The 144,179-nt window shown below is 37.4% G+C and overlaps 2 protein-coding genes and 1 pseudogene across 9 annotated transcripts in view; 1 reads left to right on the top strand and 2 right to left on the bottom strand.

Moving 5' to 3' along the window:
• The window catches only part of ZNF510 (zinc finger protein 510), a 24,518-nt gene extending 21,589 nt beyond the window's left edge, over window positions 1–2,929 (bottom strand). For 2 of the 8 annotated variants that reach the window (XM_059924438.1, XM_059924432.1), the window contains exons 1-3: window positions 2,758–2,914; window positions 1,096–1,367; window positions 222–280 (exon numbers count right to left, since the gene is read on the bottom strand). In XM_059924438.1, coding sequence (XP_059780421.1) covers window positions 222–280; window positions 1,096–1,165 — 129 coding nt within the window. In that variant the 5' untranslated portion in view covers window positions 1,166–1,367; window positions 2,758–2,914. Of the gene's footprint in view, window positions 1–221; window positions 281–1,095; window positions 1,368–2,194; window positions 2,269–2,757 lie in introns of all 8 variants that reach the window. The other 6 variants (XM_059924433.1, XM_059924434.1, XM_059924435.1 and 3 more) reach the window with 6 other exon arrangements.
• A 57,384-nt stretch (window positions 2,930–60,313) lies between these two features.
• ZNF782 (zinc finger protein 782) lies at window positions 60,314–121,683 on the bottom strand. Its single transcript, XM_059924431.1, has 7 exons — window positions 121,612–121,683; window positions 120,209–120,387; window positions 119,899–120,064; window positions 119,305–119,355; window positions 106,209–106,335; window positions 68,689–68,784; window positions 60,314–64,650 (listed from the first exon to the last, which is right to left on the bottom strand). The coding sequence occupies exons 3-7, from the start codon at window positions 120,043–120,045 to the stop codon at window positions 62,771–62,773; spliced, it is 2,301 nt and encodes a 766-aa protein (XP_059780414.1). The 5' UTR covers window positions 120,046–120,064; window positions 120,209–120,387; window positions 121,612–121,683; the 3' UTR covers window positions 60,314–62,770.
• On the top strand, window positions 71,147–71,703 carry LOC132367576 (NTF2-related export protein 2-like; annotated as a pseudogene).
• Window positions 121,684–144,179: the final 22,496 nt, after the last annotated feature.

The following is a 144,179-nucleotide window of genomic DNA, read 5'->3' as shown; positions in this document are numbered from 1 at the left end:
CATGGCTATCAGAAAGGTCAGAAGAAATACGAAGCTGCACTTTGGAAAATCTGTAATATCAGAGGACCTTTATCTATCCACATGACAACTCTGCTGTGCTATTCATCTGCTTTTCTATTATCTTCCTTGAATAATTCTGATCCGTTTCTATATCTACTTTGCCATGTTAATTAACCATCTATACAATCCATTATAAAAAAAGGTGTTAATGAACAACTCACCTGAGATATGTTCATTTTCTGCTGCTCCTGGGAGAATGCAGAGAACTGTGAAGAATAAGCTGGGGGTAAAGAAAAGAGGGATGGAGTCAGGAAAGGTCTGGTGAGCTTCTGTATTCACTTGCCTAATCTCATCACACCAGTTGGGAAAAAAGTCTCTCTATGGAAAAATGTTCTGTTGATCCTTGAGGAGCAGGAAGCACCACATAGAGACAGCACTCCCTGAATATGTACATTTCTGATAGGATCATGTGGATATAACCCTACTGTTTTTCACTGGGTGACTGTAAATTATTTTCCTATTGATTTAAAAAAACGTATGTCCTCTCTGACTAATTCACAAAAAACTAAAACAGAGGATTAATATTAATATCTTTTTACACCTTGAGTTAGAAAATCAACAGAAAACTCTGAACAAAAAGATAATGACAAAATATTTTTAAATCTTTTTGTTCTAATTTGTTGCAATTTCTCAAAAAGACTTTTGATAAGACATGTGACTTACCTGTGACAGAATGAACAGTGCTGTGCTTTGAACAGCACTGAGCTTTGCTCCTAGCTCTGTCCTGGGTGACCAGGGGAAATACATCTCAAGCTCAGTATTTTGTTTTAAGGTTTTAAGAGTCAGAAGTAGAAATCTTTTCCTATATTATCATTTTGTGATTCTATATGTTCAGGATAAAGGAAGCCACAGTCTACCTCTAGATGCCATGTGTGATGAACATGGCGTGAGAGTGGCTCAGAATCTGGAAAGAATGAGAGAAGAATGAAGAAAGTGGGGGGTTATTTAAGGACTGAAGACAGAATTTCCTTGACTCTGGCTGTGGCTTTACCTGTGCAGTCTATCAGTCACCCATCCCTATCCACCCCTGCTCACCACCTTCTGCAAGCTGATCCACAGTTTCCATGGTCACACAGTCTGTGACGGTTTCTGGATGTGGTGACATCACCAAGTCTGGCTCTCTCTGCGCAAGGTGATTAAGACCTAGTTCTTAATCACCTTGGAGCGAATCACAACCTGCTCCTTTCTGGGTTTTTCGGCATCTGTTCTGAAGCTCTGATGAGGGTGGTCCCTCTGAGATGGGACTCCTGTCCCCGCCTTTCTGCCACAAAAGAACTGCTTTGTTCCAGAGATGCTGAGACTTACGCCTAGGAAAGAAATGCATTTTAGTTGAAACTTTCATATAGAGCAGTGTTTCTTAACTTCAGCACTAATGGTATTGTGGGCTGGATAACTCTTTGTCATGGGGGTGAGGGGTGCTGTCCTGTGCATTGTAGGATGTCAAGCAGCATTTCTGGCTTCTACCCACCAGGTGCCAGTAGCACTTCTCCCAGTTGTGACAACCAAAAGTGTCTCTGGACATTTCCAAAGGTCCTCTGGGGAGCAAAATCACCCTGGATGGGAACCACTGGTGCAGGGCCTTAAACTTGATTCTCCTGGAATTCATTAGAACTGTTTTATCCATTATGGTAGCCACTAGCCACATCCCACTATCGAGCACTTGAAATGTGGCTCCTGCCACATGTTGAAGTAACATTTTTGATATATTGAGACAGACACAATGTGTTCTTACAATTAATTTCACTTGTTTCTTTTTAGTTTCTAGCGTGGCTATTAGAACATTTAAAATTACATACATGGCACACCTTCTCTTTCTATTGGACAGCACCGCACTAGAACATCAGACTGTGCTTTCTGAAGACAGAGACAGCCTGGACAGTGCAGAAGTTTCCAGGAGCCTTAGTCTTAACCCAGAGGCTCTGGAAACATTCCACAAATCCCAGAGTAAACACACCTGTCACAGAGTGAGATTCAGTTCACACTGACTTTACAATCACAGTCCTGGGGATTTGGGGACAAGTCACTCTGCTAGTGCTGTGATAGCTGCAACACTGGGTTTTGGGTAGGCAGGATATTAGGAACAGCTTGAATTTGGGAGGAAAGTATACCTTTTTTTACATCCTAGCTTCCTCACCTTTGTGACCTTGGGTCTGTTATTCCACTTCTCTGAGACCATTTTCTTCTTCTTTTTTAATGATAGAGTTATACCTATAAATAGGGTGGCTGTGAGGATTAAATACTAAATGAAAAAAAGTGTCTCCTAACTATGATGCGAGCCAACATTATATGTTGGCTTATTAACTACTACTTATTAGTGCTTATTGCCTAGCACCTGGCTGAATGCTTTACCGGTGAAGATTTACCTCTCTGAACAACGCCACGAAACAGTTATTAATAATCTTATTTTTAGGTGAGAAACCTGACTTACGCCCAAGTAACAGAGAAGGAATTTACTCGATCTGTTTGGCTCCTAAGCTCGGGAGCTCAACGCAGACCCACCGCCCGTGCGCGCTTCGTGGCAGGTTCACGGTCAATATTATAAACGTGCATTGCCCTTCCACTGCTGGCAAGGGACTTTCCCGGGTCCGGCTGCGGTCAACTCCCACACCCGTGCCGCACCGAGCATTTCTGACCAGCACTCAGGCCCACCTACGGCCCCGGAGCCCGCCCCCATTCACCTTTCCCAGGTTTACCCACCGGCCGGGCTCGGAGACAGGCGGTGGGAGTCCCACGTTGGGGCACGAGGGGTTTCCAGGACTTGCTGTTCCTGGACCCTGGGCACAAGCCTACCCTTCCAAGCTGGATGTCCAGACCTAAAACGTCCTCACCTCACGCGCAAAGCCTCCGCGCCCGCCAGTCGGGAAAGGGCGGAAGTAGAAAAGTTGGGTTGTCTCACCAGCACGGAGAAAAGCCCAGGACATCCGTTCCCAGAATGCTGCGCGATAACCGGCAACGTTCAAGACTACGTTTCCCATAAGCACTGCAATCACTCGCAAATTTTGGGGGTGGGTGTGGGTGTGTGTGTAGAGGGGGTGGGAGTTAGGAAGCAATAAGATATTGTTAACAGTCTGTACTGATGAATGGCGCTCAAATTCTACCTAAGCCCCAGAGGTTATGGGTTAAACTCTGATAGTACAGCAAATCCAGTGTGTGGTCCTCGATCAGTGATCCTCTTTGGAGAAAACAGGCCGTTTGGGAACAACTGTGGAAATTTGTATATGGACAGGATATTGGAAACATTAAGGGAAGTTATCATTACCTTTGTTAATTGTTATAATATTGGGATTATGTAAGTTTACTTTTTTTTTTAGAAATGCATGTTAAAGTACTTAGCATTGTATTATATATTTGTAATAAAAAATAACTAGAAAAGGCAAATATAGTAAAATGTTGAGAATGTCTACCTCTGGATACAAGCAGTGGAACACTATTCTGAGGGGTTTTGGGCAAGAGGCAGCATAGAAACAGGACATCACTGTCTAGGAGGTTGGAGATTTTCGTATAAGGCAGGTCCTATTTTCTAGGTTAAAGTAAGCTAGTCAAAGCTGAGTTGGAGGATTGTGATTGGTGCATGTTAAGTTTCCTCAACTGTGATATGTGTCCCATAAGTGCAGGCCAACTTAGGTTTAGATTTGTAATGTGGGCCCCCATTTTGTGGGTCCTGATAGACAATTAACTTTATCATATATAAACAGATTTTGTAAATAAAACTGAAAATGTAACAAATGCTGGAAAACGGAGCCTATGATTAACATAAAAGAATAGGATCTGTAATCCTCAGAGTTTATTTCTGAGGAAAAAAGAAAAAGCAATACCTGAAAGTACACATAACTCAAATAAGGAAATGATTATCATGCAAATTATGCATCTCCTAGGGATGAACTTGCTTAAAATTTGTGTGCACACTTCTGAAATTAGAACCAAATTAGAAACCTCTGCTTATACTTGTATATAAATACACACACGCACACTTTTCTTGGTTGATATTTTGTAACACTGATTATTTTATATGGCAATGATAAAATGTGGTTAAGTTTTGATTAGCAAGAAAAAAGGATTAATGTTATCAGTAAGTGCAATTTTGTGAATCAAGTTATAAAACTTTAATCTGTTGACACTTCAGAAGCTTTAATAAGTAGTATTTCCCTGGATGAAAATAATAAAATTAAAGTTCCAATCAGAATGCTAAAGAAGTTTTTTTGGTGTGTTTTTCTCTGTGACATTTGTATTTTTTGTTTGTTAAACCTAAAGGAAAAATTGTGACTTTCATCACAATAAAAATATTTAGTAATGATTAGAAAAGAATTGAAAATGCATAACAATGTGTCCATATTAACATGTATGCTACTGCTAAAATATTCAACAACTGATCCTTGTGCAATAAAAGTTCAGGTCCAGGAAGAAAAGAAAGTGAGAACATATTGTGTATCAGAGCTGGTTTCAATAGTGGAAAAAGGACATTCAGTAACCTCGTTAGAACAATGAGGTAGGTGCCAGAACAAAGTAAGTCCATATCCATGGCATTCATATTACAATAAATAACTTTCATAGGGATTCAAACTATAAGCACTTAAAAGACAATTTTAAAGTTGTTGGTTTTTTAAAAATTAGTTATTTATTTATTTTTTATTTGGCTGTGCCAGGTATTATTTGTGGCACGTGGGATCTTTGTTGCGGCATGTGGGATCTACTTCCCTAACCAGGAATCAAACCCGGACCCCCTGCATTGGGAGCGTGGAGTCTTAACCACTGGACCACCAGGCAAGTCCCAATTTTGAAGTTTTAAAATTTAAATTCTAAATTTCTTAAATTCTTAAGGAATACAAACATTTAAAAAATATAAGGCCTTTCAGCTCCTTTCCTTGGAAACCCTTGCCCTTCACTCCTATCCCATGCCTAGGACACTGCGCCAGGCTTGGGAACACAGCCTTCGTGTCCTGAGAGGGGCCACAGACACGCTCCGTGCTCCACCTCTTCCAAGTCCGGTGCTACCAGTGTAGATGCGGCACCACTACAGTTACTAATAAATATTTGCAGAAGAATATTTTGAGGCTGTAAAACATTCTGTGTCTCCTTATAGTATCATCCACCAATTTAGCATTCATCCATGGATCTTGCCTGCATCAGTGATTACTCTGGTGTTCTAACCTTTGAGAAACTATAAAGCAGCCTCTGACATTAGGGAACTGGCCTGACACTTAGAGCCTGGCTGTCCATTAAAGGTGTCTTGGTGCTCAGAGCTAAACAGAGCTGTTTGCCTGTTGGACATAAACAATCTCACTGAACACCAAGTGGATAAGGTCGTTTTGTGACTATGATGATGTAAGACAAGCAAGACCAGTTTATAATTTTGCATAAGTAGGGACAAAAACAAGGCTGTTCTGCTACTCTCAAAATTAGAAATATCCCTCTCAGCTGATATGAGTGACTGCTGCCTTTTTTTTTTTAACAACACCCAATCCAGACTAAATTCAGCTGCCTTTGAACCTCTGCAAAATGAACTAACCAAAGCTCAAATCCAGTAATTCCTTCCTAATACCCTTTTACTAAAACAGTTTATGGTTCCCATATGGTGTGCACTCTGCCTCATTGCAACGACTATTAAAGTCCAAATTGTTCAACTACAAGTGTGTTGCTGGTGATATTTGGCTGAAGTACATTAACGTCTTCTACTGTTATTAATTGGACTTCTGTAAGGAGGATTTGTCCCTTCTCCCAATTTATTTATTCAACCATTTGTTTTTATCTGTATAGACAGGTGAAGATTTATGTCATTCGTTGGGCTATAATCCGTTACTGTGTTTTTTGCTAAATATGTTCTAGCTCTTGCCATTGGGAGATCCTTCAGCTTGCTCTGTGTCCTTTTTCCTCTTTTTTTAATAGGCTTTATTTTTTAAATTATTTTTCTGAAAAATTTATTTATTTTATTTATTTATTTTTGGTTGCGTTGGGTCTTCGTTGCTGCGTGTGGGCTTTCTCTAGTTGCGGCGAGTGGGGGCTACTCTTCGTTGTGGTGCGCGGGCTTCTCATTGCAGTGGCTTCTCTTGTTGCGGAGCACGGGCTCTAGGCGTGCAGGCTTCAGTAGTTGTGGCACATGGGCTTAGTTGCTCCGCGGCATATGGGATCTTCCCGGACCAGGACTTGAACCCGTGTCCCCTGCATTGGCAGGTGGATTCTTAACCACTGTGCCAGCAGGGAAGCCCTAGGCTTTATTTTTTAGAGCAGTTTTAGGTTCACAGCAAAAATGAGAGGAAAATACAGAGAGTTCCTATATACTTTCTGCCCCTTCAGACATACAGCCTTCTGCACTATGAACATCCTGCACCAGAGCCATGCATTTGTTACACTCAATGAACCTGCATTGATGTATCATTATTACCCAAATCCATAGTTTGTATTAGAGTATGCTCTTGGTGTTATACATTCTGTGGGTTTTAACAATGTAGCCACCATTACAGTATCATACAGAATAGTTTCACTGCCTTAAAAATCCTTTGTGCTTCGCCTGTTCATCCATCCCTCCCCTCTAACCTCTGGTAACCATTGATTTTTTACTGTTCCCATAGTTTTGACTTTCTCATAATGTCATTATAGTTTGCATCATACAGTATGTAGCTTTTTCAGATTGGCATTTTTGATTTAGTAATATGCATTTACTAATTCATGTCTTTTAATGGCTTGATAGCTCACTTCTTTTTGATACTGAATAATATTCTATTGTCTGGCTGTACCCCAGTTTATTTACCCATTCACCTACTGAAGGTCATCTTGGTTATTTCCAAGCTTTGGAAATTATAAATAAAGCTGCTATAAACATCCATGTGCAAGTTTTTGTGTGGACATATGTTTTCAACTCCTTTGAGTGTTTACCAAGGAGCATGATTGAAGGATCATATGTATAAGTATGTATAGTTGTGTATGAAATTGCCAACCTAACTTCCAAGTGGCTGAACCATTTTGCATTCTTACCGGCAGTGAATGAGAATTCTCTTCAGCATTTGGTGTTGTCAGTGTCTTTGATTTTGGCCATTTTAATGGGTGTATGGTTGTATCTCATTGTTTTTGTTTGCAATTCCCTAGTGACATATGATGTTGAGCATCTTTTCATATGCTTCTCTTTGGTGAGGTGTCTATTCAGATTTGCCCATTGTTTAATTGGGTTGTTTGTGTTCTTATTGTTTAGTTTTAACAGTCCTTTATCAGATATGTCTCTTGCAAATATTTTTTCCTAGGCTGTGTCTTGTCTCCTCATCCTCTTGTCAATGCCTTTTGTAGAACAGAAACTTTTAATTTTAATGAAGTGCAGCTTATCAATTATTTCTTGCATGGATCATGCCTTTGGTTTTATATCTAAAAGTCATTACCAAACCCAGGATCATCTAGATTTTTTCCTATGTTATCTTCTAGGAGTTTTATAATTTTGCACTTTACATTTAGGCTTATGATTCATTTAAATTTAATATTGGTAAAGGATGTAATGTCCAGATAAATTTTTTTTGCATGTGGACATCCCATTATTTCAGCATCATTTATTGAAAAATCTGTCATTTCTCCATTGTGTTACTTTTGCTCCTTTGTCAAAGATTAGTTGACTGTATTTGTGTTGGTCATTGTTGGGCTCTGTATCCTGGTGCATTGTCTGTTCTTTCACCAATACCACATTGTCTTGATTACTATAGCTTTATAGTAAGCCTTGAAGTTGTGTAACATCAGCCCTCTGACCTGATTCTTCTCTTCCAATATTGTGTTGGCTAGTCTGGGTCTTTTGCCTCTCTGTAAACTTTAAAATCAGTTTGTTTATATCCACAAAATAACTTGTTGGGATTTTTTATTGGGATTGCATTGAATCTATAGATCAAATTGGGAAGAACTGACATCTTGGCAATATCTAGTCTTCCTATCCATAAACATGGAATACCTTTCCATCTATTTAGTTATTCTTTCATTTCTTTCAGTTTTGTAGTTTTCCTTATATAGACCTTGTACATATTTTGTTAGATTTGTTGCCAAAAGTTCAATTAACAATCAAGTTAAGAAGAAAAAAGGGAATTTTATTTGAGCCAAACAGAATTATAACCTGGGAGACAGAATCTTGGAAAGCTCTGAGTACTTCCTGCCTGTTAGAAGTTGAAGGCACAGTCATATACATTTTTGAGACAAAGGATCATACATGACAATGACATACTGATATTTTATATACAATTCACCAAAGATACATAGTCCAGGTAAGTACATACAAAGCAAGAAGCAAGTCACCATGACCCCTTACAGAGTTGGGAACAAAGGCTATTTTTTTCTTTTTTCTTTTTTTCTGGCCACACCATGTGGCTTGTGGGATCTCAGTTCCCTGACCAGGGATTGAACCCAGGCCATGGCAGTGAAAGCCCGGAATTCTAACCACTAGGCCACCAGGGAATTCCCCAAAGGCTATTTTTTAAAAAGTTCCATTGTTAGTGTCAGAAGAAAGAAAACAAAGTTGATCTTTATGATTGAGCAAGCTCTCCCATCTTTGAGGAGGTTTGGTTAATGTGTAATGCAGATGCACACTACACATTAGGGAGGGAGGGAGGAGGTCCAAACAGACACAGAGAATTTTATGTTTAATGTTTTCTTGTCTGGCCTTAAAATACAAACTTTATTTCACCATTTCCCCCCTTCTGATCATTAATCATTCAATAGAAAACATTAGGTGATTAAATATTTGGTCCTCCAATGCCAGGGTGGTTGCTTACCTGCCCTGAATCCATTATGTCCCCTAATGCCAGGTTTTAATAGTCTGATTCTTTCTTTCCTTTTAGGGGGTTAGGCTAGTAGAATGCTTAGCAAGGACTGATAGTCAATTCTAGGTTGTCCAATAGGATTTATGCCAATTTTACCCTGTATGTGCATTGTGCATGTCCATTATTTTATCTAGAACTATAGATATGATCAATAGTTTCAAGTCATTTAGACACCATTATTTTAGTTGGAGTTTTGAATATACATTGAGAAGCACAAGAGATTACTCTATTAATTATGCAGAACACAGTCAACAGAGCCAACAGCCATAACAAAGTCATAAGCAGAGTATTTAAGCCATAAATCCCCAGAGATGAACCATCTACCCAAGATTTCACCTAGACTAGGAAGGGGATCCTTTAATACAGGAATTTTATTTTATATGTGAGTCATTAGATGAGTTATATTAGAAGATTCATTCAGTATGAAAGCACAACAGTCTGTCTGGATTATAGCACAAGTTTCTCTTTGCAAAGCAGTTTAAAAAACCAAGAGCCATTCAGTTTTGCAAATCACTTTCCTATCATGGAAACTTCGGAATTGAGTAAATTAATCTAAGGTAGTAAAATAACATGGAGGTATACGCTGATGGGGAAACATTTTATAGATTATAGGAATATCTGAAAAATGTCAGTGACAGGAGTTATGAGGGACCTATATTGGCCGTGTATTGACTGAGGAATTTGATGGCAGATCCAACAAGCAGTCAAATTGCCTCCAGTAGCTATATTTTGTGACAACTTTACTAAAGAATTTTTCTTCCATCTTAAACACTGAGGCAAAAGTATAGCTTGAAGTAAAACAATAAGTTTCAATTTTGGCAGAGAGATATTTGGTAATCAGTACAATTGAACTAGTAGGATAGGTCTTAAAGTTCTGGTTCAGACTCTTGGGTTAGCTGTCTGCTATTGCTGTCATCTTCTGGTCCTAGCTTGGTGATGCTTGTTTTAGTTAGTTGAAGGCAGGTGTTACAAACAGAGGCCAAAGTCCATTCAGGTCGAGGGGACTTTTTAAAATGAGAGATGTGAATCCAAGAATTTATGTCTTTCAGTTTGGCTGCACATGGATTAGTTAATAATACCTGATACAGTTTTTTCCATCATGGCTGCAAAGAATCTTTTATTTGTTGTTCTTTCCAATAAACAAAATCTTTAGTTTGCAATTTAAAATCCTTAAAGTTTTCATCTCTTGGGAACTTGCTGTAAATGGAGTTAGTTACCAACTTTTTATTTTCAGTGCCTCAATAAGACCCTGACAATAATATAATATATTCCTCTTGAACATCATGGGTGAAAGTTTCCAAAAATATTGTTTTCCCCATAAAACCATTTTTTCAGGTAAGAAAATGTGTTAAAGAATACACATGCTGGAGTAATGGCCACAGTGCTCCAAGAGACACTATCAGTTTCGTTTTGTTTTTTAAATCAGGTTTAACCATGTTTATGTGAAAGGTTAAAAATTCCCCCTTTTTGCTGCTATATTTGTTTCTCTTCTTTGGTGGCAATTTCTTGAGCCTGAAGAAGGAAATCTTTTACTGGGTTAGCAGAGTTAATGGAGAGCAGTGGACGTTCTTGAGGCTGGACAGGATAAGTATTTTTAAAGCTACCTGTTTGGCTGCAGCATCAGCAAGCTGATTTCCTGTAGCTTCCATAATATCAGATTTGGAATGCCCTGCTGTTTTAATATTTGCTAACTGCTTAGGCAGTTGTATAACAATTCATAACTCTGTAACCTGTTTTCCATTTTAAAAATAGGTTGTCTGGAAGAGGTTAGAAACTTCATTATTTTCATAGCATTCCAAAGTTGTGTGCCACTCCAAAGGCATAGTGACTGTTAGTATAAATATTTGTTACCTGGTCTTTAGCTAGCTGACAAGCTCAGGTTAAGGCAATTAATTTGGCTTTTTGTCATGACTTTTTTTATGTCTACTGTGGGAGTTATTGCATATCCAGCTCAGTAAATCCCTACTCATCCTTTAAGGAAGTCCCACCTGTAAATTAAATTAGATCAGCATTATCAATAGAAGATTCTTATAAATCATTCCTGGGAGCAAGAACCTAATCAGGGGGAGGAGAAGATGGCAGAAGAGTAAGAGGCGGAGATCACCTTCCTCCCCACAGATATATCAGAAATACATCTACACGTGGAACTGCTCCTATAGAACACCTACTGAACACTGGCAGAAGACGTCAGACCTCCCAAAAGGCAAGAAACTCCCCCACGTACCTGGGTAGGGCAAACGAAACAAGAAAAAAACAGAGACAAAAGAAGAGGGATGAGACCTGCACCAGTGGGAGGGAGCCATGAAGCAGGAAAGGTTTCCACACACTAGGAAGCCCCTTCGTGGGCGGAGACTGCGGGTGGCAGAGGGGGGAGCTTCGGAACCACAGAGGAGAGCGCAGCAACAGGGGTGTGGAGGGCAAAGCGGAGAGATTCCCTCACCGAGGATCAGTGCCGACCTGCACTCACCAGCCCAAGAGGCTTGTCTGCTCACCAGATGGGGCGGGGGTGGCTGGGGCCTGAGGCTCGGGCTTCGGCCGGATCGCAGGAAAAGGACTGGGGTTCTTGGCGTGAACACAGCCTGAAGGGGACTAGTGCACCACGGCTAGCCGGGAGGGAGTCTGGGAAAAAGTCTGGACCTGCCGAAGAGGCAAGAGACTTTTTCTTCCCTCTTTGTTTCCTGGTGCGCGAGGAGAGGGGATTAAGAGCTCCGCTTAAAGGAGCTCCAGAGACGGGCGCAAGTTGTGGCTATCAGCGCAGACCCCAGAGACGGGCATGAGATGCTAAGGCTGCTGCTGCAGCCACCAAGAAGCGTGTGTGCAAGCACAGGTCACTATCCACACCTCCCCTCCCGGGAGCCTGTGCAGCCCGCCACTGCCAGGGTCCCATGATCCAGGGACAACTTCCCCGGGAGAACGCACAGTGCACCTCAGGTTGCTGCAATGTCATGCCGGCCTCTGCCGCCGCAGGCTCGCCCCACATCTGTACCCCTCCCTCCCCCCGGCCTGAGCGAACTAGAGCCCCCGAAGCAGCTGCTCCTTTAACCCCGTCCTCTCTGAGCGAAGAACAGACGCCCTCAGGCGACCTACACGCAGAGGTGGGGCCAAATCCAAAGCTGAACCCTGGGAGCTGTGTGAACAAAGAAGAGAAAGGGAAATTTCTCCCAGCAGCCTCAGAAGCAGGGGATTAAAACTCCACAATCAACTTGATGTACCCTGCATCTGTGGAATACCTGAATAGACAATAAATCATCCCAAATTGAGGAGGTGGACTTTGGGAGCAAGAGATATTATTTTTTCCCCTTTTCCTCTTTTTGTGAGTGTGTATGTGTATGCGCTTCTGTGTGAGATTTTGTCTGTATAGCTTTGCTTTCACCATTTGTCCTAGGATTCCATCTGTCCAATCTTGTTTTCGGTTTTTTTTACTTCTTAAAATTTTTTTCATAATAATTATTCTTTATTTTTTATTTTAATAACTTTATTTTATTTTATCTTTATTTGATTTTAATTTATGTTATCCTTTTTCTTTCTTTCTTTCTATTTTTTCTCCCTTTTATTCTGAGCCATGTAGATGAAAGCCTCTTGGTGCTCCAGGCAGGAGTCAGTGCTGTGCCTCTGAGGTGGGAGAAACAACTTCAGGACACTGGTCCACAAGAAACCTCCCAGCTCCATGTAATATCAAATGGTGAAAACCTCCCAGAGATCTCCATCTCAACACCAAGACCCAGCTTCACTCAACGACCAGCAAGCTACAGTGTTGGACACCCTATGCCAAACAAATAGCAAGACAGGAACACAGCCCCATCCATTAGCAGAGAGGCTGCCTAAAATCATAATAAGGCCACAGACACCCCAAAACACACCACCAGATGTGGACCTGCCCCCCAGAAAGACAAGATCCAGCCTCATCCACCAGAACACAGGCACTAGTCCCCTCCACCAAGAAGCCTACACAACCCACTGAACCAACCTAAGCCACTGGGAACAGACACCAAAACCAACAGGAACTACAAACCTGCAGCCTGTGAAAAGGAGACCCCAAACACAGTAAGATAAGCAAAATGAGAAGACAGAAAAACACACAGCAGATGAAGGAGCAAGGTAAAAACCCACAAGACCTAACAAATGAAGAGGAAATAGGCAGTCTAACTGAAAAAGATTTCAGAATAATGATAGTAAAGATGATCCAAAATCTTGGAAATATAATAGACAAAATGCAAGAAACATTTAACAAGGACCTAGAAGAACTAAAGAGGAACAAAGCAATGATGAACAACACAATAAATGAAATTAAAAATACTCTAGAAGGGGTCAATAGCAGAATAACTGAGGCAGAAGAACGGATTAGTGACCTGGAAGATAAATTAGTGGAAATAACTACTGCAGAGCAGAATAAAGAAAAAAGAATGAAAAGAACTGAGGACACTCTCAGAGACCTCTGGGACAACATTAAACGCACCAACATTCGACTTATAGGGGTCCCAGAAGAAGAAGAGAAAAAGAAAGGGATTGAGAAAATATTTGAAGAGATTATAGTTGAAAACTTCCCTAATATGGGAAAGGAAATAGTTAATCAATTCCTGGAAGCACAGAGAGTACCATACAGGATAAAACCAAGGAGAAACACGCCAAGACACATATTAATCAAACTATCAAAAATTAACTACAAAAAAAAACCATATTAAAAGCAGCAAGGGAAAAACAACAAATAACACAAGGGAATCCCCATAAGGTTAACAGCTTATCTTTCAGCAGAAACTCTGCAAGCTAGAAGGGAGTGGCAGGACATATTTAAAGTGATGAAGGAGAACAAATCACAACCAAGATTACTCTACCCAGCAAGGATCTCATTCAGATTTGATGGAGAAATTAAAACCTTTACAGACAAGCAAAAGCTGAGAGAGTTCAGCACCACCAAACCAGCTTTACAACAAATGCTACAGGAACTTCTCTAGGCAAGAAACACAAGAGGAGGAAAACACCTACAATAACAAACCCAAAAAACTTAAGAAAATGGGAATAGGAACATACATATTGATAAATACCTTAAACATAAATGGATTAAATGCTCCCACCAAAAGACACAGACTGGCTGAATGGATACCAAAGCAAGACCTGTATATATGCTGTCTACAAGAGACCCACTTCAGACCTAGGGACACATACAGACTGAAAGTGAGGGTATGGAAAAAGATATTCCAAGCAAATGGAAATCAAAAGAAAGCTGGAGTAGCAATTCTCATATCAGACAAAATAGACTTTAAAATAAAGACTATTACAAGAGACAAAGAAGGACACTACATAATGATCAAGGGATCGATCCAAGAAGAAGATATAAAAATTGTAAATATTTATGCACCCAACATAGGAGCACCTCAATACATAAGGCAAATAGTAACAGCCAAAAAAGGGGAAATTGACAGTAACACAATCATAGTAGGGGATTTTAACATCCCACTTTCACCAATGGACAGATCATCCAAAATGATACTAAATAAGGAAACACAAGCTTTAAATGATACATTAAACAAGATGGACTTAATTGATATTTGTAGGACATTCCATCCAAAAACAACAGAATACACATTTTTCTCAAGTGCTCATGGAACATTCTCCAGGGTAAATAATATCTTGGGTCACAAATCAAGCCTTGGTAAACTTAAGAAAATTGAAATCGTATCAAGTATCTTTTCTGACCACAGTGCTATGAGACTAGATATCAATTACAGGAAAACATCTGTAAAAAATACAAACACTTCGAGGCTAAACAATACACTACTTAATAATGAAATGATCACTGAAGAAATCAAAGAGGAAATCAAAAAATACCTGGAAACAAATGACAATGGAGACACGACGACCCAAAACCTATGGGATGCAGCAAAAGCAGATCTAAGGGGGAAGTTTATAGCAATACAATCCTACCTTAAGAAACAGGAAACATCTCAAACAACCTAACCTTGCACCTAAAGCAATTAGAGAAAGAAGAACCAAAAAACCCCAAAGTTAGCAGAAGGAAAGAAATCATAAAAATCAGATCAGAAATAAATGAAAAAGAAATGAAGGAAATGATAGCAAAGATCAATAAAAGTAAAAGCTGGTTCTTTGAGAAGATAAACAAAATTGATAAACCATTAGCCAGACTCATCAAGAGAAAAAGGGAGAAGACTCAAATCAATAGAATTAGAAATGAAAAAGGAGAAGGAACAACTGACACTGCAGAAATACAAAGAATCATGAGAGATTGATTACTACAAGCAACTCTATGCTAATAAAATGGACAACCTGGAAAAAATGGACAAATTCTTAGAAATGCACAACCTGCCGAGACTGAACCAGGAAGAAATAGAAAATATGAACAGACCAATCACAAGCACTGAAATTGAAACTGTGATTAAAAATCTTCCAACAAACAAAAGCCCAGGACCAGACGGCTTCACAGGCGAATTCTATCAAACATTTAGAGAAGAGCTAACACCTATCCTTCTCAAACTCTTCCAAAATATTGCAGAGGGAGGAAGACTCCCCAACTCATTCTACGAGGCCACCATCACCCTGATACCAAAACCAGACAAAGATGTCACAAAGAAAGAAAACTACAGGCCAATATCACTGATGAACATAGATGCAAAAATCCTCAACAAAACACTAGCAAGCAGAATCCAATAGCACATTAAAAGGATCATACACCATGATCAAGTGGGGTTTATCCCAGGAATGCAAGGATTCTTCAATATACGCAAATCAATCAACGTGATACACCATATTAACAAATTGAAGGAGAAAAACCATATGATCATCTCATTAGGTGCAGAGAAAGCTTTTGACAAAATTCAACACCCATTTATCATAAAAACCCTGCAGAAAGTTTGCATAGAGGGAACTTTCCTCAACATAATAAAGGCCGTATATGACAAACCCACAGCCAACATCGTCCTCAATGGTGAAAAACTGAAACCATTTCCACTAAGATCAGGAAAAAGACAAGGTTGCCCACTCTCACCACTATTATTCAACATAGTTTTGGAAGTTTTAGCCACAGCAATCAGAGAAGAAAAAGAAATAAAAGGAATCCAAATCGGAAAAGAAGAAGTAAAGCTGTCACTGTTTGCAGATGACATGATACTATACATAGAGAATCCTAAAGGTGCTACCAGAAAACTACTAGAGCTAATCAATGAATTTGATAAAGTAGCAGGATACAAAGTTACTGCACAGAAATCTCTTACATTCTTATACACTAATGATGAAAAATCTGAAAGTGAAATTAAGAAAACACTCCCATTTACCATTGCAACAAAAAGAATAAAATATCTAGGAATAAACCTACTTAAGGAGGCAAAAGACCTGTATGCAGAAAATTATGACACTGATGAAAGAAATTAAAGATGATACAAATAGATGTTGAGATATACCATGTTCTTGGATTGGAAGAATCAACATTGTTAAAATGACTCTACTAAAAAAGCAATCTACAGATTCAATGCAATCCCTATCCAACTACCACTGGCATTTTCCACAGAACTAGAACAAAAAATTTCACAATTTGTATGGAAACACAAAAGACCCCGAATAGCCAAAGCAATCTTGAGAAGCTCCTAATTTTAGTCAGTCTTGACCATGCATAAAACTCTTGACCGTGCATAAAACTCTTTCTCTTTTAAAAATTAATTTCTAGAAATATATGCCATTTCCATAGTACAATCTTTCAATAAAACACAAAATATGTTAATAGTGTCAAACATATTTAGTCTCTCTGTAATAAGAAGTCAAAAGTAGGTAAACATAGACTTCTTTAGTGATTAATGTTTCAGTACTTTATCTTATTAAAATTATCCAGACATTCAATGAATGTCCATCATATAACTTAATTTAGCAGAACTCTAACGTTTCACGTTACTAAAAATCTGGAGAAACTGTTTTTAGTTTCTCCATAAATGAAACATAAATTATGTTTTATGTCTGCCATAAAGGAGAGTTGTTTTTAAAGTGTTCACCCAAAACATTTTATCCATTTCTCTCTATTTCATTGTTTATGAAAATATCAACATACCAAGTTAATTTTCTTATTGACGAATTTTATAACAAAAATAACATGAGTGTATTGGCTTTCAGGAAACCTAAGTATGATAAAAATGTTATACCTAGAGTTTAGACTCTGAAGACATGTATATATTAATTAAGTGAATTTAACCTTGTTTTTATTCATTAAAGATTAATCCTAGATCATGTGATACTTTAAAAATTTGGGTTAATTTAAGTTACATTTAGAGATATTTTATTTGTAAGCACTTACTTTTAAGTCAATTAAATAAAGCTCTTTTAAAATTAATTTTGATAGTATCATCCAGAGGTAGAGACATATATTTATAACATACACATAGACATACATATCTCCAGATAGACACAGATCTCATAGTTTTCCTTCTTGAGTTTAAAAAGGCTTCCACCTCCCTCTTATTTTTCCTTTCAAGTTTTAGATTCTTATAATTGAGTCAATGCTGTAGTCACAGGTGACATGGGGTGTGTTTACATTTCAAGAACAAAATACAAGTTATAACTTCAGATTTTCTCCAGAAATATTTTTGTTCTCTCAGGGTCAGAATTTTGAAAAGATGTTTTATCAAGCTGGCTTTCTCTACAGTTTGGAATGTCAGAGGATCTCCATCCTGGCCATTTAAGAGTTAAGGTCAGTACTTGCAAACATTGCCTTCTTTCCAATTGTACATGAAACCAGCTGGGGTTCCAGTGAGTAGCTGTCCATCAGGGAGCTATTTGGTCTTTGAGGTATGGTTTCCCATTATTAATTTGGTAGCCTAATTCAGATATGATCTGAGCAACTTTCTGAGGGTAGTATGATGGATTGAATGTGTGCTGCTTCTAAGTCTAGCTCCTCAAGGAATTAATCTTGGGTTGATTTGACTTTCTTATATGTCTTAATTTCTCCCTCTGACATTGTAAAACTGCCTTGGGTGCTTGGAGCACTAGGTGGTCGGCCTTGTTGTCCCCTGGTGAGCAGAATTTACTTAATGGTTGTAGTGGGATCCCCTGTGGGAGCACTGCATATCATGAGAATTGATCCTCAGATACTTACACTAGGTTCTAAGTTGCCTGAGAATTCCTGTGGCCAGAAGGAGCAAATGTCCCTTTTCTTTGGAGCTGAGCAGGCTCAGTCTCTCATTTCACTAGCAAACAGTTTGTCCAGACTGTACATCAACTTGTTTTCCAATTTAAGCCAAAATTTTAGAAAAGCCCAACCAACTCCAAAGTTCCCCCTATGTCCCTGCCTAGGAAATGTACCAATACCCCCTTAGGGTTCCAAGTCCTAAGAAAAACAGCTTGACTAAAATTCAGGATGCCATTTATAGCAATTACGTCTGGATATCAGGAGAACTCACATAGCACCTGAGTAATACTGAGAAGTGGGTGGGGCTCAAAGGGCCCATGCTGGTACCAACTGCCAGTTTAGGGTAGACTCCAGGTGTCCTCTGGTGGGTGTCTCTGATATACTGCCAGTTATACCAAGGAAATGTCAACAAAAGTTCAATTAAAGTTCAATTAAAAATCAAGTTAAGAAAAAAAAGGGAATTTTATTTGAGCCAAACTGAGGATTATAACCTAGGAGATAGAAGCTTGGAAAGCTCTGAGAACTGTTCTACCTGCTAGAAGTTGAAGGTACAGTCATATACATTTTTGGGGCAAAGGATTGTACATCAAAATGACATTCCAATATACTATATAAAGTCACCATGACCCCTTCAGAGCTGGGAAAGAATGCTATTCTTTTTTACTGTTTTACATTTATTTTTAGATCAGTTTTATTTTATTTATTTATTTTTAAATTTTTATAGGAGTATAGTTGATTTATAACGTTGTGTTAGTTTCAGGTGTACAGTAAAGTGAATCACGTACACACTCTTTTTTAGTTTCTTTTCCCATATAGGTTATTACAGAGTATTGAGTAGAGTTCCCTGTGCTATACAATAGGTCCTTATTTGTTATCTATTTTATATACAGTAGTGTATATATGTCAATCATAGTCTCCCAATTTATCCCTCCCCTCCATCCCCCCAATAATCATAAGTTTCTTTTCCACATCTGTGACTCTGTTTTGTAAATAAGTTCATTTGTACTATTTTTTAAGATTCCATATGTAAGAGATATCATATGATATTTGTCTTTCTCTGTCTGACTTACTTCACTCAGTATGACAATCTCTAGGTGCAACCATGTTGCTGTTAATGACATTAATTCGTTCTTTTTTATGGCTGAGTAGTATTTGTTTTTCTCTTTCTGACTTACTTAACTCTGTATGACAGTCTCTAGGTCCATCCACCTCACTACAAATAACTGTTTCATTCAATTTTATGGCTGAGTAATATTCCATTGTGTATATGTGCCACATCTTCTTTATCCATTCATCTGTTGATGGACACTTAGGTTGCTTCCATGTCCTGGCTATTATACATAGAGCTGCAATGAACATTTTGGTACATGACTCTTTTTGAATCATGGTTTTCTCAGGATATATGCCCAGTAGTGGGATTGCTGGGTCGTATGGCAGTTCTATTTTTAGTTTTTTAAGGAACCTCCATACTGTTCTCCATAGTGGCTGTATCAATTTACATTCCCACCAACAGTGCAAGAGGGTTCATTTTTCTCCACACCCTCTCCAGCATTTGTTTGTAGATTTTTTGATAATGGCCACTCTGACCAGTGTGAGATGATATCTCATTGTAGTTTTGGTTTGCATTTCTCTAATGATTAATGATGTTGAGCATTCTTTCATGTGTTTGTCGTCAATCTGTATATCTTCTTTGGAGAAATGTCTATTTAGGTCTTCTGCCCATTTTTGGATTTGGTTGATTGTTTTTTTGATATTGAGCTGCATGAGCTGCTTGTAAATTTTGGAGATTAATCGTTTGTCAATTGCTTCATTTGCAAATATTTTCTCCCATTCTGAGGGTTGTCATTTGATCTTGTTTATGGTTTCCTTTGCTGTGCAAAAGCTTTTAAGTTTCATTAGGTCCCATTTGTTTTTATTTCCATTTCTCTAGGAGCTGGGTCAAAAAGGATCTTGCTGTGATTTATGTCATAGAGTGTTCTGCCTATGTTTTCCTCTAAGAGTTTGATAGTGTCTGGCCTTACATTTAGGTCTTTAATCCATTTTGAGTTTATTTTTGTGTATGGTGTTAGGGAGTGTTCTAATTTCATACTCTTACATGTACCTGTCCAGTTTTCCCAGCACCACTTATTGAAGAGACTGTCTTTTCTCCACTGTATATGCTTGCCTCCTTTATCAAAGATAAGGTGACCATATGTGCATGGGTTTATCCCTGGGCTTTCTATCCTGTTCCATTGATCTATGTTTCTGTTTTTGTGTCAGTACCATACTGTCTTGATTACTGTACCTTAGTAGTGTAGTCTGAAATCAGGTAGCCTGATTCCTCCAGCTCCATTTTTCGTTCTCAAGATTGCTTTGGCTATTCGGGGTCTTTTGTGTTGCCATACAAATTGTGAAACTTTTTGTTCTAGTTCTGTGAAAAATGCCAGTGGTAGTTTGACAGGGAGTGCATTGAATCTGTAAATTGCTTTGGGAAGTAGAGTCATTTTCACAATGTTGATTCTTCCAATCCAAGAACATGGTATATCTCTCCAAATATTGGTATCATCTTTAATTTCTTTCATCAGTGTCTTATAATTTTCTGCACACAGGTCTTTTGTCTCCTTAGGTAGGTTTATTCCTAGATATTTTATTCTTTTTGTTGCAATGGTAAATGGGAGTGTTTTCTTAATTTCACTTCAGATTTTTCATCATTAGTGTATAGGATTGTAAGAGATTTCTGTGCATTATCTTTGTATCCTGCTACTTTACCAGGTTCATTGATTAGCTCTAGTAGTGTTCTGGTAGCTTCTTTAGGATTCTCTAAGTTTAGTATCATGTCATCTGCAAACAGTGACAGCTTTACTTCTTCTTTTCTGATTTGGATTCCTTTTATTTCTTTTTCTTCTCTGATTGCTGTGGCTAAAACTTCCAAAACTATGTTGAATTATAGTGGTGAGAGTGGGCAACCTTGTCTTGTTCCTGATCTTAGTGGAAGTGGTTTCAGTTTTTCACCATTGAGGACGATGTTGGCTGTGGGTTTGACATATATGGCCTTTATTATATTGAGGAAAGTTCCCTCTATGCCTACTTTCTGCAGGGTTTTTATCATAAATGGGTGTTGAATTTTGTCAAAGGCTTTCTCTGCATCTATTGAGATGATCATATGGTTTTTCTCCTTCAATTTGTTAATATGGTGTATCACGTTGATTGATTTGCATATATTGAAGAATCCTTGCATTCCTGGGATAAACCCCACTTGATCATGGTGTATGATCCTTTTAATGTGCTATTGGATTCTGCTTGCTAGTGTTTTGTTGAGGATTTTTGCATCTATGTTCATCAGTGATATTGGCCTGTAGTTTTCTTTCTTTGTGACATCTTTGTCTGGTTTTGGTATCAGGGTGATGGTGGCCTCGTAGAATGAGTTGGGGAGTCTTCCTCCCTCTGCAATATTTTAGAAGAGTTTGAGAAGGATAGGTGTTAGCTCTTCTCTAAATGTTTGATAGAATTCGCCTGTGAAGCCATCTGGTCCTGGGCTTTTGTATGTTGGAAGATTTTTAATCACAGTTTCAATTTCAGTGCTTGTGATTGGTCTGTTCATATTTTCTATTTCTTCCTGGTTCAGTCTTGGCAGGTTGTGCATTTCTAATAATCTGTCTATTTCTTCCAGGTTGTCCGTTTTATTGGCATAGAGTTGCTTGTAGTAATCTCTCATGATCCTTTCTATTTCTGCAGTGTCAGTTGTTACTTCTAGTTTTTCATTTCTAATTCTATTGATTTGAGTCTTCTCCCTTTTTTTCTTGATGAGTCTGGCTAATGGTTGATCAATTTTGTTTATCTTCTCAAAGAACCAGCTTTTAGTTTTATTGATGTTTGCTATCATTTCCTTCATTTCTTTTTCATTTATTTCTGATCTGATCTTTATGATTTCTTTCCTTCTGCTAACTTTGGGGTTTTTTTGTTCTTCTTTTTCTAATTGCTTTAGGTGCAAGGTTAGGTTGTTTATTCGAGATGTTTCCTGTTTCTTGAGGTAGGCTTGTATTGCTATAAACTTCCCTTTTAGAACTGCTTTTGCTGCATCCCATAGGTTTTGGGTCGTCGTGTCTCCATTGTCATTTGTTTCTAGGTATTTTTTGATTTCCTCTTTGATTTCTTCAGTGATCACTTCGTTATTAAGTAGTGTATTGTTTAGCCTCGAAGTGTTTGTATTTTTTACAGATGTTTTCCTGTAATTGATATCTAGTCTCATAGCGTTGTGGTCAGAAAAGTTACTTGATACGATTTCAATTTACTTAAATTTACCAAGGCTTGTTCTGTGAACCAAGATATGATCTAACCTGGAGGTTCCATGAGCACTTGCGAAAAATGTGTATTCTGTTGTTTTGGGTGGAATGTCCTATAAATATCAATTAAGTCCATCTTGTTTAATGTATCATTTAGGGCTCGCGTTTCCTTATTTATTTGCATTTTGGATGATCTGTCCATTTGTGAAAGTGGGGTGTTAAAGGCCCCTACTATGATTGTGTTACTGTCAATTTCCCCTTTTATGGCTGTTACTATTTGCCTTATGTATTGAGGTGCTCCTATGTTAGGTACGTAAATATTTACAATTGTTATATCTTCTTCTTGGATCAGTCCCTTGATCATTATATAGTGTCCTTCTTTGTCTCTTGTAATAGTCTTTATTTTAAAGTCTATTTTGTCTGATATGAGAATTGCTACTCCAGTTTTCTTTTGATTTCCATTTGCATGGAATATCTTTTTCCATCCCCTCACTTTCAGTCTGTATGTGTCCCTAGGTCTGAAGTGGGTCTCTTGTAGACAGCATATATACAGGTCTTGTTTTTGTATCCATTCAGCCAGTCTGTGTCTTTTGGTGGGAGCATTTAATCCATTTACGTTTAAGGTAATTATCTATATGTATGTTCCTATTCCCATTTTCTTAAGTGTTTTGGGTTTGTTATTGTAGGTGTTTCCCTCCTCTTGTGTTTCTTGCCTAGAGAAGTTCCTTTAGCATTTGTTGTAAAGCTGGTTTTGTGGTGCTGAACTCTCTCAGCTTTTGCTTGTCTGTAAAGGTTTTAATTTCTCCATCAATTTTGAATGAGATCCTTGCTGGGTAGAGTAATCTTGTTTGTAGGTTTTTCTCCTTCATCATTTTAAATATGTCCTGCCACTCCCTTCTGGCTTGCAGAGTTTCTGCTGAAAGATAAGCTGTTAACCTTATGGGGATTCCCTTGTGTGTTATTTGTTATTTTTCCCTTGCTGCTTTTAATATGGGTTTTTTTGTATTTAATTTTTGATAGTTTGATTAATATGTGTCTTGGCGTGTTTCTCCTTGGATTTATCCTGTATGAGACTCTCTGTGCTTCCAGGACTTGATTAACTATTTCCTTTCCCATATTAGGGAAGTTTTCAACTATAATCTCTTCAAATATTTTCTCAGTCCCTTTCTTTTTCTCTTCTTCTTCTGGGACCCCTATAATTCGAATGTTGGCGCGTTTCATGTTGTCCCAGAGGTCTCTGAGAGTGTCCTCAGTTCTTTTCATTCTTTTTTCTTTATTCTGCTCTGCAGTAGTTTTTTCCACTAATTTATCTTCCAGGTCACTAATCCGTTCTTCTGCCTCAGTTATTCTGCTATTGATCCCTTCTAGAGTGTTTTTTTTAAAATTTTTATTTATTATTTATTTTTGGCTGTGTTGGGTCTTTGTTTCTGTGCGAGGGCTTTCTCTAGTCGCGGCAAGCGGGGACCACTCTTCATCGCGATGCGCAGGCTTCTCACTATCGCGGCCTCTCTTGTTGCGGAGCACAGGCTCCAGACGCGCAGGCTCAGTAGTTGTGGCTCACGGGCCTAGTTGTTCCGCGGCATGTGGGATCTTCCCAGACCAGGGCTCGAACCCGTGTCCCCTGCATTGGCAAGCGGATTCTCAACCCCTGCTCCACCAGGGAAGCCCTCTAGAGTGTTTTAATTTCATTTATTGTGTTGTTCATCATTGCTTTGTTCCTCTTTAGTTCTTCTGCGTCCTTGTTAAATGTTTCTTGCATGTAGTCTATTCTATTTCCACGATTTTGGATCATCTTTACTATCATTATTCTGGATTCTTTTTCAGGTAGACTGCCTATTTCTTCTTCATTTGTTAGGTCTGGTGTGTTTTTACCTTGCTCTTTCATCTGCTGTGTGTTTTTCTGTCTTCTCATTTTGCTTATCTTACTGTGTTTGGGGTCTCCTTTTTGCAGGCTGCAGGTTCGCAGTTTTTGTTGTTTTTGGTATCTGTCCCCAGTGGCTAAGGTTGGATCAGTGGGTTGTGTAGGCTTCTTGGTGGAGGGGACTAGTGCCTGTTTTCTGGTGGATGAGGCTGGATCTTGTCTTTCTGGTGAGCAGGTCCACGTCTGGTGGTGTGTTTTGGGGTGTCTGTGGCCTTATTATGATTTTAGGCAGCCTCTCTGCTAATGGATGGGGCTGTGTTCCTGTCTTGCAAGTTGTTTGGCATAGGGTGTCCAACACTGTAGCTTGCTGGTTGTTGAGTGAAGCTGGGTCTTGTTGAGATGGAGGTCTCTGGGAGATGTTCACCGTTTGGTATTACGTGGAGCTGGGAGCTCTCTTGTGTACCAGTGTCCTGAAGTTGGCTCTCCCACCTCAGAGGCACAGCCCTGATGCCTGGCTGGAGCACTAAGAGCCTTTCATCCACACGGCTCAGAATAAAAGGGAGAAAAAATAGAAAGAAAGAAAGAGGATAAAATAAAATAAAGTAAGATAAAATAAAATAAAGTTATTAAAATAACAACTAAAAAATAATTATGAAGAAAAAAGATTTTTAAGTAAAAAAAAAAAAAAAGCAACAACAACAAAGAAACGGACAGACAGAACCCTAGGATAAATGGTGAAAGCAAAGCTATACAGACAAAATCTCTCACAGAAGCATACACATACACACTCACAAAAAGAGGAAAAGGGGAAAAAATAATATCTCTTGCTCCCAAAGTCCACCTCCTCAATTTGGGATAATTCATTGTCTATTCAGGTATTCCACAGATGCAGGGTACATCAAGTTGTTTGTGTAGCTTTAACCCGCTGCTTCTGAGGCTGCTGGGAGAAATTTCCCTTTCTTTTCTTTGTTGGCACAGCTCCTGGGGTTCAGCTTTGGATTTGGCCCCGCCTCTGCATGTAGGTCGCCTGAGGGCATCTGTTCTTCACTCACACAGGCCTGGGTTAAAGGAGCAGCTGCTTCGGGGGCTCTGTCTCGCTCAGGCCTGGGGGAGGGAGGGGTACAGAAGGGGTGCAAGCCTGTGGCGGCAGAGGCCGGCATGACGTTGCAGCAACCTGAGGCGCACTGTGCATTCTCCCGGGGAAGTTGTCCCTGGATCATGGGACCCTGGCAGTGGCGGGCTGCACAGGTTCCCGGGAGGGGTGGTGTGGATAGTGACCTGTGCTTGCACACAGGCTTCTTGGTGGTGGCAGCAGCAGCCTTAGCGTCTCATGCCCGTCTCTGGGGTCTGCGCTGATAGCTGTGGCTCACGCCCGTCTTTGGTTCTCCTTTAGGCGGCGCTCTGAATCCCCTCTCCTCACGCACCAGGAAACAAAGAGGGAAGAAAAAGTCTCTTGCCTGTTTGGCAGCTCCAGACCTTTTCCCGGACTCCCTCCTGGCTAGCTCTGGTGCACTAACCCCTTCAGGCTGTGTTCATGCCGCCAACACCAGTCCTCTCCCTGGGATCTTACCAAAGCCCGAGCCTCAGCCCCCAGCCCCCGCCCGCCCCGGCGGGTGCGCAGACAAGCCTCTTGGGCTGCTGAGTGCTGGTCGGCACCGATCCTCCGTGCGGGAATCTCTCCACTTTGCCCTCTGCACCCGTGTTGCTGCGCTCTCCTCCGTGGCTCCGAAGGTTTCCCCCTCCGCCAGCCGCAGTCTCCGCCCTCGAAAGGGCTTCCTAGTGTGTGGAAATCTTTCCTCCTTCACAGCTCCCTCCCACTGGTGCAGGTTCCCTCCCTATTCTTTTGTCTCTGTTATTTCTTTTTTCTTTTGCCCTATCCAGGTACGTGGGGAGTTTCTTGCCTTTTGGGAGGTCTGACGTCTTCTGCCAGCATTCAGTGGGTGTTCTATAGGAGCAGTTCCACGTGTAGATGTATTTCTGATGTATCTGTGGGGAAGAAGGTGATCTCCACGTCTTACTCTTCCACCATCTTCTCCTCTCTCCCCTGTATTTAATTTCAAATTCCACTTGTTCATTGGTAGTGTATGGAAAAACAATTGGTATTTATATATTAACCTTGTATACTGCAACCTTGCTATAATTGTTTGTTAGGCCCAGGAGACTTTTTTGTCAGTTCTTTCAGATTTTCTACATAGACAATCATGTCATCTGTGAACAAAGATAGTTTTATTTCTTACTTCCAAATCTGTATCTTTTATTTCCTTTTCTTGTCTTATTGTATTAGTACAACTTCCAGTCGTACAGATGTTGAAAAGATGTGGTGAGACGGGACATCCTTGCCTTGTTCCTGATCTTAAGTAGGATCTTGCTATTAGGTATGATATTATCTATAAGTTTTTTTTGGATGGTCTTTATCAAGTTGAGGAAATTCCCCTGTATTTCTAGTTTGCTGAGAGTTTTTATCATAACAGGTATTGGATTTTGTCCAATGCTTTTTCTGCATCTGTTGATATGATCATGTGATTTTTTTCTTCCTCAGCCTGCTGCTGTGATAGATTGTGTTACATTGCATTGATTTTTCAAATGTGGAATCAGCCTTGCATAATTGGGATAAACCTCACTTGGTTGTGGTGTATAATTCTTTTGATCCGGTATATGATTCAATTTGCTGATATTTTGTTGAGAATTTTGGCATTTGTGTCAATGAGAGAGATTGGTCTGTAATTTTCTTCTAATGTCTTTGGTTTTGGTATTAGGGTCATAGAACAAATTAGCAAGTATTCCCTCTGCTTCTGTCTTCTGGAAGAGATTGTAGAGGATTGGTATAATCTCTTCCTTAAATGTTTGATGGAATTCATCAATGTACTCATCTGGGCCTGGTGGTTTATGTTTTGGAAGGTTAGTAGTTATTATTTTTAAGAAATTTATTATTTATTTATTTTTATTTTTGGCTGCGTTGGGTCTTCGTTGCTATGCGCAGGCTTTCTCTTTGTTGCAGTGCACGGGCTTCTCGTTGCCATGGCTTCTGTTGTTGTGGAGCACGGGCTCTAGGTGCATGGGCTTCAGTAGTTGGGGCTTGTGGGCTCTCGAGCACAGGATCAGTAGTTGTGGCACGTTGGCTTAGTTGCTCTGCGGCAAGTGGGATCTTCCCGGACCAGGGGGAACCCATGTCCCCTGCATTGACAGGCGGATTCTTAACCACTGCACCACCAGGGAAGTCCCGTTTAGTAATTATTGATTTAATTTCTTTAATAGACTTAGGCCTATTCATATTGTCTATTTCTTCTTGTGTGAGTTTTGGGCAGATTGTGTCTTTCAAGGAACTGGTCCATTTCATCTAGGTTATCACATTTGTGGGCATAGAATTGTTCATAGTATTCCTTTATTATCCTTTTAATGTACTAGGGATCTGAAGTGATGTATCAACTTTTATTTCTGGTATTAGTAATTTGTGTCTTTTTTTTCCTTAAACTGGCTAGTGGTTAATCAATTTTATTTATCTTTTTAAGGAATCAGCTTTTGGTTTCATTGTTTTTCTCTTTTGACTTCCTATTTTTAACCTCATAGATTTCTATTTCTTTTCTTCTGCTTACTTTGTTGTTTTTTTTTAATTAAAAAAATTTTATTTTGGCCGCACGGCTTGCAGGATCTTCCCCGACTAGGGATCAAACCCTGGTCCCCACAGTGAAAGAACCGAATCCTAACCACTGGACTGCCAGGGAATTTGTTCTTCTGCTTACTTTGGATTTAATTTTTTCTTCTTTTTCTTGTTTCCTAAGGTGGAATCTTAGATGATTAGACTTTTTTTCTTTTCTAATGTATGCATACAAGGCTATAAATTTTCCTCTGAGCACCATTTCCACTGCATTCCATGCAGTGGAAGTTGTATTTTCAATTAGTTCAAAATATTTTGAGATTTCTCTTGAGATTTCTTCTTTAACTCAGGCGTTATTTAGAAATGTATTGCTTAATCTTCAAGTATTTTGGAATTTTCCAGCTATCTTTCTGTATTGATTTCTACTTTAATTTCATTGTGCTCTTAGAGCATACATTGTTTGATTTCTGTTCTTTTATATTTGTTAAGGTTTTTTTTATGACATAGAATATGGTCTATTTTTTCAATGTTCCATGTGAGCTTCAACGAATGTGTATTCTACTGTTGCTAGATGAAAGAGTCTATAGATGTCAATTACATCCAGCCAATTCATGGTGCTGTTGAGTTTAACTATGTCTTTACTGATTTTCTGCCTGCTAGATATGTTCATTTCTGATAGAGGGCTGTTGAAACCCGCAACTATAATAGTGGATTTATCTATTTCTCCTGGCAGTTCTATCGGTTGTTGCCTCATGAATTTTAATGCTCCTTTGTTAGGCACATGCACATTAAGAATTGTTATGACTTCTTGGAGAATACACCTTTATTGTTATGTAAATCCCCGTTTCATTCCTTATAATTTTGCTTGCTCTGAAGTCTGCTCTGTCTGAATTAATACAGCTACTTCAGTATACTCTTGATTAATGTTAGCATGGTATATCTTTCTCCATCTCTTTACTTTTAATCTATATGTATCTTTATATTTTATTTATTTATTTATGGCTTCTTTGGATCTTTGTTGCTGCGTGAGGGCTTTCTCTAGTTGCGGCGAGTGAGGGTTACTCTTCATTGTGGTGCATAGCCTTCTCATTGTGGTGGCTTCTCTTGTTGAAGAGCACAGGCTCTAGGCATGTGGGCTTCAGTAGTTGTGGCTCACTGGCTCTAGAGCGCAGGCTTGGTAGTTGTGGGGCATGGGCTTAGTTGCTCCGTGGCATGTGGGTTCTTCTAGGACCAGGGCTCAAAACCATGCCCCCTGCATTGGCAGGCAGATTCTTAACGACTGTGCCACCAGGGAAGTCCATATGTATCTTTATATTTAAATTGTTGTGAACAACATATAGTTGGATCTTATTTTTTGATGTATTCTGACAATCTCTGTCTTTAAAATGGTATATAGGCCATTGACTTTTAAATTGATTATCAATATAGTTGGATTAATATCTACTATATTTGTTACTGTTTTCTATTTATTGCCCTGTTCTTTGTTCCTATTTTTGTCTTCCATTCTTTTTCTGCCTTTTGTGGTTTTAATTGAGCCTTTTATAATTCTCTCCTTGTTAACATATCAATTATACTTCCTTTATAACTTTTCTAAATGGTTGCCCTAGAGTTTGCAACTAATTGACATTTACAGCTAATTTTACTACTACATTTTACAACTAACTCACGTCCACTTTCAAGTAGTGTTGTGTAACATCATGGGTAGTTCAAGTACATTATAATAACAAAATGTTCCCAATTTCTCCCTCCTGGCCCTTGTAACATTGCTGTCATTCTTTTCACTTATATATAAGTTATAATCATTGAGTATATTGCTGCATTATTATTTTGAACAAACTGCTATCTGTTAGATCAAATAAGAATAAGAAAAAGAAAGGTTTTTATTTTAACATTACCTATTCCTTTTCTAATGTCCTTCCTTTCTTTATGTAGAAATGAGTTTCTAACATATATAATTTTCCTTGTCTTTGAAGAAATTTAACATTTCTTGCAAGACAGGTTTTCTGGCAACAAATTTCCTCAATTTTTGTTTGTTTGGAAAAATCTTTATTTCTCCTTCACTTTTGAAGGATAATTTTGCAGGATACAGAATTCTAGGTTTCTGGTTTTTTTCTCTCAACACTTTAAATATTTCATTTCACTCTTTTCTTGCTTGCATGGTTTCTGAGAAAGCAGATGTAATTCTTATCTTTGCTCCTTTATGGGTAAGGTATTTTTCTCTCTGACTTCTCTCAAGAATTTTTATTTATCTTTTATTTTCAGCAGTTTTAGTATGGTATGCCCAAGTGTAGGTTTTTGGAATTTATCTTGCTTTGTATTCTCTGAGATTTCTGGATCTGTTTTTCAGTGTCTGACATTAATTTGAGGAAAGTTTCACTCATTATTACTTCAAATACTTCTTTTGCCTCTTTTTCTCTTTCTCCTCCTTCTGGTATTCCAATTGTTGATATATTATACCTTTTGTAATAGTCCTACACTTCTTGATATTCTATTTCATTTTTTCAGTCTTTTTTTTTTTTATCTCGGCTGTTTAGTTCTGGAGGTTTCTATTGATATATCCTCAAGCTCAGAGATTATATCCTGAGCCATGTGTAGTCTATGAATGAGTCCATCAAAGGCATTCTTCATTTCTATTACAGTGTTTTTGATCTCTTGCATTTCTTTTTTAATTCTTTCTTAGAATTTCCACCTCTCTGCTTACATTATTCATATGAGCTTTTATGTTGCACACTTTTCCCATAAGAGCCCTTAGTATATTAATTATAGTTAAATTGCTGGTCTAATAGAAAATAAAATTATGGTTACCAAAGGCAAAAGATTGGAGGGAGGGATAAATTAGGAGTTTGGAGTGAACATATACAGACTACTATATATAAAATAGGTAATCAACAGGACCTACTGTATAGCACAGGGAATTCTACTCAAAATTCTGTAATAAACTATATGGGAAAAGATTCTGAAAAAGAATGCATATGTATAATTAAATCACTTTGCTGTACACCTGAAACTAAGACAATATTGTAAATCAACTATACTCCAATATAAAATAAGAATTTTAAAAATTGCTGGTCTGATAATTCTAATAGTCCTCCTGTATCTGACTCTACTTCTGATGCTTTCTTTTTCTCTTCAAGCTGTGTGTTTTTGTTTTTTGTTTTTTTCCATTTAGTATGCCTTGTAAATTTTTGTTGAAAGCTAGACATGATGAACTGTGTATAAAGAACTCTGGTACATAGGCCTTTAGTTGTGTCGTAGTGAAGTGTAGGGGAAGGGGAAGTGTTCTAAAGTCCCATGATTAGGTCACCGTCTTTCTGTGAGCCTGTACCCCTGAGCTGAGTGTTTCACAAGTGCTTATTAGTCCCTTTCTCCACCTTAGGTGGGTCAGAATGACTAGAGGAGGCTGGAGTTGGGTATTTCTCTCCCCTCAAGGCAGTTAGATTCTAATAGAACTTCAACAGGTGAGGCTCTGGCAAGATAGTTTCCCTTGAGGGCAGACCTTGTTAAGAAGGACAGAGTGCTCTGGCTTATTTCAAAATGGCTACTTTCTCCCTTTCACTTCCTGAAAGATGAGAGGATTTTTCTCCAATCTTCACTGTGAGGTAAAACTTACAAAAGTTTGGGCACAGTCCCCTAAAACTGAACCCCCTGACCCTGGAAGTTTTTAAACTTGCAGACTTGTCTATACTTAGCCTCTAGCAATTTATCATTTACAGTTCAGATTTTTCTACCCCAGTGTTGGTTCCCACAGAAGTTTCTGCTCATGGGTCTCTGTTCTAGTAAGTTGTGATTCTCTGTATCCATCTGTCTGTCTCGTCAATTTAGGGGGCAGTGGCTTGTTCTGTGACTTCAATTCTTTGATGTATTCAAGGAGGGTTGTTGTCTTTCAGCTTCTTCATCTTCTTACTTGTTGTTAAGATGGAGTAATAGCTTCCAAGCTCCTTACATTCCAGACTTAGACATATCTCCGTATTTTTTTCTTTCTTTTTTTCTTCCTTTCTTCCTTCCTTCCTTCCTCCCTCCCACCTGCTTTCTTTCTTCCTTTCTTATTCAATTGCTCTCTGGCACTACAAGATGTTCCAGGCTAATCTTATATTTTCCCTATATTTCGAACTCTAATCTAGCACCACATGGTCCATTATACCACTTCCCTTCTTGCCAATTTGTAACTTGTTTCTCTGACAGAGAGAAACCTCTTATAACCTACAATATATTACTTATTTGTTAAACTTTCTTATACATATAGCTTCAGAATTACTAATCTGTACTCCTGTTAAAAACAAATTTGCCAACTAAAGTACATTGATGGAATATGGTTCATTTTGTCTTTCACCTTATCTAGACAAAACATTGTTTTCTAGAGTTATATAGATCAGCTCCTTCCTTCCACATCATGTCCATTGTGGTTATGTCATTTGTCATAGTCTACATTCCGTCCTAAGTTCCCTTGACTCCAGGTTCATTTTTAAAATTTGCACATAGTAAAAAGTCACTCTTAACTTGTGTACAGTTTTTTAAAATTAATTTATTATTTATTTATTTATTTATTGCTGTGTTGGGTCTTCGTTTTCTATGCAAGGGCTTCCTCTAGTTGCTGTGAGCGGGGGCTACTCTTCATCGTGCGGGCCTCTCACTGTCGTGGTCTCTCTTGTGGCAGAGCACAAGCTCCAGACGCGCAGGCTCAGGAGCTGTGGCTCACGGGCCTAGTTGCTCTGTGGCATGTGGGATCCTACCAGACCAGGGCTCAAACCCGTGTCCCCTGCATTGGCAGGCAGACTCTCAACCACTGCGCCACCAGGGAAGCCCTTGTGTACAGTTTTATGAGTTTTCAGAGATGCATAGAGTCATGTATCCCCTACCACAGTACCATGCAGAAAAGTGCCATCACACTAAAAATTCCCTTGTGTGACACTTCTCTTGTCAATGACTCTCCATACTGCCAATCCCTGGCAACCACTAATCTATTCTTTATTTCTCTAGTTTGTCCTTTTACAGAATGTCATGTAAATGAAATCATAGAATATATAGACTGTGGTGTCTGGCTTCAATCATTCAGTAAAATTCATTTAAAATTCTCCCATGTTGATAAATCAACTATACTCCAATAAAAATTAAAAAATAAAAAATAAAATAAAATTCTCCCATATTGGGAATTCCCTGGTAGTCCAGTGGTTAGGACTCTGTGCTTTCATTGCTGAGGGCCCAGGTTCAATCGCTGGTTGGGGAACTAAGGTCCTGCAGGCTGCGCAGCCAAAAAAAAAAAAATCTCCCATGTTGTATCTATCTGTAACTCATTTTTATTGATGAATAGTATTTCATGGTGTAGATATAACAAAGTTCGTTTGGCTGAAGGACATTTGGTGGTTTCCAACTTTTGACAATTATGAATAAAAACACTGTACTGTAACAGTCACATACAGGTTTTTGTGTGATAATAAGTTTTCAATTCACTTATTAAAATATTTTCTTTTAGTTGCCTTATATGTCTATTCTTTTGCAGATATACTGTTTGGACTACTCTAACTTGAAGTCTTGTAGTGTGAATCTCTCAATTTTGTTCCTCTTTTGCAGAATTGTTTTGCTATTCTAGTTACTTTGCTTTTTCGTGTAAATTTTAGAATCAGCATGTTACAAAATTGATGAGATTTGGGAGAATTGGCATCTTAACATTTTAATCCATGGAAATGGTATATCTCATTTAGATCTTTGATTTCTTTCATCTGTGTTTCATAGTTTTCAACATACAGATCCTGCACATATTTAGATAGTTTTGCACATAAATATTTTCTTCCTTTCTTTCTTTCTTAATGTTATTGCAGGTAGATTTAAAAAACATCAAATTCCTGTTGTTCATTGCTGGTATATAGGAATAGATTGACTTTTGTATATTAGCCTATTATTCTGCAAACTTGCTTATGAGTTAGAGCTTTCTTTCCTTCTTTCTTTTATTTTATTATTTATTTACTTATTTTTGGATATGTTGGGTCTCTGTTGCTCGCAGGCTTTCTCTAGTTGCAGCGAGCAGGGGCTACTCTTTGTTGTGGTGCACGGGCTTCTCAATGCGGTGGCGTCTCCTGTTGTGGAGCATGGGCTCTAGGCACACAGGCTTCAGTAGTTGTGGCTCGTGGGCTCTAGAGCACAGGCTCAGTAGTTGTGGTGCATGGGCTTAGTTGCTCTGTGGCATGTGGGGTCTTCCCAGACCAGGGATCGAACCCGTGTCCCCTGCATTGGCAGGTGGATTCTTAACCACTGTGCCACCAGGGAAGTCCCTCCTTCTTTCTTTCTTGGTAGATTATTTGGCATTTTCTACTGACATTTTCTACATACACAATCATTCCATCTGCAGATAAAGACTTTGTCTCTTCCTTTCCAAATGATATTACTTTTATTTCTTTCTCTTGTCTTCATGGCTAGGACTTGGAAGATAATGTTGAATAAGCGTACTGAGAGATCATTGCCTAATCTCTGATTTTAGAAAATTTTTAATCTCTCACCATTGAATGTGATGTAAGCTATAGGTTTCTGTAAATACCCCCACATTAGAAGTTCCCTTCTATTTTTAGTTTGCTAACAGTTTTTAATCATGAACAATGTTGAATTTTATTAAATACCTGTCCTGCATCTATTGATATAATCATATAGCCATTTTTATTTAGTCTATTCATATTATGAATTACATTCATTGATTTAAAATATATTTTGTTGTTGTGGTGAGGTATACAAAACATATAACATAATTCTAATTACTCAGCCATAAAAAAGAATGAAATAACGCCATTTGCAGCAACATGGATGGACCTACAGATTATCATACTAAGTGGAGTAAATCAGACAAAGACAAATATCATATGATATCACTTATATGTGGAATCTAAAATATGATACAAATGAACTTATTTCCAAAACAGAAACAGACTCACAGACATAGTAAACAAACTTATGGTTACCAAAGGGGAAGGGGTCAGGGGAAGGATAAATTAGAAGTTTGGGATTAGCAGATACAAACTACAATATATAAAATAAACAACAAGGTCCTACTGTATAGCACAGGGAACTATATTCAATATCTTGTAGTAAACTATAATGGAAAAGAATATATATATATATATATATATATATATATATATATATATTCTTTTCCATTATATATATATATATATATATATTATATATATATATATATATCTGTATCTGAATCACTTTGCTGTACACCAGAAGCTAACGCATTGTAAATCAACTGTACTTCAATTTAAAAAACTTGCAATTCTAACCATTTTTAAGTGTACAGTTTAGTACCAATAAATATATTTACACTGTTGTGCAACCATCAGCACTATCCATCTCCAGAACCTTTCGTCACCCCAAACTGAAACTCTGTACCCATTAAACAATAACTTCCCATTCCTCTCTTTGCCTAAGTTTTTGTAACCACTATTCTACTTTCTGTCAGTGTAAATTTGACCATTCTAGGACCTCATATGAGTTGAATCATACAATATTTGTCTTCTTATGTCTGGCTTATTTCACTTAGCACAATGTCCTCAAGATTCATCCATATTGTAGCATGTATCAGAATGCCCTCCCTTTTTAAGACAGAATAATATTCCATTATATGTATATGCCACATTTTGTTTATCCATTCATCCATCGATGTATGTTTGGGTTGTTTCCAACTTTTGGCTCTTGTTAATAATGCTACTATGAACATGGGTGAACAAAAATCTGTTTGAGTCCCTTTCAATTATTTCAGGTATATATCTTGAAGTGGCATTGCTGAATCATAGAATAATTCTATGTTTAATTTTTTGAGGAACTGCCATACTGCTTTCCACAGTGGCTGCACCATTTTACATTCCTACCAGCAATGTACAAGAGTTTCAGTTTCTCCACATCCTTGCCAGTCCTTGTTATTTTCTTTCTTCCTCCCTCCTTCCCTCCCTTCCTTCCTCTCTCTCTTTCTTTCTTTCCTTCTTTCTTTTCTTTTCTCTTTCTTTCTTTCTTTCTTTCATCTTCTTTCTTTCTCATATCCATCCTGATGAGTGAAAAATGGTATCCCATTGTGGTTTTGATTTGTATTTCCTTAATGATTAGTGATGTTTAAAATATAGTGTATTAAGAGAAAATTTGAAGTATAGTAAGACCAACATATCACAAAACAATTGTCCTTGAAAAGATAGTTTATTACTCAAAGTTCCCAAGAGGAAGGGGCAGGTCATGCCATGGCAGGGGTCACATGGGGAAGCACCAGCGTCAGTCAGAAGGCAGAGGGAAAGGAGTGAAAGTGGGCAAGAGCATTTATTGTGGTTTCCACAGGAAGGAATGAGAAGACAAGGTAAGCAGGTTTAGGATTGGCTAGTTTGAATAATTTCAGAAAGCTTTGGGGCATAGGGGCTGCCCTTAGTTGTCTGATACCTGGTCCTGGGGTGATTAGTATAGGTAGATAGTGGCTCAGAGTGTGAGAGCCTGTTTAAGGAAGTGGTTGGAGATTGGTTTGTGTTTGCAAAGTGTGCTCCTGAGCAAGTTGTTTACTATCTCAAGGAAACGGCTAACCCTGGAGGGTTAGTCCCTCCAGGGCCAGCAAAGTCCTGGATGCCAAAACATAAAAATACAGAAAATAAAAGACGTGGTTATTATAGATGTTGAGCATCTTTTCATGTGCTTATTAACTATTTGTAAATCTTTGGATTAATGTCTATTCATGCCCTTTGTCCATTTTTAAATTAGATTGTTTTCTATTTTGTTGTTGAGTTATAGGAGTTCTCTGTATATTCTGGATATCAATTCCTTATGTTATATATAATTTGCAAATATTTCTTTCAATTTGTGTATTGTCTTTTTACACTCTTGGTAGGGTTTGACGCACAAACATGTTTAGGTTTTATTGAAATTCAGTTTATCTACTTTTCCTTCTTTTGTCTGTGCTTTTTGTGTCATATTCAGGAAATCATTGCCAAATCCAATGTCATGAAGTTTTTTTTTTTTTATGAGAAGTTTTGAACATCCTCCTCTGAGAACTTAAGATTTTTATTTACATAAGATTTTTTTTTTTTTTTGGCTTTGCCATGCAGCTTGCTGGATCTTACTTCCCCTACCAGGGATTGAACCCAGGGCCCCTTCAGTGGAAGTGTGGAGTCCTAACCACTGGACCACCAGGGAATTCCCATGGAGGTTTTTCCCTATATTTTCTTCTAAGAGTTTTATAGTTTTAGCTTTATGTTTAGCTTTATGTTTATATATTCAATTCATTTTAATATTATTTACAATATTAAATTAATATTAATTAATTATTAATATTAATTTAATTAATTAAATATTATATACAATATTTAATATGTAAGGTAAGGGTCCAACTTCATTCTTTTGTATGTGGATATCCAATTTTCCCAGCAACATTGTTGAACATTAATTTTTTTAGTGTTGAACTAGATTGCATTCCTGGGATGAACTCTATGTCATCGTGAAGTATTCAGTTTGCTAATATATTGAGGATTTTGCTCATGAGAGATATTGGTCTATAGTTTCCTTTAAATGTCTTTTACCAATTTTGTTACAGGGTAATGTTGGACTCACAGAATGAATGAGAAGTATTTTCCCTCTTCTGTCTTCTGAAATAGATTGTGTAGGACTGCTTTATTTCTTCATTAAATGTCTATCAGAATTCACCAATCTAGTCTATAACTATTTGGGTTACCCATTTCTCCTTCAGTGATTTTTGGCAGTTTCTGTCTTGCAAGGAATTCATTCATTTTATCTAAGTTGCTGAATTTTGGGGCATGGAGTTCATGGCATTCTCGTATTATCCTTTTAATTTCTGTGAGGTTAGTCATGATCCCCCTCTTTTATTTTTGATATTGTTAATTTGTGCCATTTCTCTTTAGGTTGTTTCCATGTCTTGGCTATTGTGAATAGTGCTGCTATAAACATAGGGGTGCATGTATCTTTTTGAATTATAGTTTTGTCTGGATATAGTGTGCATCCAGTTTTCACTATTATAATGTGCACCAAATATATTTGTTATATGAATTTGCTCACAGAATTAGTTCTGTGCTGCAAATTCCAAAATTAGAGAATTGCTTGATTAACATGAGTACATTTAAAAATATGACAGATGTTGCCAAATGGCCTTTGAGAAAACCTGTACCAATGTATGGTCCTACTAACTTTATAGGACTTTCCAGTTTCCTCTCCCCCATTCCAACAGTCATGTTGAGGAAGGAAGATGAGCTAAAAGACTAAAAGAATTAGTCTTTCTGGAAAATATAATTTGACAGTTTTATGCTCCCAAATTGTTTTAGGAAACATCTATTTATAATTGGAAAAGCAAGACTAAATCAGCAAGGAAAATTTTTAAGAAAATTATTTTTACCATTCTAACACAATATTTTCATGTACTTGGCTTTTCTTTAATTCTTCATTCATAAAGCTAGTTGTCAAACTGTATAATTGCTTCTATATAACTTTAAGTTAAAAAATTTTCACATTACTCTTTGGCCTACTTTGTGTAATATTTTCTGCATGTAAAATAAATTTGGATATTTAGTTTTCCATCTTGCCATATTTAAAGCCTTACACTGAATTGAAGTACAAAATTCACCCAATTTGCAGGAGTAGTTAACAAGTAAAAAAACCTGTGAAAAGTATTTCCGTTCATGACATTGTGATTTTATTTTCATAAGAGAAAAACATGCCAGTATTAGGAGGAAATATGAGTGATGACATATTTTGTTTTTAAAGAATGGCAAGCAGTAAGTCAGTGAGCAGTTTTCTGCTTTACGTCCTTTTCTTTTTCCTTTTTCCTACTGTGAGGCTGGTCAGATATTCCTGACCAAATCTGAATATAACAACTAAGTTTTAAAAAGAAGTATATATGTGAATTTTGAGCCTAAATTTCCAATAAGATGCCCTTTTTCCATAATTGGATGTTGCTTCTCATACTTGTTTATGTAGATATTTTCCACCTTAAATATTTGAAAAACTTCAGATGTAGCTGTGGAATCTATGGTAGTGGAATAAAAGGGTAAAAACACAAAAGCTCTTGTTATCAACCAGCATAACCATCCAGTAGAACATTCTAGAAGGAGGTTTTGGCTTTTATAGATCGGGATGTCAAACAAAGTAGGAATAAAGTAGGAACACTTAAAAAAATGCTTCTCATTTTCTGAGAGTGGCCTGAGGTGACCTCTAAAAATGGTTCGCTATTCATTTGACTCAGAAAACCCCACAAAATCATGCAAGTCAAGAGGTTCAAATCTTCATGTTCACTTTAAGAACACTCATGAAACTGCCCAGGCCATTAAGGGTATACGTATCCAAAAGGCCACCAAGTATCTGAAGTATGTCACTTTATTTTACTTATTTATTTATTTTTAACATCATTATTGGAGTATAATTGCTTTGCAATGGTGTGTTAGTTTCTGCTTTATAACAAAGTGAATCAGCTATACATATACATATATCCCCACATCTCATCCCTCTTGCGTCTCCTCCCACCCTTCCTATCCCACCCCTCTAGGTGGTCACAAAGCACCGAGCTGATCTCCCTGTGCTAATGACTGCTTCCCACTAGCTATCTATTTTACGTTTGGTAGTGTATATATGTCCATGGCACTCTCTCACTTAGTCCCAGCTTATCCTTCCCCCTCCCCGTGTCCTCAAGTCCATTCTCTACAACTGCATCTTTATTCCTGTCCTGCCTCTAGGTTCATCAGAACCTTTTTTTTTTTTTTTTTGGTTTTTTTTTTTTAGATTCCATATATATGTGTTAGCATACGGTATTTGTTTTTTCTCTTTCTGACTTACTTCACTCTGTATGACAGACTCTAGGTCCATCCACCTCACTACAAATAACTCAATTTCGTTTCTTTTTATGGCTGAGTAATATTCCATCATATATATGTGCCACATCTTCTTTATCCATTCATCTGTCAATGGACACTTAGGTTGCTTCCATGTCCTGGCTATTGGAAATAGAGCTGCAATGAACACTGTGGTACATGACTCCTTTTGAATTATGGTTTTCTCAGGGTATATGCCCAGCAGTGGTATTGCTGTGTTGTATGGTAGTTCTATTTTTAGTTTTTTAAGGAACTCCATACTGTTCTCCATAGTGGCTGTATCAATTTACATTCCCACCAACAGTGCAAGAGAGGTCCCTTTTCTCCACACCCTCTCCAGCATTTATTGTATGTACACTTTTTGATGACAGCCATCCTGACCAGTGTGAGGTGATACCTCATTGTAGTTTTGACTTGCGTTTCTCTAATGATTAGTGATGTTGAACATTCTTTCATGTGTTTGTTGGCAATCTGTATATCATCTTTGAAATGTCTATTTAGGTCTTCTGCCCATTTTTGGATTGGGTTGTTAGCTTTTTTGATATTGAGCTGCATGAGCTGCTTGTATATTTTGGAGATTAATCCTTTGTTTGTTGTTTCATTTGCAAACATTTTCTTCCATTCGGAGGCTTGTCTTTTCATCTTGTTTATGGTTTCCTTTGTTGTGCAAAAGATTTTAAGTTTCATTAGGTCCCATTTATTTATTTTTGTTTTTATTTCCATTTCTCTAGGAGGTGGGTCAAAACGGATCTTGCTGTGATTTATGTCCTAGAGTGTTCTGCCTATGATTTCCTCTAAGAGTTTGACAATGTCTGGCCTTACATTTAGGTCTTTAATCCATTTTGAGTTTATTTTTGTGTATGGTGTTAGGGAGTGTTCTAATTTCATTCTTTTACATGTAGTTGTCCAGTTTTCCCAGCACCACTTATTGAAGAGACTGTTTGTTCTCCATTGTATATTCTAGCCTCCTTTATCAAAATAAGTTGACCATATGTGTGTGGGTTTACCTCTAGGATTTCAATCCTTTTCCATTGATCTATATTTCCATTTTTGTGCCAGTACCATACTGTCTTGATTACTGTAGATTTCTAGTATAGTCTGAAGTCAGGGAGCCTGATTCCTCCAACTCCGTTTTTCTTTCTCAAGATTGCTTTGGCTATGTGGGGTCTTCTGTGTTTCCATACAAATTGTGAAATTTTTTATTCTGGTTCTGTGAAAAATGCCAGTGGTAGTATGATAGGGATTGCATTGTATCTGTAGATTGCTTTGGGTAGTAGAGTCATTTTCACAATGTTTATTCTTCCAATCCAAGAACATGGTATATCTCTCCAAATATTGGTATCATCTTTAATTTCTTTCAACAGTGTCTTATAGTTTTCTGCATATAGGTCTTTTGTCTCCTTAGGTAGGTTTATTCCTAGGTGTTTCATTCTTTTTGTTGCAATGGTAAAGGGGAGTGTTTCCTTAATTTCTCTTTCAGATTTTTCATCATTAGTGTATAGGAATGCAAGAGATTTCTGTGCATTAATTTTGTATCCTTCTACTTTACCAAATTCATTGATTAGATCTAGTAGTGTTCTGGTAGCATCTTTAGGATTCTCTATGTATAGTATCATGTCATCTGCAAACAGTGACAGCTTTACTTCTTCTTTTCTGATTTGGATTCCTTTTATTTCTTTTTCTTCTCTGATTGCTGCAGCTAAAACTTCCAAAACTATGTTGAATAATAGTGGTGAGAGTGGACAACCTTGTCTTGTTCCTGATCTTAGAGGAGATTTTTCACCATTGAGAACTATGTTGGCTGTGGGTTTGTCATATATGGCCTTTATTATGTTGAGGTAAGTTCCCTCTATGCCACTTTCTGGAGGGCTTTTATCACAAATGGTGTTGAATTTTGTTGAAAGCTTTTTTTGCATCTATTGAGATGATCATATGGTTTTTATCCTTCAATTTGTTAATATGGTTTATCACAGTGATTGACTTGCATATATTGAAGAATCCTTGCATTGTTGGGATAAACCCCACTTTATCATGGTGTATGATCCTTTTAATGTGGTGTTGGATTCTGCTTGCTAGTATTTTGTTGAGGATTTTTGCATCTATATTCATCAGTGATATTGGCCTGTAGTTTTCTTTCTTTGTGACATCTTTGTCTGGTTTTGGTATCAGGGTGATGGTGGCCTTGTAGAATGAGTTTGGGAGTTTTCCTCCTCTGCTATATTTTGGAAGAGTTTGAGAAGGATAGGTGTTAAGTCTTCTCTAAATGTTTGATAGAATTCACCTGTGAAGCCATCTGGTCCTGGGCTTTTGTTTGTTGGAAGATTTTTAATCACAGTCTCAATTTTAGTGCTTGTGATTGGTCTGTTTATATTTTCTATTTCTTCCTAGTTCAGCCTCGGAAGGTTTTGCTTTTCTAAGAACTTGTCCTTTTCTTCCAGGTTGTCCATTTTATTGGCATATAGTTGCTTGTAATAATCTCTCATGATCCTTTGTATTTCTGCAGTGTCAGGTGTTACTTCTCCTTTTTTATTTCTAATTCTACTGATTTTAGGCTTCTTCCTTTTTTTCTTGATGAGTCTGGCTAATGGTTTATCAATTTTGTTTGTCTTCTCAAAGAACCAGCTATTAGTTTTATTGATGTTTGCTATTGTTTCCTTCATTTCTTTTTCATTTATTTCTGATCTGATCTTTATGATTTCTTCCCTTGTGCTAACTTTGGGGGTTTTTTTGTTCTTCTTTCTCTAAATGCTTTAGGTGTAAAGTTAGGTTGTTTATTTGAGATGTCTCTTGTTTCTTGAGGTAGGATTGTATTGCTATAAACTTCCCTCTTAGAACTGTTTTGCTGCATCCCATAGGTTTTCGGTCATAGTGTTTTCATTGTCATTTATTTATAGGTATTTTTTGATTTCCTCAGTGATATCTTGGTTATTTAGTAGTGTATTTTTTAACCTCTATGTGTTTGTATTTTTTACAGATTTTTTTTCCTGGAATTGATATCTAGTCTTTGTGGTCGGAAATGATACTTGATAAGATTTCAATTTTCTTATTTACCAAGGCTTGATTTGTGACCCAAGATATGATCTACCCTGTAGAGTGTTCCATGAGTACTTGAGAAGAAAGTGTATTCTGGTGTTTTTGGATGGAATGTCCTATAAATATAACTTAAGAACATCTTATTTAATGTGTCATTTAAAGCTTGTGTTTCCATATTTATTTTCATTTTGGATGATCTGTCCATTGGTGAAAGTGGGGTGTTAAAGTCCCCTACTATTATTGTGCTACTGTCAATTTCCCCTTTTATGGCTGTTAGCATTTGCCTTATATATTTAGGTGCTCCTATGTTGGGTGCATAAATATTTACAGTTGTTACATCTTCTTCTTGGATTGATCCCTTGATCATTATGTAGTGTCCTTGTTTGTCTCTTGTAATCGTCTTTATTTTAAAGTCTATTTTGTCTGATATGAGAATTGCTACTCCAGCTTTCTTTTGATTTCCATTTGCATGAAATATCTTTTTCCAACCCCTCACTTTCAATCTGTATGTGTCCCTAGGTCTGAAGTGGGTCTCTTGTAGACAGCATATATATGGGTCTTGTTTTTGTATCCATGCAGCCAGTCTATGTCTTTTGGTTGGAGCATTTAATGTAGTTATTGATATGTGTGTTCCTATTCCTATTTTCTTAATTGTTTTGGGTTTGTTATGGTAGGTCTTTTCCTTCTCTTGTGTTTCCTGCCTAGAGAAGTTCCTTTAACATTGATGTAAAGCTGGTTTGGTGGTGCTGAATTCTCTTAGCTTTTGCTTGTCTGTAAAGTTTTTAATTTCTCTGTCGAATCTGAATGAGATCCTTCCTGGATAGAGTAATATTGGTTGTAGGTTTTTTGCTTTCAGCACTTTAAGTATGTCCTGCCACTCTCTTCTGGCTTGCAGTTTCTGCTGAAAGATCAGCTGTTAACCTTATGGGGATTCCCTTGTATGTTATTTGTTGCTTTTCCCTTGCTGCTTTTAATATTTTTCTTTGTATTTAATTTTTGATAGTTTGATTAATATGTGTCTTGGTGTGTTTCTCCTTGGATTTATCCTGTATGGTACTCTCTGTGCTTCCAGGACTTGATTAACTATTTCCTTTCCCATATTAGGGAAGTTTTCAACTATAATCTCTTCAAATATTTTCTCAGTCTCTTTTTTTTTCTCTTCTTCTTCTGGAACCCCTATGATTTGAATGTTGGTGTGTTTAATGTTGTCCCAGAGGTCTCTGAGACTGTCCTCAATTCTTTTCATTCTTTTTTCTTTATTCTGCTCTGCAGTAGTTATATCCACTATTTTATCTTTCAGGTCACTTATCCTTTCTTCTGCCTCAGTTATTCTGCTATGGATTTCTTCTAGAGAATTTTTAATTTAATTTATTGTGTTGTCCATTGTTGTTTGTTTGCAGTTTAGTTCTTCTAGTTCCTTGTTACATTTCTTGTATTTTCTCCATTCTATTTCCAAGATTTTGGATCTTCTTTCTTATCATTACTCTGAATTATTTTTCAGGTAGACTGCCTATTTCCTCATCCCTTGTTTATTCTGGTGGGTTTTTACCTTGCTCCTTCATCTGTTGTGTGTTTTTCTGTCTTCTCATTTTGCTTAACTTACTGTGTTTGGGGTCTCCTTTTCACAGGCTGCAGGTTTGTACTTCCCGTTGTTTTTGGTGTCTGCACCCAGTGGCTAAGGTTGGTTCAGTGGGTTGTGTAGGCTTCTTAGTGGAGGGGACTGGTGCCTGTGTTCTGGTGGATGAGGCTGGACCTTGTCTTTCTGGTGGGCAGGACCACGTCTGGTGGTGTTTAGGGGTGTGACCTTATTATGATTTTAGGCAGCCTCTCTGCTAATGGGTGGGGTTGTGTTCCTGTCTTGCTAGTTGTTTGGCATAGGGTGTCCAGCACTGCAGCTTGCTGCTCATTGAGTGGAGCTGGGTTTTAATGTTGAGATGGAGATTTATGGGAGAGCTTTCAGCTTTTGATATTATGTGCAGCTGGAAGGTCTCTGGTGGACCAATGTCCTGAACTTGGCTCTCCCACCTCTGATGCTCAGGCCTGACACCTGGCCAGAGCACCAAGAAGACCCTGTCAGCCACACTGCTCAGAAGAAACGTGAGAAAAAAAAACAGAAGGAAAAAATAATAAAATAAAATAATTAAAATAAAAAGTTATTAAAAATAAAAAATTAAAAAGTAATGAAAAAAAGAAAGAAAGAAGAGAGCAACCAAACCAAAAAACAGGTCCACCAGTGATAACAAGCACTAAAAACTATGCAAAATGAAAGAAAAAACAGACAGACACAACCCTAGGACAAATGGTAAAAGCAAAACTATGCAGACAAAATTACACAAAGAAGCATACACATACACACTCACAAAAAAAGAGGAAAAAAATAAATATATCTATATATTAGAAAAAAGGAAGAGCGCAACCAAATCAATAAATAAATCTACCAATGATAATAAACTCTAAATACTAAACTAAGATAAACATAAAACCAGAAACAAATTAGATGCAGAAAGCAAAGCCCAACTCTACAGTTGCTCCCAAAGTCCACCACCTTAATTTTGGGATGATTCGCTGTCTAATCAGGTATTTGAGAGATGCAGGGTACTTCAGGTTGATTGTGGAGATTTAATCTGCTGCTCCTGAGGCTGCTGGGAGAAATTTCCCTTTCTCTTCTTTGTTCACTCAGCTCCTGGGGTTCAGCTTTGGATTAGGCCTCACCTCTGCATGTAGGTTGCCTGAGGGCATCTGTTCTTCACTCAGACAGGACGGGGTTAAAGTAGCAGCTGATTAGGGGGCTCTGGCTCACTTAGTCTGGGGGAAGGGAGGTGTATGGCATGCAGGGCGAGCCTGTGGCAGCAAAGGCTGGCGTGACATTGCACCAGGCTGAGGCACGCCATGTGTTCTCCTGGGGAAGTTGTCCCTGGATCATGGGACCCTGGCCATGGTGGGCTGCACAGGTTCCCAGGAGGGGAGGTGTGGATGGTGTGCTGTGCTTGCACACAGGCTTCTTGGTGGCTGCAGCAGCAGCATTAGCATTTCTTGCCCATCTGTGGTATCCACGCTGATAGCCGTGGCTTGCGCCCATCTCTGGAGCTCATTTAGGTGATGCTCTGAAACCCCTCTCCTTGCGCACTCTGAAACAATGGTCTCTTGCCTCTTAGGCAGGTCCAGCCATTTTCCTGGACTCCCTCTTAGCTAGGTATGTTGCACTAGCCACCTTCAGGCTGTGTTCACACAGCCAGCCCCAGTTCTCTCCCTGGGATCTGACCTCTGAAGCCGGAGCCTCAGCTCCCAGCCCCCACGCCCCCAGTGGCTGAGCAGACAAGCCTCTCAGGCTGGTGAGTGCTGGTCGGCACCAATCCTCTGTGCGGGAATCTCTCTGCTTTGCCCTCTGCACCCATATTGCTGTGCTGTCCTCTGTGGCTCCAAAGCTTCCCCCCCGCCACCCCCCGTCTCTGCCAGTGAAGGGGCTTCCTAGTCTGTGTAAAGTTTTCCTCCTTCACAGCTCCCTCCCAGAGGTGCAGGTCCTATCTGTATTCTTTTGTCTCTGTTTTTTTCTTTTTTCTTTTGCCCTACCCAGGTACGTGGGGAGTTTTTTGCCTTTTGGGAAGTTTGAGGTCTTCTGTCAGCATTCAGTAGGTGTTCTGTAGGAGTTTTTCCACATGTAGATGTATTTCTAATGTATTTGTGGGGAGGAAAGTGATCTCCACGTCTTACTCCACCATCTTGCAGGTCTCCTCTGATGTCACTCTAAGGAAGCAATGTGTGCCAGTCCGTTGTTACAGTGGTTGAGTTGGTAGGTGTGCCCAGGCCAAACAGTGGGGCTGGATGCAGGGTCAGTGGCCCAAAAAAGGAGTGCTGAATTTTTATTGCACATGCTCAAAAATGCAGAGAGTAATGCTGAACTTAAGGGCTTAGATGTAGAGTCTCTGGTCATTGAGCACATCCAGGTGAACAAAGCCCCCAAGATGTGGTGCAGGTTTTACAGAGCTCATGGTCAGATCAACCCATACATGAGCTCTCCCTGCCACATTGAGGTGATTCTTACTGAAAAAGAACAGATTGTTCCTAAACCATAAGAGGAGGTTGAACAGAAGAAAAAGATATCCCAGAAGAAACTGAAGAAACAAAAACTTAATGGCTTGGGAATAAATGCTCAAGAAATAAATGCAAATAAAAGTAAAAAAAAATTATCATATAAGATTATTGTCTGATAAAATGATAAAAAGAATGCACACATATAACAAAAATATTTGAAAATATGGAAAGATCTTAATTCAAACACTTAGAGGTAATTACTGATAAGATCTAGGTGTATTTCTCCCTAGATCATGGTCTATGTATAGGGTACACACCAACATTTAGAAATGATAATAAACTTATATTTCATTATAATTTTAATAGCTATATAGTTTTCTATTGATATACATGCAACCCAAATTCTGATGGTATGGAATCTGGTATATTTAACTGTTTGCCTGCTTTGCAATTTTTTAGCTGTTTAAAACTGCAAATCCTTTTTGTTTACTGCTTGGCATTTATTTTAATTATACAACTAATTTATACACACAAAATCTATAAATTTCTCTTTGTATTAACATTTAAATCAGTTTTAAGTGATGGATCTTTAGGTATAGGTGACATGAGGAGTGTGTCCCACCTTTTCCCAACCATGAGAACTATCTGCTCAGGGTCAACATTAAAGAGGTTTGGAAAGCTTGGAGTTAGAAAAAACCCTTTATTCTGAGGACAGGACTTGATGTATGTATATGGAGATTGGCCCAGCATAGGGAGTCAGGGGCTCAGAAGAGGTGTTCTTCTGTCCCTAAGTCCTAGAACACTCATGAACAGCTAAGAGGAAGTGTGTGTGTTTAGAACAGGGACCTCATGCCCATTCCTGGGTGGAGAATAATGTGCAGAGTCAAAAATGGTCCCAATTCAAGGATGGGGTGATGTAGAGGAGGCAGTAGGAAGTCCCTTCTATGACTGTTGGCACTGCCCCATGGATGTATGACCTTACATCAGTCTTTCTACTTTTTTTTTATTATTATAATTAGCACAATCCAGGGACTGAGTGGACAGGTAACTTCATCTCATCAAAATGCCTAGGAGTGAAAAATAGGGCTCCTAATCATGGAAACGGAAATCAACCTTTTCTGGGCAAATGCAGAGGAACTCTCAGTACAGATTCCAGAGATGTGAGTATGAATAGATGTGGTGAGATGGAGCCAGAGGCTGGATCCCCCTTCTTGTTCAGACCCCTTGGGGAAGAGTGAAGGGAGAGAAGGGTCTTCCAAGCCTTTGGAAAGTTCCAAGGTTTGTTCTTGGGATGCCTGAATGAGGAGTTGAGTGAAATTTTCACATGTCTATTTTCCATTCCACTCTCAGTCCGTGACATGACCATGAATTGGGTTAGAGAGAGGGCAGTGACTTTTCCCAGGGGCCATCAGGGCTGTGGGGTGAAAAAGCAGTTGTTGGCTCTTCATCTGCCCCCACCACCACTACCAGGGTTACGTTCAAGCACAAGGGTCCTCAGAAGGTGCTCTCAGCCTGCACCTGGGGCTTGGGCACTCCATCTTACCCTTGCTCTCAGCCCAGTCTTCCTTCTGAGGGTGTGCAGAATACCTGTGCACTGAGGAAAGAGAGGCCTCTAACCCCACTACAGCAGATCATTTCAGGGACTCCTGTGAAGAAACAGAATTCTGAAACTGGTTCCTGTAACTTCCATTCCTTCCAGCAAACCTCTAAGCAGATACCTCAGGAAAGCACCTAACGGGTTCTTGCTATTGAACAAAAATAGGTAGCCAACATTATTTTTTATTGACACTCATTCGTTAGTGATGAATTGATTCTCTCCCAAGGCACTGTCTCAGATGTTGAGGGAGAAACAGAATACACAGGCTTTGGCTTCTTTGAAGTCCCTCTAGGCCGAAAATGGTGATTAGTTTTGTAGTTTCAAATAAGGTGAGGAAAACACAAGCTAAAAAGATTGATTTATTTGAATATATACAAATTTACGTATTATATATCCAAAGCATAAATTCTAACTAATTTTTAAAAAAATGATGACCTTGGAAAAAGTTTCAAAACATTTGTCTGAAAAGAGTTTAATATATTTGATATATGAAGACCTCACACAAATTTGATTTTCTGGTTTTACTGGTAGTCTGTTGAATTTGACCTGATGACAATCCCCTCAGTTAGAAAAATTCCTTTCTTGACATCTGTGATACTAACTTTCCTAGTTTTCCATAGATATTTTTGGGAGTTCTGCCAACAAATGTCTCCTGCATGCCTACTCTGTATCAAATACTGTTCTAGGTCCTGAGGAGATAGCAGTGAGCATAGCTAAGTCTGTTTTTGTGGACAGCACAGTTCAGCAGGAAATAGTTCTTATTGGACTTTCTTGTATATCCTTCTCTGCATCTCCCTTTATTCTTAGATTTGTGACTTTCTGACCTTGACTATTTTTCACCTACTCTCTTTGGGCAAGCGCAGCCACTCTAAATGTGTTATCCAGTGTCTGTATGAAGCTCACTGCAAAACTTGTCTCCAGCCTCAACCATTCTGGAACTAAAGACACAGTTTCAATGTTTTGTTCAGTTGATGTCCAAAGAAAGTGAAGGCCAATTAATTGGTGTCAAATGGGATAAAAGAAATGGAGTTCTGCAGCTTACAACAGCTGAGAACTTTGGGGAATCACTACTTGGGATGTGGCGGTGAGATATTGGGTGATCTGAGGAGCTGTGTAATTGTGTGCAAGGGACCGACAATGATCATAGTCTCTGCTGAATATTGTCAGTGACCTGTGGGTATAGTGCTGGGACAAATGGGTATTGGAGAGTGCCACAAGGTTCAGTGATATGTGAACAATATGGTCCATTATAGAGGGATATAATGTTGTTTGATGACTCAGACAAATAAAATCTGTGATGGTCAGAGATTCAAGTGAGTGGTCAGAAATTAGTATTTGAAGATCAGGGATATGGGGGTTATGGGAGGCATTATTCAGGGGCTCCCTATGTCAGTGACTGAAATAGTAGGGGAATCTGAGAATTGATCATTGTAGCCTGTGATCAAGAGTAACTAATTGGCTTTAAAATTCAGTGATAGTACAGTGAGGGGAAGGTCAGTTACTGTCAAGAGACAGTTAGGAGCCATTAAGATAAATGACTAAGTGCCTGAAGAACAATGATTGAAAAATAGAATACGTTGCTTCCAGTCAGTTGGAAATATGGCCAAATAAATTATCACATTAAATGTTACTTGATTACGTTTGGATTGTAAAGACATAGGCATCCATTTGCCCAGGTAAACCTGACCAAACTTAATGGTTGAGCATAAATCTAGTGCTGCTCACATGTCCACAGGTTGGATGGAGATCATGGCGCATCATGTTTATAAATGTCCAAAAGAAGTAGAATGCCACAAAACAGTGGGTCCATAGCACATCATCATAAAATGAATTAATAGAATAAAATGAACATAGTTAAAGAAGTTTCCATTTGTTATTTATATAGCTTTGTTTTTCAACATTTTCTTGACAAAAAATATCAAAAGATTAGTAAATAATTATACACTCTTACTTGTCTGTATCACCAAAATAAATGAACAACAACAACAACAAAAGACTTTGGCAAAATAAAGAAGGCATCATTAATGTTTGTTTGTGAAAATTTACCAATGCAAAGATGTGCTTGATTGATGTGGTGATACTTAGCTATCTCTTCCACCTGACAAGGGCAGGGGAGAGAAAGTGCATAAATAAACTGAAAGGATAAGTCTTTCATTTCCATTTACACTGAACACACAATGGGTTATTTATTAGGTTTATATATGGGGCAAATTAACTTAATACATCTTTGTAGGGTGAAGGTTCTGAATAAGAAGAGCACAGAAAGTGTCAGTATGGTATGGATTAATACCACTGTGGTCAGAAAAGATACTTGATATGATTTCTATCTTCCTTAATTTGTTGAGACTTGTTTTGTTGCCTTAACATGTGATCTATCCTGGAGAATGTTCCATGTGCACTTTAGAAGAATGTATTCTGCCGTTGTTGGATGGAATGTTCTGTTAGGCCCATTTGGTCTATAGTGTTGTTCAATGAACCCTAGTTCACAAGTGTTGTTGGATGATCTATCCATTGTTGCCAGTGGCGGTATTAAGGCCCCTAATATTATTGTAGTGCTGTTTATCTCTCCTTTTAGTTCTGTTAGTACAAGCTTTACATATTTAGTTGCTCCAATGTAGGGTACATAAATATTAAACAATTGTTATATCTTCTTGAATTGATTCCTTTATCATTATATAATGACCTTCTTTGTCTCTTGTGACCAGTTTCAGCTTAAAGTTTATTTTGTCTGACATAAATATAACTACCCCTGCTCTCTTTTGATTACCATTTGCTTGGAATATCTTTTTTTCTATTTCTCCATTTTCAGCCTGTGTTTTTAAAGTTCAAGTGAGTCTAATGTAGGCAGCATATTATGGGATTTTTTGTTTTTCTTATCCATTCAACCATTCTGTATTTTCATGGAAGACTTTAACCCATTTATGTTTAAAGTAGTTATTAATAGGTAAGGACTTACTATTGCCATTTTGTTAATTGTTTTCTGACTGTTTTGTTGTACTTTTGTTCGTTTCTCCCTCTCTTCCTGTCTACCTTTGTGATTTGGTGACTTTTTATGGTTGTATGCTTTGATTCCTTTAATCTTAATCTTCTGTGTATTTACTATAGATTCTTCCTTTGTGGTTACCATGAATCTTACATAAATTATCTTATAGTTATAAGATGTCCTATTTTAAAATCCTATCTTAAGTTGATAATTTTGGTAACATACAGAAACCGTACTTTTAATTCTCCCTTCTCCCTCACATTTTATTATTTTTTAATTTATTTTTTGGTCACACCTTGCAGCATATGGTATCTTAGTTCCCCGACCAGGGATTGAACCTGTGCCCCCTGCACTGGAAGTGCAGAGTCTAAACCACTGCACTGCCAGGGAAGTCCCTTCCCTCACATTTTAGGTTATTGATGTTTCATGATTTACATCTTTTAAAATACTGTGTATCCAATAAGAAATTATTATAGTCATGGTTATATTTATTATGTTTTTTTTCACTCTAAATCTGGAGTTGAAAGTGATTTATGCACCACCACTATTAAAGTACTAGAGAATCTGACTTTGACTATATATTTACCTTTACTGATGAGTTTTACACATTCATATGCTTTTACATTGTTAATTAGCATTCTTTCATTTTAGCTTGAAGAACTCCCTGTAGCATTTTTTGTAAGGCAGATCTGATGGTGGTTTAGCTTTTGTTAAAGCTAAAGTCTTTATCTCATTTCTCAAGGACAGCTTTGCTGGGTATAGCATTCTTGGTTGACAGCCTTTCTTTTTCCCCAGCATTTTGAATATATCATCCCACTCTCTCCTGGCCTGAGTGGTTTTTTCTTTGAAACCCATTGATAGTTTTAGGGGGGTTCCCTTGTATGTTGCTTTAAAATTTTTTTGTCTTTGACTTTTGACACTAATTATAGTGTTCTTGGTGTAGCTCTTTTGGGTCTTGAATATGGATGACCAGTTCTCTCCCCAAGTTTGGAAAGTTTTCAGCCATTATTTCTTTAAATAGACTTTTTTTTCCTCTCTGTCTTCTCTTTCTTGGATTCCTATTATGCATATATTATTTCTTTTGATGGTGTCCTACAAGTTCTGTAGGTTTTCTTCATTCTTTTTAATTCCTTTTCCTCTTTCTTCTATGATTGGATAATTTCAAATTATCTGCATTTGAGTTCACTGATTATTTTTTCTGCTTGGTCAAGTCTGCTGTTGAAACTCTCTGTTGAGTTCTTCAGTCACTGTATTCTGAAGCCCTGGGATTTTAGTGTGTGTGTGTGTGTGTGTGTGTGTGTGTGTGTGTGTTGGTTTCTATTTCTTTGTTGAACTTTTCATTTTGTTCATGTATTGTTTTCCTAATTCTATTTAGTTATTTATCCGTGTGTTCTTATAGTTTGATGAACTTCTTTAAGAGGTTTATTCTGAATTCTTTGTCAGAACGTTCATAGATCTTTAGGGTCTGTTCTTGGAGCTTTAGTAGTTTCCTATGGTGATGTCATGTTTACATGATTCTTTGTGATCCTTGTATCTTGTTTTGGTTTCTATGCAATTGAGGAAGTGGTTTCCTTTTCCAGATTTTACAGGTTTGCTTTGGCAGGGAAAGAACTTCAGTTATCTCAGCTTTGGATTCTGGCCAGGTCATCTGGTAACACCTGTGGGAAAGTGGGGCTTGTTCTCTAGTTAGGTAAAGTTCCTGCCCATACTCTGAAGTTGGGGGGAGGTGCTGGCTGGACACCCTGGTTACGTGGGGCTGTTAGCTGTGCTCTATGGTCAGGCAGTGCCACTAGCTGGGCTCCATGTTCACCTCTGGTTGGGTAGGGTCAGTCTGTATTCACTTGTAGAACATTGCTGCTCATTGGACTCTGTGACTGGACAGGGCTGCAGGCACTTTGCAATGCCCCTTAGTCATGTGGGGCTTCAGACTGTGCTCCCCTTCAGGATAGTGCCACTGGCTGAATTCTGTATTCAAGCAGCTGCAGGATGGGACTTCGGGCTGTACTCTGTAATCAGGTAGGGCTGCAGGCTGTGCCCTTAAATTGATCAGGGCCACAGGCTGGTTCTGTGATTGGATGCTGCAGGCTGTGTGCCACTGTTGAAAAAATTTGCTGGCTGGGCTCCTTCACCTGGTGGGGCATTCAACTGTACCCTACAGTTGAGTGGGGTGGAGGCTGTGCTCCACAGTTGGGCAGGGTTGCTCTCTGGGCTTCCTGGTCAGGACAGGGCCACAGGCTATGCTCAGGCTATGCTCTGTGATTGGGTGGGGTAACTGGCTGGATGAGGTCGCAGGCTGTGCTCTGCAGCCAGGCAGTTTTGTATGTTGGGCTTCAAGGCTGCCTGGGGTCACTGTTTGGGTTCTGTGTTTATGTGGGGCTGGAGGCTATGCTCTTGAGTTGAGAGGGGCTGCTGTCTTGCCTTCCTACCCCAGTGAGGCTATAGGATGGACTCCATAGTTGCCCATGTTTTCTGTCTAGGCTTCCCAGCTGGCTGGGACTAGAGGTTATGCTCAGCAATTGGAGGGGCTGCTGTCTTACTTCTCTGAGTGGCCCCACGAATGGGCTTTATAGCCAGTGTAGATGGTTGGCTGGGGACCTAAACCTGACATAACTGACAACTGAGCTCCCTGGGCAGATGAAGCCAGTGGCTTGGCTCTGCAAATGGGCAGAGGCACTGGCTGAGATCTCTGCTCAGGCACAGCCAGCAGCAGGAACGTGGTTTGCCAAGATATTTGTGCTGGTTGCTGTAAACTCTGCCGCCTTCTCCATCTCTGTCTAATCCCTAGTGGTCCAGCTCCACCAATTTCTGTGAGATAAGACCCAAGTGGGCCTCCTGAGAAGTATCTGCAGTGCTAAGGAACCTGAATGCCCACCTTGGGCTATTTCCCACTAGAGAAACTATAGGCCCAGAGATCTCTCTTGATGCAGTGCTGTGTCAGCCTTGGGGAGGGGTGATGTGATCAAAGTGAAACTGCTCCTCTTACCCTTCTAATGTGATCCTTCTTTTTCTCTTTGGTCCAAGGAGAATGCTTCAGGGGTTCTGGGTTCTGGAATTTTCACAAGGTATCTCGTCTCTGGATAGTTGCTAGTCAGTCTTCCTGTAAGGAGGACTGAGGTCAGGGACCACCTACTCTGCCATCTTGCTGATGTCACTCAAAATTATGTTGTGGTTTTTTTTTTGGCTGTACCGTGCGGCCTGAGGGATCTCAGTTCCCCACCAAGGATTGAACCCAGGCCACGGCAGTGAAAACCTGGAATCCCAACCACTAGGCCACCAGGGAACTCCCAAAAGTACATCTTTAATGTAACTAGCCCCTTACTGAAACTTATCTATTCCTTCAATTATGAATGTGGGCAACAAACAGCGGTAGTGCCAGAGTATCCATGACTGTCACCAATAGAAATCCGAATATTCTCATGTATCACATACCAGTTGTTGTAAGGATTTAGAAATAGTACTTGGCTCATCTCTGTTTTGAAATTATGACAGTTTATATACTGACACTAGATTTGGATATTTGATGCATTAATAAAGTATCACATTTATTTATATACCACAAATTATTTTTTAAAATGTTTGATTACTTTCTTTTAGTACATTTGGTTTTCATTGTAATCCTATTATACGTTATGCATTAAAAAAAGTCATCAAGAAGGATCATGGTCTTCGCCAAACTGCCAGAGTTATCAACTGCACCAAACACATTCAGAAGCTAAGACACAAAGACTTGAATGCTATTGCAATAAGCATGTTAAATTTGAATGACATTACTTAATAATATTGCTCTTCACATTTCCCTTCTTTTTTAGTTTAAAATACAACATGCTTATTTAATGCAGTGGGTTAATTTTGATGGCCACATGCCAGTAAGAAACTTGAAGGAACCAACCAATGCTAATTAGCTGTGGTGGTTTTTGAAAAAATAAAAGGTACTAACTTTTCATGATGAATTTGTCTGCCCAGTGATCAACAGGCATTCAGGGGGCCTTTGGTTTACTAGCACTAAACAGTCCTTCCACAGAAATAAAGGCCACCTGAAAGCCGTGTCCGATTAGGGAAATAAAAGATGCCAGGTCTTCCATAATTAAGTTTCACAAATAGTCTTAATGAGACTCACCAGATGGAGTGAAATTAATGTTAATTGACAGCAAGACTGCCAGATAATTGGGTAGGGAGATTTAACTCTCAGAAAACTAACCCCCAAATTAAAAATCTTTCCCATGGGCTTAAAGAATAATCCTGTAGATAAAATAAAACATAAATCATACATCAAACACCTGACCAAACCATTTAACTTCCTAGAAACAATATACTTGGCTTTCCAGTGATTGAGGATAGAGGCTTTAGCTCTGAGAACTTCCAAGCCACAAACTGGAGAACATTCAGAAATAAGCAATAGAACTTAATATGGCTAAAAATGCTGTTATAGATATAAAACAAAACACTGTCCCTTAAGTAAATAATTAACCATTGTAAATTTAAATAATATGAAACGGAGGTGGAGTTAGAGGGAAGATGGTGGGATTAGGAAGGACCAGGAATCTGTCTCCCTACCCAGACAATAATTATGCTGGCAGAATCTGTCTGATGTAACTGTTTGGGAACTCTGGAGTTATTGAAGATTTGCAATTCCCGGAGAAGGGCTGGTCCTATAAATTGAACTTAATTTTAATCAATTTCAGCTTTTAGCACCATAGCAGTTACTCATCTCACACACCTTTAACCCCGTTGCAGACAACCATAGACGTGTTCTGGAGCAGTTTTCATGCAGCTTGTGGATCCAGGGTGAGCAATAAGGACTCTGACTCCCAAATACTGGGGATCTGTTTTTACTGCTGACTGCTGCTTCTGAACACACAGGTGCAGACACAGAGGCAGGCAGCCGTTCTTGCAAACCTTTCCTTATCTGGCTGAAGCAACTTCTAGAGGATGTATAGGTCCAGCACCTTTTTTCTCCCTTAATTTTTCTTTTTTTTTTTTTCATTTTTGGGAGCCAGACATTTAAGGAGTAGGACATTCAAAAGCACTCACATATGTAAGGGAATTTAGAAAGTCATCATAAATATCCAGGGAGATAAGCAGACTCCAAAAACAGAATTAAGAGAAACAAGCATTTATACAGTAAAAGGGAGACTTTAGTACCTCACTATAAATAATGCATAGTACAACCAGACAGAAGATAAATAAGGAAATAGAGAACTTGACCCACGTAATAAACCTCCTAGATCTGACATATACAGAACACTGTATCCAACTCACAACGGGACATTTTCCAGAGAGACCATGAGTTAGGCCACAGATTAAGTTAAAGAGATAGATATCATACAAAATCTCTTCAATGACCACAACAGGATGAATTTATACCAAAATCATGGGATGCAATGAAAACAGTGCTAAGGGGGGGAATTTACAGCTAAATAATATGAAAAGATTGGAAACATTCACCAAAGAGACTAAGTCAGACTTATTTTAAAAAATTGTATTCATTCTTTTTTTCCAAGAAAAAAATATAATAATATGAAAACAAATTACTAGTGTGTTGGTTAGAAATATCATTCATGCGCTCCTTCCTTTGGTAAACTTTTAATAAGTAGGTGTGATGTGCCAAGAAGTCCACACTTAGGGACTTCCCTGGTGGCGCAGTGGATAAGACTCCATGCTTCCCAATGCAGGGGGCCTGGGTTTGATCCCTGGTCAGGGAACTAGATCCCACATGCATGCCACAACTAAGAGTTTGCATGCCACAACTAAGGAGCTGGCAAGCCACAACTAAAGAGCCTGCGAGTCATAACTAAGGAGCTCACCTGCTGCAACTAAGGAGCCCACCTGCCGCAACTAAAACCCAGTGCAACCAAATAAATTAAAAAAATAGTTTTACCTGGAAAAGTCTGGTATCATATAGAGTATTACTGTCTTTAAAAAAAAAGAAGTCCACACTCAGGTATGGTTCAGAGCTAAAGTATTGCTATGTGTCAGCAGCTGCCTTGCACTCTGTCAGGCACAGAGGCTACTCTTGCTCTTGAAGACCGCACAGAAAAGGCAGATGGATGGAAAACGTTGCTTGACAGCCTCAAGTGGTGTACCAAGAAGACCAGCAAAAACACCTGCAATGATCCCCAGGATCCTGAAAGCCCCTGGCACCACAGTGGCAAGACAGTAACCCCCATCAGCATCACATTGTTACTACAATGGATTGTTGCTCTCTGTGAAATCAGGCAGAATCAGAAATCTCAGGGGCTTCTGATCCTCAACAGCCATTACAGATACTGCTCTGGGAAGTTGCTCAAAGCTTGCAGCCTGCCTGTGTTTCCAGTGTGGGACTAGCAGGGCTTTACAGGAGGCCCTGAGGTCTACCAGGTTCACCTGTTTGGAGATATCAACCTCTGTGCTATCTGTGCCAGGAGGGTCACCTTCCTGTCCAGGACCTGCCAGCTGCAAAGGGGCTTCCATGGGACAGACACTTGGCTTGTGGGCTCAGGATAAGACATTGCTCATCCTCTTATGGAGATCAGACATTGGATTTTGCTTTTTCGAAGGATAAGTCACCAAAACATGTGAAGCAAACTGAAAAATAAAGACCTGAAACCCTCAGTTCCATTTTAAATATGTAGATATAAAGCATTAATGCAGGGAATAAAGTTTCACAATTAAAATCGATGGCAACTTAATGGTTTCTGTTGCATACTTACGTACAATGCATTGCATACTTTCACTATAATCTTCTATACTTATTTTCCTATATCTTGTGACTATTGTCTGCTTCTGCACTGTTCCAATAATTTTGATATGAAAATAAATTATACTACCAAATAGAAGACTGCTTTTGTCTCATCACTCCATTTGATTTCATCTCACCTACTGCTGAAGCATTTACAGGTATAGTCATGCCCACACCACTGATGACCGGAAGTTTCCCTTAGGAATATGGAGGGGCCTCTGAGAATTGAGCTCAATCTTATCTCAAGGTCCTTGTCAAAATTCTCCACTGACCCAGAAGATGGGTTCTCAAACTCTGGCCCAAGTCATGCCCCCACAAACTCTGTACACTGGCAGGAGACCGTCTACTACTTGACATGGAGTCTTTTTAATGTCCTGACGTACCTGTGGTGAAGAATGCAGAATTTCATGCCTTTTGCCCATGATTAGGGCCAAATCATCTGCTGATCTCTAAGTCCTCTTTTCTCATAGAGGTCACCAAATGAAGTGATTCCATTACACGAGAATTCAGGATGCAGTTCCTGTGTTAAAAGGCATTAATGAAATCACCTCAAGTATAGCAGGGAAACAGAATTCAGGGCAGCAGTGGCCATGAAAGGATGTATATGTGTGTGTGCATGTGCGCATGCGCGAATGCATGTGTGTTGTTAGTACTGTCTTATAGTGTGACTTCTCTCTAGAATATTTATACATCTGGTATATAATTCCTACCCTGGATGGAAGAATCTGTAACAGAGAGCTTCAGTTTAGTTCAGACTTCCATCAGAGAGAAGCTCTGGGGGGAGGGGGGAGAGATAGAGTCACAGGGGGTGTTTTTCCTGCCTTTGTGGAAAAGCAATTTCCAGGGGACTGGACACTCAGAAAATGCTGGGGGCTGAGGCACGTAAGCAGTACACAGGCCTGAGGCTTCCAAAATCTCAGGAAGGGTGTCATCAGATAAAAAGTAATGCCTTGAGAGTGTAAGGAACTCCCACCTACCCATCACATCAAGGCTGAATCTCCTTTCAGCCTAATTTATTATTTTGCTTTATTATCAGCTATAATCTTGCTTTAAGCTTTTTTAAGGAACACAGACTTTTATTTTGATTTTTAATAATAGTAGTAAAATAGATAATGGTTGGTTATTACTTATTGCTCATTTACTCTGTGCCAGGCGTTGTTTTAAGTGTCTGACTTATTGATAGATTAACTCAGAAAACGCCTTCAAAAAGGATTGTAGGTAATTACCATCATTATGCACTCCTCACAAATGAGGAAACTGAGAGACATAAAGGAGAACTGACTTGCCCAAGGTCGTACAGCCATACGGGAGGGACAAGGGAATAAATACACAAGTATTGATAGTAAAGCCAATGAGCCATGTGGCAAATTCAGAATCTGGGTCTCATAATATGCTGGGGATCCAAAATTCACTTTTATAGTTTTTAAAATCAACTATATTGATGTGTAATTTATATAAGTATATGAATTTTTGATACCTTTTGATGAGTTTTGAAAATTTATACACCTTTGTAAACACCACCACAATCTATATAGAACTTTCCATCACACTAAAACATTCCCTTGTTCCCCTACCCAATTAATTTTCACCCCCACCCTCTAGAATAGATGTCTTTCCTAGAATTTTGTATAAATAGAATCATACAGCTCTACTTTCTTGTGCCTGGCTTCTTTTGCCCAGCCTAATTTTATTATTAATGTTGTTATATGCATTAGTAGTTCCTTCCTTTTCATTGCTGAGTGATATTCCATTGTTAGGCAACATCACTGTTTATACATTTATCTGCTGAAGGACATTTTGGTTCTTTCTAATTTGGGGCGATTATGAATAAAGATTCTATGAACATTTTTATACAGTTCTTTTTTAAAAATTTATTTTTTGATTTTGTTTTTGTATAATTATTTAAGTTTTCCTGGGGGTAAATACCTAGAATTGAAATTGTTGGTTTTAGGTAAGGTGTCATTACCTTTACAAGGAACTATCAAATGGATTTTTAATGCTATCACATTATAGTTTTAATTTGAACTTCCCTGATGACTAAAGCTTTGTTCATCTTTTCTAGTACTTACTCGCTATCTATATATCTTCTATTGTGAAATGCTTGTTTTAATCTTATCCTTTTCTTTTCCCATTTAAACTGAGTTGTTTGTATTATTATTGCATTATGAACATTCTCTACATATTGTGGATTCAAGTCCTTTGACAGACATATTTATTAGACACATTTTCTCCCAATGTGTGATTTTTTTTGTTTTCATAATAAAATCTTGAAAAGCAGACACTTTAAATTTTAATAAACTCCAATTTATCTTTTTTGCTTTTATGTCTCACACAATTCTTTGCATTACATATTAAAAATCTGTGTGCTTCAAATTAGTTTCCATGTTTCCCAACAGAAATTTTGTACTATTAGCTATGTTGTTTAGGTTTATAATTTATTTTGAATAAATCTTTAATTATGGTATAAACATCAAGGTGCATTTAAAATATACGAACATCCAATTATTTTATCACCATTTTTGAAAAAAGTCACCTTTTTCACATCAAATTACCCTGGAACATATGTCAAAAATCAACTAACAACTTCCAGTTACATTTCAGATTAGAGAGCAGGAAAAAGCACTGCTCCTATTCTTAAACAAGAAGACAGCTGGGAAGAGTTTAAATTAACAACTTTTCTTGAATACATCAGATATCTGAGACTGCAGGGCAAAAAACAAGCCCAAAGTCTGGAGAGCTAGGTGGCTGCAGAGAGAAACAAGAACCCAAGCAGTTGCTTAACTGAGACAGAGAATGCCAAACACCATAAAAAATGATTGTAAAGAAGCTAAACAACATGCAAGATCAGATAGGTTATTTCAGCAGAGAGATATAAACTATAGTAAAATTTAAATGCTGGAAATAAAAAACACATACACTATATGAAGAATACCTTCAAAGGGCTTATCAGTATACTTGATACCACTGAGGAAGGACTCAGTGACACTGAAGAGAGAGACAGAATATATTCACACTTTTATATATATTTGTAGAATATATACACATACTTATATATATATTTGTATGTGTGTATGCTTCAATACAGTATTTGTATTAGTGACCCAGAGATGATACAAAAGTACACAGAAAACATGGTTTGGCTTTGTTGAAAAAAGACAGCTTAGTAACAATGGCCTTTCCTATATGCGCATGTCAGGAGGTAGCAGGAGAAAAGGAATGAGGTATAGGATTCTGAATTTTCAGATACTTCCTGTAAAAGGTTTACTTGTTATTAATATACGTGTGGCAAATCATAGCTGATATCAGAATAGTTACTAAGTAAGGGGTACATAATTCTATTACAGTGCAGTTGACTTCCAATATACATACAAAACAAACATCTAAGTGGCATGCACACTCACATAGACACACAATAGAGAACTCAGAAAATATTCACATACATTCAAGACTGTGCAGTTTATGCAATTTATTTTTAAAAATCTTATTCTAGTGAATGCCTATGAACCAATAGTTATATTTCATTAACTGTCTTAATATTACATATGAAATAGTTTTTATATAACATAAAGGCTATTATTTACCTTTCTCAAATTGATAAATTTTTCCCTTATAACAAACTGAGAGATACTAAACTTTGATGACTCACTGAAAACATTCACACATTCACAGCTCGATTATCAGATATTTAATGAGATATCATTTTTTGGGTAAAGGATTACCTATATATATTGTAATGTTAGATATCTTCCCCTGATATTTACCTGACTGAGGAGGAAGAATTGTGGGTAAAAACTATGGTCATTCAGGATGTTGTCAGGGGTTTTTCCTGTGTGATATTTCTGATACACTACACTGAGTTCACATGTCCACAGAAATCACATTCATAGGCTTTGTTAACTGCGGGTTGGTGAGTAAATATCATCATTAAGTATATCCAAACTGTAGAAGCCCAGCAGAGAACAAGGTTATTTCATCACAGCAAAATGTCTGTGTACATGCAGAAGAAAATTTCATTCAACAGTCACTCTTTGGCCCTGTTTCTTTCTACTTTGTACTCTTTCATCTTCTGTGCACGAGCCCCTTTGGTTTTGCTGGGGGTGATCTCCACTCCATTCTGACAAGGGACAGGAGAAAACATTAAGAATTTGAGAGGTGTATTTAGTAAGACTTGTCATTGACCTCTAAATTTCACTATCCAGAGGTTAAAAATATGATCCCATTTGGATGACAGAGTAGTTGAGAAATTTAGATGAGGTGTGGCATGAGAAAAAAGGAAATGGTTATTGGTGAACAATTAATAGTCATTATATGTCATATAGTTATTACCTTGTGTTAGTCAAATTGAGGTTTGACTTATAGTAGAAGGATTCCCCACATCCATTACCCTGATTTCTTGTCTGTTCTGATATACTGTGAGGTCTCTATGTATTTTCTGCTTTACTGAGAAAGCTGGCTTTTGGCTAAAGGTTATCTCACATTTATTACATTCTCAATTTTCTGTTTGATTTCTCTGATGATGAATGAATTTTGATTGCTGGGACAAAGTTTTGACATTTTCATTACATTCCCAGGGTTCTTCTGCAGTGTGAGTTTTCCAAGGATTGAATGCACAGAGTATTTCTTATATTCATTATGTTTACAGAGTTTCTTTGCTGGATTGAATTCTCTGATCTACAATGAGGACTGCACTCAAGATGAGACTGCCCGTGTAAAATATATTCCAAGAATTTCTCTCTTGTGTAAGTTCTCTGATGTTTAATGAAAGCTGGTATCTTGCAGAGAAACTTCCAAGTGTTCATTATATTCATAGGGGTTCTCTCCTACATGTTTTATTTTGTATTGTGAGACTTGATTTCCAGCTCAGAGCTTTTCCATATTCATTACATTTATATGTTTAGTTCCCTGTGTGGGCTTTCTGATGTTCTCTAAGGCTTGATTTCTGGCTGAAAGTTTTCCCACATTTATCACATTTATAGGGTTTCTCCCCCGTGTGAGTTCTCTGATGTACTCTGAGGTTTGATTTCTGGCTGAAAGCTTCTCCACAGTGATTACAATTATAGGGTTTCTCTCCTGTGTGAGTTCTCTGATGTTTTCTTAGGACTGACTTCTCACTGAAAGCTTTGGCACATTCACTACATTCATAGGGTTTCTCCCCTGTGTGAGTTCTCTGATGTCCTCTGAGATTTGATTTCTGCCTGAAAGTTTTTCCACACTCATCACATTTATAGGGTTTCTCCCCCGTGTGAGTTCTGTGATGTACTCTGAGGTTTGATTTCTGGCTAAAGGCTTCCCCACAATGATTACATGTATAGGGTTTCTCCCCTGTGTGAATTCTATGATGTCCTCTGAGTTGTGATTTCTGACCGAATGCTTTCCCACATTGATTACATTTATAGGGCTTCTCCCCTGTATGAGTTCTATGATGTTTTCTTAGACCTGACTTCAGTTTGAAAGCTTTCCCACATTCATCACATTTATACGGTCTTTCTCCTGTGTGAGTTCTCCGATGATTCCTTAGGCCTGACATATGGCTGAAAGATTTTCCACATTCATTACATTCAAAGGGTTTCTCACCCGTGTGAGTTCTCTGATGTACTATGAGGATTGATTTATAGTTGAAAGATTTCCCACATTCATTACATTCAAAAGGTTTCTCTCCTGTGTGAATTCTCTGATGTATTCTTAGGCCTGACTTTGCACTGAAAGCTTTCTCACATCCATCACATTTATAGGGTTTCTCCCCTGTGTGAGTTCTCTGATGTTTTCTTAGGCGTGACTTCTCACTGAAAGCTTTCCCACATTCATGACATTCATAGGGTTTCTCCTCTGTGTGACTTTTCTGAGGCTGAATCAGGCATGAAGTCACAGTGCAGGATTTTCCACATTCATTACACTCATACGGTTTCACTGTTATTTGCGTTCTCTTATGTACATTGAAAGTTGACTGGTAAGCCAATGATTCTGTACATGTGCCATAGTCAGAGGACTGGTCTATTGTGTGAATTCTCTGATGCATTGGGAGGGTTGAATTATGGCTGAAATTCTTTCCATATTCAAAGGGTTTCACCCCTATATGAATTTTTTGCTGTTCTCTAATGTGTAATTTTTGGCTAAAAGATTTCCCTTCTGTGTCAGTTCTTTGAGTGATCCTACTGAAATTATTTCTGTTTTTATCAATAGTATATTCATATTTATTAAACTCGTAGTGACTCTTCTCCTCTGGATGATTGCTCTGAGAGATTATCAAGGTTGATTTATCATATTGGTTTTCCCCAAATTTATTGAATTTATAAGATTTCACTTTCGGGTGGGTATTCTTAGATGTAACAAGGGCAGTCTTTTCAAGAATATCTTTTCCACATTCATTATATTCAAAAGTTTGCTGTAAAGTCTGAATTGTCTGATGCTGAATAACTTTGTCTTTATGTCCAAAGGCTTTCACACTTTTACTATAAACAAAAGATTTCTCTCCAGTATTAGTTCTGCGATCCTTAATACTGAGGAGCCAGTTCTCACATACATTAAGCTCATAAGCCTTCTTTCTTGAATATTGACAGTGTGGGGTCAATGAGCTAAGAAGCAAGTAAGTAGACCCTGTAGTGTCAAATTTACAAGGCATTGTTTCTGCAGGGAAAATGTTTATGTCCAGAGTACATAGTTTTCTTGAAATTTCTTGCTCTGTAGTCAATGATTTGTTGACAAATAAAACTTGCCTCAAATGTTTGCCCTGGTTTTCTAGGCTCTCCTGTAAGAGTTCATCAGGTTGGGATTCTTCTAAAAGTGAGAAAATTAAAAATATTTAATGATATTTAACACACTTATTATGGAGTAAAATTTATATACATATCCCCCATTATGTATTTGACTCCTTGGTGTCTGGCTCAGTTTCCCAAAAATAAAGTAATTTCAAGTGTATATTCTCTTATTTTGTTGTTAAAAAAACTTTTTCTAGTGGAAAGATAGGAATCTAGAAATGAAATTACATCTATATTTGGTATCTTAAAGTATAATTTTCAAAACCAGGTAGAGAAGAGGATATAAAGGAATGGAACAATTAAAAAAGAAGAATATATTTGAGAGAGTTGAATCCTGGGAACAGATAAAACAAAGACTGAAATGAATTCAACAAGGATTTTGCACTAAGTAGATAACAAAAAGTATCAATGGAGAATTGCTTTCAGTGGCTTTATTGAGATAGAGTTTGCATTAGGGAAGAACACCAGAGACTACATTCACAAACACAGATTACATTGATAACCATTAGTCTATATGATTCCAACTGGAGCTTCATTTTTCCATTCTACACATCAACACTAAAATAAACTTATGGGGAATTCCCTGGCAGTCCAGTGGTTAGGACTCAGCAATTTCACTGCCATGGGCCCAGGTTCAATCCCTGGTCAGGGAACTAAGATCCCACAAGCCACGAAGTGTGGCAAAAAAAAAAAAAATTATCATGGCACCAACTTTCTCATGTTGAAAGAAATAATCAGAAACAGAAACATAAATGTATTGGTGGAAGTGAAAAAACTGATGAGAGTTAAAGTAATTTTTCCACCTATATTGGAGTCACCTCTCTTTCCTGGTTCTGGTGCCTTGGTATTATATCAGGGTTGTTCAATAGTGAGTTCCTCTTAATCATCAAATCTTAACTTTCCTCTTTTCAATTTGTTTACTCATTTCCCCCAAACCAGTCGTGCCCTGTCCAATCCTTAATTCTATTTTCCATTTATTTTTCCATATATCTAGTTTTTATTCACTGTAAGAATCTTAAGGATCATGTTTCAAACTGGCCCTAGAAACCCTACAAGTATCCTTTATATTTATTTACCATAAATTTCCTGTGCATATTTGACTGCTATTGTCCTCCTGCTACCCACGCTCCATGCAAAAATGTCTGTGACTCACAATTTTTCAAGTAAATAACCATCACCGAAATCAGGAGGCATCATAAAATTGATGGCAAATCCATAGTTAAATGAGCAGCATCTTCTCTCTTGGTTGTACCTAAAATAATGGCTCACCATTTAATCAATAGCACCTTATATAATATAAAATATGTTTATGCAGCTTTGCTCACTTTTCCAAAATAAAACCCTCACTGTGATATTCTTTGCATCCCTCTGTAATATAAATTTAGTGGTCCATAAAAAGCTCCATGCATAGGAATTACCTAGAGAGTTCTTTTACTAATTTAAGGGTTCAGATCCAGCAATACCTACATTGGATGATTCAAAAGTCCCAGAAATTTGACTTGGGCATTTACATTTGTGGATTGTGTTTTCTGAGTGAATCAGTATGAAATGCCTCTCTCCACCTGACTTCGGAATCAGCCTACAATGTTATTAAAAAATATTTATCATGTGACAAATACCCAGAAAGGAAGAGTGAAACAGAGACCATTCTTTTTGGGAGATTATAATCCAGGTGAGGAAAGGCGCTCATTCAGTAACTATATGCTATCTGGCACAGAATCTCATTTTCTTTTGACACATCCATCAAATGGGCTAAGAGTTTACAAAAGTAAGAGAAAAAGTATAGGCTAAAGTATTCCAAAATTATATTATAGAAGTAGGAATCTAAGCCCAAACTTAAAATGAGTAATAGTGCTTTCTTCTCTTTTTCTAGCTGAGATTAGCTATTTTATTTGCTTTTATTCCAAGAACCACGTTTTGGCTTTGTAATTATAATGTTTTATAACTAAAATGTTTTTTCTTTATTACATTTCTTGCTTTGCTTAGTTTTCTTTTAAAACTTTATTGCTTTTAAAAATAAGTATATGAGGGTAAAATAGTTTCCTCTAAGCACCGTTTCATCTATAGTGCAAAGAGTCTAATAAACATGTTTTTCATTAAAAAATAATTTCTGGATATTGTACAGTTTTAACTTACTCTTTTATAAAATAGGTTTTTAAAGATATATATTCATTATTAATTTTAAGATAGAAGGATTTAAAATTTTCTCATATTGTTTGCAATTTATAGTGTTATTTAACAATAATATCTTTACTTTGTAGAATTCGCCTAAAATACTTCTACATTTTGTCAATGTTCCAAGATCATTTAAAAGGAGGTTTATTCTTTGTTTTCAGAATAGTTATGTAGTGTGTTTGCATAGCTTTGTTTTCAGAACATAATAGATTCATTTTATAAAATATGCTATTTATAATGTCTAGACCAGAGGTTGGTAAACTTCTTCTGTAAGAGGCCAGAGAGTAAATGTCTTAGGCTTTGCTGGTTATTCACTCTCTATTGCAACAACTCAACTCTGCCTTGTAGCTTGAATATGTAAACAAATGGATATTGCTGTGTTCCAATAAATGTTTCTTTACCAAAACAAGCAGTAGGCAGGATTTGACCTGTGGGCCATAGTTTGCCAAGCACTATTCTAGAGTCCACAGGCTACGGAATGAAATCAGAGAGGCATATTAAGGTTGACTATATCTAATGTGTTCCTATTTCTTCTTATAACTCTTGCAGTTTTTTGTTTTATGAATCCTGATGATAATTTATTTGGTGTACTAATATTTTAAACTTTTATGTATCCTTTAAAAATTATCTTCTTTAGCATTATCAAAATGTCCTTTTTCTCACCTGTTTTTGACCTGAATTGAACTTTGAGATAAATAGAGTTGTTTTTATGTTTATAGTCTTAACAATTCATGACTGTAATTTCAAACTTTCTAAATTATTTTCTAGGTATATCTCTGATATAATATGATAGCATTTTCTCTTAATAGGTGTATTAAGATTCATTTACATTGGTAGTTGATATGCCAGATATGTTTGTTTTACTCTATGTGTGTTTGCATAGCTTTTGTGCAGAAAATGTTTAACACAGCAGGCCTGAGACTGCTACCCTTAGAAAGGCCTGTTTACAAGATTAGCCCTTAGCTGGCGTCTGGGAACTTAGATTTTGAGATGGTTCCCAAGATTCCCAGAACTGCTAAGAGGGACTCAATGAGCCTAAACTGTTTGTACAAACAATATATTTATGCTGAACACCTAGTTTCCATCTGAAAGCCTACAATTTTGATACATGCTAGACAGAGGGTGCTTACGTGAGCAGCCCCAGTGAAAACTCTGGGCACCTCATCTCAAATGAACTTTCCAGGTACATATTTCACATGTGTTGTCACACCTGGTTTTCTCTCGACTTTGCCCCATGCACCTTTTCTCTTTGTTGATTTTAATTTGTATGATTTCACTGTATAAATCTTAGTCATGAGTATGCCTGTATGCTGAGTCCTCCAAGGTGAGTTAATGAACCTGATGATGATCCTGGGGACCCTTGATACAGCTTTATAGGAAACTTTTCTAGTAACAGATCTGTTTTCTTTGCTCTGTCAAATGTAAACAATAAGGAAAGTTGCAGTTTGCTCTAGTTTTTATGCTTTCTAACTATACTATGTAATCATCTATTTTGATTGTATATAGTAATTTATTATTATATAATGATAAAATTTATTGTTTATTTCTCTCTTCTGATCTGTTTACTCCCAATTTTAGTTGTTTTCTTAACTTTTCTTTGTTTTTATCTTTTTACTGTTAAATATACAACCATTACTTAATTTTTCAGCTTCAAAGGGTACACTTAGCTCCCATTTTTTAAAGATGAGAATATCAACATGCTTACATTCCATTCCTTTTAGTTGTCCCCCTTCTACTTTTTATTAGATCTATTATTTCTAATGTTTCAAATGTGAAGGCCTCTAATAGGAGAGTGCTGAAAACATTTCAAACTGCTCACTTCTAGCTGATCACTTTGGATCTAATTTTCTTGGATGCCTTCTGCCAGTATTCAATAACTCACCTGGGGAACTTCTGTTTACAAATTCTTTCTCTAATAACCACGGATCTTCTCCTTGTTCCAACATGAAGATCAGTTCTGGTTTTGTAAAGCAGTACCCTGTAAAAGGGAAATACTTTAGCACTTGAGTTAGCTGCATAGGTTTCACTGTTTCTGAATGTGAAGAAAGGTATAGCTTCAGAAGTGGTACAGTGAGGGTGCTTGCTAGAATTTTTTTGGGGGGGCAGAAATGACAGCAAAAAACATTTTCTTACACTCATAACGGATCACTCTTCTTAAACCCTTAAGTCACAAGCCTAAATAACATTAAGTTCTAAAATAGTCAATGTCTGTGCTTCAAATGAGATTTCATAAGGACCAATTTCATATCTGGCCATAATGGAGTAAAAGGAACTGATTTACCCTTCTTATCAGACATCTAAAAAAACATACAAACTATGTGAAATGGGTTTTAGACTTTAGAAAACAGGCAGTTCAGACAGGGATATTTGAGGATAGAGAAACAAATGAGGTGAGCCCTGTGATTATCACAGCTTATTGCTTGGAGAGTTTTCAACCCATAATGCAAAAAGAGACCACCAAAACAGAGCCTAGCTGATTCAGTAAGTTAAGGCAACAGAACTGGATTTTAAGGAAGTCATGAAAACTAGGATTTGTAAAATAAAATACAAGAGAAGAAAGATACAGCATCTTTCTCTATCTGATATGCAGAAGGATCTCCTGAGTACTAATTTTTGAAAGTGTAAGGAAAACACTTGAGGTTGGGGGGAAGACCAGGGAAAAAAGAGTAGCCTGAAGTATCACCAAAGCACACAGAGAGGTAGGAACTTCTGTTTCTGTTAGTCAGGGTAGAAAAACTTCCTAATCCATGGCCAATTGGGTAGAATAACCAGAGGGGTATTTATTGACTTGGTAGAGGAGCCAAATTAGTCCAAGAGTAAAGTGAGCTCTGAATCCAATATAACAAAGCTTAAAGCAAACCTTGAAGGGATCAAATTAATTCCAAGTAATTTAACTACATCCCAGAAAAGGCCCCAAAAGATTTAAAATAATACAACAAAACTAGCACCTAACAATATAAAATCCACAACATTTAGCCCTCAATAAGAAATTACTAGGTATGAATAAAAGGGATATATGACTGTACTCAAGGAGAAAAATCAATCAGTAAGCCACAGAGTAAGAAATGACACATATAAAATTAATAATCAAGGCCATTAAAACAGTAAATATACTCCATGATGAGAAAAGAAAGGGAATTCATAAAAAAAAAGAAGTTCCTAACTGAAATTCTAAATATGAAAAATATCTGAAATGAGAAAACCAAACAACAAACAAAAAAACACTGGATAGGATTAATAATAGTATATATACCACATAAGGAAGGCTAAATGACATAAGGTAGATAGATAACTTTAAGGTATAGAAATAAAAACTATGAAAGAAGAAACCCACAGTGAATAAAGACTGGAAAATAATAAAGAGTTATCTCTGTGACCTGTGGGATAAAGTTATGTAACACATGTAATTAGCATTTCAGAAGGAAAAAAGGAGGATGGAAAAAATAAGGGGCAAAGGTTCAATTTTTGAAGAAGTGTATAAACCACAGATCCAAGATGCTAAATGAATGCCAAGGAGAAGAAACATGAAGAAAACAACACTAAGATACATTAAAATTAAATTGCTAAAACCAGTGATAAAGAGAAAATGTTCAATAGATAGTGAAAGACATAATATGTACAGAGAAAAAAAAGAATGTCTACTTCTTGTCAGAAATTATACAAGCCAGAAGACTATGAAGTGACAATTTTAAAGTACTGAAAGCAAAAAAGTCAACCTAGAATTTTATGCTTGGCAAATATGTCATTTTCAAACAAACAAAAATTGAAAGAATTTATCACCAACTGACATGTGTTACAGGAAAGTTAATTCTCTAAAAGAAATTCTTCAGACAGAAGAAAAATGCTATCGGGTGGAAATTTGGATTAATACATAGAAAAAAGAGCACCATAATCTGGAAACCAGAGGATAAAAATAAAATAAACTTATCTCATTTCAGAACTCTCTTAAAAAATAATAAATTGTGTTTTTTGTTTGTTTTTTTTTTGTTTTTAATTGTTGAAACCTTCCGTGTCATGAGGACTTTTTACTTTTTAAAAAAAATTTATTTATTTTTGACTGTGTTGGGTCTTCGTTTCTGTGCGAGGGCTTCCTCTAGTTGCGGCAAGCGGGGGCCACTCTTCATTGCGCTGCGCGGGCCTCTCACTATCGCGGCCTCTCCTGTTGCGGAGCACAGGCTCCAGACGCACAGGCTCAGTAGTTGTGGCTCACGGGCCTAGTTGCTCCGCGGCATGTGGGATCTTCCCAGACCAGGGCTCGAACCCGTGTCCCCTGCATCAGCAGGCAGATTCTCAACCACTGCGCCACCAGGGAAGCCCATAAATTGTGTTTTAAAACAATAATGTACTGCAGGAAATGGGAACTAGCGAGAGCTGGGAATGTTAGGGATTTTAAAACTTATGTAGATCAGGCATGCAGAGCTGCTGAGGAATTTGTCAATATTTACCATGAGACAATGGACAAAAGAAGATGGGCACTAACCAGGCTGCATCTGGACAAGGCCACTTTAATATGTAATGGAAATGTTGTTACAGGACTGGAAGCCCTAATTTTTTTGAGATATTGCCTTCTAGTGAGTTCCAGGTCAATATGTTAGATTGCCAGCCAGTTCATGAGCAAGCTACTCAGGCCCAGACTACAGTTCTTGTTGTGACCAGTGGAACTGTGAAGTTTAATGGAAACAAACACTACTTCAACCAGAACTTCCTGCTGACTGCTTAGTCTACTCCTAACAATACCGTGTGGAAGACTGCAAGTGACTGCTTCCATTTTCAAGACTGGGCTAGTAGTCAAAGGGGGCAAAAGTCCATTGACTTGTGGTCCATTAGTTCCACCAACAGAAATTTATGTGAATTAATTCATTTCATTGTAGAAGCACTAAAAACTAGTATGTGCTGAAACTAAATTTCTTTAATATTTTTTTATTCCTAGCAGCACCTTTTCTAGCAGCTGCCAGTTTGAATTGTTGCCTTTAAGAGCTTTAATGCTAGTTTTCTACATTCCTTATATAAGTTTCACTAATGACATTCTTACAGTAACATTAAAGCTATGATCTCTGTACTAACATACTCACTGTGAGCCCAGCATATCGCAAAAATGAAATCCTTTTATTGTACTGTCTATGGGATATCAGCACAATGTAACCTCTCTGGGAGGAAGTGGAGGGTTTTTTTGATATTTAGTTAATTTTGTAGTACAACATGTACCTATTTTTGGTAAACAGTGGTAATGCAGTTTTAATATAAGGCTTTTTCAATCAGTTCAATGAACATTTTACTAATTTAGGTTTACATAACAACTCTGACATATTAGAATCTCACGTAGAGATGTTCAATAGTCTTTTTATGTTAAGAAATGTGGGTTTTTAAAATGTCGGCTTGTTTTCCTGTGAAGTGAATTGATCTACTAGAGAGGTGTAAAATGTTCTGGATTGATACCTGAGTGCTGAATACACTCAGTGGCTTAAAAGCAAACTTCTTAAAAACATTTTTCTTGGCAGCTCCAGGTTTGTAACTTTAGGTAGTGAATGGTAGGTAGTAGGGCTAATAGCTCTAATGGGAGAATGTGGAGTAAGAACTGTAGAGATCCGAGGTTGGCCAAAAGTAAGGCAGGGTATCAAATGGTATATTTTTGGTACTTGTTTTCTACCTCCTAAAAATGTAGCCTAATTTTAGGATTTAAGTCATTAAGGTAATAAGTATCCTTACCAAATGGTCATGAATGTCACTTTTGTTCTAAGAATTATTTTTAAAGGTTTTTCCAATTCACCTCATACTTATCACCAATAAATGTCTCAATTTATTCAAGAACTTATGAGGGTAAAATGTCAGCAATAAGCCTGACCCTGCAGCAGGGTCTGACAGGAAAGTTGGAAACAAAGCCATCGCTCTCTCTTTGGGGCCCTTCTAAGTCTTCCACATGAACTTCAGGCCAAAAGTCTCCTATGTACTACCCACCCCCAAAGTGACTGATTTGTTACCTGTGTTTACACTGTCAACTGCACAATCTTTTTACTAAAGTTAAAATTATCTAATCTCATGATTTCTTCTTCCATATGGCATTGAGCAAATAAATCTGTTATAAAACATGTTCCTGTTATGTGGCTAACACTTTGTCTTTTTAGAGAAAATAAAGAACAGCAGATCTTCATAAGCCCACATACTTCAAAAGAACCAACTGATTGATTTTACGTCTCAACATCTAAAGAAAAATAAATCTAGCTTTGTTTTTGGTTAAACTTTGTGTCTTTCCATTTTTGAATTTACTGTTTTCATGTTTTTACACTAGATGTGCCAGCTTTGTTTCTACACTGCAACTCAAAGTTAATGTTTCTTGTCACTTAATTTGAAAATCAGTGATTCATTTACTCTTGTCCCAAACTACACATTACATTTCTGATATATTAACAAAATAGAATTAAGTAGGAGAAGGGGATGGAACTGATTTTAGACCACACCTTCTTGTAGTACTGACTAAAACTTACACGTTATATTCTACACAAAGTGAGTTTATTCTAATTTTAGATTGGCTTTTTAAAACCACAGCTTTAGCAGCAACAATCAGATTGCCCAAACACTGCCCCTTCCCTTAAGGAGAACAGTCTCAGGTAAAAGCTGCATATAACTAGCAATAACAGAATTGAGTAGTTGTATACTGTTCATGAATTGAATGTTTTAAGACTTGTATATGAACTGCTTTTTCCAAATCTGGAAAAATTTCAGCCATAATTTTTTTGAAAATTTATTTAGCCTTTCCTTCTGTGACTCCAAAGACACAAATGTTAAGAGATTTTGTTGTAGACCCATAGTTCCCTGATGTTCTGTTCATCTGTATTGTATTTTGTTTTTCCTCTGTAATGACTGAGCCATTTCTATTATTCCGTTATAAAGTTCAGTGATGTTTTCCCCCTCTTTCCTCTCCATTCTGCTGTGCACATGCACTGAGGTGTTTTTCTTTTTTTAAATAAATGTTTTATTTTAGATAAGCTTTAAATTCACAGAAAAGTTGCAAAGAGAGAAACGAGAATTCCTGTATAACCTGCACCCAATTTACCCTACTGTTAACATCTTACATTACTAGCAGATTTGTCATACCTATTAATATAATATTGATACATTATTAAATAGAATCTATACTTTATTCAGATTTCCTTGGTTTTTTTTAACCTAATCATTTTTTTTTCCTTTTCCACAATTCCATCCAGGATACCACATTACATTTAGTTATCATGCCTCTTTAGCCTCCTCTAGACTGTAAGTGATAATCTTTTTTGGTAATCTTGACAGTTTAGAAGACACCGTAAAAAGGTCCTTCAGTTTGGGTTTGTCTGATGTTTTTCTCACAGTTAAAAATGGGGCTGTATTTTTGGGAGAAAGACCACAGAGGTAAAATGACTGTCATTCTTATCCCACTTTATCAAGGGCACATGCTATCAATATGACTTATCATTGATGAGAACCTGGTTGAGGTAGTGTGTGCCAGGATTCTCCAATGTAAAGTTACTCCCCACCCCCGCACCTACCCCCATGCATACTGTACTCTTTATTTTTTTTAATTTTTAAATTTTTGGCCATGCGGCATGCAGGATCTTAGTTCCCCGACCAGGGATTGAGCTCATGCCCCCTGCAGTGGAAGTGCAGAGTCTTAACCACTGGATCGCCAGGTAAGTCCCCATATTGTACTCTTTAGAAGGAGGTCACTAGGCACAGCCCACTAAAGGGGCGGGAATTCTGCCCCACCTCCTTGAAGGTGGAGCAATTCCATAAATTATTAGTAATTCTGTGACAGAGATGTTTCTGTTCTCTCCCATTTATTTATTTACTTAATCACATATCAGTATGGACTCATAAGTAATTTATACTTTGTGTTATAAACCAACACTATATTATTTTATTGCTCAAATTGTTGCAGCTTTGGCTATTGGGAGCTCTTTCAGTTTGGCTCCTATGTTCTTTGACATACCCCCATCATTCTGTTTTTTGAGTATTTCCTTAAGTTCCTACATACTCATCTTCTATGTTCTATGCCCCTAGAACCAGCCACTTCTCCATAGTTGCCTCCTTTTATGGGAGAATTATACTAGAAACTACTTATAGATCTATTTCATTTTCTATTTCTTTATAATTTTGTTTTGGAAAACAATGGGTTTCTAGGAATTTGACCATTTCATCTAGATTGTCCAATCTGCTGGCATATAATTACTCATAGTATTTCCATAATTATTTTATTTATGTGGAATTGGTAATACTGCCTCACTTTCATTTCTGATTTTAGTAATTTGAGTCTTCTTTTTTTCTTATTCAATCTAGCTAAGGTTTGTGCATTTCATTACTTTGTCAAAGAACCAACTTTTGGTTTCACTGATTTTCTCTACTGTTTTTCTATTATTTATCTCTCTTCTAATCTATATTATCTTCTTCCTTCTGCTGGCTTTAGGTTTAGTTTGCTCTTCTGTCTCTCAGTTCCTTAAGGTGTAAAGTTAGGTTATAGATTTGAGATCTTTTTTCTTGTTCAGTATATGTGTTACAGCTACAAATTCCCACCTTAAGTGTTACTTTCACCATATCCCATGAGTTTTGGTATACTGTGTTAACATTTTTACTCTCTCAAGGTATTTTCTAATTTCCCTTATGATTTCTTCTTTGACTCATTGGTTTTTAAGAGCATCTTATTTTCTATATATTTATGACATTTCATTTTCTGTCTGTTAATGATTTCTTGGTTTTGTTAATTTTGATTGGAACAGATACTACATATGATTTCAGTCTTTTAAAATGTGTTAAAACTTGTTTTGTGGTCTATTCTAGAGAATGATTCATGTGTACATAAGAAAAAAATGTGTAGTCTACTGACCTTGGGTGGAGTCTTCTATATATCTGTTAGGTTCAGTTGGTTTATGATGTTGTTCAAGTCCTTTACTTAATTTTCATCTGGTTGTTTATTCCATTATTGAAAGTGGAATATTGAAGTGTTTACTACTGTAGAATTGTATGCTTTTCTCTTCGATTCTGTCAATGTTTACTTCATATATTTTGAGACTGATGTTTGGTACATATATGCTTATACATTCTTTTTGGTGGATTGACCCTTTTATCAATATATAATGTCCTTTTTTTTTTTTCTCCCTTGCTGCTTTCAATAATTTTTCTTTGTCTTTAATTTTTGCCAGTTTGATTACTATGTGTCTCAGCGTGTTTCTCCTTGGGTTTATCCTGTATGGGACTCTCTGCGCTTCCTGGTCTTGGGTGGCTATTTCCTTTCCCATGTTAGGGAAGTTTTTGACTATCTCTTCAAATATTTTCTTGGGTCCTTTCTCTCTCTCTTCTTCTGGGACCCCTATAATGCAAATGTTGCGTTTAATGTTGTCCCAGAGGTCTCTTAGTCTGTCTTCATTTCTTTTCATTTTTTTTTCTTTATTCTGTTCCTCAGCAGTGAATTCCGCCATTCTGTCTTCCAGGTCACTTATCCGTTCTTCTGCCTCAGTTATTCTGCTATTGATTCCTTCTAGTGTAGTTTTCATTTCAGCTATTGTATTGTTCATCTCTGTTTGTCTGTTCTTTAATTCTCTAGGTCTTTGTTAAACATTTCTTCCATCTTCTCAATCTTTGCCTCCATTCTTTTTCCAAGGTCCTGGATCATCTTCACTATCATTATTCTGAATTTTTTTTCTGGAAGGTTGCCTATCTCCACTTCATTTAGTTGTTTTTCTGGGGTTTTATCTTGTTCCTTCATCTGGTACCTAGCCCTCTGCCTTTTCATCTTGCCTATCTGTGAATGTGGTTTTTGTTCCACAGGCTGCAGGATTGTAGTTCTTCTTGCTTCTGCTGTCTGCCCTCTGGTGGATGAGGCTATCTAAGAGGCTTGTGCAAGTTTCCTGATGGGAAGGACTGGTTCTCTCCTTTCTTTTGGTTACCATTTCTGTGGAATAGCTTTTTCCATCCCTTCACTTTTGGCCTATATTTGTCTTTAAATTTAAAATGAGTCTCTTGTAGATAGCATATCTCTGAATCTTGGTTTTTATCCATTCAGGTAATCTATGCCTTTGATTTGAGCATTTAATATATTTACATTTAAAGTCATTATTGATAAGTGAGGACATACTGTTGCCATATTGTTCGTTGTTTTCTGTGTCTCTTGTAATTGTTTTGTCCCTCTCTTCCTGTCTTGCTGTCTTCCTTTATTTAATAATTTTTGTTGATTTGCTTTGATTCTTTTTCTCAGTATCTTTTGTGTATCTATTGTATTTATTTTTTCTTTGTTTTTAGTTAGCTTGACTTTTGCAAAAATATTTTGTAGTTATAACCGTCTATTTTAAGTTGATAACGTCAGCTGCACACAAAAACTCCACACTTTATGTTCTTGTAGTCAGAGTTTGCTTCTTTTTATATTACAGACCTATTATACAATCTTTATCTAATTTTTATCTTCTAATTTTTATATTATCATTAAAAGTAATTTAACTATTACAGTGCTACATTATTCTGTATTTATTTGCCTTCATCAGTGAGAGTATTTTGTGTTGCTCTTTAATATATTTTCATTTCATTTTGAAGAACTCCCATAATTAAGCATTTCTTATAAGGCAGGTCTAATGGTTACAAACTCCATTGGTTTTTCTTTGTCTGGAAAAGACTTTATTTTTCTTCATTTGTAAAGGATACTTTTGCCAAGTATAGTATTCTAGGTTAGCAGGTTTTTCCTTTTAGTGTTTTGAATGTAACACCCCACTCTGTCCCAGCCTGCAAGGTTTGTGCTGAGAAATCTACTAACAGTCTTATGGGAGTTCCCTTCTATGTGCTGAGTCACTTTTCTCTTGTTGCTTTCAAAATTCTCCTTGTCCATGACTTTTGACAATTTGATGATGAGTCTCAATGTACTTTATGTTAATCTTATTTGGGGCCCTTGAGTTTCATGAATCTGGATGTCCATTTCCCTCCCAAGATTTGAGAACTTTTTGCCATAGTTCCTTTTTTATTCTTTTTACTTTTTTATTGAAATATATTTGACATATAACACATTGTATAAATTTAAGGTATTCAACTTGTTAATTTGATACATTTATATATGGTAATATGTTTGCCATTGTAATGATAATTAGCGCCTCTATCACACTATATAATTATCCTTTCTTTTTTGTAGTTGGAGTAATTAAGTTATAGTCTCTTAGCAAATTTATTGATTATAATACATTGTTTCCTATTTTAACTATTGTTTCCTACTTGTGCTGTGCATTATATCTCTAGGGCTTATTTACTATTTGTTGCAAGTTTGTACCCTTAAACAACATCTGTCCTGCCCCCTACCCCACCATCTCCTGGAAACTATGATATTATTCTCTGTTTTTATAAGTTTGACATTTAAAAATTCCACATATAGGTAACATCATACAGTATTTGTCTTTCTCTGTTTGACTTATCTTACTTAGCATAATGCATAATGTGCTAAAGGTCCATCCATGTTGTCATAAATCAATGGCAGGATGTCCTCCTTTCTCATGGCTGAATATCCTATTGTATACACGTACCACATTTTCTTTATCCATTCATCTATCAGTGGTCATTTAGGTTGCTTCCATATCTTGACTACTGTAAATAATGCAGCAATGAACATGGGGGTGCACATATCTTTTTGAGTTAGTGTTTTTGCTTCCTTGAGATAAATGCCCAGAAGTGGAATTGCTGGATCATATGGTAGTTCTATTTTTTAATTTTTTGAGGATATTCCATACTCTTTTCCACAATGGCTGCACCAATTTATATTCCCACCAACAGTGCACCAAGTGTTCCTTTTTCTCCACATCCTCACCAGCAACTGTTATGTCTTGTCTTTTGATAATAGCTATTCTAACAGGTGTGATGTGATACCTCATTGCGGTTTTGATTTGCATTTCCTTCATGATTTATGACATAGAGCATCTTTTCATGCATCTGTTAGCCATCTATATGTCTTATTTAGAAAAATATCTATTCAGGTATTCTGCCCATTTTTTAATTGGATTGTTCTTTTGTTATTGAGTTGTATGAGTTCTTTATATATTTGGGTATTATCAGATATATGTTTTACAAAATTTTTCTTCCATTCTGTATGTTGTCTTCTCATTTTGTTAATTGTTTCTTTTGCTGTTCAAAAGTTTTTAAGTTTAATGTAGTCCCATTTGTTGATTTTTATGGTTGTTTGTGGTTTTGGTGTCCTATTCAAAAAAGTATTGCCAGGACCAATGTCGAGGACCTTCTTCCTTGTGTTTTCTTTTTCTTTTTAAAAATTTATTTATTTTACTTATTTATTTTTGGCTACGTTGCATCTTCATTGCTGCATGCAGGCTTTCTCTAGTTGCGGCAAGCAGGGGCTACTCTTTGTTGCAGTGCTCAGGCTTCTCACTGCAGTGGCTTCTCTTTTTGCAGAGCATGGGCTCTAGGCACACGGGCTTCAGTAGTTGTGGTGCGCAGGGTTCAGTAGTTGCAGCGTGCGGGCTCTAGAGTGCAGGCTCAGGAGTTGTGGCGCATGGGCTTAGTTGCTCCACGACATGTGGGATCTTCCCAGACCAGGGCTCGAACCCGTGTCCCCTGCATTGGCAGGCGGATTCTTAACCACTGCACCACCAGGGAAGCCCTTCCTTGTGTTTTCTTTTAGGAGTATTATAGTATCAAGTCTCATGTTTAAATGTTTGATCCATTTCAAGTTAATTTTTGTGAGCGGTGTAAGTCAGGGCTCCAGTTTTATTGGTTTGCATGTGTTTATCCAGTTTTCCTAGCACCATTTACTGAAAGGACTATCTTTTTCCCATTGGGTGCTCTTGGCTACCTTGTCAAATATTAGTTGACCATATAAGCAGGGGTTTAATTCTGGGATCTCTGTCCTGTTCCATTGGTCTGTCAATTTTTGTGCCAGTACCATACTGTCTTTACTACCGTAGCTTTTTAGTATAGCTTGAAATCAGGAAGTGTGATACCTCCAGCTTTGTTCTTTTCCCTCAAGATTGCTATGGCTATTCCGGGCAATTTGCCAGTCAATACAGATTTTAGGATTTTTTTCTATTTCTGCGAAGGATGCCTTTGGCATTATGATGGGGATTGCGTTGAATCTGTAGATGGCTTTGGGTGGTATGGACATTTTAACAATATTAATTGTTTTTTAAAATTTATTTTATTGAAGTATAGGTGATTTACAATGTTGTGTTAATTTCTGCTGTAGAGCAAAGTGGTTCAGCTATACATATATATACATTCTTTATCATATTCTTTTCCATTATAGTTTATCATAGGGATATTGAATATAGTTCCCTGTGCTACACAGTAGGACCTTGTTGTTTATCCATTCTATATATAATAGCTTGCATCTACTAATCCCAAACTCCCAATCCATCCCTCTCCCTCCTCTCCTCGCCCTTGGCAACCACAAGTCTGTTCTCTTATGATCCATGAACACAGATCCATTTGTTTGTGTCTTCTTCGATTTCTGTCAAAAAAATCTTGTAGTTTTCATTGTAGAGATTTTTTACTTCCTTTGGTTAAATTTATTCCTACGTGTTTTATTGTTTTTGGTGCTATGGTGAATAGAATAGTTTTATTTCTTTTTCAGATGTTTCATTCATTCTTAGTGTAGAGAAATACAACTGATTGCTGTATGCTGATTTTGTACCCTGAAACTTTACTGAAATTGTTGATTAGTTCCAACAGTTTTTTGGTTGAGTCTTCAAGATTTTCTAAATGTAGATTATATCATCTGCAAATAGCAAAAGTTTTGCTTCTTCCTTCCCAATTTGGATGCCTTTTATTTCTTTGTCTTGCCTAATTGCTGTAGCTAGAACTTCCAATACTATATTGAATAATAGTGGTGAGAGTGGGCATCCTTGTATTGCTCCTGATATTAGATGAAAAGCTTTTCAGTTTGTTGTATATGGCCTTTGTTATGTTGAGGTATGTTCCTTCTATACCCAATCTGCCAAGGGTTGTTATTATGACAGGATGTGGTATTTTGTCGGATTCTTTTTCAGCATCTATTGAGATGATCCTGTGATTTTTATCTTTCATTTTATTAATGTGATATATTACATTTATTAATTTGCATATGTTGAACCATCCTTGTATCTCAGGTATAAATCCCACTTGATCATGGTGTATAATCTTTCTTATGTGTTCTTGAATTTGGTTTACTAATATTTTCTTGAGAATTTTTGCATCTGTATTTGTCAGGGATACTGGTGTATAGTTTTCTTCTGGTGTCCATCTCTGGCTTTGGTATCAGGGTAATGCTGGCCTCACAGAATGAGTTTGAAAGTATTCCCTTTTCCTCAATTTTTTGGAACAGTTGGAGAAGAATTGGTATTAATTCTTCTTTAAGATTTGGTAGAATTTGTCAAGTGAAGCCACCTGGTCCTGGGATTGTCTGTATAGGGAGGTTTTTGATTACTGATTCAATCTCTTTGCTCATTATTGTTCTGTTCAGATTTTATTTCTTCCTGATTCAGTCTTGGTAGGTTGTATGTTTCTAGAAATAGCCATAATTTCTTTAAATAAACTTTTTTTATTTTTTAATGATTTCTATATCTTTGTTTAACTTCTCATTTTGTTCATGTAATGTTTTCCTGATTTCATTGAGTTGTCTATCTGTGTTCTCTTCTAGCTTGCTGATCTTCCTTAAAACATTTTTAATTCTTTGTCAGACATTTTGTAGATTTCCATATCTTTGGAGTTTGCTACTGGAAATACATTGTTTTCCTTTGGTCGTGTCATGTTTCCTTTATTTCTCACATTCCTTGTAACTTTGAATTGATGTTTTTGCATGTGAAGGAATAGTTACCTCTTCCAGACTTTACGGACTAGATTCAGTAGGGAAAGACCTTCCCTGTGGATGATATGAAGGAGGCAGCTGGGTTGGGTGCCAGTTGTGGACTTCAGGCAGCTCTATCAACTGAAGTCAGCATTCGCAAAGACTATGGGGGTCCTGGACAGTGAATGTTGCAGTTATCTGCAGCAAGGGCAAGGACTGCTAGGGTTCTTGCTGGCAAAGGTTGCTTGATTCCTCTTGCTCTCCTTTATTCTTGCAGAGGGATGTCTCAGCAAAGGGGATCACTTTTGGTGTCAGAGTACAGGCATACACAGTGGCAACACTAGAGTCCAGAGCTCAACCATGTGCATGGTGTTGCCAGGGTAGGGTGGGGGGTTGTAGTGGCTCTAGCCGCAAAGGGAGCACAATAGAATCTTCTGCTCTAGAGCATTGTAGCAGCATGGGCTCCAGGCAGCCCCATCAGCTGAGATAACCATAGGCAAAGACCGTAGGTGTCCTCAGTGGAGAAACTTGCAAGTGTCTGTTGCAACAGTGAGATCTCTTGGGGTCCTTGGTGGTAAAGGCTGCAAAGGGGTAACTTGTTTTTTCATCCTCTTCATAAGGTCTTCAGCAGAGCCTAAATTTTTAATTTTGACAAAGTCCAATTTATCAGGATTTTGTATGTGCGTGTGTACCTAAGAACACTTCACCAAGTCCTTGGTCCAGTGGTTTTCTCCAAATTTTAAAAATTACATCACTTTAAATTATATTTAAATCTGTGGTACATTTTGAGTTAATTTTTTATAGGGAGTGAAGTTTAAGTGGAGATCATTTTTAAAAATATTTATTTACTTATTTATTTATTTGGCTGCGCTGGGGATCTTCGTTGCCGTGTGTGAGATCTTTGTTGCAGCATACGAGATCTTTAGTTGCAGCTTGCAAACTCTTAGTTGTGGCATACGAACTCTTAGTTGCGGCATGTGGGATCTAGTTCCCTGAGCAGGGATCGAACCCAGGCCCCCTGCATTGGGAGCATGGAGTCTTAGCCACTGTACCACCAGGGAAGTCCCTAAGTTGAGATCATTTTTTAACCTATCCATTTGTTCATGTACCATTATCTTTCTTTCATTGAGTTTCTTTTTCAACTTTGTCAAAAAATCATTTTGGTGTCCTTGGGTGGATCTATTTCTGAGTTCTCTAAATCAGGTAGAGTACTGCTTCCCACGTTATACTTATTTTCAGTATTGTTTTAGCTATTCTAGTTACTTTGCCTTCACATATAAATTTTGGAATAATGTCATTACGTTTTTTAAATGCTTGCTTGGTTTTTGATAGGAATTATATTAAAAATGTATAAATTATCAATTTTGTAAGCTACCGTCTTTGCTGTGTTGCCATTCAAAGTTCCTAATATATTTATTTAGATCTTTGAGTTTTTTCATCTGTGTTTTTTAGTGTCCAGCATAAAAGTCCTATACATGTTTTATTAGATTTATACCTCAATATTTTATTTTGAGTAATTGTAAATGTTACTGTATTTTAAATTTCTGTCTCCTTATCACTTGCTAGTTTATAGAAACATTCTTATATGTTGTTCTTTTATGCTGAGACCTTGCTGAACGTAGATTAGAACTTAGAACTTAGATTAGAGACCTAAATGTAAGACCAGACACTATAAAACTCTCAGAGGAAAACATAGGAAGAACACTCTTTGACATAAATCACAGCAAGATCTTTTTTGATCCACCTCCTAGAGTAATGGAAATAAAAACGAAAATAAACAAATGGGACCTAATGAAACTTCAAAGCTTTTGCACAGCAAAGGAAACCATTAACAAGACGAAAAGACAACTCTCAGAATGGGAGAAAATATTTGCAAATGAATCAACGGACAAAGGATTAATCTCCAAAATATATAAACAGCTCATTCAGCTCAATATTAAAGAAACAAACAACCCAATCCAAAAATGGGTAGAAGACCTAAATAGACATTTCTCCAAAGAAGACATACGGATGGCCAAGAAGCACATGAAAAGCTGCTCAACATCACTAATTATTAGAGAAATGCAAATCAAAACTACAATGAGGTATCACCTCACACCAGTTAAAATGGGCATCATCAGAAAATCTACAAACAACAAATGCTGGAGAGGGTGTGGAGAAAAGGGAACCCTCTTGCACTGTTGGTGGGAATGTAAATTGATACAGCCACTATGGAGAACAGTATGGAGGTTCCTTAAAAAACTAAAAATAGAATTACCATATGACCCAGCAATCCCACTACTGGGCGTATACCCAGAGAAAACCATAATTCAAAAAGACACATGCATCCCAATGTTCATTGCAGCACTATTTACAATAGCCAGGTCATGGAAGCAACCTAAAAGCCCATCAACAAACGAATGGATAAAGAAGTTGTGGTACATATATACAATGGAATATTACTCAGCCATAAAAAGGAAGGATATTGAGTCATTTGTTGAGACGTGGATGGATCTAGAGATTGTCATACAGAGTGAAGTAAGTCAGAAAGAGAAAAACAAATATCGTATATTAACGCATGTATGTGGAACCTAGAAAAATGGTACAGATGAGCCGGTTTGCAGGGCAGACGTTGAGACACAGATGTAGACAACAGACATATGGACACCAAGGGGGGAAAACTGTGGTGCAGTGGGGATGGTGGTGTGCTGAATTGGGTGATTGGGATTGACATGTATACACTGATGTGTATAAAATTGATGACTAATAAGAACCTGCAGTATAAAAAAACTAACAAAACAACTAATACTGAAGTTTCATTGGGTTATTTGTAAGGAAATATGTTACTTTAAGTGTTTCAGACATTACATGAAATTTCTAAAAATCTTATATGTTCTGGTATAATGTTATAAGTCATAATTCTAGTTATTACGTTAAAATGTATATCTCAGAAATAACTAAATTTCCTTGTCAATTGCATTATTATGAACTTTCATCAAATCTTTAACCATGGTCATTTTTAAGTCTTTTATCATTTACAGACAGTTCTGGGTGTACTCTGATGCTTTTGCAAATATGTTCCTATAAAAGGGTTTCATCTTAAAAAAAAAAAAAGACAAATGACATACAAGAGAATTCCCATAAGGTTAACAGCTGATTTCTCAGCAGAAACTCTACAAGCCAGAAGGGAGTGGCATGATACACTTAAAGTGATGAAAGGGAAGAACCTACAACCAAGATTACTCTATCCGGCAAGGATCTCATTTAGATTTGATGGAGAAATCAAAAGCTTTACAGACACGCAAAATCTAAGAGAATTCAGCACCACCAAACCAGCTCTACAACAAATGCTAAAGGAACTTCTCTAAGTGGGAAACACAAGAGAAGAAAAGGACCTACAAAAACAAACCCAAAACAATTAAGAAAATGTTCATAGGTACATACATATCGATAATTACCTTAAACGTGAATGGATTAAATGCTCCAACCAAAAGACACAGGCTTGCTGAATGGATGCGAAAACAAGACCCATATATATGCTGTCTACAAGAGACCCACTTCAGACCTAGGGACACATACAGACTGAAAGTGAGGGGATGGAAAAAGATATTCCATGCAAATGGAAATCAAAAGAAAGCTGGAGTAGCTATACTCATATCAGATAAAATAGACTTTAAAATACAGAATGTTACAAGAGACAAGGAAGGACACTACATAATGATCAAGGGATCAATCCAAGTAGAAGATATAACAATTATAAATCTATATGCATCCAACATGGGAGCACCTCAATACATAAGGCAACTGCTAACAGCTATAAAAGAGGAAATCGACAGTAACACAATAATAGTGGGGGATTTTAACTTACGTCAATGGACAGATCATCCAAAATGAGAATAAATAAGGAAACAGAAGCTTTAAATGACACAATAGACCAGACAGATTTAATTGATATTTATAGGACATTCCATCCAAAAACAGCAGATTACACTTTCTTCTCAAGTGCGCATGGAACATTCTACAGGATAGATCACATCTTGGGTCACATATCAAGCCACAGTAAATTTAAGAAAATTGAAATCATATCAAACATCTTTTCTGACCACAACGCTATGAGATTAGAAATGAATTTCAGGGAAAAAAACGTAAAAAGCACAAACACATGGAGGCTAAACGTTACTAAATAACCAAGAGATCACTGAAGAAATCAAAGAGGAAATCAAAAATACCTAGAGACAAATGACAATGAAAACACGATGATCCAAAACCTATGGGATGCAGCAAAACAGTTCTAAGAGAGAAGTTTATAGCTATACAAGCCTACCTAAAGAAACAAGAAAAATCTCAAGTAAACAATCTAACCTTACACCTAAAGGAACTAGAGAAAGAAGAACAAACAAAACCCAAAGTTAGCAGAAGGAAAGAAATCATAAAGATCAGAGCAGAAATAAATGAAATAGAAACCAAGAAAACAATAGCAAAGATCAATAAAAGTAAAAGCTGGTTCTTTGAGAAGATAAACAAAATTGATAAACCATTAGCCAGACTCATCAAGAAGAAGAGGGAGAAGATGCAAATGAATAGAATTAGAAATGAAAAAGGAGAAGTTACAACAGACACTGCAGAAATACAAAGCATCCTAAGAGACTACTACAAGCAATTCTATGCCAATAAAATGAAACTGTGATTAAAAATCTTCCAACAAACAAAGTCCAGGACCAGATGGCTTCACAGGTGAATTCTATCAAACATTTAGAGAAGAGCTAACACCCATCCTTCTCAAACTCTTCCAAAAAATTGCAGAGGAAGGCACACTCCCAAACTCATTCTATGAGGCCACCATCACCCTGATACCAAAACCAGACAAAGATACTACAAAAAAAGAAAATTACAGACCAATATCACCGATGAATATAGATGCAAAAATCCTCACGAAAACACTAGCAAACAGAATCCAACAACACATAAAAAAAAAAAAAAAGGCGACGTGGCTATACCTACAGCAGACAAAACACTGTCTCTAGAGACAAACGAGATCATCATATAATGATAAAAAGATAAATTCCACAGAAGATATAACAATTATAAACATATGCACACCCACTCTAGTGTGTGCGTGTGTGTGTATATGTGTATATATATATATATATATATATATATATATATATATATACACACACACACAACATCACCCAACAGAAAAATACACATTCTTTCAAGCACACGTGGGTCATTCTGCAAGATAGATGTTAGGTCGCAAAACAAGTCTTAACAAATTTAAGAAGACTGAAATCATTCTAAGTATCTTTTCTGAACTAGAAATCAATGACAGCAAGAAAATTCACAAATATGTGGAAACTAAATAACATACTCTTGCACAAATATTGGGTCAAAAAGGAAATGAAAAGGGAATTTTAAAAGTATCTTAAGAAAAACAAAAACATAACATACTAAAACGTATGAGATACAGCAAAAGCAGTATAAGAAGAAAGTTTATAGTGATAAACATCTACATTAAAAAAGAAGCATATCAAAGAAACAAGTAACTTTAAATCTCAAGGAACTAGAAAAAAGAATTAAGCCCAAAGTTAGTGGGAAAAAGAAAATAATAAAGATTAGATCAGAAATAGAGAACAGAACAATATAAACTAAGAGTTGTTTTTCTGAGAAGCTAAACAAAATCAACAAACCCTTAGGCTAGACTAAGGGTAAAAAAGAGAAATTCAAATAAACAAAATAAAAAATGAAAAGAGGAGATATTACAACAGATGCCTCAGAAATAAAAAGGATAGGACTATTATGAACAACTATGCCAACAGATTTTTGTTTTAACATCTTTATTGGAGTATAATTGCTTTACAATGGTGATAGTTTCTGCTTTATAACAAAGTGAATCAGTTATACATATACATATATCTCCATATCTCTTCCTTCTTGCATCTCCCTCCCTCCCACCCTCCCTATCCCACCCCTTTAGGTGGTCACAAAGCACCAAGCTGATCTCCCTGTGCTATGCGGCTGCTTCCCACTAGCAGTCTATTTTACATTTGGTAGCGTATATATGTCCATGCCACTCTCTCACTTTGTCCCAGCTTACCCTTCCCCCTCCCCATATCCTCAAGTCCATTCTCTAGTAGGTCTGTGTCTTTATTCCCGTCTTGCCCTTAGGCCAACAAATTAGATAAATGAGGTGAAATGGATAAACGCCTAGAAACATACAACCTGTAAAAACTGAATCATGAAGAAATAGAAAGCCTGAACAGACCTATAAAAAAATAAGAAGACTTAACCAGTAATCAAAAACCTCCTGAGAAAGAAAAGTCCAGGGCCAGATGGCTTCATGGTGGAATTCTACGAAACACTCAAAGAATTAATACCAATGCTTCTTAAACTCTTTTAAAAAGTGGAATAGGGCAAGGACCTACTGTATAGCACAGGGAACTCTACTCAATATTCTGTAACAACCTATCCGGGTAAAGAATCTGAAAAAGAATGAATATATGTATATGTATAACTGAATCACTTTGCTGTACATCTGAAACTAACACAACATTGTAAATCAACTATAGTCCAATAAAATTTTTTTTAAAAAGGAACAGGGAACATTTCCAAACTCATTTTATGAGGTCAACATCACCCTGATTCTAAAACCAGAAAAAGACACGGCAAGAAAACTATACACCAATATCCCTAATGAATAGAGATCCAAAAATGCTTAACAAAAGACTAGCAAACTAAATTTAACAGCACATTTAAAAGAACTTAAACCATGAACAAGTGGGATTTATCCTTGGGACACAAGGATGGTTAACTATATGCAAATCAGTCCATGTGTTTCACCACATTAAATAAATGAAAGAAAAAAGATCTCAAACGATGTAGAAAAAGCATTTGGCAAAGTTCAACACCCATTCACGATTAAAATTCTCAATAAAATCGGTATAGAAGACAATCTCCTCAACCTAGTAAAGGCTACATATGAAAAGCCCACAGCCAGTGGGGGAAAACGAAAAGTTTTCCGCTAAGATCTAGTACAAGGCAAGAATGCCCACTCTCACTTGTATTCAACATAGCATTAGAACTCCTACCCAGGGCAATTAGACAAGAAAAAGAAATAAAAGACATCTAAATAAAAAAATAAGAAGTAAAACTATCTCTGTTTACAGATGACAAAATTCTATATGTAGAAAACCCAAAAGACTCAACTGAAAAAAAAACGTTAGAATAAATAAATTTAGTTAAGTTAGAGGATACAAAAATCAACCTACAAAAAACAGTATGTTTCTATACCAACAATGAATTATCCAAAAAGGAAATTAAAAAATACTTGCGAAATAACTTAACCGAAGAGGTCAGAGACTTGTACACTGAATATTATAAAATGTTGAAGAAGGAAATTAAAGAAGATTAATGGAAATGGAAAGACACCCCATGTTTACAAATTGAAGAAATAAATACTGTTAAAATGTCCATATGATGCAAAGTAATTTATACATTCAATGCAATCCCCATCAAAATCCCAGTGACATTCTTTATAGAGATAGAGAAAACTATTCTAAAATTCATATGGAACATGAAAGACCCTAGAAAACCAAAGCAATCTTTTTTTCCTTTTGTTTTTTGAATTTTATTTAATTTATTTTTTTATACAGCAGGTTCTTATTAGTCATCAGTTTTATCCACATCAGTGTATACATGTCAATCCCAATCGCCCAATTCATCACACCATTACACCCACCCCCCTGCCACTTTACCCTGTTAGTGTCCATACATTTGTTCTCTACGCCTGTGTCTCAATTTCTGCCCTGCAAACCGGTTCATCTGTACCATTTTTCTAGGTTCCACATATATGCGTTAATATACGATATTTGTTTTACTCTTTCTAACCTATTTCATTCTGTATGACAGTTTCTAGATCCATCCACATCTCAACAAATGACCCAGTCTCATTCCTTTTCATGGCTGAATAATATTCCATTGTATATATGTACCACCACTTCTTTATCCATTCATCTGTCGATGGGCATTTAGGTTGCTTCCATGACCTGGCTATTGTAAATAGTGCTGCAATGAACATTGGGATGCATGTGTCTTTTTGAATTATGGTTTTCTCTGGGTATATGCCCAGGAGTGGGATTGCTGGATCATACGGTAATTCTATTTTTAGTTTTTTAAGGAACCTCCATACTGTTCTCCATAGTGGCTGTATCAATTTACATTCCCACCAACAGTGCAAGAGGGTTCCCCTTTCTCCACACCCTCTCCAGCATTTGCTGTTTGTGGATTTTCTGATGATGCCCATTCTAACTGGTGTGAGGTGATACCTCATTGTAGTTTTGATTTGCATTTCTCTAATAATTAGTGATGTTGAGCAGCTTTTCATGTGCTTCTTGGCCATCCATATGTCTTCTTTGGAGAAATGTCTATTTAGGTCTTCTACCCATTTTTGGGTTGGGTTGTTTTTTTAATATTGAGCTGCAAGAGCTGTTTATATATTTTGGAGATTAATCCTTTGTCCGTTGATTCATTTGCAAATATTTTCTCCCATTCTGAGGGTTGTCTTTTGCCTTATTAATGGTTTCCTTTGCTGTGCAAAAGCTTTGAAGTTTCATTAGGTCCCATTTGTTTATTTTCGTTTTTATTTCCATTACTCTAGGAGGTGGATCAAAAAAGATCTTGCTGTGATTTATGTCAAAGAGTGCTCTTCCTATGTTTTCCTCTGAGAGTTTTATAGTGTCTGGTCTTACATTTAGGTCTCTAATCCATTTTGAGTTTATTTTTGTGTATGGTGTTAGGGAGTGTTCTAATTTCATTCTTTCACGTGTAGCTGTCTAGTTTTCCCAGCACCACTTATTGAAGAGACTGTCTTTTCTCCATTGTATATCCTTGCGTCCTTTGTCATAGATTAGTTGACCATAGGTGTGTGCATTTATCTCTGGGCTTTCTATCTTGTTCCATTGAACTATGTTTCTGTTTTTGTGCCAGTACCATGTTGTTTTCATTACTGTAGCTATGTAGTATAGTCTGAAGTCAGGGAGTCTGATTCCTCCAGCTCCGTTTTTTTCCCTCAAGACTGCTTAGCCAAAGCAATCTTAAGAAAGAAGAACATAGAGAGGAGAAGATGGCGGAAGAGTAAGACGTGGAGATCACCTTCCTCCCCACAGATACATCAGAAATACATCTACACGTGGAACTGCTCCTATAGAACACCCACTGAACGCTGGCAGAAGACCTCAGACATCCCGAAAGGGAAGAAACTCCCCACGTACCTGGGTAGGGCAAAAGAAAAAAGAAAAAACAGAGACAAAAGAAGAGGGACGGGACCTTCCCCTCTGGGAGGGAGCTGGGAAGGAGGAAAGGTTTCCACACACTAGGAAGCCCCTTCGCAGGCGGAGACTGCGGGTGGCAGAGGGGGGAAGCTTCACAGCCATGGAGGAGAGTGCAGCAACAGGGGTGCGGAGGCCAGAGTGGAGAGGTTCCCGCACCGAGGATCGGCGCCGACCAGCACTCACCAGCCCGAGAGGCTTGTCTACTCACCCGCCGGGATGGGCAGGGGCTGGGAGCTGAGGCTCGGGCTTTGGAGGTTGGATTGCAGGAAGAGGACTGGGGTTGGCAGCGTGAACACAGTCTGAAGGGGTTAGTGCACCACGGCTAGCTGGCAGGGAGTCCGGGAAAAAGTCTGGACCTGCCGAAGAGGCAAGAGACTTTTTCTTCCCTCTTTGTTTCCTGGTGCGCGAGGAGAGGGGATTAAGAGCTCCGCTTAAAGGAGCTCCAGAGACGGACGCGAGCCGCGGCTATCAGCACGGACCCCAGAGACGGGCATGAGACACTAAGGCTGCTGCTGCAGCCACCAAGAAGCCTGTGTGCAAGCACAGGTGACTATCCACACCACCCCTCCCGGGAGCCTGTGCAGACCGCCACTGCCAGGGTCCCGTGATCCAGGGACAACTTCCCTGGGAGAATGCACGGCGCGCATCAGGCTGCTGCAATGTCACGCCGGCCTCTGTTGCCGCAGGCTTGCCCTGCATCCGTAGCCCTCCCTCCCCCCCGCCTGAGTGAGCCAGAGCCCCCGAACCAGCTGCTCCTTTAACCCCGTCCTGTCTGAGTGAACAACAGACGCCCTCAGGCGACCTACACGCAGAGGCGGGGCCAAATCCAAACCTGAACCCCGGGAGCTGTGCGAACAAAGAAGAGAAAGGGAAATTTCTCCCAGCAGCCTCAGAAGCAGCGGATTAAAGCTCCACAATCAACTTGATGTACCCTGCATCTGTGGAATACCTGAATAGCCAACGAATCATCCCAAATTGAGGAGGTGGACTTTGGGAGCAAGATATATAATTTTTCCCCTTTTCCTCTTTTTGTGAGTGTGTATGTGTATGCTTCTCTGTGAGATTTTGTCTGTATAGCTTTGCTTTCACCATTTGTCCTAGGGTTCTGTCCGTCCATTTTTTTGGTGTTTCTTTTGTGTTATTTTACTTAAAAAATTTTTTTTTCTTAATAATTATTTTAATAAGTTTATTTTATTTTATCTTACTTTTTAAAAATTTTATCCTCTTTCATTCTTTCTTTCTATTTTTTTCTCCCTTTTATTCTGAGCCGTGAGGATGAAAGGCTCTTGGTGCTCCAGCCAGGCATCAGGGCTGTGCCTCTGAGATGGGAGACCCAACTTCAGAACACTGATCCACAAGTAACCTCCCAGCTCCACGTAATACCAAACGGAAAAAACCTCCCAGAGATCTCCATCTCAACACCAAGACCCAGCTTCACTCAACGACCAGCAAGCTACAGTGCTGGACACCCTATGCCAATCAACTAGCAAGACAGGGACACAGCCCCATCCATTAACAGAGAGGCTGCCTAAAATTATAAGGCCACAGACAACCCAAAACACACCACCAGACGTGGACCTGCTCACCAGAAAGACAAGATCCAGCCTCATCCACCAGAACACAGGCGCTAGTCCCCTCCACCAGAAAGCCTACACAACCCACTGAACCAACCTAAGCCACTGAGGACAGACACCAAAAACAATGGGAACTATGAACCTGCAGCCTGTGAAAAGGAAACCCCAAACACAGTAAGATAAGCAAAATGAGAAGACAGAAAAACACACAGCAGATGAAGGAGCAGGGTCAAAACACACCAGACCTAACAAATGAAGAGGAAATAGGCAGTCTATCTAAAAAAGAATTCAGAATAATGATAGTAAAGATGATACAAAATCTTGGAAATAGAATAGACAAAATGCAAGAAACATTTAACAAGGAACTAGAAGAACTAAAGAGGAATGAAGCAACGATGAAAAACACAATAAATGAAATTAAAAATACTCTAGAAGGGATCAATAGCAGAATAACTGAGGCAGAAGAACGGGTAAGTGACCTGGAAGATAAAATAGTGGAAATAACTACTGCAGAGCAGAATAAAGAAAAAAGAATGAAAAGAACTGAGGACAGTCTCAGAGAGCTCTGGGACAACATTAAATGCACCAACATTCGAATTATAGGGGTCCCAGAAGAAGAAGAGAAAAAGAAAGGGACTGAGAAAATATCTGAAGAGATTATAGTTGAAAACTTCCCTAATATGGGAAAGGAAATAGTTAATCAAGTCCTGGAAGCACAGAGTGTCCCATATCAGATAAATCCAAGGAGAAACACGCCAAGACACATATTAATCAAACTATCAAAAATTAAATATAAAAAAACATATTAAAAGCAGCAAGGGAAAAACAACAAATAACACACAAGGGAATCCCCATAAGGTTAACAGCTGATCTTTCAGCAGAAACTCTGCAAGCCAAAAGGGAGTGGCAGGATATACTTAAAGTGATGAAGGAGAAAAACCTACAACCAAGATTACTCTACCCAGCAAGGATCTCATTCAGATTTGATGGAGAAATTAAAACCTTTACAGACAAGCAAAAGCTGAGAGAGTTCAGCACCACCAAACCAGCTTTACAACAAATGCTAAAGGAACTTCTCTAGGCAAGAAACACAAGAGAAGGAAAACACCTACAATAACAAACCCAAAACACTTAATGGGAATAGGAACATACATATTGATAATTACCTTAAATGTAAATGGATTAAATGCTCACACGAAAAGACACAGACTGGCTGAATGGATACAAAAACAAGACCTGTATATATGCTGTCTACAAGAGACCCACTTCAGACCTAGGGGCACATACAGACTGAAAGTGAGGGGATGGAAAAAGATATTCCATGCAAATGGAAATCAAAAGAAAGCTGAAGTAGAAATTCTCATAACAGAAAATAGACTTTAAAAAAAAGACTATTACAAGAGACAAAGAAGGACCCTACATAATGATCAAGGGATCGATCCAAGAAGAAGATATAACAATTGTAAATATTTATGCACCCAACATAGGAGCACCTCAATACATAAGGCAAATAGTGACAGCCATAAAAGGGGAAATCAGCAGTAACACAATCATAGTAGGGGACTTTAACACCCCACTTTCATCAATGGACAGATCATCCAAAATGAAAATAAATAAGGAAACACTAGCTTTTAATGATACATTAAACAAGATGGACTTAATTGATATTTATAGGACATTCCATCCAAAAACAACAGAATACACATTTTTCTCAAGTGCTGACGGAACGTTCTCCAGGATAGACCATATCTTGGGTTACAAATCAAGCCTTGGTAAATTTAAGAAAATTGAAATCGTATCAAGTATCTTTTCCGACCACAATGCTATGGAGACTAGGTATCAATTACAGGAAAAGAGCTGTAAAAAATACAAACACATGGAGGCTAAACAATACAGCACTCAATAACGAAGTGATCCCTGAGGAAATCAAAGGGGAAATCAAAAAATACTTAGAAACAAATGACAATGGAGACACGACGACCCAAAACCTATGGGATGCAGCAAAAGCAGTTCTAAGAGGGAAGTTTATAGCAATACAATCCTACCTTAAGAAACAGGAAACATCTCAAATAAACAACCTAACCTTGCACCTAAAGCAATTAGGGAAAGAAGAACAAAAAAACCCCAAAGTTAGCAGAAGGAAAGAAATCATAAAGATCAGTTCAGAAATAAATGAAAAAAAATGAAGGAAACGATAGCAAAGATCAATAAAACTAAAAGCTGGTTCTTTGAGAAGGAGGAAAGGGAACCCTCTTGCACTGTTGGTGGGAATGTAAATTGATACAACCACTATGGAGAACAGTATGGAGGTTCCTTAAAAAACTAAAAACAGAACTACCATACAACCCAGCAATCCCACTCCTGGTCATATACCCTGAGAAAACCGTAATTCAAAAGGAGTCATGTACCAAAATGTTCATTGCAGCTCTGTTTACAATAGCCAGGACATGGAAGCAACCTATGTGTCCATCATCGGATGAATGGATAAAGAAGATGTGGCACATATATACAATGGAATATTACTCAGCCATAAAAAGAAACGAAATTGAGTTATTTGTAGTGAGGTGGATGGAGTTAGAGTCTGTCATACAGAGTGAAGTAAGTCAGAAAGAGAAAAACAAATACAGTATGCTAACACATATATATGGAATCTAAGGGGAAAAAAAAAAGGTCATGAAGAACCTAGTGGTAGAATGGGAATAAAAACACAGACCTACTAGAGAGTGGACTTGAGTATATGGGGAGGGGGAGGGGGAGGCTGTGACAGAGTGGGAGAGTGGCATGGACATATATACACTGCCGAACGTGAAGTGGATAGCTATTGGGAAGCAGTCGCATAGCACAGGGAGATCAGCTCGGTGCTTTGTGATCACCTAGGTGGGTGGGATAGGGAGGGTGGGAGGGAGGGTGAGCATATAGATATGGGAACATATGTATATGTATAGAGGGAATAGATATGGGAACATATGTATATGTATAACATATGTATAACTGAATCACTTTGTTATAAAGCAGAAACTAACACACCATTGTAAAGCAATTATACTCCAATAAAGATGTTAAAAAAAAAAAAAAAGAAAGAAGAACAATCCTGGAGGCACCACACTTCCTTACTTCAGTATATATACTATAAGGCTACAGTAATGACAACAGTATGGCACTGGCATAAAGACAGACTTACAGACCAATGGAACAGTACAGAGAGCCCAGAAACATATCCAAACATTTACAGTCAACTGGTCTTCAACAAGAGTGCTAAGAACACAAAATGGGGGAACATTCTCTTCAATAAATCATGCTGGGAAAACTGGACATCAACAAGTAAAAGTCTAATCTGGACTCTTGTCTAACACTGTACATAAAAATCAACTCAAAATGGATTAAAGACATAAATGGAAGACCTAAAATCATAAAACTCCTAGAAGAAAACATAGGTAAAAAGCTCCTTGACGTCAGTCTTGGCAATGGTTGTTATATGACAACAAAAGCACAGACAACAAAGGCAAAAATATACAAATGATACTGCATCAAACAGAAAAGCTTCTGGACAGAGAAGGAAATAATCAGTAGAATGAAAAAGGTAACTCAAAGAATGCGTTAAAATATTTGCAAATCATAATAATAATTATAAGAAGTAGATATTCAAAATATATAAGGAAGTCATATAACTCAATAGCAAAAAAGCAAATAAAAATGGGCAAAGGACTTGAGTTGACATTTCTCAAAAGAAGCCATACAAATGGCCAACAGGAATATGAAAATGTGCTCAACGTCACTAATCATCAGGAAAATGCAAATCAAAACCACAATAAGGTATCATCTCACAGCTGTTAGAGAATGGTGATTATCAAAAAGACAAAAGATAAGTGTTGCTGTGGATGTGGAGAAAACAGAACCCTTGTACACTGTTGGTGGGAATGTAAATTGGTACAGCCATTATGCAAAACAATAAAGTTTCTTCAAAAAACTAAAAAGAGAACTACCTTATGAGCCAGCCATTCCACTTCTGGGTATATATCCAAAGTCAGTGAAATCAGAATCTTGAAGAGATATCTGCACTCCGTTTTTACTGCAGCATTATTCAAAATACCCAAGATATGGAAACAATCTAAAAATGTCTATTGGCAGATGAATGATTAAAGAAGATGTGGTATATCAACACACAATAGAATATTATTCAGCCACATAAGGAAGGAAATCCTGATAATTGCCCCAACATGAATAAAACTAGAGGACATTATGCTAAGTGAAATAAGCCAGAAACAGAAAGACAAATATTGTATGATCTCAGTGGAATTCAAAACAGTCAAACTCATAGAAATAGAGAGTAGAATGTTAGTTTAAACGGGTTGGGGAGCTAGGGAACAGGAAGATGTTGGTCAAGGGGTACAAAGGTCAATTAACCAGAGATGAATAAGCTATGGAGATCTAATATACAAATGTGACTGTAGTTAACGATACTATACTGTATACTTGAAATTTGCCGAGAGAGTTGATCCTAAGTGTACTCACAGCCCTACCCCCCAGCTCCAAAAAAAGTGAGCTCTGTCAAATGATGGGTATGTCAATTAGTTTGATTGTGGCCATTATTTCACAATGTACATATGTAAAAAAAAAAGTCTTATACCTTAGATATATACAATTTTTATTTGTCATTATACCTCAATAAAGATAGAAAGAAGTATGCAAAAGCCATGAACATTTACTATTTAAGAATATATAGATGGCATATGAACACATGAAAAAATATTTAACATCACTAGCCATTAAGGAAATGCAAGTTAAGACCAAGATGAGATATTACTATACACCTATTACAACCACTAATACAAAAAATAGTAACAATACCAAGTACTAGAAAGGATAGAAAGTATCAATAACTGGACTTCTCACAAACTGTTGGTGGAAATGCAAAATGGTATGGCCATTCTGGGCAGTTTCTGTTTTTTTTTAAATTGAGGTACAGTTGATTTACAGATTATGTAAGTTTCAGGTGTACAACATAGTGATTCACAATTTTTAAAGGTCACACTCCATTTATAGTTATTATAAAATATCGGTTATATTCCCTGTGTTGTACAATATATCCTTGTAGCTTATTTTATACACAGTAGTTTGTACCTCTTAATCCCCTACCCCTATCTTACCCCTCTCTCCACTGGTGACCACTAGTTCGTTCCCTCTATCTGTGAGTCTGTTTCTTTTTTGTTATCTTCACTAGTTTGTCTTATTTTTTAGATACCACATGTAAGTGATATCATACAGTATTTGTCTTTCTCTGTCTGACTTATTTCACTAAGCATAATACCCTCCAAGTCCATCTATGTTGTTGCAAATAGAAAAATTTCATTCTTTTTTTTATGGCTGAGTAAATATTCCATTGTGTATCTATACCACATCTTTATCCATTCATCTGTTGATGGACACTTAGGTAGCTTCCATATCTTGGCTGTTGTAAATAATGCTGCTGTGAACATTGGGGTGCATGTATCTTTTTGAATTAAAGTGTTTTAATTTCCTTTGGATATATATCCAGGAGTGGAATTGCTTTTTGAGGAGCCTCCATACTGTTTTCTAGTATGCAGCTGCACCAATTTATATTCCCACCAAAAGCATACAAAGGTTCCCTTTTCTCCACATGCTTGCCAACATTTGTTATTCATGGTCTTTTTGATAATAGAGTTTGACAGTCTCTTAAAGAACAAAACACATACTTACCATACAACTCGAATCACACTCCTCGGCATTTATCCCAGAGAAATAATAATTTATTTTACACAAAAATCTGAACATGAATGTTCATAGCATCTTTATTTATAATAGCCAAAAATTAACAACCAAAATGTCCTTTAATAGGTGAATGACTAAACAAATTATAATATATTCATTTATAGACTGGAATACCATTGTAGTAAAACAAGATAAACTATCAACACACTACAACCTGGGCGGATCTCAGTCTCAATACATCAAGTACTGTATGATTCCATTTATATAATGTTCTGGAAATTACAAAATTATAGAGATGAATAACAGATTAATATTTGGCAGAGATTAGGCATAGTGTGGGAGAGGGGATGGGTATGAAAATAAAGAGGTAGCATGAGAGAAATCCTTGTGATGATGGAATAGTTAGTTCTGTATCTGGATTGTGGTGGTGGTTACACGAATCTCCACATATGATAAAATGGCACAGCATACCAAAATCACAACTAACTGCTGAATAACCATTGATAAAAAAGACTGGAATCTACAAGAAAATGATATTCTACATCCAAAGACAAAGAAGAAACCATGAGATGGTAGCAGAGGCACGCTCACAATATAATCAAATCCCATATCACCCAGGTGGGTAACTCACAAACGAGAATAATTATATAGCAGAAGTTCTCCCACAGGAGTGAGAGCTCTGAGCCCCATTCCAGGCTCCCCAGCCTAGGGGTCTGGCATCGGGAGGAGGAGCCCACAGAGCATTTGGCTACGGAGGCCAGTGGGGCTTGACTGCAAGAGCACCATAGGATTGGGGGAAACAGAGACTCCACTCTTGGAGGGCACACACAAGGTCCTGTGCACACCAGGTCCTTAGGCAAAAGTAGTGACTCCATAGGACCCTGGGCCAGACATATTTGCTGGTCTTGGAGGGTCTCTTAGGAAGGCTGTGGCTCTCTCTCTGGGGTCATAAAAGCTGGTGGCAGACATAGCGGGGACATACATGAACTCTGGCTGGAGGCAGACATTTTGGGTCCTTAGCATCAAGACCTGGCTCTTCCCAACAGCCTGTAAGCTCCAGTGCTGGGACGCCTCAGGCCAAACAACCAACAAGGGGGGAATAAGCCCCATCCATCAGCAGATAGGCTGCCTAAAGAGTTCTTGAGTCCACAGCCACCTCTAGACACAGCCCTTGACATGGCCCTGTCCACCAGAGGGCCAAGACCCAGCTCCCCTCACCAGTGGGCAGGCACCAGATGCTCCTGCCAGGAAGCCCACACAAGGTTCTAGACAAACCTCACCTTCCAGGGAGCAGACACCAGAAGCAAGGAAATTATGACCCTGCAGCCTGCAGAACTGAGTCCACAAACACAGGTCAGAACCTACCATGGGACCAGCTGGTCCCAGCCTTTGGGTGATGAGAGGGGAGTGTACTGCTGGGACACAAAGGACATCCCCTACAGAGGCCCACTTATCCAAGGTCGAAAACATAACTAAGCTACTACATTCATAAAAATACGAGTATTAATTTAAACAAAATGAGATGGCAAAGGAATATTTCCCAGATGAAGGAACAAGATAAAACCCCAGAAGAACAACTAAGTGAAGTGGAGATAGCCAATTTACCTGCATAAGAGTTCAGAAGAATGATCATAAAGATGATCCCAGAAGGTAGGAAAAGAATGGACACACAGAGTGAGAAGTTACAAGAAGTTTTTAGCAAACAGTTAGAAAATATAAAGAACAAAGATAGTAGAAGAATATAATAACAAATAAAAAATACACAATTAGGAATTAATAGAATGAATGAGGCAGAAGAATGAATCAGTGAGCTAGAAGACAGAGTGGTGGAAATCACTGCTGCGGAGCACAAAAAGGAAAAAAGAATGAAAAACAATGAGTTTAAGAGATCTCTGGGACAACGTCAAGCACACAAGCATTCACATTATAGGGGTCCAAGATGCAGAAGAGGGAAAGGAAGGGACTAAGAAAATATTTGAAGAGATAATAGGTGAAAACTTCCCTAACATGGGAAAGGAAACAATCACCCATGTCCAGGAAGTGCAGAGTCCCATACAAGATAAAACCAAGGAGGAAAATGCCAAAACACACAGTAATCAAACTGACAGAAATTAAAGACAAAGAGAAAATATTAAAAACAACAAGGGAAAAGCAACAAATAACATACAAGGGAATCCCCATAAGACTAACAGCTGATTTTTCAGCATAAACTCTGCAGGCCAGAAGGGACTGGAATGATATATTTAAAGTGCTGAGAGGGAAAAACCTATAACCAAGAATACTCTACCCAGCAAGTATCTCGTTCAGATTTGATGGAGAAATCAAAAGCTTTACACACAAGTGAAAGCTAAGAGAATTCAGCATCACCAAACCAGCTTTACAACAAATGCTAAGGAAATTCTCTAGGCAGAAAAGGCCACAACTAGAAACAAGAAAATTACAAAATGGGCAAACATACAGTAAGGTAGGAAATCATCCATGGCACAAATATGATATCAAAACCAGTAATCGTGAGAGACAGAGAGTAGAAGTGCAGGATATTTGAAATGCACTTGAAATTAAGAGATCAGCAACTTAAAACAATCATGTATATATATATAGACTGCTGTATAAAAACATCATGGTAACTGCAAATGAAAAATCTATAATAGATATACACATGAAAAAGAAAGAGGAATCCAAACCACAAGAGAGAAAAGAAAAGAGGAAAGGAAGAAGAAAGACCTATAAAAACAAATCCAAAACAATTAATGAAATGGCAATAAGAACGTACATATCGATGATTACCTTAAATGTAAACAGATTAAATGCTCTGACCAAAAGACACAGGCTGGCTTAATAGATACAAAAACAAGACCCGTACGTATATTGTCTACAAGAGAAAACTTCAGATCTTGAAACACATACAGACTGAAAGTGAGGGGATGGAAACAGGTATTCTATGCAAATGGAAATCAAAAGAAAACTGGAATAGCAATACTCATATCGGACAAAATAGACATTAAAATAAAGACTGTTACAGGAGACAAAGAAGGACACCACATAATGATCAAGGGATCAATCCAAGAAGAAGATATAACAAGTGTAAATATACATGCACCAACAAAGAAGCACCTCAATATATAAGGCAAACATTAACAGCCATAAAAGGAGAAATCGACAGTAACACAATAATAGTGGGGGACCTTAACACCCCACTTACATCAATGGACAGATTATCCAGACAGAAAATCAATAAGCAAACACAGGCCTTAAATGACACATTAGACTAGATGGACTTAATTGATATTTATAGAGTGTTCCATACGAAAGTAGCAAAATACATATTCTTTTCAAGTGCACATGGAACATTCTCCAGGACAGATCACATGCTGGGCCACAAAGCAAGCCTCAGTAAATTTAAGAAAACTGAAATCACATCAAGCATTTTTTCTGACCACAATGCTATGAGATTCGAAATCAACCACAAGAAAAAAAACTGCAAAAACCACAAAAACATGGAGGTTAAACAATATGCTACTAAACAACCAATGGATCACCAAAGAAATCAAAGAGGAAATTGAAAAATACCCAGAGACAAATGAAAATGAAAACATGACAATCCAAAACCCATGGCATGCAGCAAAAGCAGTTCCAAGAGGAAGTTTATAGCGATACAAGCTTACCTCAGGAAAGAGGAAAAATCTCAAATAAACAGCCTAACCTTATATCTAAAACAACTGGAAAAAGAAGAACAAACAAAACCCAAAGTTAGTAGATGGAAATAAATCATAAAGATCAGAGCAGAAATAAATGAAAGAGAGACTAAGAAAACAATAGAAAAGATCAATGAAACTAAAAGCTGGTTCTTTGGAAAGATAAACAAAATTGATAAACCTTCACCCAGACTTATCAAGAAAAAAGAGGAGGGCCCAAATCAATAAAGTTAGAAATGAAAAAGGAGAATTTACAACTGACACCACAGAAATACAAAGGACCATAAGAGTCTACTACAGGCCAACAACATGGACAATAAAATATACCAATAAAATGGACAACCTAGAAGAAATGGACAAATTCTTTAAAAAGTACAATTTCCCGAGACTGAACCAGGAGGAAATAGAAAATATGAACAGACCAAAATATGAACAAACAAGTACTGAAATTGAATCTGTGATTTAAAAACTCCCAACAAAAGTCCAGGACCAGATGGCTTCACAGGTGAATTCTATCAAACATTTAGAGAAGAGTTAACACCTATCTTTCTGAAACTATTCCAAAAAAACTGCAGAGGGAGGAACACTTCCGAACTCATTCTATGAGACCACCACCACCCTGATATCAAACACCAGACAAAAATACCACAAGAGAAGAAAATTACAAGCCAATGTCACTGATGAACATAGATGCAAAAATTCTCAACATAGTCTAGCAAACCAAATCCAACAATACATTAAAAGAATCATACATAATGATCAAGTGGGCTTTATCCCAGAGATGCAAGGATTTTCAATATCCACAAATCAATCAGTGTGATACACCACATCAACAAACTGAAGAATAAAAAACATATGATCATCACAATAGATGCATAAAGAGCTTTTTATAAAATTCAACATCCATTTATGATAAAAACTCTCCAGAAAGTAGGCATAGAGGGAACCTACCTCAACATAATAAAGGCCATATATGACAAGCCCAGAGCTAATGTCATACTCAATGGTGAAAATCTGAAAGCATTTCCTCTAAGATCAGGAACAAGACAAGGATGTCCACTCTCACCACTTTTATTCAACATAGTTTTGGAAGTCCTAGCCACAAGCAATCAGAGAAGAAAACGAAATAAAAGGAATCCAAATTGGAAAAGAAGAACTAAGACTGTCACTGTTCGCAGATGACATGATACTTATCCATAGAAAATCCTAAAGGTGCTACCAGAAAACTACTAGAGCTCATCAATGAATTCAGTATAGCTGCAGGATACAAAACTAATACACAGAAATCTACTGCATTTCCATACACTAACAAGGAAAGATCAGAAGAAATTAAGGAAACTATCCCGTTTATCATCTCACCAAAAAGAATAAAGTACCTAGGAAGGAATAAACTAACCTCAGGAGGCAAAAGACCTGTACTCTGATAACTCTAAGATGCTGAGGAAAGAAACTGAAGTTGATGTAAACAGATGGAAAGACATACCATGTTCTTCGATTGGAAAAATTAATATTTTCAAAATGATGATACTACCCAATGCATTTTTCACAGAACTAGAACAAAAAATATTTTAATTTGTATGGAAACACAAAAGACCCCAAATCTTGAGAAAGCAAACTTGAGAAAGAAAAACAGAGCTGAGGAAATCAGGCTCCCTGACTTCAGACTATACTACAAAGCTACAGTCATCAAAACAGTATGGTACTGGCCCAAAACAGACATACAGATTAATGGAACAGGATAGAAAGCCCAGAAATAAATAAACCCACACACCTATGGTCAACTAATCTATGACAAAGGAGGCAAGAATATACAATGGAGAAAGACAGTCCCTTTAACAAGTGGTGCTGGGAAAACTGGACAGCTACATGTAAAATAATGAAATTAGAACATTCTCTAACATCATATACAAAAATAAAATGAATTAAAGATCTAAATGTAAGACCAGATACTATAAAACTCCTAGAGGAAAACACAGGCAGAACACTCTTTGACATAAATCACAGCAATATTTTTCTGGATCTGTCTCCTACAGTAATGGAAATAAAAACAAAAATAAACAAATGGGACCTAACTAAACTTAAGAGCTTTTGCACAGCATAGGAAACCATAAACAAAATGAAAAGACAACCTACAGACTGGGAGAAAATATTTGCAAATGATGCTACTGACAAGGGATTAATTTCCAAAATATACAAACAGCTCATACAACTCAATAACAAAAAAAACCCAAACAACCTAATCAAAAAATGGGCAGAAGACCTAAACAGACATTTCTCCAAAGAAGACATACAGATGGCTAACAGGCATATGAAAAGATGCTCAATATCACTAATTATTAGAGAAATGCAAATCAAAACTACAATGAGGTATCATCAAAACATCTACAAATCACAAATGCTGGAGAGGGTGTGGAGAAAAGGGAATCCTCTTGCACTGTTGGTGGGCATGTAAATTGGTGCAGCCACTGTGGACGTTCCTTAAAAAACTAAAAATAGAGCTACCATATGATCTTGCAATCCCAATCCTGGGCATATATCCAGAGAAAACCATACTTCAAAAAGATACATGCACCCCAGTGTTCACTGCAGCAGATGAATGGATAAAGAAGTTGTGGTTTATATATATACCACACACACAACACACACACCCCTAATGGAATATTACTGAGTCATAAAAAAGAATGAAATCATGCCTTTGCAGCTACATGGATGGGCCTAGAGATTATCATGCTAAGTGAAGCCAGACAGAGAAAAAAAAATATCATATGATATTGTTTATATGTGGAATCAAAAAATAAAAGATACAAATGAACGTATTTCAAAACAGAAACAGACTCAAAGACATAGAAAACAAATTTATGGTTACCAAAGGGGAGAGGGATAAATTAGGATTAACATATACACACCCTTATGTATAAAACAGATAACCAGCAAGGACCTACTCTATAGCACTGAGAACTGTACTCGATATTTTGTAATAACCTATCAGGGAAAAGAATCTGAAAAAGAATATATATATATATATATATATATATATGTGTATATATATATATATATATACACACACACACACACACATACTTTGCTGTATACCTGAAACTAACATGATATTCTAAATCAACTATACTTCCATAAAAAAATAAGGTAAAGAAAATGGCACAGAGCTATTCACATACATTGTACCAATGCTTATATCCTTGTGTTGAGATTATATTATAGTTACGTAAGATACAACCATTAGGGGAAACTTGTGAAGAATACAATTATGCTAAATCCTGTGAATCTTAATTATGTTATATAAAAAGTTTTTTAAGTATATATTCAAACCAAAAACAACCTGAAAACATTTTCTTCTTAAAAAGGCAAGCCAGAGCTGGAGAATACAACATTTGCAAAACATATATCTGATAAAGATCTAAACTCCTTCAACTCAACAATAAGACCCAAACCAAAAAACTATACAAAAAAATGGGCAAAAGATTTCATGAGACACTTCATTAAAGGAGATTATGAATGCCTAAAAAGCACATGAAAAGAAGTTCAACACTGTTAATTACCAGAGAAATGCAAATTAAAATCCAATAAGATGCAACTAGAAATGTTGGTAATCCAAGAGCAATGATAACTCTCAGACATTGCTTACAGGCATGAAAAACAGTAGACCAAACTTGGGAACATTTGGCACTTTCTGAATAAGTTACATATAAACTTACCAGAAGACCCAGTAGTCCCACTCCTAGGTATTTACACAAGAAATGAAAACATATTGACACAAAAACTTATATGTGACTGTTCATAGAAGCTTTTTCATAACAGGCCCAAACTGGAAAAACACCCATGTGTCTATGAACTGAAAAGGATAACAAACTGTGGTATATGCACACAAAGGAATTCTACTAAGGATAAAAAGAATAAACCTGTGATACACACACACACACACACGAGTTTCAAAAGCATCATGCTAAATGAAAGAAGCCAGACAAAACACAGTATATACTTAACGAATTCATTTATATAAAATTCGAAAAAAGGAAAAGCTATTGAAATAGAAAACAGATCAGTGATTGCTTGGGGTCTGAGAAGTAGGAATGAAAGGAGGGGACTCACTGCAAAGGGGTACAAGGAATTTTGGGGGGATGATGAAAATATTCCAAATCATGACTTTGATGATGGTAATCTACTGTATAATCTTTTAAAACCTATTGACTTGTACACTGAAAAGTGCTAAATTTTCCATTTAATATTCCTCAACAAAAGTGATTAACATTTTAAAAGAGAAAAAACTGAATTTGCATTCCTGAGGAAGTCACATGGTAAGGTCTGCTCACCCACTGAGACGAGGTGGCTGTAGTTCTCCAACATCACATCTCTGTACAGGGTCCTCTGAGCAGAGTCCATCTGCCACCACTCCTCCTGGGTGAACTCCACAGTCACGTCCTTGAATGATACTGATGCCTGTTAACAACATATTTCTAATCAATCTGAGGGTTCAGAATCAGGACATGGAAAATATTTTTGAAAACTAACTCCTACTATGTTTACTGTTTATTTAATTTTTATTTTTTTAATTTTTATTTTATAGTGGACTATAGTTGATTTACAATGCTGTGTTAGTTTCAGGTGTGCAGCAAAGTGATTCAGTTATGCATATACATATATCTATTCTTTTTCAAATTCCTTTCCCATTTATGTTATTACAGAATATTGAGCAGAGTTCCCTGTGCTACACAGTAGGTTCTTGTTGGTTATCTATTTTAAATATACTAGTGTGTATATGTCAATCCCAAACTCCCAATTTATCCCTCCCTCCCCACCTTTCCATCCATGTTGCTGCAAATGGCATTATTTCATTCTTTTTAATGGCTGAGTAGTATTCCATTGTATATATATACCACATCTTCTTTATCAGTTCATCTGTTGATGGACATTTAGGTTGCTTCCAGGCCTTGGCTATTGTAAACAGTGCTGCAATGAACACTGGGGTGCATGTATACTTTCGAATCATGGTTTTCTCCAGATATATTTTTACTGTTTAGAGTTTAAAACAAAATACTATAAAAGATGACTAACTCTGCCTTTGCTCTATAGCAGGGTTTCTTCAATTTGGCACTACTGACACTCTGGACCAGATAATGCTATTTTTGTGGATGACTGTCCTGTGTATTTTAGAATATTTACCAGTATCCCTGTTTTCTACTGATTAGATATCAATAGCATTCCCAGTCATGACAACCAAAAATATCTCCAAATACTTCCAAATGCCTCCTGGGAAGCAAAATCACCCCTAGTTAGGAACCATCGCTCTATATGAACAGTGGACAATATCTTCAGCAACAAAACAAAATACCCAGTTTAAGAGATGATCTATACTAAGGCAAAGCAACAGAGATAAAGAATGGGAAATTAATACACAGAGATGCTGCACAAGCAAGTGGGTAGATGCTGATGCCATACACAGAGACTGGAAGAATAAGTAAGAATCAGAGGCTGGGTCACAGTGAGCAGATGTTGTTCAACTGCACTCAAAACACCCATGGAACATACAGATGGAATTATTTATTTCATCGTTGGCTGCAAGATTCTGGAATGGAGAAGGAAAATCTAAAATGAAAATAAGGATCTAGGAGACAGTCATTAAGATGGTAACTTAAGTCATCAGGGAAAAAGGGCTGGTTCAGAAAGGACATAGAAACTTTAGGAAAGAAAAGGACCAAGTACAAAATTCAAGGGAAGAGCAAAATTTAAAAGGCAGGTAGAAAGATAGGCCAGGAAGGCGGAGAAAGAATTTCGAAGTGGTAGAAAGAGAAAACAGAAAGATTAGAGTACCAGAAATTAAGAGACGAGAGAATTACAAGCAAAAATTATTTCTCTAGTTCAAAGGAATAAACTGAACACACACATTTACATCCCCTGCCTCCAAAAACACATTCAGGTAAAATAAAAAGGTTTTATAGCTATAAAAGTATGACAAAAGAGGAATTCAGAGAAACGTCCCAGCACAAGGCCTGAATATTGAACAAATTCTGGAAGACAGAGGGTAAGGTAGTATTGATTAAAAAAAATTAGAACAATATTGCCCACAATCTAATATAAATGTAGAAGTGGGCAAAAGGAGCAGGGCACTGGTGAGAGCCCAAAACGATGTCCAAGCTTAAACTGAAGAAACTGTGTAGTAGGAAAAATGATAAACAGAGTCAATTTCCTATTTGAATACAGGTGACATCATTTAAATGAGTGAGAAATGGCTAGATACAAATGTCATCAGAATAACTAGATGCCCATCTGGGAAAAGACTGATCTATACCTCACACCACAGAGAAGGATAAAATTAAAATGTATTTGAGATCTAACTGTAAAAAATAAAATCATACTCTAAAAGACTACACAGAGCAATTCTTTTATAAGGTCAGAGTGGGAAATGCCCAACTATGACTAAAAATCCAAAAAGCGTAAAAGAAAAAACTGCTAAACTTGACAACATAAAAAACAAATGCCTTCGAAAGACCCTGAATAGCCAAAGCAATTTTGAGAAAGAAGAACTGAGCTGGAGGTATCATGCTCCCTGACTTCAAACTATACTACAAAACTACAGTCATCAAAACACTATGATACTGGCACAAAAACAGACATACAGATTAATGGAACAGGATAGAAAGCCCAGAAATAAACCCACACACCTATGGTCAACTAATCTATGACAAAGGAGGCAAGAATATACAAGGAAGAAAAGACAGTCTCTTTAACAAGTGGTGCTGGGAAAACTGGACAGCTACATGTAAAATAATGAAATTAGAACATTCTCGGATTAACCAAGATGGCGGAGTAGAAGGACGTGCTCTCACTCCCTCTTGCGAGAGCACCAGAATCACAACTGGCTGCTGGACAATCATCGACAGGAAGACACTGGACTTCACCAAGGAGGATACCCCACGTCCAAGGACAGAGGAGAAGCCACAGTGAGATGGTAGGGGGGCGCAATCAGAGTAAAATCAAATCCTATAACTGCTGGGTGGGTGACTCACAGACTGGCGAACACTTAAACCACAGAAGTCCACCCACTGGAGTGAAGGTTCTGATCCCCACGTCAGGCTTCCCAACCTGGGGGTCTGGCAACGGGAGGAGGAATTCCTAGAGAATCAGACTTTGAAGCCTAGTGGGAATTGATTGCAGGACTTCGACAGGACTGGGGGAAACAGAGACCCCACTCTTGGACGGCACACACAAAGTAGTGTCCGCATCGGGACCCAGGGGAAGGAGCAGTGACCCTGGGGGAGACTGAACCAGACCTATCTGCTGGTGTTGGGGGGGTCTCCTGCAGAGGCAGGGGGTGGCTCGGTTTCACCGTGGGGACAAGGACACTGGCAGCAGAGGTTCTGGGAAGTGCTCCTTGGCATGAGCCCTCCCAGAGTCTGCCATTAACCCCACCAAAGAGCCCAGGTAGGCTCCAGTGCTGGGTTGCCTCAGGCAAAACAACCAACAGGGAGGGAACCCAGCCCCACCCATCAACAGTCAAGTGGATTAAAGTTTTACAGAGCTCTGACTGCCACAGCAACAGTCAGCTCTACCCACCACCAGAGCCTCCAATCAAGCCTCTTAGATAGCCTCAACCACCAGAGGGCAGAGAGCAGAAGCAAGAAGAACTACAATCCTGCAGCCTGTGGACCAAAAACCACAGTTACAGAAAGATAGACAAGATGAAAAGGCAGAGGGCTATATACCAGATGAAGGAACAAGAAAAAAACCCAGAAAAACAACTAAATGAAGTGGAGATAGGCAACCTTCCAGAAAAAGAATTCAGAATAATGATAGTGAAGATGATCCAGGACCTCGGAATAAGAATGGAGACAAAGATTGAGAAGATGCAAGAAATGATTAACAAAGACCTAGAAGAATTAAAGAACAAACAAACAGAGATGACCAATACAATAACTGAAATAAAAACTACACTAGAAGGAATCAATAGCAGAATAACTGAGGCAGAAGAAGGGATAAGTGACCTGGAAGACACAATGGTGGAATTCACTGCTGCGGAACAGACTAAAGAAAAAAGAATGAAAAGAAATGAAGACAGCCTAAGAGACATCTGGGACAACATTAAACGCAACAACATTCGCATTATAGGGGTCCCAGAAGGAGAAGAGAGAGAGAAAGGACCAGAGAAAATATTTGAAGAGATTATAGTCGAAAACTTCCCTAACATGGGAAAGGAATTAGCCACCCAAGTCCAGGAAGCGCAGAGAGTCCCATACAGGATAAACCCAAGGAGAAACACACCGAGACACACAGTAATCAAAGTGGCAAAAATTAAAGACAAAGAAAAATTATTGAAAGCAGCAAGGGAAAAACGACAAATAACATACAAGGGAACTCCCATAAGGTTAACAGCTGATTTCTCAGCAGAAACTCTGCAAGCCAGAAGGGAGTGGCATGATATACTTAAAGTGATGAAAGGGAAGAACCTACAACCAAGATTACTCTACCCGGCAAGGATCTCATTTAGATTTGATGGAGAAATCAAAAGCTTTACAGACACGCAAAAGCTAAGAGAATTCAGCACCACCAAACCACCTCTACAACAAATGCTAAAGGAACTTCTCTAAGTGGGAAACACAAGAGAAGAAAAGGACCTACAAAAACAAACCCAAAACAATTAAGAAAATGGTCATAGGAACATACATATCGATAATTACCTTAAATGTGAATGGATTAAATGCTCCAACCAAAAGACACAGGCTTGCTGAACGGATACAAAATCAAGACCCATATATATGCTGTCTACAAGAGACCCACTTTAGACCTAGGGACACATACAGACAAAGTGAGGGGATGGAAAAAGATATTCCATGCAAATGGAAATCAAAAGAAAGCTGGAGTAGCTATACTCATATCAGATAAAATAGACTTTAAAATACAGAATGTTACAAGAGACAAGGAAGGACACTACATAATGAACAAGGGATCAATCCAAGAAGAAGATATAACAATTATAAATGTATATGCACCCAACATAGGACACCTCAATACATAAGGCAACTGCTAACAGCTATAAAAGAGCAAATCGACAGTAACACAATAATAGTGGGGGACTTTAACACCTCACTTACACCAATGGACAGATCATCCAAAATGAAAATAAATAAGGAAACACAAGCTTTAAAAGACACAATACACCAGATAGATTTAATTGATATTTATAGGACATTCCATCCAAAAACAGCAGATTACACGTTCTTCTCAAGTGCGCACGAAACATTCTCCAGGATAGATCACATCTTGGGTCACAAATCAAGCCTCAGTAAATTTAAGAAAATTGAAATCATATCAAGCATCTTTTCTGACCACAACGCTATGAGATTAGAAATGAATTACAGGGAAAAAAACGTCAAAAAGACAAACACATGGAGGCTAAACAATACGTTACTAAATAACCAAGAGATCACTGAAGAAATCAAAGAGGAAATCAAAAAATACCTAGAGACAAATGACAATGAAAACACGATGACCCAAAACCTATGGGATGCAGCAAAAGCAGTTCTAAGAGGGAAGTTTATAGCTATACAAGCCTACCTAAAGAAACAAGAAAAATCTCAAGTAAACAATCTAACCTTACACCTAAAGAAACTAGAGAAAGAAGAACAAACAAAACCCAAAGTTAGCAGAAGGAAAGAAATCATAAAGATCAGAGCAGAAATAAATGAAATAGAAACAAAGAAAACAATAGCAAAGATCAATAAAACTAAAAGCTGGTTCTTTGAGAAGATAAACAAAATTGAAAGACCATTAGCCAGACTCATCAAGAAAAAGAGGGAGAGGACTCAAATCAATAAAATCAGAAATGAAAAAGGAGAAGTTACAACAGACACCACAGAAATACAAAGCATCCTAAGAGACTACTACAAGCAACTTTATGCCAATAAAATAGACAACCTGGAAGAAATGGACAAATTCTTAGAAAGCTATAAGCTTCCAAGACTGAACCAGGAAGAAACAGAAAATATGAACAGACCAATCACAAGTAATGAAATTGAAACTGTGATTAAAAATCTTCCAACAAACAAAAGTCCAGGACCAGATGGCTTCACAGGTGAATTCTATCAAACATTTAGAGAAGAGCTAACACCTATCCTTCTCAAACTCTTCCAAAAAATTGCAGAGGAAGGAACACTCCCAAACTCATTCTATGAGGCCACCATCACCCTGATACCAAAACCAGACAAAGACACGACAAAAAAAGAAAATTACAGACGAATATCACTGATGAATATAGATTCAAAAATCCTCAATAAAATACTAGCAAACAGAATCCAACAACACATTAAAGGATCATACACCACGATCAAGTGGGATTTATCCCAGGGATGCAAGGATTCTTCAATATACGCAAATCAATCAATGTGATACACCATATTAACAAATTGAAGAATAAAAACCATATGATCATCTCAATAGATGCAGAAAAACCTTTTGACAAAATTCAACACCCATTTATGATAAACACTCTCCAGAGAGTGGGCAGAGAGGGAACCTACCTCAACATAATAAAGGCCATATATGACAAACCCACAGCAAACATCATTCTCAATGGTGAAAAACTGAAAGCATTTCCTCTAAGATCAGGAACGAGACAAGGATGTCCACTCTCACCACTATTATTCAACATAGTTCTGGAAGTCCTAGTCACGGCAATCAGAGAAGAAAAAGAAATAAAAGGAATACAAATTGGAAAAGAAGAAGTAAAACTGTCACTGTTTGCGGATGACATGATACTATACATAGAGAATCCTAAACCTGCCACCAGAAAACTGCTAGAGCTAATTAATGAATATGGTAAAGTTGCAGGATACAAAACTAATGCACAGAAATCTCTTGCATTCCTATACACTAATGATGAAAAATCTGAAAGAGAAATTATGGAAACACTCCCATTAACCATTGCAACAAAAAGAATAAAATACCTAGGAATAAACCTAGCTAGGGAGACAAAACACCTGTATGCAGAAAACTAAAAGACACTGATGAAAGAAATTAAAGATGATACCAACAGATGGAGAGATAAACCATGTTCTTGGATTGGAAGAATCAACATTGTGAAAATGACTTTACTACCCAAAGCAATCTACAGATTCAATGCAATCCCTATCAAATTACCAATGGCATTTTTTACGGAGCTAGAACAAATCATCTTAAAATTTGTATGGAGACACAAAAGACCCCGAATAGCCAAAGCAGTCTTGAGGGAAAAAAATGGAGCTGAAGGAATCAGACTCCCTGACTTCACACTATACTACAAAGCTACAGTAAGCAAGACAATATGGTACTGGCACAAAAACAGAAACATAGATCAATGGAACAAGATAGAAAGCCCAGGGATAAACCCACGCACCTATGGTCAACTAATCTATGACAAAGAAGGCAAAGATATACAATGGAGAAAAGACAGTCTCTTCAATAAGTGGTGCTGGGAAAACTGGACAGCTACATGTAAAAGAATGAAATTAGAATACTCCCTAACACCATACACAAAAATAAACTCAAAATGGATTAGAGACCTAAATGTAAGACTGGACACTATAAAACTCTTAGAGGAAAACATAGGAAGAACACTCTTTGATATAAATCACAGCAAGATCTTTTTTGATCCACCTCCTACAGTAATGGAAATAAAAACAAAAATAAACAAATGGGACCTAATGAAACTTCAAAGCTTTTGCACAGCAAAGGAAACCATAAACAAGATGAAAAGACAACTCTCAGAATGGGAGAAAATTTTTGCAAATGAATCAACAGACAAAGGATTAATCTCCAAAATATATAAACAGCTCATTCAGCTCAATATTAAAGAAACAAACACCCCAATCCAAAAATGGGCAGAAGACCTAAATAGACATTTCTCCAAAGAAGACATACAGACAGCCATGGAGCACATGAAAAGCTGCTCAACATCACTAATTATTAGAGAAATGCAAATCAAAACTACAATGAGGTAACCTCACACCAGTTAGAATGGGCATCATCAGAAAATCTATAAACAACAAATGCTGGAGAGGGTGTGGAGAAAAGGGAACCCTCTTGCACTGTTGGTGGGAATGTAAATTGATACAGCCACTATGGAGAACAACATGGAGGTTCCTTAAAAAACTAAAAATAGAATTACCATATGACCCAGCAATCCCACTACTGGGCATATACCCAGAGAAAACCGTAATTCAAAAAGACACATGCACCCGAATGTTCATTTACAATAGCCAGGTCATGGAAGCAACCTAAATGCCCATCAACAGAAGAATGGATAAAGAAGTTGTGGTACATATATACAATGGAATATTACTCAGCCATAAAAAGGAATGAAATTGAGTCATTTGTTGAGACGTGGATGGATCTAGAGACTGTCATACAGAGTGAAGTAAGTCAGAAAGAGAAAAACAAATATCGTATATTAACGCATGTATGTGGAACCTAGAAAAATGGTACAGATGAGCCAGTTTGCAGGGCAGAAGTTGAGACACAGATGTAGAGAACGGGCATATGGACACCAAGGGGGGGAAACTGCGGTGGGGTGGGGATGGTGGTGTGCTGAATTGGGCAATTGGGATTGACATGTATACACTGATGTGCATAAAATTGATGACTAATAAGAACCTGCAGTATAAAAAAACAAACAAAACAACTAATACTAAACTTTCATTGGGTTATGTGTATGGAAATATGTTAATATAAATGTTTCAGGCATTACATGAAATTTGTAAAAATCTTATATGTTCTCGTATAATGTTATAAGTAATAATCCTAGTTATTACTTTAAAATGTATATCTCAGAAATAACTAATTTTCTTGTCAACTGCATTATTATGAACTTTCATCAAATCTTTAACTGTGGTCATTTTTAAGTCTTTTGTCATTTACAGACAGTTTTGTGTGTACTCTGATGCTTTTGCAAATATGTTCCTATAAAAGGGTTTCATCTTCAAGAAATTCATGGAAAAGACTCTGACAAGTACAGGTTTCTGGTAACTGACTGTACTGCTGAACTGAATGAATAAGCATTTTCAGAACTCTTAATGAACAACTGATGAACTCATAAAAGTGCTAACAAAAGATCAAGATGAAAAAAAAAATTAATTACATGGGACTGAGTGAACTGATGAGGATGAGTATAATTTTTGTGACTTTCTGTCTGAATTTAAAAAAGAAAAAATCCCACAAGGACTCAGAGGCAAATAATATACAAATCAATTTTCACTGTAAAGTAAAGGAGCTGTTACAGTGGAGGATTACTGGACTGAATGTCAATATTATGACATAGTATGAGTGTGTTTCATGTTTGGTAATTGCAATCATTGTTGCTTTTGTTGTGGTCATCCAAAAAAAAAAAGAGGGGTGGGATAGGGAGGATGGGAGGGAGGCTTGAGAGGGAGGGGACATGGGGACATGTGTAGGCATATGGCTGATTCGCTTTGTTGTGCAACAGAAACTAACAGAGTATTGTGAAGCAATTATACTCCAATAAAGATCTACTAAAAAAAAAAAAAAAAAGAACATTCTCTAACACCATATACAAAAATAAAATAAATTAAAGATCTAAATGTAAGACCAGATACTATAAAACTCCTAGAGGAAAACACAGGCAGAACACTCTTTGACATAAATCACAGCAATATTTTTCTGGATCTGTCTCCTACAGTAATGGAAATAAAAACAAAAATAAACAAATAGGATCTAACTAAACTTAAGAGCTTTTGCACAGCATAGGAAACCATAAACAAAATGAAAAGACAACCTACAGACTGGGAGAAAATATTTGCAAATGATACTACTGACAAGGGATTAATTTCGAAAATATACAAACAGCTCAAACCAAACAACCTAACCAAAAAATGGGCAGAAGACCTAAACAGACATTTCTCCAAAGAAGACATACAGATGGCTAACAGGCATATGAAAAGATGCTCAATATCACTAATTATTAGAGAAATGCAAATCAAAACTACAATGAGGTATCACCTCACACCAGTCAGAACGGCTATCATCAAAATATCTACAAATAACAAATGCTGGAGAGGATGTGGAGAAAAGGGAACCCTCCTACACTGTTGGTGGGAATGTAAATTGGTGCAGCCACTATGGAGAACAGTATGGAGGTTCCTTAAAAAACTAAAAATAGAGCTCCCATATGATCTTGCAATCCCAATCCTGGGCATATATCTGGAGAAAACCATACTTCGAAAAGATACATGCACCCCAATGTTCACTGCAGCATTTTACAATAGCCAAGACATGGAAGCAACCTAAATTTCCATCAATTGATGAATGGATAAAGATGTGTTGTGTATATATCTATATACATGCAATGGAATATTACTCAGCCACAAAAAAGAATGAAATCATGCCATTTGCAGCAACATGGATGGACTTAGAGATTATCATATTAAGAAACAGAAAGACAAATATTATATGATATCACTTATATGTGTAATCTAAAAAGATGATACAAATGAACTTACTTACAGAAGAGATATAAACTCAAAGACGTAGAAAACAACTTATGGTTATCAAAGGGCAAAGGGGGGGAGGGATAAATTAGGAATTTGGGATTAGCATATACACACCACAATATATAAAACAGATAAACAACAAGGACCTACTGTATAGCACAGGGAGCTATACTCAGTATCGTGTAATAACCTATAATGGAAAAGAATCTGATAAAGAATATATATACCATATATATATGTAGATGTATATACATTTGTATAACTGAATCACTTTGCTGTATACCTGAAACTAATACAACATTGAAAATCAACTATATTTCAATACTTTTTTTTTAAATGCCAAAAAAAGTTCACCACAGTTAAAAACAGGAACAAGTGCCTTTATGGCAAAAATTAAGAAAACATGAGCAAGGCAAAAATAAGAAAAACTAGGAAAATTGTGCAACTTATGTCACTGAAAAATAGCTATAAAGATATACTGGATATATTAATTAAAATCAGCACATCAACAGGAAAACAGTAAGAAATAAACAGTTCAATAAAAAAGAAATATAGATGAATTACAAACAAAAAAGATGTTCCACCTCACTCATGAGAAGAGGCAAGTCTGTAAAACTAAACTTGAGTTATCATTTTTAATCACTTAGTAAAAATTCAAAAAGTTTGATGGCACCCTCTATTTGTAAGGTTGTGGAGAAGAAACACACACTCCTAGACTGTTGGCTCTACCTTAAATTACCTCCAGAATCCGACCATTTGAAAGCAACTAACACCCTTAAATGATCATCATTTATTGCTAGGATTACAGAAATAGCCTCCTATATTGTTCCTGCTTTCACTACTACCCCACTAGAGTTTATCTTCAAAATGTAGAGTTATTCTTTTAGACTGTAAGTCAAAACTATCCTTTTGACTCAAAAGAATAAAAATGAAAACCCTCAAAACCCCCCCATTGAGAGAGATAATGTGTTAATGTATTGGAAGGCATTTTGATCAAGATGTTAATTCTCCCCAAATTGATCTATATTACAGATTCTATAGAGTCAGTGCAGTCAAAATCAAAATCTCAGCAGGCTTTCCTGAGATAGACAAGCCAATTTTCAAAACTTTCTATAGAGAAGCAAAGTACCTAGAATCTCCAAAACACTCCCAAAAAAGAACCAAGTTGGAAGACACATATTATCTGATTTCAAGAGTTACTATAAAGAGACACTCATCAAAGCAACGTGGTATTAGCAAAAGGATTAAGGTCATCAGATGTGAACAGAGTCCACATAGATATAGAGAATAGACTTGTGGTTGCCAAGGGAGAGGAGGGGTGGGGGGCAGAAGGATTGGGAGTTTGAGATTAGCAGATGCAAGCTTTATATATAGGATGGATAAATAACAAGGTCCTACTGTATAGCACAGGGTACTATATTCAATATCCTGTGATAAACCATAATGAAAATACAAAAAAGAATGTATATATATGTTTAACTCTGTCACTTTGCTGTACAGCAGAAATTAACACAACATTGTAAATCAACTATACTTCAAGAAAATTTTTAAAAAAATAAAAAAAAGAAGTGAACAGAATCCAGAAACAGACCCAAACATAGGTTGCTAGTTGATTTCCCTCAGAGGTGCCAATGCAATTCAATGGAGAAAGGATATTCTTGTCAACAAATGGTGCTGACAGGTGGGTATGCAAAGGTAGAAAGCACAAACATGGCAAGTGCACGTTCCTCTACTCCCAATTCCTCTACTCTATTCTGCCAGCACAGAATACTAAGACCCTCAGACACAGAAATTCTTAGTTTTAGATTGGGCCAACGAGAACATACTTTGTCCTTTTCTGATTGGCAAGCTTTATACTGAAATAAAATTTTAAAGTTGATCAAAAAAGGAAATTATTGATATAACAAAGATTTTGAAATCCTAAGAGAATACTATCAACAAGCTCATGAAAATACATTTAAAAACATAAATAGAGACTTCATTGGTGGTCTAGTGGGTAAGACTCTGCGCTCCCAATGCAAGGGGCCCAGGTTCAATCCCTGGTTGGGGAACTAGATCCCGCATGCATGCCACAACTAAGAGTCTGCATGCCACAACTAAAGATCCTGCATGCCACAACAAAGATCCAGCGTGTCACAACTAAGACCCCTCGCAGCCAAAATTAAAAAATAAATAAATAAAAACGAACAATTTTCTATGAAAACGTAATGAGGAAAGTTACACTAAAAAGAAAAATACAAATCCATCATAGACTTATGACCAATAAATTAATCAAAATCTTCAAGCAAAAAGTCTTCATAAGGCCCTAATTTATAGGTGAGTTTCACAAAATCTACATGTAACACAATTTTCTCATCTAAATTATTATTAAAGAAAAGGAGCAGGAAAATGTCCCATTTCCTTTTATGAGACTATGACCATGATACTATAATTGGACACAGAAACAAGAAAGTATAGTCTAATCCAACTTGTGGATACAAAAATAAAAATCCTAAATACAGTATTAGTAAAAAGTCCTAGGAAGATATGTAAGAAGCAACTTACCACACTTATTAGCAATTAGGGTCTACACAGGGATTTAAGTTAACATTAGAAAATCCATTACACTGTTTACAGTATTTATAGATTAAAGGAAATAAGCTATAGCTTTGCTCCAATAGATACACAAAATATAATCAATGTAATTTAATGCACATTCATGACTAATGTGAAATCTTAGCAAACTGATACCTGGAGGCAACCTTCTTACCCTGAGAAAGGTAACCTACCAAAAGCTGACAGCAAACATCACAATTAATAGTAAAACAGTGTATATTATCCCTCAAGATTGACTTGGTCTATTTTTATTTCTCCTTTTCCATTTAATGAATGGATGCTTCTTAACCTTGTAAATCCATAAAAATGCAAAATGGGGAAAGAATAAAGAGCTCACCTGAGGTATGTTCATTTTCTGCTCTTGGGAGAGTAGAGAACTGTGGTTCAGCTGAGGGGACAGAAAGATGGGTGTCATGAGACATAACCTGTCTTATAGCTCCTAGATTCACCCCCCAAAATCTCAGCACCCTAGTTGGGGATCAGCTTCCTTATAGGCATAGGGCCCTCTTGGCCTTGAAAAGGCACTAGAGTGATCACGTACAGGTGGCACCACCTGTCTTTGTGTGACTCTGAGATAACCATGAGGATTAAATCTGCAGTTTTTAACTGAGTGAATGTAAACTTTTCTCAATCGTTTTAAAAATAATGCATGTGTCCTAACACAAGTAAATAAAAACAACAGAAGATTAGCTGAATTAAATACACCAAAGGATAAGACACTATACTTTCATTAAAATTAACTTAGCAGAACAATACTCAGTATGCATCATTTATCTATTTTTCTTATTAATATTATTTACCCGCTGGTATAAACAATCTACAGAAAGCCTAATAAAAGAGATGGGATGCCTTAAGGCAGGAAATTTTAATTGTTTCAGCCGTGATATATTTGTCAAAAGGCTCTTTTGATAAGATGCTTTTGGTGACCTACCTGTGAGAGGGCGAAGTGCACTGTTTTCCTCCTGATTCTGTCACAAACAAACTGGGTTTCCCTGGACAAGTCACTGAACTTTTCAGGTCCGATGTCTTTAAAGATTTCAAGAGAGTTAGAAATAGATGACCTTGGAAAACCCTTCATATATCATCATTCTGGGATCCTGTGAGGTCAGCATACCACTAGTGTCACATGTGGTGATAGACACATGTGACAGCAACACAGCATCTTTGGGGGCGGGCATTTAAGGGGAGTGGAGACAGCATTTCCTCCCTCTGCCTAGTTATCCCTTACCCCCGGACCTCACCCTCACAAGCTCTCCAACAAAATGGCCTTTCCTGAACAGCCTGCCCCTGGACCAGTTCAGCTCACTTTGCTCTCCTCAGGCTGGCCCAAACCCCCCACTGTCACATAGTCTGGTGGCTTCTGGAGGTGTGGTCATCACCAAGACTGGCTCATTCTGAGCAGGGAGATTAAGAACAGCTTCTGGAAAAAAAAAAAAAAAAGAACAGCTTCTGATCTTGCAAATCTAGGATCTGCTCCTTTCTGGGCTCTTCTGTCTCTGCTCTGAGGCTCTGGAACGAGGTCTAAGGTCATAGGGGTGCTCTCTTCCAGGTAAGACTCCTGTTAACAGAGACTCCCTGTTAACAGAGACTCCCTGCTTCCTACTTCACAAGGGTCACTTTGTTTCAAGGTAACTGGGACGTGGATCCAAGAAACAATTCATTTTAGGAGCAAAAGCCTAATTTTTGGAATTCATTATAATACCAGACTTAAAAGACAGCCTGACAATGCAGAAGGGGCCAGGGACCTCTGTCTGCCCCAAGTGACCTGAAGAGACACTAGAAATCCCAGAATACATTTTGACACATGGTAGGATTCCATCTACATTCACTTTCCCTTATACTTCTGGGAATCAGGGACAGGCCTCTTCGCTAAGTGCCGTGAAGGCTACAATGACGGTATTAGGTAGGTGTGATATTTAGACAAAGCCTGAGGCTGTAAGTAAAGCACACCTGCCCTTGAATCTAAACTCCCTCACTACTAGCTTGTGACCTGACCACACCGTTCCACCAACCTGAGCCTCGGTTTTTGTTAAAGTGGTTGTGAGATAACATAAAGCCGTCCAAGGAAAAGAATAAAGTGTCTTCCAACTATAATAGCAGTTGTCACTTACTCAGTGCTCAGTATCTGGCACTTGTCTAAATGCTTTACAAGTGAAGACTTAGATCTAAGTTTCAAAACAACGCCATGAAACAGTCATCATTAGTATCACTTTCATATGAAATACCTCTTACCCAGGTTCCTTCTGTAACCCTGCTTACAGGTGACAGACCTGTAATTTACCCGGGTCCTTCTGCTCCAGAGCTGGGGCGCTCATCGCAGACCCCTGGCCACCGTCAGCACTATAAATTCACTTTCCCCCCTGCCGCCGACATGGGCTTTTTTTCCCCTGTCGGGCTGCAGGCGGGGCCGAGCACACGGTCCCCACACACCCAGGCCTACACTGAGCACCTGCTCTTAACCGGACCAGCCCGACCTGCACCCCGGGAGCCCGAGGGCCGGGGTCACCCCCTACCGGCCTTCCCTAGGCTGAGGGGCCCGCCCGGGCGCATACACCGGCGTTGGTGGGAGGGAGTCCCAAAGATTTTCCGCTTCCATCCCTAGGCACAAATGCACCCCTCTCAGCTGGTCCCCCCGCACTCTCACCCCAGGTGCGCACCCTTCACTTTCCGAGCCGATTCCCAGGCTCCCAAACCTCTTCCCTGAAGTCCAGAGAAGACGAGGGAGGAGGCGGGGATACAGCCGCACACGCGCAGAAGCAGCCCAGAAGCCCCTTCCCAGAGTGCCGCGCGGTAAAACAGAAGGATTCAAGACTACATTTCCCATAGACCTCCGCGTCCACTGCTGCGGTCACTCTTTAGGCATTTACGCATTCTAGAAAGCTGAAGGGCGATGTCTTAAAAGTATCCTGCTGAGCCTCTCAAGGATCCTGAAGAGAACGGGTTAAATATCAACTTAAATGCCAGATGCAAAGGGTGGTCCTCTATTGGCTCCCAATTGAAATAGCAGTTTTTTCATAAGTCATTTGGAGACAGTTGGGGAAACTTGAATATGGACTGGATATTGAAAATGTTAAAATTACCATTACATAGGTAAAGTGTGAAAAAATTTTGAGTTACGTAAGAAAATTGGTTTTGTAAAAAACAAAGGCAGGACGATTGAGGTATTTAGGATTGAAATTATATAGCTGTAAAATTATAATTTTGTAATTTTTCAATTGGGACCTCTACACTGTTTCTATACAGCCAACAGACCCATTAACCCCTAAGCCCCGTGCTGGCACCCCTGGAGCCCAGTGTGGAGGTTCTACTGGAGGTCAAGGCAGTGCTGCAGGTATAGATGTATTGATATATAAGGAAGCTGTTAGTTTTTATGAATCAACATTGTTTTCGGATGAATTCTATTATTGTTTCAACAAATTTTGTTAATTAAATTACGTTGATCTTGGATTTCTGTGCACATAACAAGTTTGCTTGCTTTTTTCTAACATACGTAATTCTTTGTCATTCTTTAATAAATTACAAATAACAGCATTAAAATGCTGGTCAAACTGTATTAAATCAATATTACATTAAATCAATCATAATAGACTTTAACATAAATTTCACTAACAGAAAGAAAGTGGTCACTACATATGTTCATGGAACAAATATTTATTGAAAACTTGCTGTGCGATAGACATCATTCTAGATGCTGGGATAACAACATCAGGTAAAAGATATTAAATTCCCTATCCCCATGGAGTTTATGATCAGGGTTGTTGTCAGGGTCACCTAAAAAAACACGTGTCAGTTGTCAAGAAACAAAAGGACACTTGAGTTTAATAAACGGGGGCTCCAAAAACATGGGTAGGGTTGGTGAAGCATCCTGTAACTGATGATGGTAGGGAACCATTAGCACCACCAGGCTTATAGTGAGGGTAAGTAATATTACCAGAGGCTGGCAGAAAAGGCTACACTTATGAGAGCTGTGGCCTTAGGAAGAGAAACATTGTAATGGCCATTACATGGCTCTGCACAGCCAGCCAAAGTTATAAATACACAAACCTCACTTGTTTTCTTCCCTCTAATGTTCTATCCTCTCTTAAGCATTTATAAACCCTATTCAGTACCTATTCCTAGAACTTCATCCACATCTGTCTCATCCAGACATCTTATTCCAGTCTTATTCTTGTCTAGCCCCCTTCTACCCGTCAACTCATTGAGCTTTGGACATGAATCAGTATAAATCTAAACTCAGGACACAGCTCTTCTTCACAAAGTGAACTACTAAATATACCTCCTTAAAATTTGCCCCTGGGAAGATTTCTTATCACCACACATTTGAGAACCACTCCTAAGTGAGACTGTAATTGCAGTAGCCATAACTTCCAATGATGCTACCATACATTGTAGATCCAGTTTGAAGGAGATTCAACTGGTAGATGGCACAGGTCTCCCTTAGGGACTTTTGGGGAATGATTAATTGTATATACTTGTGACTAAGTTACAAGAAATTTTGTCAAAAGGACCCAGTCTCTCCTTTACTTGAAGCCTCCTGTCTATAAAGTAGGATGTATCAAGGACTGAGAAAGAGGATCTGAATCCCTGTTATGATGACTTGTGTTTTCTGCCCACAGACACAGAATTTCATATATTATAGGTATATATGTCAAGAAGTATCTTTGTAGGGTGCCCATCTATTCTATTTCACAGACTTCATTATTGAAGAGCCACCACCACAGATGTCTTCAGGTTACCACAAAAGATGGCTGCACGTCAAAAAAACTCAGAGAGTTTTAAAAAATATTTATCAGGATCTCATTAGAGAAATACATATTTCATTGGTATGAAATGCAGCATGGGCTGCTCCTGAGTCCATCGTGGGTATACTCATATTGATAAATTTGCCCCTATCTGAACATAATTCATCCCTCCTGGTTTAATACTCTAAGGATCCACCCAAATATATGCGACCAAGTTTCTGCTTGTACTACTGAGCAAGATCATTTTTTAAACATTGAAGTATAGTTGATTTACAATATTATATTAGTTTCAGGTATACAACATAGTGATTCGATATTTTTATAGATTATACTCCATTTAAAGTTATAAAATATTGGCTATATTCCCTGTGCTATACATTACAACATTGTATCTTATTTATTTTATATCTAGTAGTTTGTACGTCTTAATCCCCTTCTCCTACATTGCCCCTCTGCTACACCTCTCCCATTAGTAACCACTGGTTAGTTCTCTGTATCTGTGAGTCTGTTTCTGTTTTGTTATAGTCATTCGTTTACTTTTTAAAATTCCACGTATAAGTGAAAACACACAGTATTCGTCTTTCTCTGTATGACTTATTTCACTAAGCATAATACCCTCCAGGTCCATTCATGTTGTTGCAAATGGCAAAATTTCATTCTTTTTTATGGCTGAGTAGTATTCCATTGTATATATACCACATCTTCTTTATCCATTCATCTGTTGGTGGACACTTAGGTTGCTTCCATATCTTGGCTATTGTAAATAACGCTGCTATGAACATGGGGGTGCACATACCTTTTCAAATTAGTGTTTTCATTTTTTTTCAGACACATATCCAGGAGCAGAATTGTTGGATCATACAGTAGCTCTGTTTTTATTTTTTTGAGGAACAGCCATACTGTTTTCCATAGTTACTGTACCAATTTACATTCTCATCAACAGTGTATGAGGGTTCCCTTATCTCCGTATCCTTGCCAACATTTATTATATGTTATCTTTTTGATGATAGTTATTTAGACAGGTGTGAGGTAATATCTCATGGTGATTGATTTGCATTTATTAGTGATGCTGAGCATTTTTTCATGTGCCTGTTGGCCATCTGTGTCTTCTTTGGAAAAATGTCTATTCAGGTCTTCTGCCCATTTTAAAATAGGGCTTTTCTTTTTATGTTGAGTTGTATGAACTCTATATTAACCCTTTACTAGAAATATAATTTGCAAATACCTTCTCTCATTCAGTAGGTTGCCTTTTTGTTCTGTTGATGGTTTCTTTCTCTGTTCAAAAGCCTTTAAGTTTGATTAGGTCCCATTTTTGCTTTTGTTTCCTTTGCTTTAGGAGACAGATCAAAAAAATATATTGCTAAGACTTATCTTAAAGAGTGTACTTCTGACGTTTTCTTCTAGGAGTGTTATGATTTCCAGTCCTATGTTTAGGTCTTTAATCAGTTTTGAGTTTATTTTTGTATATGGTGTGAGAAAATGTTCTAATGTCAATATTTACATGTAGCTGTCCAGTTTTCCCAGCACCACTTATTGAAGAGACTGTCTTTTCCCCATTGTATATTTTTGCCTCCTTTGTCATAGAATAATTGACCTTAAGTGCGTGGGTTTATTTCTGAACACTTCATTTTGTTGCATTGATCTATGTGCCTGTTTTGTGCCAGTACCATACTGTTTTGATGACTGTAGCTTGGTAGTAAAGTCTGAAGTCAGGGAGCATTATTCCTTCAGTTCTGTTCTTCTTTCTCAAGATTGTTTTGGCCATTCGAGGTCTTTTGTGTTCCACACAAATTTTAGGATTATTTATTCTACTTCTATGAAAAATTTCATGGATATTTTATCTGTAGATTGTTTTAGGTAGTATGGACATTTTAACAATATTAATTCTTCTGATCCACAAATATTGGATATCTTTCCATTTATTTGCTTCCTATTCAGTTTCCTTCATTAATGTCTTATAGTTTCCAGAGTTAGGTCTTTGACCTCCTTGGTTAAGTTTATGCCTAAAAGATATGTTATTCATTTTGATGAAATTGTTAATGGGAATGCTTTTTTGCTTTCTCTTTCTGATAGCTCATTATTAGTGTACAGAAAGCAACAGATTTCTGTACATTGATCTTGTATCCTGCAACTTTTCTAAATTTATTTATTAGTTCTAGTAGTTTTTTTGGTAGAAACTTTAGGGTTTTCTAAATATAGTATCATGTCATCTGCAAATAGTGACAGTTTTCTTCCCTTCTAATTTGGATGCATTTTATTTCCTTTTCTTGCCTGATTGCTGTGGCTAGGACTTCCAACACTATGTTAAATAGAAGTGTCAAGTGGGCATTCCTTCTTATTCCTGATTTTAGAAGAAAAGTTTTCAGTTTTTCACTAGTGAGTATTATGCTAGCTGTGAGCTTATCATATATGGCCTTTATTATGTTGAGATATGTTCCCTCTATACCAATTTGTTTAGAGTTTATCATGAATGAGTGTTGAATTTCATCAAATGCTTTTTCTCCATCTATTGAGATGATCATGTGATTTATATCCTTTTTTTAAAAATATAGTGTATCACATTGGTTGATTTGCAGATATTGAACCATCTTTGTATCCCTGGAATAAATTCCTCTGATCATGGTGTATGATCCTTTTAATGTATTGTCGAATTTGGTTTGCTAATATTTCATTTTGCATCTATGTTCATCAATGATATTGACCTGTAATTTTCTTTTTTGTCTGGTTTTTGTATCAGAGTAATTGTGGCCTCATAGAATGAGTTTGGGAATGTTCCTTCCTCTTCAACTTTTTGGAATAGTTTGAGAAGGATAGGTATTCACTCTTATTTTTATGTTTGGTAGAAGTCCCCTGTGAAGCTGTTCTGTCCTGGGATTTTGTTTTTTGGGGAGTTTTTAGATTACTGATTTAATTTCAATACTAATAATCAGTCTGATCAGATTATCTATTTCTTCCTGATTCAGTCTTGGAAGATTGTATGTTTCTACGAATTTATCCATTTCTTCCAGGTTGTCCAATTTGTTGGCATATAACTGTTTGTAGTACTCTAAGGATTTTTTTTTTGTATTTTTGTGATATTTGTTTCATTTCTTATTTTGTTTATTTGGGTCCTTTCTCTTATTTTCTTAATGAGACTGGATAAAGGCTTATCTATTTTTTTTTAGCTTTTTAAAAAACCAAAAACCAACACTTGGTTTCATTGATCTTTTCTGTTGTTGCTGTTGTTATTTTTTTGTCTCTGTTTTATTTATTTCTGCTATGATCGTTATTATTTCCTTCCTTCTCCTGACTTTGGGCTTTGTTCTTCTTCTTCTAATTCGTTTAGATGGTAGCTTAAGTTGTTTATTTGATATTTTTCTTATTTCCTGAGGTAAGCCTGTATTGCTATAAACTTCCCTCTTAGAATTGCTTCTGGAAAGTTGCATTTAATTTTCATTTGTCTCAAGATATTTTCTGATTTGCTCTTTGTTTGTTGACCCATTGGTTTTTTAATAGCATGTTGTCTAATCTCCATGTGTTTGTGTTTTTTCCACTTTTCTTCCTGTAATTGATTACTAGTTTCATAGCGTTGTAGTCAGAAATGATGTTTGGTAAAATTTCTATCTTCTTTAATTTGTTGAGACTTGTTTTGCGGCCTATCATGTGATCTATCCTGGAGAATGTTCCACATGCATTTGAAAATATTGTGTATTATGTTTTTATTGGAGATGGAATGTCCTGTAGATATCTATTAATTCCAACTGGTCTAATATGTCATTTAAGGCCACTGTTTCTGTACTGACTTTCTGTCTGGATGATCTGTTCAATGATGTAAGTTGGTGTTAAATTCCCCTACTATTATCGTATTATTGTAAATTTCTCCCTTTTATGTCTGTTAATATTTGCCTTATATATTTAGGTGTTCCTATATTAGGTGCACATATGTTTACAAATATTATATCCTCTTCTTATATTGATCCCTGTATCATTAAACATGCCTTTCTGGGCTTCCCTGGTGGTGCAGTGGTTGGGAATCCGCCTGCCAATGCAGGGGACACAGGTTTGATCCCTGGCCCAGGAAGATCCCACATGCCGCGGAGCAACTAAGCCCGGGTGCCACAACTACTGAGCCTGCTCTCTAGAGCCCGTGTGTCACAACAACTGAAGCCCACGTGCCTAGAGCCCATGCTCTGCAACAAGAGAAACCACGACAATGAGAAGCCCACACACCGCTCGCTGCAACTAGAGAAAGCCCGCACACAGCAACAAAGACCCAACACAGCCAAAAATAAAAACAAATAAATAAATAAATTTATTTTAAAAAAATGCCCTTCTTTGTCTTTTGTAATAGACTTTGTTTTAAAGTCTACTTTATCTGATATGAGTATGGCTACTCCTGCTTTCTTGTCATGTCCATTTGCATGAGATAGCTTTTTCCATCCCCTCACTTCCAATCTTTGTGTGTCTTTAGCTCTGAAGTGAGTCTCTTATAGGCAGCATGTAGATGGATTTTGTTTTTTTCATCCAATCCGCTACCCTGTGTATTTTGATTGCAGCATTTAGCATTGAGAAAGATCTTGAGTTCCTTTTGTGTGTGTGTGTGTGTGTGTGTGTTTTCTGGATTACACCTTGCAATTTTCCCTCCAAGCATAGTTGGTTTTTAAATTCCCATTATGTGCCTGGAGTCAGTAAGGGAGGTTGTACAGGCAGGCCCTGAGGAGAGTGTGCAATCCCCTAAAAGAGGGATGCGTTATATTAGGATCACTCCTTAGTATTAGGTGAGAAAGAAATGAGAGTGCCACTGTTAGAAGTCAGTTAATCACTTCTTTTTCATATCTGCTCACAAGCAGTAACTTTTAGTCAACCTTAGAGGCCTTAAAATTTCAGAGAGCATTTCAGGTACAACAAACCTGAACTGCCTCACAAGCTTCAAGTATCTAATTTGCCAGGTAAGGTGTACAGAGCAGAGAATATCTGCTCTGACCAACTAGTAGCAGATGCTTGGCCATATCTTTCTCCTCTGATAATAACATTAGGCTTCCTGGATGCTTGGTAAATCCGTCTAAGTGAAGATCTTCACCTTGATCTTGATCTCACATTGAGTCCATCCTAGTAGGGTTTGGGGGAGAAGGTGTATTTATTTGGCATCCATCCTCCTATGCGTAGAACTTTATAAAAGATTCAGAAGTATAATGTCCCTCTTGAAGATATTCTTATATTCAAGCCTTGTCAGAATGAATACTTAAAATAATTTCCATCTATTGAGAGCCCAAATATATTGGATCACTTTTTAAACTGTTCAGTCACTTCCATCTAGGAATTGTCCCCCTCCATTTTGGTCACTATAGGTTAGCTTTGTCTTCTGTAGTGTTTCATGCAAAAGGAATCATATGGTGCATACTCTTCTGTATGTCTTTTTTTTTTTTTTCCACTCAGGATAATGATTTTGAGATTCATCTAATAGTTGCGTACCAGCAATGTAGAAACTGTCTCACATGGGGAGAAAAAACTGCTTATGAGATCAAGGTGTACTCATCATGCTCAATGTATTCAGGCTATGTCTGAATCCAAAGACATGTAGTCATTCCAATTTCAAGGTCTCTAGACTTTTGCACTAAATGTATCAGGTTTCATCTAATATACTTCCTCAAATTGTGAATCCAATAGTTATTGTTATTTTTTGAAGAATAATGGCCCAAACTTCCTAACTTTGATGAAAAATGTTAATTTACTCATCCAAGAAGCTTAATGAATCCTAAGTAGAATAAATACAAAGAGGTGTGTACCCAGACACACTGTAGTCAAAATGTTGAAAGCCACACACAAAGAGAAAAATCTTAAAAGTAGCAAGAGAAAAACAACTTAATACATACTGGAGAGCATCACTATAAAAAAAGCCTAGCTTATCACCAGAGAAAATGGACCCAAGAAGACAGTGGAATAACATATTCAAAATACTGAAAGAAAAACTGCTAATGAAGAATTTTTTATCCAGCAAAACTATCCACCAGTTATAAAGGTGAAATAAGGACATTTCTGAATTTTAAAAGGCTGGGAGAATTCCTTGCTATCAGAACTGATTTATGACAAATACTAAAGTAGATTCTTTGGGCTAGAAGAAAATGACATTAGATACTAGCACAAATCAACTGGAAGAAATGAAAAGTACCAGGAGTAATAAATATCTAGATTAAGAATAAAAGAATTTATAAATATATTTTCTCATTTCTTCTATTAAATTCTTTAAAATGCATAAGATTGTATAAAGAAATAATTATAACACTGTATTGTTGGTTTGTAAGGCATATGGATGTAATATATATTAAAACAATTACTCAAGAAGGGAAAAGAATAGAGTTATATTGTAGAAAACATTCTGTGTTTCATGGGAATTCAGTTAACATTATTTTGAAATAGACTGCAATAAGTTAAGATGTATATTGGAATACGAAGTTCAGACACTAGGGAAATAATTCAAAAATGTAGTAAAAATCAATAAAAGAATTAAAATAATGTACTAAAATATTTTACACAAAAGAAGTCATTAAAGGAAGAACAGAGGAACAAAGAAGACTGAAAACAGAAGACAAATAGCAAAATGGCAAATGTAACTCTGACCCTATCAATAACTGCACTAAATGTAAATAGTCTAAACAACTCAGTTAGAAAACAGAGATTGACAAAATGGATAATATAGCAAGATCCAACTATACACAAGCTGCAAAAGACATATCTTAGATTTAAAGACACATATTCATTGAAAGTAGAAGTTTGGAAAAGATACGTTATGCAAGTAGTAACCTGCTGAAGTGGTTGTATTAATACTAGACAAGGTAGATTTTAAAACAAGAAATATTACTAGAGATAAAGAGGGACAAATCCAAATGATAAAATGTCAATAAAATTATAAATGTATACAAATATAATAACAGAACTTCAAAATACATGAAGCAATATCTGATAGAAATGAAAGGAGAAATAGACAATACAACAATAATAGTTGGGAATTTCAATTTCCTAATGTCCACAAATAATAGAAAAAAAAATGAAACAAAATCAGCAAGGTTATAGAAGAAAGGCCTGAAAAACACTATCAACCAAAGTAATTTAAGTGACATATATAAAATGCTCCATTCAATAAATACAGAATACACATTCTTTTCAACAGCACATGGAACATTCTCTAGGATAGACCATGTATTCAGCCATAAACAAATATCAATAAATTAAACAGGAATGAAATAATATAAATATGTTCTCCAACCACAGTGGAATGTGTAATATCAAGAACAGAGTATATCTGGGATATCCACAAATATTTGGAAATTAAATGACACATATCTGAATAACACATAAGTCAAAAAATAAATTGGAAGGAAAACTAGAAAGTATTTTGAAGTAAATGAAAATTCTAAATAGTATATCAAAATGTATGGGATGTGCCTAAAGCAGTGCTTAGAAAGAAATTTATACTGTTAAACACCTGTAGTGGAAGAGAAGTCTCATATCAATAACCTAGGTTTCTACCCCAAGACACTAAAAAAGAAGAAATCATGCAAAAGAAAGGAAATAATAAAGGTTAGAACACATGTCAACAAAATACAAAACACAAAAATCAATAAAACCAGAATTTTGTCAATCTGGCTCTTTAAAAGATAAAAAAAAATTGACAATCCTTTAGCTAGCATTCCAAGCAAGAATTTACCAAAACAAGAAATTTAAATACAGAAATTAAAGGAGTATGAGAGAATATTATGAACAACTTTATGCTACAAATTAGATGTTTTATAAGATACAGACAAATTCTTAGATCCAAATTTCCAAAACTGACTCAAAAAGAAATAGAAAATCTCAATAGATCTATAACAAATAATAAATTAAATTAGTAATTAAAATCCTTTCAGGGGGGCTTCCCTGGTGGCGCAGTGGTTGAGAATCTGCCTGCCAATGCAGGGGACACGGGTTCGAGCCCTGGTCTGGGAAGATCCCACATGCCGTGGAGCAACTGGGCCCGTGAGCCACAACTACTGAGCCTGCGCGTCTGGAGCCTGTGCTCCGCAACAAGAGAGGCCGCGACAGTGAGAGGCCCCGCGCACCGCGATGAAGAGTGGCCCCCGCTTGCCGCAACTGGGGAAGGCCCTCGCACATAAACGAAGACCCAACACACCCAAAAAAAAAAAAAAAAAAAAAAAAAATCCTTTCAGGAAATAAAAGCCCAGATTCAGATGAATCAACTGGTGAATTCCACTGAATATTAAAGGAAGAAATAATCTCAATCCCTCACCATCTATTCCAGAAAATGTAGAAAAGAGAGAGCATGTCTCACATCATTCTGTTAGGCCAGTTTCATCTTGATATCAAAGGCAAATGAAGACATCACATGCAAAGAAAAGACTGATATCCCTCATGAATATAGATGAAAAAATCCTTAACAATATATTATTAAGCCAGAGTAATGTCACCAAGATGGTGGAGTAGGAGACTTCAGCCTCCATCCCCCAACAAAGATCAACAATTAGACATCTCTCCATGAACAAAAAGAGTGCTGGAGTGCACTTAAGAAACTTCAGCAACACAGTGGAACAAAGCAATTGAAAATAACTGCACAAAAAGGGAAAGAAGAACAGCTTCATTTTGCCTACACCACCCTGTCTTCCAAGCTGGCACTGCTCAGTGCCAAGAGAAAACTCCCCAGCTAGAAACCGTTCTCCTTGGAGGGAAAGGGAGAGTGGAGTGAGTGACCAGCTTCCCAGCCTTTCAGGACACACAAAAAGCATTTGATTCAGTTTCACCTTCCCAGAGACTGGCAAAGCTGAGATGTACAGAGATGGCTAGGAGCAAGGAAGAAAAGTAAGGTTTACTAATATCAACATATACTGAGAGCAACCTCAGTTCTTTGACCTCGGCAGCTTCCATCATAGAAGAAACAGCCACTTCAAACCCCCCAGATTTCACTGATTTTTGCCTCACGGGTATTCACTTTAGTAGATGCCAGCCACCTGAGTCCCTCCTTGCTCCCCATCCCCATTTCCACTGGAACCTGGGACCCATGCTGGCAACCAGTCCAGGCCTCTGCAGCTGCGTGAGTATGAAATGCCAGTATAGACCCTGGTGGATGACCCCTACCACTTCAATCTTTGTACTTGCACACCACTGGTCTCCATTGCTGTGTGTGCACCCATAGGAGGATCTTACAGCCAAGGAAGTACGCTCCAATAGCCAAGGGCCCCACAGCTACTTGTGGGCCTGGACCCAGCCCTGTCTCCTGTCACTGGCTTACACCACTGGGCTCCTCTGCAGCTAGCCATTTCAGCTGTGCATCTGCACGTCCCCAGTCTGACCCCTGACCCTGGCCTCCACTGCCATGTGTATGCCTGTGAGGAGACTGTGCAGTCACAGAAGTGCAAGCCAGAGCCCCTGTAGCTTCTTGTGGGCCTGCATCTGTCCCTATCTTTTATAATTGACCAGCACCACTCAGCTCACCTGCAGTTAACCCCTTGGGCTGTATATTTGTATGCCCTTGGCCTGACTCCCAACACCGGCCTCCACTGCCATGCACCTGTAGTGAGAACCAGCAGCCATGGTGGTGCATGCCAACAGCCACGGCCCCCAGAGCTTCCAGGGTGCCTGCAGTTGGCCTCGACCCTTACCCTGGCCCCCACTACTATAAGTGTGTTTGTAACTGGCTCTGACACTATGCAGGCACCCACAGCTACCCCTGCAGCTGAGCATGTATACACCACTGGCTCTGGCTACCACCATTGCCTGCCCTGGTCCCTAGCTGTTGGAACTGGAGGTGCCTGTGAGGACCTTAATAGCCTTAGAAGCCTCTGTAGACTCCCTGCAGTGCTCACCAAGGATCACACAGTTGTTGATCATGCCAAGAACTTGGTGGCCTGAAAAATGAGTCAGCACGCCCTGCCAAAACTGGAACCACCACATGCCCTTGCACTTGGCACTCTGCATCACTAGATCAAGGGTCACTACAAGCTCCAGCATATCCCCACCCCTAGGTAAAGGTCTTTTCTTACCAAAGTCAGTCCATAAAGTCAGGAAGAAGTGACTGTTTCTTCAAATGCACAGATACCTACACAAGGCTAGAGGGATCATGAAGAATGAGGGAAACACAACTCCACCAAAAGAACACAGTAAACTTCCATTAACTGACTCCAAAGAGTCAGAAAGACTCTTTGATCTTTCAAAGAGTGATCAAATGGAAATACAGGAATGGAGAAATGGAGATACAGGAATTGAGATGGAGATACAGGAATTGCTTGACAAAGGATTCAAAATAATTCTTTTAAAGATACTCAGAGCTACAAAAGAACATAGATAGGCGATTTTAAAAAATCATGAAAACATTACTAGAACAAAAAGATGTTCAACAAAGAGAGAGAAACATAAAAAAGAACAAAACAGAAATTTTGGAACTGAGGAATACAATGTCTGAACTGAAGAATTCAATAGAAAGCTTCAACAGCAGACTGGAGTAAGTAGAAGAAGAAATTAGTCAGCTTGAAGACAGATCAATTGAAATGATCCAATCAGAGGAGCAAAACCAAAAAAGAATAAAAAGGAATGAAGAAAGCCTACAAGATTTATGAGACACAAGAGAAGCAATCTACACATCATTGGAGTCCCAGAAAGAAAAGAGAGAGAGAAAAGGGTAAAAACCTTTTCTAAAGAAAAATGGCTATAAAATAAAATAAAATAAACAAACAAAAGAAATAATGGCCGAGAACTTCCCAAACCTTGGGGAGAGAGTTGGACATCCTAGTTCATGGAGTTAATAAGTCATCTCAAATTTTCAATCCAAAATGAACTTCTCTGAGATGTATTATAATTAAACTGTCTAGAATCAAAGACAAGGAGAGAATTTTGAAAGCAGCAAGAGAAAAGAAATCTCTGTCATACAAGATAACCCCCATAAGGCTATCAGCAAATTTCTCAGCAGATACCTGGTAGGCAAGCAGAGAGTGAGAGGATATACTCAAAGAGCTGAAAGAAAAGAAAAAAAAAAACGCCAACCAAGAATAGTTTACCCAGCAAAGTTGTCCTTCAGGAATAAAGAAATAAAGAGAAACTGAGGGAGTTCATCACAACTAGAACTGCCTTACAAGAAATGGTGAAAGAAGTTCTCCAAGCTGAAACAAAAGGTGAACTACTAACATAAAAACATATGAAAAATACATAATATACTGGTAAATGTGAGTATATAGTCATATTCAGAATACTCTAATACTGTAATATGGCAGTGGTAACTACTTAACACTAATATAAAGAGTAAAGGACAAAAAGTATTAAAAATAGCTAAAGCTACAAAAATTTGTTAATGTATACACAATATAAAAAGATATAAATTGTGACATTAAAAACATAAAATGTAAAAGGAGAGGGGAATAAAAGCATAGACTTTTTGTATGTGATCAAAATTAAGTTGTTAACAGCTAAAAATAAGCTGTTTATCTAGCAGATGTTTCAAGTAAGCAACAGAATAACTACAAAACCAAAATCTATAGTACATACACACAAGATAAAGAGAAAGGAATCAAGTGTACCTCTATGAAATATCAATTCACAAATGAAGAGGAGAAGAGAGGAAAAAAGGAACTTTAAAACAGCCAGAAAACAATAAACAGACGGCAAGAATAAGTCCTTACCTATAAATAATTACTTTAAATGTAAATGGATTAAATTGTCAAATATAAAGGCATAGAGTAGATGAAAGATAAAAAATTAGATCCAATTATATACTGCCTACAAGAGACTTACTTTGACTTCTTGACACACACAGGCTCAAGTGAAGACATAGGAAAAGATTCCATGCAAATGCAAACTAAAAAGAGCCATACTTGTGTCAGACAAAATAGACTTTTTTCAAAAACTGTCACAAGATATAAAGAAGGTCATTATATAATTTTAAAGAGGTCAATTCATCAAGAGGATATAATAATTATAAATATGATGCATGTATAATTGGAGCACTTAACTATTTTAAGCAAATACTAACAGATATAAAGTGAGTAATAGACAGCAACACAATAATAGTAGGAGACTTCATTACCCCACTTTCCATAATGGATAGATCACACAGAAAGAAAATAAATAAGCACACATTTGAGTTGGACTACATCTTAGACCAAATGAACCTAACAGACATATAGAGAACATTCCATCTAACAGCAGTGGAATGAATACATATTCTTCTCAAGCACACATAAAACATTCTCCAAAAGAGATTATATATTAGGTCACAAAACAAATCTCAGCAAATTTATAAAGATTGAAATCCTACCAAGTATTTTTTTTCTGACCACAATGGTATGAAACTAGAAATCAATAACATGAAGAAAACTGGAAATTTCACAAATATATGGAAGTCAAATGACACACTCCTGAACACCCAGCGGGTCAAAGATGAAATTAAGGTAAATCAAAAAACATCTTGAGACAAATGAAAATGGAAACAGATATATCAAGACTTATGGGATGCAGCAAAAGCAGTGTTAAGAGGAAAGTTTATAGTGATAAATGACTACACTAAAAAACAAAAAAACAAAAAGTCTCAAATAAGTCACCTAACTTTACACCTCAAGGAACTATAAAAATACTAAGTATATCCCAAATTAGCAGATGGAAGAAGATAACAAAGATCAGAGCAGGTATAAATAAAATAGAGAATAAAAAATCAGTAGAAAAGATCAATAAAACTGAGTTGGTTTTTTAAAAAGATGAACAGTATTGCCAACAAATTGGACAACCTACAAGAAATGAATAAATTCCTCAAAACATAAAACCTACCATATCCACATCACAAAGAAATAGAAAATCTGAACAGACCAGTAATGAGTAAGGAGATTGATTCAGTAATCTAAAACCACCAAACAAAGAAAAGCCCAGGACCACATGGCTTCCCCATTGAATTCTACCAAACATTTAAATAATTAATGGCAATACTTTGCAAACTCTTCCAGAAAAATTGAAAAAAAGGGAACAGTCCCAAACTTGTTTTATGAGGCCAGTGTTACCCTGATACCAAAGCCACATAAGGATAATGCAAGAAAAGAAAACTGTAGGCCAATATTCTTGATGAATATTGATGCAAAAATTCTCAACAAAATACTGGCAAACTGAATTCAACAGCACATTAAAAAGATCATACACCATGATCAAGTGTCATTTACTTCTGGAATGCAAAGATGGTTCAATATATGCAAATTGATAAATTAATAGAATAAAAGACAAAAATCATGTAATGATCTCAATAAATGCAGAAAACACATTTGACAAAATTCAATATCCTTTCATGATAAAAACTTTCAACAAATTGGGTAAAGAAGAATCAAATCTCAACATAATAAAGGCCAAGCCCACAGCTAACATTATACTCAATAGTAAAAGGCTGAAAGCTTTCTTTCTAATATCAGGAACAAAACAAGGGTGCCCACTATCACCACTCCTATTCAACATAGTAATAGAAGTCCTAACAAGAGCAATTAGGCAAGACAAAGAAATAAAAGTCATCCAAATCAGAAATGTAGAAGTGAAATCGACTCTGTGTGCTGATGACATGGTCTTGTACATATAAAATCCTAAAGATCTCCACCAAAAAATTGTTAGAACTAATAAATGAATTCAATAAATTTACAGTATACAAATCAGCATACAAAATGAGTTGCATTTCTATATGCTAATAATGAACTATCTGAAAAAGAAATTAAAAAATTCTGTTTACAATAGTATCAAAAATAACAAAACAGAGATTAACCAAGATGGCGGAGTAGAAGGACGTGCTCTCACTCCCTCTTGCGAGAGCACCAGAATCACAACTGGCTGCTGGACAATCATTGACAGGAAGCCCCTGGACTTCACCAAGGAGGATACTCCACGTCCAAGGACAGAGGAGAAGCCACAGTGAGACGGTAGGAGGGGCGCAATCAGAGTAAAATCAAATCCCATAACTGCTGGGTGGGTGGCTCACAGACTGGCGAACACTTATACCACAGAAGTCCACCCACTGGAGTGAAGGTTCTGAGCCCCACGTCAGGCTTCCCAACCTGGGGGTCCGGCTACGGGAGGAGGAATTCCTAGAGAATCAGACTTTGAAGCCTAGTGGGAATTGATTGCAGGACTTTGACAGGACTGGGGGAAACAGAGACCCCACTCTTGGAGGGCACACACAAAGTAATGTGTGCATCGGGACCCAGGGGAAGGAGCAGTGACCCTGGGGGAGACTGAACCAGACCTACCTGCTGGTGTTGGGGGGTCTCCTGCAGAGGCGAGTGGTGGCTCTGTTTCACTGTGGAGATAAGGACACTGGCAGCAGAGGTTCTGGGAAGTTCTCCTTGGCGAGAGCCCTCCCAGAGACTGCCATTAACCCCACCAAAGAGCACGGGTAGGCTCCAGTGTTGGATTGCCTCAGGCAAAACAACCAACAGGGAGGGAACCCAGCCCCACCCATCAACAGTCAAGTGGATTAAGGTTTTACTGAGCTCTGACCGCCACAGCAACAGGGAGGGAACCCAGCCCCACCCATCAACAGTCAAGTGGATTAACGTTTTACTGAGCACTGACCGCCACAGCAACAGTCAGCTCTACCCACCACCAGAGCCTCCCATCAAGCCTCTTAGATAGCCTCAACCACCAGAGGGCAGACAGCAGAAGCAAGAAAAACTACAATCCTGCAGCCTGTGGACCAAAACCCACAGTTACAGAAAGATAGAGAAGATGAAAAGGCAGAGGGCTATGTACCAGATGAAGGAACAAGAAAAAACCCCAGAAAAACAACTAAATGAAGTGGAGATAGGCAACCTTCCAGAAAAAGAATTCAGAATAATGATAGTGAAAATGATCCAGGACCTCGGAATAAGAATGGAGGCAAAGATTGAGAAGATGCAAGAAATGATTAACAAAGACCTAGAAGAATTAAAGAACAAACAAACAGAGATGACCAATACAATAACTAAAATGAAAACTACACTAGAAGGAATCAATAGCAGAATAACTGAGGCAGAAGAACGGATAAGTGACCTGGAAGACAGAATGGTGGAATTCACTGCTGCGGAACAGACTAAAGAAAAAAGAATGAAAAGAAATGAAGACAGCCTAAGAGACCTCTGGGACAACATTAAACGCAACAACATTCGCATTATAGGGGTCCCAGAAGGAGAAGAGAGAGAGAAAGGACCAGAGAAAATATTTGAAGAGATTATAGTCGAAAACTTCCCTAACATGGGAAAGGAAATAGCCACCCAAGTCCAGGAAGCGCAGAGAGTCCCATACAGAATAAACCCAAGGAGAAACACGCCGAGACACATAGTAATCAAAGTGGCAAAAATTAAAGACAAAGAAAAATTATTGAAAGCAGCAAGGGAAAAACGACAAATAACATACAAGGGAACTCCCATAAGGTTAACAGCTGATTTCTCAGCAGAAACTCTGCAAGCCAGAAGGGAGTGGCATGATATACTTAAAGTGATGAAAGGGAAGAACCTACAACCAAGATTACTCTACCCGGCAAGGATCTCATTTAGAATTGATGGAGAAATCAAAAGCTTTACAGACAAGGAAAAGCTAAGAGAATTCAGCACCACCAAACCACCTCTACAACAAATGCTAAAGGAACTTCTCTAAGTGGGAAACCCAAGAGAAGAAAAGGACCTACAAAAACAAACCCAAAACAATTAAGAAAATGGTCATAGGAACATACATATCGATAATTACCTTAAACGTGAATGGATTAAATGCCCCAACCAAAAGACATAGACTGGCTGAATGGATACAAAAACAAGACCCATATATATGCTGTCTACAAGAGACCCACTTTAGACCTAGGGACACATACAGACTGAAAGTGAGGGGATGGAAAAAGATATTCCATGCAAATGGAAATCAAAAGAAAGCTGGAGTAGCTATACTCATATCAGATAAAATAGACTTTAAAATAAAGAATGTTAAAAGAGACAAGGAAGGACACTACATAATGATCCAGGGATCAATCCATGAAGAAGATATAACAATTATAAATATATATGCACCCAACATAGGAGCACCTCAATACATAAGGCAACTGCTAACAGCTATAAAACAGGAAATCGACAGTAACACAATAATAGTGGGGGACTTTAACACTCCACTTACACCAATGGACAGATCATCCAAAATGAAAATAAATAAGGAAACAGAAGCTTTAAATGACACAATAGACCAGTTAGATTTAATTGATATATATAGGACATTCCATCCAAAAACAGCAGATTACACGTTCTTCTCAAGTGCGCACGGAACATTCTCCAGGATAGATCACATTTTGGGTCACAAATCAAGCCTCAGTAAATTTAAGAAAATTGAAATCATATCAAGCATCTTTTCTGACCACAACGCTATGAGATTAGAAATGAATTGCAGGGAAAAAAACGTAAAAAAGACAAACACATGGAGGCTAAACAATACGTTACTAAATAACCAAGAGATCACTGAAGAAATCAAAGAGGAAATAAAAAAATACCTAGAGACAAATGACATTGAAAACACGACGACCCAAAACCTATGGGATGCAGCAAAAGTGTTTCTAAGAGGGATGTTTATAGCTATACAAGCCTACCTAAAGAAACAAGAAAAAGCTCAAGTAAACAATCTAACCTTACACCTAAAGAAACTAGAGAAAGAAGAACAAACAAACCCAAAGTTAGCAGAAGGAAAGAAATCATAAAGATCAGAGCAGAAATAAATGAAATAGAAACAAAGAAAACAATAGCAAAGATCAATAAAACTAAAAGTTGGTTCTTTGAGAAGATAAACAAAATTGATAAGCCATTAGCCAGACTCATCAAGAAAAAGAGGGAGAGGACTCAAATCAATAAAATCAGAAATGAAAAAGGAGAAGTTACAACAGACACCGCAGAAATACAAAGCATCCTAAGAGACTACTACAAGCAACTTTATGCCAATAAAATGGACAACCTGGAAGAAATGGACAAATTCTTAGAAAGGTATAACCTTCCAAGACTGAATCAGGAAGAAACAGAAAATATGAACAGACCAATCACAAGTAATGAAATTGAAACTGTGATTAAAAATCTTCCAACAAACAAAAGTCCAGGACCAGATGGCTTCACAGGTGAATTCTATCAAACATTTAGAGAAGAGCTAACACCCATCCTTCTCAAACTCTTCCAAAAAATTGCAGAGGAAGGAACACTCCCAAACTCATTCTATGAGGCCACCATCACCCTGATACCAAAACCAGACAAAGACACGACAAAAAAAGAAAATTACAGACCAATATCACTGATGAATATAGATGCAAAAATCCTCAACAAAATACTAGCAAACAGAATCCAACAACACGTTAAAAGGATCATACACCACGATCAAGTGGGATTTATCCCAGGGATGCAAGGATTCTTCAATATACGCAAATCAATCAATGTGATACACCATATTAACAAATTGAAGAATAAAAACCATATGATCATCTCAATAGATGCAGAAAAAGCTTTTGACAAAATTCAACACCCATTTATGATAAAAACTCTCCAGAAAGTGGGCATAGAGGGAACCTACCTCAACATAATAAAGGCCATATATGACAAACCCACAGCAAACATCATTCTCAATGGTGAAAAACTGAAAGCATTTCCTCTAAGATCAGGAACGAGACAAGGATGTCCACTCTCACCACTATTATTCAACATAGTTCTGGAAGTCCTAGCCACGGCAATCAGAGAAGAAAAAGAAATAAAAGAATACAAATTGGAAAGGAAGAAGTAAAACTGTCACTGTTTGCGGATGACATGATACTACACACAGAGAATCCTAAAACTGCCACCAGAAAACTGCTAGAGCTAATTAATGAATATGGTAAAGTTGCAGGATACAAAATTAATGCACAGAAATCTCTTGCATTCCTATACACTAATGATGAAAAATCTGAAAGAGAAATTATGGAAACACTCCCATTTACCATTGCAACAAAAAGAATAAAATACCTAGGAATAAACCTACCTAGGGAGACAAAAGAACTGTATGCAGAAAACTATAAGACACTGATGAAAGAAATTAAAGATGATACCAACAGATGGAGAGATATACCATGTTCTTGGATTGGAAGAATCAACATTGTGAAAATGAGTATACCACCCAAAGCAATCTACAGATTCAATGCAATCCCTATCAAATTACCAATGGCATTTTTTACGGAGCTAGAACAAATCATCTTAAAATTTGTATGGAGACACAAAAGACCCCGAATAGCCAAAGCAGTCTTGAGGCAAAAAAATGGAGCTGGAGGAATCAGACTCCCAGACTTCAGACTATACTACAAAGCTACAGTAATCAAGACAATATGGTACTGGCACAAAAACAGAAACATAGATCAATGGAACAAGATAGAAAGTCCAGAGATTAACCCACGCACCTATGGTCAACTAATCTATGACAAAGGAGGCAAAGATATACAATGGAGAAAAGACAGTCTCTTCAATAAGTGGTGCTGGGAAAACTGGACAGCTACATGTAAAAGAATGAAATTAGAATACTCCCTAACACCATACACAAAAATAAACTCAAAATGGATTAGAGACCTAAATATAAGACTGGACACTATAAAACTCTTAGAGGAAAACATAGGAAGAACATTCTTTGACATAAATCATAGCAAGATCTTTTTTGATCCACCTCCTAGAGTAATGGAAATAAAAACAAAAATAAACAAGTGGGACCTAATGAAACTTCAAAGCTTTTGCACAGCAAAGGAAACCATAAACAAGACAAAAAGACAACCCTCAGAATGGGAGAAAATATTTGCAAATGAATCAACGGACAAAGGATTAATCTCCAAAATATATAAACAGCTCATTCAGCTCAATATCAAAGAAACAAACACCCCAATCCAAAAATGGGCAGAAGACCTAAATAGACATTTCTCCAAAGAAGACATACAGACGGCCACGAAGCACATGAAAAGATGCTCAACATCACTAATTATTAGAGAAATGCAAATCAAAACTACAATGAGGTATCACCTCACTCCTGTTAGAATGGGCATCATCAGAAAATCTACAAACAACAAATGCTGGAGAGGGTGTGGAGAAAAGGGAACCCTCTTGCACTGTTGGTGGGAATGTAAATTGATACAGCCACTATGGAGAACAATATGGAGGTTCCTTAAAAAACTAAAAATAGAATTACCATATGACCCAGCAATCCCACTACTGGGCATATACCCAGAGAAAACCGTAATTCAAAAAGACACATGCACCCGAATGTTCATTGCAGCACTATTTACAATAGCCAGGTCATGGAAACAACCTAAATGCCCATCAACAGACGAATGGATAAGGAAGTTGTGGTACATATATACAATGGAATATTACTCAGCCATAAAAAGGAACGAAATTGAGTCATTTGTTGAGACGTGGATGGATCTAGAGACTGTCATACAGAGTGAAGTAAGTCAGAAAGAGAAAAACAAATATCGTATATTAATGCATGTATGTGGAACCTAGAAAAATGGTACAGATGAGCCAGTTTGCAGGGCAGAAGTTGAGACACAGATGTAGAGAATGGACATATGGACACCAAGGGGGGAAAACTGCGGTGAGGTGGGGATGGTGGTGTGCTGAATTGGGCGATTGGGATTGACATGTATACACTGATGTGTATAAAATTGATGCCTAATAAGAACCTGCAGTATAAAAAAACAAACAAAACAACTAATACTAAACTTTCATTGGGCTATTTGTATGGAACTATGTTAATATAAATGTTTCAGACATTACATGAAATTTCTAAAAATCTTATATTTGTATTTGTATGGAAATATGTATGGAAATATGTTAATATAAATGTTTCAGACACTGCATGAAATTTCTAAAAATCTTATATGTTCTGGTATAATGTTATAAGTAATAATCCTAGTTATTACTTTAAAATGTATATCTCAGAAATAACTAATTTTCTTGTCAACTGCATTATTATGAACTTTCATCAAATCTTTAACCGTGGTCATTTTTAAGTCTTTTGTCATTTACAGACAGTTCTGGGTGTACTCTGATGATTTTGCAAATATGTTCCTATAAAAGGGTTTCATCTTCAAGAAATTCATGGAAAAGACTCTGACAAGTACAGGTTTCTGGTAACTGACTGTCCTGCTGAACTGAATGAATAAGCATTTTCAGAACTCTAATGAACAACTGATGAACTCATAAAAGTGCTAACAAAAGATCAAGATGAAAAAAAAAATTAATTACATGGGACTGAGTGAACTGATGAGGATGAGTATAATTTGTGTGACTTTCTGTCTGAATTTAAAAAAAAAAAATCCCACAAGGACTCAGAGGCAAAGAATATACAAATCAATTTTCACTGCAAAGTAAAGGAGCTGTTACAGTGGAGGATTACTGGACTGAATGTCAATATTATGACATAGTATGAGTGTGTTTCATGTTTGGTAATTGCAATCATTGTTGCTTTTGTTGTGGTCATCCAT

This window comes from Balaenoptera ricei, chromosome 6 (genome assembly GCF_028023285.1).
Source record: "Balaenoptera ricei isolate mBalRic1 chromosome 6, mBalRic1.hap2, whole genome shotgun sequence".
Taxonomy (NCBI): domain Eukaryota; kingdom Metazoa; phylum Chordata; class Mammalia; order Artiodactyla; family Balaenopteridae; genus Balaenoptera; species Balaenoptera ricei.
Note: the sequence above shows the minus strand (reverse complement) of the source record. Positions and strands in the feature narration are given on the sequence as shown.

Excerpts from the sequence above, each read along its gene's own strand:
- ZNF782 (XM_059924431.1), bottom strand. The coding sequence starts at position 120,045 with ATGAAGGGTTTTCCAAGGTCATCTATTTCTAACTCTCTTGAAATCTTT. Across the intron at positions 119,356-119,898 it reads TGCACTTCGCCCTCTCACAG|CTGAACCACAGTTCTCTACT; the intron begins GTAGGTCACCAA and ends CTGTCCCCTCAG. Across the intron at positions 68,785-106,208 it reads CAGCCACCTCGTCTCAGTGG|GGTACTGCTTTACAAAACCA; the intron begins GTGAGCAGACCT and ends TCCCTTTTACAG.